Below are 124914 nucleotides of genomic sequence, written 5' to 3'. Positions count from 1 at the left end.
ATACATTCAAAACTTTTTGCTACCGCATGTAAACAAAAATGTAAACTAACTTGTAGATAGCCGCTATGGAGTTATGGCCTTATACACTTTGTAGACTTGTCTATAAGACGTCTGTGTATATAGAGTGCCTATAGATTAAAAAAATTCATATTTGTTAACAAATGTCTGCAGAATGTCATAGAAAAAAAGTGTATCGGACTATAAAGTTCTGTTTTTGTAGACTGAAGTCTATAGAATGTCTATAGACAATCTATATACATATGTATATAGACATTCCATAGACTTCAGTCTACAAAAGTAGAACTGTATATATAGTTCTACTTTTGTAGACTGAAGTTATAAAATGTCTACGGACAAATTTCATCTGTAGACATTCTATAGACTTCAGTCTACAAAAGTAGAACTGTAAGCCTATACACTTGTCCATAGACAGTCTATAGACAGTCTATAGACTCAGACTTCTTATAGACTAGTCAATAAAAAGTGTATGGCCATAAGTCTCTAGACTGTCTATAGGCAGTGTATAGACAGTCTATAGACTCAGACTTTTTATAGACTAGTCTATAAAAAGTGTATGGCCATAAGTCTATAGACCGTCTATAGACAGTCTATAGACTCAGACTTCTTATAGACTAGTCTATAAAAAGTGTATGGCCATAAGTCTATAGACAGTCTATAGACAATCTATAGACTCAGACTATAAAAAGTGTATGGCCATAAGTCTATAGACCGTCTATAGACAGTCTATAGACTCAGACTTCTTATAGACTAGTCTATAAAAAGTGTATGGCCATAAGTCTATAGACAGTCTATAGACAATTTATAGACTCAGACTTTTTATAGACTAGTCTATAAAAAGTATGGCCATAAGTCTATAGACTGTCTATAGACTGTGTATAGACATTCTAAAGACTCAGACTTTTTATAGACTATAAAAAGTGTATGGCCATAAGCCTATAGACTGTCTATAGACTAGTCTAAAGAAATGTCTATAGACAGTCTATAGACTCAGACTTTTTATAGACTAGTCTATAAAAAGTGTATGGCCATAAGTCTATAGACTGTCTATAGACTAGTCTAAAGAAATGTCTATAGACAGTCTATAGACTTCATAGACAAATGTCTATAGACTGTCTATGGACTTTCTATAAAAATTTTTGTAAGGGTTTTTGAACAGCTCTGATATTCCACGGAACAATGGTTGCATTGTGTACTGTAAAATGCTTATATGCTCACGGCACGAAGCGAAACATTGTGCGCGGATATGAATGCAAACGCGCAGTCGGTCGCTGCAAACCCGTGCCGTCGCTGCAGTGAGGTTTCATTCTTAATGCGCCATTTAGTTATACAGACATCCCACTATAAGAGAATATTTTACATACTTTGCTCTCCGCAATTGCCTACCTTTCACGCAAGAAGCCGGTTCGGGGAACTCCTTCGCAGCGACCGCGCGCTGTGGGCGTTCACTGCACGTATTCGGTAACGAGATAGCGTCTGTAAACCATTCTGTGCTTTCAGTTTACCTAAGATTATTATTTTGAGAGTAAAAAACTTCCCTCGTTTCGAGACTACTTACAGAAATGTCCAGGACGGCCCACGCGTGGCCTTTTTATTGAGCGCCGACAGCCAAACCTATGAGGAGCATGCTGCATTCTCCATCATATTACGCAAGCGAAGTGCAACTGACGGGTGGCGACTTCTTAAGTCCTCGCCCCCAACATGGTATCGATGGATGCGCTCGCCGCATGACTTATCGATGACGTCATCGGTGAACAGAAGACGACGCGCTACTGTGGTGCCATCTTGTAGCGGTCGTTACCGCAGAGCCCGTCTTGCGCTGCCCTATGCGCTTTTCTTCTCACGCTTTCACCATACTCTCCTCCTCCGTTTACCTCCTCAGGTTCTCTTCGCTATCATCGTCTTTCATCCACCACTGCTCTCCTGGTTAACTTTTTCATCCTTCGCTGTGCTCGTTCGCTCGGTTACTCCAAGGGTTACCCCACACTGAGGGATGCCCACTTTCAACGCAGGAACGGGTGTTAAGAGCGGCGCTCTAAAAGAAAATGCTACACGTTAATCAGTGGGAAAGTAAGGAAAAGAATTGTACATCTACCAACATCGAGTCAATTAAAGTTAATCTAAAAGGAAAGTTTAAAGAATCATTTGCATTTTTAAATCCCACAAAACACAAAACTTCTAGCAGACTCATTGAAATGACTTGAAAGGCGTGTAAACATTTTAGTATAGGACAATGAATATAAATTGCAGTGAGGGGTTTTTCAAGACCCTTTAAGTTTACATCTTCGCCTCGAACGATGAACGCATATATAGATATTGTTTTAATAACATATGCTGCTGGGTTAGGTGGTGGATTCTTGCGTTTAATAATAAGCGCAAACTTTAGACGGCGCAGTGAGACAAGGGACAGGCGCTAACTTGCAACTGAATTTTATTAGAAGCCACATGCGTAGCAAGGCAGTTGCGCATACCGCACCGCGCGTAAGAGGTCGCACACATGGTGTCATCTTGAATAGAATGCAATTACCAAAAGAAAAAAAAACAAATCATAGCTGTCTTTCTAAAAACATTTCTTCCTTGACGCAACGATACCGAAGCGTCACTTGTAATTGCTTTCACTTTCTTCCTGATATGGTACGCTTCCTTTAGTTCTTGCGCAAGCGTGTCGGCACTCTTGTCCCGATTCGGATGCTATATATAGCAACGGCTTACAGGAATAGGACTGAAAACGCACAAGTAAATGCAATATGGCATTATTCTTGATAGACGTGATACATTTATGAAACCAAAAAACTGCTATGTCGTTGCATATATAGCACAATTTATTTATTTATTTATTTTCATACGCTGGAGGGCTCGAGGGGGTTACAAAGAAGAGTGGTATAACGAAAAATGTCGCAGTTTCCCCCGAAAGGCGAAGCATCGATTGCGAAAGCAAATTAGTAGTGTGCTATACGAAATAAGCCTTATTAACCGCATAAGCTTGTAAACACTTGTTTACTAACCAAATTAACAAGCATGGTGTCACGCGCACACAAGGAAACACGAATGCATCTCACTTGATGACCGCGGACACGAAGCGCACACGAAGCTATGGGCCGTCGGCACACCTAGACTCTGTACCGATCGCAGATCGCATTCAAAGTGACGCCCGCGTAGCCCCGCACGGCCACGAGATACGAAGCAGCCGCCGAAGAAGAACGCTCTCCCCAGGTGCCATGCGCACGACGGAAAACGGCGCGCTTCGTCCCCGCTTTCCTCCCTTGTTCGCGCGTTATTGAGCCGTCATCGTCGGCTCACCATCGCACGTTTTCACTCGCACATGCAGCATACGATGTGCGGCGACGATTTTATCGTCCCTGGGCTTTATGGAGCATCACGGCGATGGCAGAAATGCGCCTGGAATGTCATCATCATCATCATCATCATCATTAGCCGAGTTACGCCCACTGCAGGGCAAAGGCCTCTTCCATACTTCTCCAACAACCCCGGTCATGTACTAACTGTGGCCATGTTGTCCCTGCAAACCTAATCTCATCCACCCACCTAACTTTCTGCCGCCCCCTGCTACGCTTCCCTTCCCTTGGAATCCAGTCCGTAACCCTTAATGACCATCGGTTATCTTCCCTCCTCATTACATGTCCTGCCCATGCCCATTTCTTTTTCTTGATTTCAACTAAGATGTCATTAACTCGCGTTTGTTCCCTCACCCAATCTGCTTTTTTCTTATCCCTTAACGTTACACCGATCATTCTTCTTTCCATAGCTCGTTGCGCCGTCCTCGATTTGAGTAGAACCCTTTTCAAAAGTAAGCCTCCAGGTTTCTGCCCGGTAGGTGAGTACTGGTAAGACACAGCTATTATACACTTTTCTCTTGAGGGATAATGGCAACCTGCTCTTCATGATTTGGGAATGCCTGCCAAACGCACCCCAGCCCATTCTTATTCTTCTGATTATTTCCGTCTCATGATCCGGATCCGCCGTCACTACCTGCCCTAAGTAGATGTATTCCCTTACGACTTCCAGTGCCTCGCTGCCTATTGTAAATTGCTGTTCTCTCCCGAGACTGTTAAGCATTACTTTAGTTTTCTGCAGATTAATTTTTAGACCCACTTCTTCTGCTTTGCCTCTCCAGGTCAGTGAACATGCATTGCAATTGGTCCCCTGAGTTACTAAGCAAGGCAATATCATCAGCGAATCTCAAGTTATATGTTATTTGGTTATAATCTCAATTATATGTCCATATAATTGAAATAATTAATTGCAACTTTGAAGGCGGCAGGGTCTTCGGTTTCAGCGATGGAGGCGGGAAGGTGGTTCCAGTCACTGCTTGTTTGCGGCAAAAAAGAGGCATGGCAAGTGTCAATGTGGCATAAGGGAATTTTGAATGCATGTGTGATGTTTAGTGGCGCAAGGGCCAGGTATGGACAAAGAGCGCCATGCCAGTTAAGATCGATCCACGAGAACACATAATCGAAAGGAAGGAAAAAATTATTTTTAAGTGTTGGATTAGTATAGCAAATTTTGTAAAACAGGTTTGAGCGGAAGCACTTGCGGCGTGATTTAAGTGTCGGCAGACCTAAATTAGCTTTCATTGAAGAAACAGTGGCGTAGCGGGAGTAATTAGAGAGCTCATATCGAGCAGTGCGGTTCTGAACGGATTCAAGGGTGGTGATTAATGCGTAGCTAGATGGATTACAAATAGAGCAAGCATATCCTAATTTTGATCGAATACAGTTGTGTGCAATTGGATCTTTAAATCGGAAGGAACGGATGAAACATTTCGCCTTAGAAATACAATCATGCATTAGAGTTATTAACAACATATTGAAAGTGGATATCCCACGAGCGGTTATGAGTTATATGTACCGCAAGATAACGGTAACAAGCAACGGGGTTTAAAGCCGAGTTATTAAGGGTATAATCAAAGTTATGGCTAGCGTAATTGTGTTCCATTACTCTCATGACCTTACATTTATATGTATTTAGTTTCACAAACTATTTGTCGCACCAGTTAGAAATAACCTCAATGTCGGATTGCAAAATAGAAACGGGCTACAGGTTATTAATTACACGATAATGTTGATGCTAGAGCTTAAGACAGACTTTAATGCTTTAATTAGGGTAACTCATGTGTATTATGAAAAATAAAGAATTTAGCCGTTATCACAGTAATCATAAGACGTTGCTCACATCCCAGTATTAAAATTAGCAAGTTTCTGTCATTACATAGTACGTTATGAAGCGTATTATAAAATTATACAGAAATTCTAAGAATTGTCTACAAATGCGTAAGCATTCTTTGGCTCGGCTGTTACTCTGATTTTCTACCCAAATTTCAGTTGGCCCACTCCCAAATTTCAAGTTGGCCCACCCCCAAATTTCAAGTTGGCCCACCCCCAAATTTCAAGTTGGCCCATCCCCAAATTTTAGTTGGCCCACCCCTACCATAGGCTTCCCCATCTATATTCTGTGGAGCCCTATGTGTCCCTATGGGTAACGTGCACGCTTTTCGCGTTGCGGACACGCTTTTGATAACATTCTCTCTGATCAGCTTTTGTTTTTTTTCGGGGGGGGGGGGGGTAGGGGTTCAATTGTTTTTTATCGCTCATAAAGCTACCAATCATCTACATTTACATTATCATAACAATTAAATGCCCTAACTTCACAAATTGCGCATTTTTGTGCAGATGCAGGGCAGTACGCTTTTCGCGTGACAGACATTTTGCTGGGGTACTCGCCAAAGAGTGCTTACGCATTAAAACGCGAATGGTGAATTAGGAGCAAACAAATAGTTTCTTCGCATGCACATGACTCTTCAGAGAGTGCGAATGATCGCTGTATAACCTTTAATTCGCGCTATTTTTGCTCCAATGTTATATTTAAGTGGGCACAGTTGGCGTTTTAAAGTATTCGAAAAGTATTCGAAAAATATTCGCATTTACGAATAATGACTGTTCGATACGACACTATTCGATTCGCTATTCCAAAGTTTCAAATATTCACACTATCCACCGTTGGTCTATCAGACTTATTTAAGGTCGTGTTTAGCAGTTCTCGCTGTTTCCTTGTTTAACTTTTTTTTTCTTAAATGCTCCTTCATGGTATAGCGTCTTTTCGCATTATTGAGCAGAGCGACTTTTGCAGCACTTCATTTAACGTTCAAGCAAGGTCAAGTTAGTGGGCTGACGTTGAATCTTTTCGTACATACGAATATTTTTTTCTTTCGAATGCTTTTCAGCAGCCCTTAAGTTACTTATGGATAATAAGGATAACTCTTTTGTTTTGCATTTCACGCGGAGACCGCCGTTTACAACCCTTACGAAGCGCGGGATGCTTTAAGCTGCACTGAGATTTTAGGGCGTAGCTTTTAGGCGCCCGTTCCTGCGGAGAACGTCGGCGCAACCGAGCGAACGAGCACCGCGAAGGAAGAAAGAACAAACGCGGACCATTAACATTACCCAGCATCTTAGGTCCAATGCCCGGCCCTTCCAAACAGCGGCGGGTTTTGGATTTATTGTTCAAATACCTGTCAGAAATTGGTCTAATAGGAAAGCTTTAAAGATTGAACATTTCATATATAAAAGCCTAAATTTACCCGCCGTGTCACCTGTAAATATTAGCGTCAGGTCCACTTGCACATTTCATATTTATTTTTATTCTCTTTTTCCTTCCACTCTCTTCTGGAATCTTTTAATACCACTCCCCATTCCTATACAGAGTAGCATGCCAGCGGCTGTATACGCGCCGGCAAAATTCTGTTTCTAATAAAGAGCCTCTCTCTCTCTCTCGGAGCGCAATAGGGAACGAAATCCGCGAAAGCGGAGGAGGAAGGCGCAGCGGAACTATGACGCAGAAAGCGGCGGAGGAGGGTATAGCGAAAGCGTGAGAACAAAAGCGTATAGTGCGGCGCTTTGCATTGAAATGCATTGGCGTTCCAGTTAATTTGTTAACAAAATGTGGTTTTATGCATTGGAGCACACAAGGAACTGGAACGTCAATGCATTTCTCAAAATACCTTGATTTGCGGATCAACAAAATTGGAACGTGAAGAATCGCGATTATGCCTAGGACTTTCTAAAACTATTGCAAGCATTAATTTTTATCTAAAGTCGAGAGCTCCTTTCGTTTCATACAGGTTCCGCCGTTTGACTGTGTAAACATCCTTGAGAATTTATGAGTCACCGCTAAGACGTTCTGAAACGGTTTTTATTGCCCAGCCTGCGTTATTTTTATTGCGGTAGCAATTATATGGACACTCCAGGCGCATTTCTGCCATCGCCATCGCCGTGATGTTCCTTATAAAGTCCAAGCGCGATACCGTCGTCGCGGCGCGTCGTACGCCGCGACGACGGTATCGTGGTATCGTATCGACGACGGTATCGGTATCGCCGCGACGACGGTATATGGTGGTGGTAAACTTTATTGAAAGGGGGAACAGTAAAGGGGAATGTGGCTGAGGAATCGGGCTCAAGTAAGGCCCTGGGCCTGCTTGACCTCCTCCGCCCAGTCCACCAGTTCAATCTGTCGGTCGACGTCCCCGGAACTGAGCCAGGCTGTCCAGTCAGTCTCGCTGCTGACGGGGCATGAGAAAACAGGAGCAAGGTGCATTCCCACATTATGTGTGTGAGTGTTTCTGTTTGTGAACAGAGCCTGCATTGGTCGCTTTCCTTGCCCCCTGTGATTTTCTTAATGTACTTTGGGTGTGGGTATGTGTTTGTCTGGAGTCGCCTAAACGCGATCGCTTGCGTTTTATCGAGTTGTTTGGCCGGTGGTGGGAGCATGCGACGCCTGTATGTGCGAGTGAAAGCGGGCAAGGTTGCGCCGACAATGGCTCAATCTCGCGCGCGCAAGGAAGGAAAAGCGAGGTGGAAGCGCACCGTCTTCCGTCGCGCGCAAGTTCAGCAGGGGGAGCGGAGGGGCGTTCTACGATAGCTGCGGCTGCTTATGGCGCGGCAGCGCGTATGTAGATTGAAAGCGAGCTGCGATGCACTGGACAGAGTACATCGAACGCTGAGAAGCTTCGTGTTCGCTGTGTTCTCGCCGCTTAGGTTGCGTTGAAGTGAGAGGCAGTGCGACGGTAAATTCGCTCGCTGCTGCTGCCGCGCTTTCTCAATCCAGCGTTTTGCCAACGAGTGTGCGCGGTCATCGAGTGAGATGTGTTCATGTTTACTTGTGCGCACGTGACACCATGTTTGCTAAGTTAGTAAACGAATGTTTGCAAGTTTATACGGCAGATACTTCGCCTTTACGGCGAAACGGCGACTTTTTAGTGTTACTCTGCAAATGACGTTCGTTCAACAGTTAATAGAACCCTTGAACGTGGCGGTCTGTGACATACTTCAGAATCCCAACAGCTGTTACTATATTAACATTAAATTTATTAACATTTTTCATAATAGCGCAAAATTATTTCTGTACCGCATTGCAGATGGTTTACTAAAGGACCATCTACAGAGTCTTCCGACGAACAGGTGCTTCACAATATTAAGACAAGTCTGGTGTTTGTATTTCTTTCCCAAAGCTAGACTGATTTTTTATCTGCAGTTGTCGGATTTTATACCCAATTTCTCGGCTGATATTGTGAAAGTAGTGCTTGCTCTACGCAAATTAAATCCACCAATTACATCGGCTGCAATTATCACCGAAGTTTGCGTTGTCACTTACTGCTTCTGGTGACTCGCGTTTTAAGGACGTTTCATACATCGCTACCTATATAGATACTTAAGAATCGTCCGTTTTGTTTGAGTACTTAGCCACGGAGTCGTATATTTAAGTGAAATTGCCGATTCTTTAGCCAAGGCTTCTATAGGCAGCCCTTTTCTTCCATATTGCTCTTTGTCTGCTTATGTCACGGCTGCTCGATTTCGTAGGCGTGTCAACATGCAGGCATTGTCAGGCTCTCCGCTGACTAACTCCACGGATTACCGACATATTTTACATCCCTAGGGCAGATAATTTTGCCAGACAGGAAAAATTGGAGTGTTCATCACGAGGCTGCGCTGTAGCATACTAATTGGCTAATGGCTAATTGTGACCTTTGTTGATGGCTAATTTTCCATCAACACAGGTCTGGACTGGTTCCCTCACCACTGTGTTCATTTTGTGGCGAGACAGACTATATATACCTTTTTCTTGTACTTCTAGACGTTTCTCTGTAGTAAGAGAAATATTACCACTAACCGTGCAACGCAGTGCTGGTATATAATCGACCGCGCCTGTGGTTCTGTCTTTTGCAGCCTCTATTTTTGGCTTCAGCAACAGAAATGCTTGCGAGGAAATTCAAAATTTTCTCACTGAATCCACTCAATTACCCGCTACATTTCTTTTTAAATTCTGCGTTTGGTGTTGAATTTTTTCTTGTCGCACGCTATATACTTTTTATCTACAATTGGCAATACCAACTTTTGGTTAATTCTTCGTTTCTTGCTCATTTCTCCTAAGAGGAAGCTTTAGCTCGTGTGCTCTTATCTAAATACACGTAAAAGGAGAATTCGTTATTCTCGGCAAACACTGCACCAAATTTGGCGAGGTTTGTTGCATTTAAAAGAAAAACTTAAAATCTAGTCACTGTTATTTCGAATTTTTCATTTAGGTCGTCAATTTTTTATTAAATATTGGCAAAATAAAAATTTTAGGAAAACGAAACTATGAAGTTAACTTTGTAACTCAGCAATGAAAAGTGATATCACAATCTGTGAATTGCATTTAATAGTACATCTAATGCGAACAAAATTGATATGTTACACATAAATCCTAAAGGTTTTAGTAATATGGAAATACAGCTTTTGCAGAACCCTTGTACACAACGTAAAAAATTCACGTAAGATATAAATTCACAAACAAAATTTGTCTTCTTTGAATGATCTAATGGATGCCGTTTACAGAACTGCGATATCTGTTCTTGATGCAGAGCTATTAATTTGTAAACTTTGTGGTTCTATTATTTTCGAACTTTCGAATTTCTGAAAGTTGTTTTCACAGAATTCAGGCCCTAAATCGAAATCCCGCATGCCGCAGTTACTAGAATCTACCTTTATCTCTCACACGGAACAAATTTCATTAAAATCGGTCAAGGGGTTACCCCAGAAAAACGTTTTTGCGTTTTACATGTATTTCAATAGACCACGTCGGAGTTAGGCGGGAGCTAAAGCTTCCTCTTATCCTCCCGAATCATGGCCAATCCCCCATTGTGGGTATGCATCACTATCATTCAGGACAACCACCACAGCACTCACCGAAAAGAATCAACGTGTCAACTTATGCAAAGATGCGTTGCACTGGAAGAAAGATATAGAAAAAGCAAAAAGTTAAGGATTAAAAAGAGATAGAAACAAGGAAAGAAAGTGCTGTAGGCAGGAGTGTGTACTGCTGTCTACGCGAAGGGGACACTAAACAGTGATGTTAAGATATACTGTTATGGTAAACTACGCTTCTGCAGTAAGACGACGGCCACTTGCGGCGGCAGGCGGCTTGGTAAGGAAAGAAAGTCGCAAAAACGAAAGAAAGCTGGCAACGCCACTCGGAAGTTTTCGCACTGAGTCAGCCTGCCGTGACGTCATGGATTTTGACATCGTATACATGTGCACAATCGACTGTTCGTCTATAAAGGATCCCGGCGGCCGCGTTTCAATGGGGACGAAATGCAAAAGCGCACGTTTACCATGCACTGGGTGCACGTTAAAAATCCCTAGGTGGTCAAAATTAATTCGGTGTCCCCCACTATTGCGCGCTTCAAGATCAGGTCGTGGAGTGGCACGTAAAACCCCAGAACTTAATTGAAAACTTAATCTATATAAAGTACTGCATTCTAATATAATAGAACTAAACGTTCGAAACATTTTGAAACCCGCGCCGCCACACATATCTGCGTGTCTTTCGTGTCAGCTAAGAAACCTTGGGCTTCGAAGTTAATCCGTAGCCCTATAATATGCTGCAACTCACCCAACGGGCAACCTCAGTCCGGGCGCAAGCAGCCTCTGTAGCGATCACAGATCTCACGCGCGTGGCGAACCGCAGAGACAGTGGTTCACGCTGCAGCTAATGTTCCGCTTTGTGCGCGCCCGCGCTTTGTCACGTGAGACATTCGCAGCGCACGATGCAAGTCAACGTGCGTTTAAGAAGTGTGCGCTGCGCAGCGGGAAAGGCACTTGGAATCGGAAAGCCATGCATGACACGTTGTACGCTTATCGCTCTTTATTTACAGTAAGTTTACAAGACAAAATGTTGTGGGATGATACACATGACAAATAGCAACCGCGCAAGTGAGGCATACTCTCACTTTCGTTTCATCTCTCGCCCGTACACTGGCGAAGGCAACTATGCCACGTATCAATAGCAGGTCTTTCACAAAAGTACATTCAAGAGCAGAGTAAATCGCGACAGCGTGCATTCAAAATTATCCTTGAGAGTGATATGTGCAGGGGTTCGAAACAACGCAATATTTCGGAACTTGAGAAATTATGCATACTCGAAATAACTCCGAGTAACAAGTATACATAGGGTTTACCAGCGAGTGCGGAGTGAAACCTACATGAATGGCTTGCACGAAGGTGATCGTAGCCACTGAAACACTGGTAGAAGCAAAACCAGTGGCAAACAATTCTCGTTATGCAAATCGGCTTATCCCGAACGGCGCACTGAGAACCGTTCGTGGTGCTCGGTATATATGGCTTCGGTTACATCACGTGCAAGGCATTTACAAATGAGAGGCGATGTCATTTATGCGACGGAGTATAGCACTTAACACTGCGTGTATTTCACACTGCGCAAACATGCGCTAGCAGCAAATTATCTTGCTCGCACAACTGACGCCAAAACGCGCGAACCAGCCTTGGGAGGTCTATATTACAGAACTTTTGTACAAGGTCGTCGTAAGATTAAGCAAACTTATATTGCTGGCTTGGTAAAGCAGTTACATGCATTGCAACTTGGATATCGCGTGCGAGTTAAGAAAATATCCATGCACGTCTGAGGAACATAAAAAAGAAAAGAGGAGTATCAGACGCCTTATCAATACCAAAGCTGTTAAAGAAAACATCACTACATTGAAACCCACAAATTCGAGACGCTGCGACAAACGGCAACTAAAGCACATAGCGTGTTCGTAGCTTTGCCGTGAAAAGCGTACCTCAATATTTCGGGCGTTTTTATTCGTTGTTCTAAAGAAATATATCCGCGAACAGAGTCCACTGCTAAATAAACGTCACAGAGTGCGAAAAAAGTGTACCCCAAATCTCCAAACAAAAGTCTCAAAACGTGCCTATAAGTGACAATCATGCTACCGTCACACCTGCAGCAAGGTGTGACCAACTAATACGTCACTTGTGACCGTCACCTATCAGCTGGTCACGTAACACAAAAATGCACGTGGGAGGAACTGCCCTGTAGGCAGACGCTTCACATCTCGCCAAAGAAATACAACGACCATCGAGTTCCTTTACAGCAGCGTTTCAGCAAAGGGTACCTGACCGCGAATGATGTGGAAATAACTGACGTCACTCAGAACCCATACGACCCCTCATTATCTGGACATGTATAAGGGAACCCGGTAAGCCCTCCTAAATCACACACTGCGTGACGTTGGATAAAGTGCGATAAAAATGAGCTGAATAACAGCTTACTGCATTTAGTCAATCAAAATAAAATGGGGTAAAAATATTTTCAGTGCTCACAAAAATCCCAACGTCGCGCTCTAGGCAGCGACCAATGCTCCTTATTTACACAGTCATACGCACAGAAAAAAACCAAAACAAAGAAGAGGACAAGCAATACATTCAAGCACAACATGCGCCAGTCACGTAACATTACTCAAACCCGCACGATCGTCCACCGCAAACCAGAACCGAAAACACAACCAGAAGAATTTCCACTGGATAATTCAGCTGATGTACATAGGACTTCCGTTAGGTGTAGTTAATTCGGCACAAGGAATGAAGTAAACAGTGTACAGGAACAAAAGAACAAAATAGAGCGCATCTCGGTTTATCAATTTGGTATAACCTAGGATGCCTAAGTGAGGCCGGGCGGCTACTTTATTTTTTCGTTCAGCCAGTCCCGTATCCGGGCGTAGTTCTTCTCCTTCCAGCGGATGTTGGACTCGGCCTTCTCGACGGTCTGCTTGTAAGTCCGGCCCACAGCCGACACGGTCTCCTTGTGCTTCTCGTAGAACACGCTCAGCTAATGCGGGGGAAAAAAGATAAACGGCAGCCGCATTATACGAAGAAGTAAAGAGTGCATGATTTATTGTGAACATCATCTTAAGTGCCTCTCTCTATACGTCCTCGCTGACGCACCGACTGACATATTTCGTGAGCAAACGCCCACGTTTGCGTGGAAGACGCCTCATCAACTAGGGCTAACACAAGATTGCTGCGTTCATTGCGCGATAGGGACGTGAAATAATGTCATATCATTGACATGTATGGCTCGAATCGTTAAAGCTTTGAAATTTGTTATCTTAAAAGGACCTACCCCTTACAACAAAAGAATTGACTAAACGAAAATATCTCTCTTATTTGTGCACGTCATGGTCATCTCGTTCTGTTATGTAGGAAAGCACTCACCATCTCCATCTGGAAGTGTGAATGGATCGAGCCACTGGCTGAACCGAAGATACGAGGAAGTGAGAATGCGCCAGCTGAGTAGCTGCAGCGAGGAATAAAAAAAAAAGAATTATATGATGCAATGCAAGCACTCGCTATGATCATCGCGCTCCATGGGCAACTCGTTAGAGTACACTGAACATTACTCGACGTCAGCTCCTGTCAACTACTGCCTCTGCGCAACCAATTAAAGCATAAAAACGTCAATCTAAGTGAGGATTTTTCAATTGCTACACGAACCGCACGAAGAAAACTTATAGCATTCGGTAAGAGCCAAGCCTTATCTGAACCTTTCAAATTGTGTTATAATAAGTTAATCCTGAACGAAAAATCGTATGTGTATAACGCCAATTCTGATCAAATTGAACATCTTAAGCAACGCAGTGATAACGTAACGCGTGCAGGTCCTGTTCCGCCACGTCCTCCGATCTAGGAAAGCGCGAGGGGCAGTGGTTCATTTTTAAAAAATTTCCTCAAGTTTCAGTTTTATGCTCTAACGTTAGAAGTACCTCAAACAAATACGATTATTTATCGTCTGCAATTGACACATGTTCTGCAAAAATCATTGCGCTTACTGAAACATGGTTGCCGGCGCATCTCGCTGACATAGAAGTGTTTCACGGTGCTGTGCAATTTCGTCTTTATCGCTGCGATCGTACTGCGCGCAGAGGAGGTGGCGTCCTTTTGGAAATTTCAAATGGCATTCCATGTTCTCTTGTCTGTACGAGCGATGATCGAGAGGCTGTCTGGGTTTCCGTAGCTCTTGGTCACAAAAAATTGATCATAAGCGTGTGCTATCGCTCACCCTCTGCGGAACCTACCTCTTTCCATGACCTGCACGACAGTATTAACCTTGTTCGCACGCGATTTCATTCATCTCCCATCCTACTTCTTGGCGATTTTAATTTTCCAAACATAACCTGAAACGATCAATATTCTTCACTTTGTATCTTTTCGGCCCAAGCTAAGGAGTTTTTAGACTTCTGCTCAGTTTTTTCGTTGCCACAGCTAGTAACTCAACGTACACGTCTAGCTTCTAACGCTGCAAGCACCCTCGACCTGGTTTTAACATCCTACCCTGATACAATCTTGGAGATAACACACCTACCTGGTATAAGCGATCACTGCCTACTTGCAATTTCAATAATTTAGCACCAAACCAAATAAAACTAGAAGAGCTATACATACAGAAACGCTAACTTTACCGCCATAAATAACGAATTAATTGCATTTCTCGACACTTCCCTACTGAATTTGGAAAGTCGTTCGCTTTAGCACAATCGGGGCATGTTCGCCACTAGAGTTTAAGAACTAACAGAAAAGCACACTTCATCCCGCTTCATTACGTACAATTCTGAGGCTCATTGGTGAAATACCTATCTGATGCGCCTATGTAACCGCAAGAGGCGCCTATACCGCTCCGCAATACACTCACCAACTGACACACGCTAGTCTGCTTATAAGTCTGCATTCGACACGTACGTAACAGTACTAAAGAAAGCTAAATATAACCTTCTATCTAACGTACCTCTATCAATGTTAAAGTCTAACGTTAAAAAGTTTTAGGCTGTAATCAACCCCTTGCGTGATGAGCACCTAACTATGGAAGACCCATTGGGCATGCTTATACTTAACGAACAGTGCGCTGCCGCCGTTCCTGACTCATTTGTGCAAATCTTTGTCCCCTACAATGATCGCCTACCTCGTACTCGCCAATACGCTTATGTAGTTGTGCCTCCAGTGATCGCTGATACGGCTGGCGTTGCAAAACTAATTGATTCCCTGTAACAACACTTATCACCTGGTTACGACTTTTTAGTTCTGTTATTCTAACAAAACTTTTTTATCACTCACTCGATACATCTACTCAACCTAGCCAATGGAAAATCAGGAAGGTGGTTCCATTGTATAAATCAGTTAACACAAATTTAACAGTTAATTATCGCCCCATCTCACTCTCAAGTACTTTCTGTAAACTGCTTAAACATATAGTTTTCAAACATTTTGTTAACTTCCTGAATCCGATGCATTTTTCACACCAGCTCAGCATACATTTAGAAAAAAAAACACTTTTAAGTGAAACTCAGACTGCAATCTGTACGTTCAAAATGCATCGCATTCTCGATCGTTCATCATTTGCAGAATGCATACTTATACATTTCGCTAAAGCATTTGATAAAGTCTGTCATAAACTTTTACATTATACACTAAGTCATCTGAACCTTGACACTAACATCATGAAGTGGATTGAATGCTTCCTATCTAATCGCACTCAATTTGTAACCGCAAACGGCCACAACTCACCACTTCGAAGTGTAACCTCCGGTGTACCACAAGGTTCAGTGCTCGGGCTTCTTGTTTCTCCTTTATATTAACGACCTTCTTTCCTCACTATCACCTAACGTTCACTTATTTGCTGATGATAGTGTTATCTTTCGTGAAATGCAGAGGATCCTAACCGCCTTCAACCTAATGCAGTTAGTGTGGCTAACTGGTGCAAACATTGGCCAATGGAACAAAACGTTAGGAAATGTAAAGTGATGCGTGTATCCCTAATAACTAACAGCATGCATACATATTACTAAATAATGTTCCCTTGGAGTTAGATCACTCTTATAAATACCTAGGTGTACATATCTCCGCTAACTTATCTTGGAATGTTCATAACAACTACGTAATCCGCAATGCTCACGGCATGCTTGGCTACCTACGCCGTAATTTTTCAACCGCCCCTTCATCCATGAACCCTTATACGTCCGAAACTAGAATAGGCATGCACTGTTTGGGATCCCGTCAGTGACAAACTAATTTATTCATTAGAATTCGTGCAAAATAATTCAGTTCGTTTCATTTTACGTAATTGCAAGAGAGCCAGTGTGTCTGCCATGAAAACCAACCTTGCATTTACCCCACTTTCTTCTCGTCGTAAAATCGCACGTCTAGTTCTTTTTCATAAACTATACCATCATTCAACACTCCTAAACGATCTCACTTCTCAGCCCCAATGAGTATCACCTCGAATCGATCACCGTTATAAGGTCTGGTCTCGAATCATGCCACACTAAAACTTCTTTGCAGTCATTTTTCCTTCGGTCATCTATGGAATCGAACCATCTTCCTGGTGAAGTTGTATCCATTTACGATAACCAAAGATTTCAAGCAGCCTTAGCTAACATTGTGTAATGGAAGCATTTTTTTATTTACTGTATGGTTGTAAAAAAAGTGCATTTGTATTGATCACTTTACTATCTTAGTTTGCGACTAATTTATCATGACGTTGTAAACCCTAGCTAAAACTATATAATCAGAAGGCTTTGTATACTTAAACGCTCTAACTGCTTATATTTGTTTCTTTTTCTCATTTGCTGCAACTCCCTCCTCTATTTAATGCCTTTGGCCTTGAGAATAATAAATAAATAAATAAATAAATAAATAAATAAATAAATACAACAAAACAAACCTTATCCACTCAATGCAGACGGCCAAGCCGCACAATGAACAATCACACGAGCCTTCAATGCCACTGGCACCAGCGTTCACATCACGCAGTGCACATGTGAACACACGTGATCATCTTATTGTGTGTGTGAAACATCCTTGCGTAAAAAAAAGGTAACATACTAGGCTTTTTTGTTGCTCATACATTGTGTTTTGCCACGAAGTGATGATGGTGACAATATGATGTGTGTTTCATAAATTGCTGTGCATTTCGTTTGGACTCTATGTCCCACCGCGTTCACCCGAATGCGTGTAATTTCGTGCTTCACGTACGTCTTGTAGATGGCTTCCCAGTTCTCGAGCAGGAAGTTGAAGAGGAGGCTGCGGCCGAAGACAGTGGAAGCGACTGCGCTGATGACCGCCGCGCCGTCCTGCCGGCGAACGCCGGAGTCGGGCGTGATTGTCTTCATCAGGAAACTGCGACGGGAGAGAAAAGACACGGTCATTGTTAGAGTCGCTCACTGCGCACATTATGCTGTCAAGAAAAAAAGAGAGACGCCCGCCGCGAAACTGTTGTTAATAAATACTAGACATTTCGGCTTCTTGACATGAACTTACTATACCCGACCAGACAGGATGTGGTCAAACCTCAGATCTCATCTTGTGTTGTAGTTTGTATATTGGCTATATTGGGGCTGTGTTCTCGATGGATCGGTCTCCGGTATATCCAGTTCAGTGCATGTTATCGAAGCACTGCAGAGTCATTGATAGTCATACAAGTGCATGACATCACGCTCGCACAAAAATGAAATCATCTCCAAAGTGATCCGAGAGCATACGGGTACTGCGCGAGCAGTGCTCGCATAACGTTTTAGTTAGGAAGCTTAATCCTATAAGGAACGCGCCTCCAGCGATTGAATCTAACGCCAAGAGCACCTCGTACCCTAACCTCTGCCCTTGATATATATAGCTCTGTCTTTTATATATATATAGCTCTGTCTAATATATAGCTCTGTCTTGATATATATAGCTCTGTCATATAGCTATGTCTTTTCTGTAACTCAAAAGCATGCCAGCCTGTTGATTCGAACTGACATTCGGGGGAAACTTGCAGGCAAGACGTGCAGGGCAAAAAAAAAAAAAAAATCACCGTTGCGTAAGAAGGAGGCACCTTCAACTCCGAGATGCATCCCATGCTCTCAGTTGTTACCCTATAGATTCGTCTAGGTGAGGAATAAAGGCCGTGCGTGTCGCATCCCGACTTTGTTAGCCTGATTACCTGCACGTTAATTTGTGGGAAAGCAAAAATGTCGTTTGCAGAACAACTCCCTCTAAAATGCCCTTCCAGGTTTCGATGCTTCGAGCTTTCTTCGAGGTTTCGCTGCTTTTGTTCTCTTCAGTGAAACAAAAGTCAGCTTCCGGCCTTAAATGCCCGTTCTGTTTAACTTTTGGACCTTCGGTGTTCCGTCCTTGTGTTTCCTAGGAAACGGCCAGAAAGGGGCAGTAAAGGAGGATACACTATACGGGCAGAGTTTTCTTAAACTTCCACTATACGTGAACGATGGGCGAGCGAGCTGAAGCGCGTTCAAAGGAACGCGCCGAGTTTTCTCAGGGGACACTATAGCCTCCGGCAAGCCAAGGCGGCTGTTGTTTCCGACACCTCGCCGAGAAGCAAATGCTGCCGGGGCCTTCTTCTGACTGCATTTCGCAGCTTACCTCCGTCGTGCTATTTTTAACTAAGGTTTCATCGGAAGGAAAAATGGGGCGAGCTTTGTGTCAATAGCGAGGCGTGCGTAAGCCTGCAGATGACCCAATTTTCCACAGTCGGTACCGCGGTGCAATCGTGTCAACTGCAGACTACGGAGAATTCTTTGCGCGGCGCCGATTGCTTCGTGCTCATAAAGCTGCCTGCGGCGCGAAGACGAATGCCGATCAAAGGACGCAGAACCATGGCCTTTGTCCTTAGGACATGCCTTTCGTTGTCGCCGCGTGATTGTGTAGAGCCTTATACTGCTTCTCTGTTGTGCGCTTTCGTAACCCGGATAGCTTTATTTTCCTGGATAGCTGCGGTTGGCAGGGGATTATTTTAAAAACGGTAAACAGTGCAAATTGGCAAAGTAATTATTATTATTATTATTATTATTATTATTATTATTATTATTATTATTATTATTATTATTATTATTATTATTATTATTTGTGACGGTGCCCCAGCTCCATATCTCTACAAAGTACGTTGTTCTGTGTAGTTGTGCAGCACAGCAGTGTACAGCCTACTTTATTATTATTGTGGTAACCTTTATGGGCGCGCACATTTTCACGTGCATCTGTCACTGCAGTTACGTATTGCTACTGTAACTTTTGTTCCGATCGATGTTACCTATAGCCTCGAGAAAACAAACAGAACATCAAGATCATCACAGTTATTACCGTTAGTTAGCATCGTAGCTGTTACCTTTAAATAATAACATGTGTGTATTATAAAGGTCACCGTGATAGCACAAGATGATTGCACCTTCTTGTACGTATAGGCGCTCAAAGAACCTAGCTATGGCAAACACCCGTATACCTATATTAAAACGTGTCTGTATGGATTTCAATAATTCCATATTTATCGGTACTATTCTCATGGTATCGATGAAGATCCAATTGCTCGTTAGAGTAAAATGCAAGACTCAAATGTGGTGGTGGTAGTAATGATGATTGCGAACATGACATATCGATTCCGTAGTTGTTTCCGAAATTAGCAAAGTGCGGGAAACATGCGGAATTGTTGGACTGCATAAGAAATGTTTGAGCGGAGAACCGTAGCTAAGTACTACAACTGCCAAGTAATTTGGGCAAGATTTCCTCAGTTGCGGCAACCACCGCAGGGTTTCGGTGCGCAGCGCGACGTGCGGGTGTGACGGCGCCCATGGAACACGCCAGTGTTGGCAGAAGGTGCTCACCTGTTGAGGACCCATGGTTCCCTGGAACAGGCCAAGCTTTGCAGCTGCTTCACTTTCTCCGACGCCACAGAGGTCTTGTTGTACATGTCCCACATGAACAGCCAGTCGTCGTAGTTACCGTTTTCGATGGCCGTGCAGTACACAAACGAACGGAAGTTGGGTTTGATGCTGCGGTGGCAAGAAAAATCAACAGAGGCATTAGAAAGAGAGCAAAAAAAAAATGCTCCCGTAAATTGCGATGAAGTGTTACGTAATCCCAACGTGTCTATGAACGTTACATTTATCTGCGTTCAAAAAAGGATCACGTTTATCTGCGTTCATATACCTGTCACGTTTATCTGTTGCTACTCGGACACTTATTAGAACACCGGGCAGATGATGTTCACAGTAATTCCATTTTCGGTTTTGTTAAGACACCAGAAGGCTAACTGCAACTAGACATCGATAACCAGATCCTGAATAGTTTATATCGTTGTATAAAACTATTCGTAATGTCAGTGTTGCTTATACCCAGTCTCGACTGTAATCCCCTCACACAATAATGCACTCCGTAATCAAGTTGTAACTTCGGCACTCACAAATCAATCAATTCAATCAAGCTTGATCGATCAACCGAACAATAGCCGTGAAAACAGTTATCGCGCAGAAAAGGAATTAAGTCGGCGCAAGAACACCGCCACTCACGGGCTTTTCTCCGCCTTGCTGTCTCTCCAAGTGCGGAAGTAGTTGAGAGCTTCCTTGACACAGTCCTCGTGGCCCAGTGTGCACGCTGTTGCGTACATCTCAGTGCGAAGGAACCTGCGGAAGCGGAAATGACGTAGACACAAGTCGAAACCCCTGCGTTTCACTCTCAGGTACGGGTTAATAATAGAGATGGGCTGAATTGTCACCATTGAATTGCTGAGGTGATTTTTAAGCGATCATGACGGAAGTGAGCAAAGCAGTGGGGAAAGGATGCGAAAGAAAACGTTGCCTTGAAATTTCGCCTTGAATTCGACCGGAAGCGTTGGCTTTACAAACTGGGCAAGCTGGTTCAATGTTAGCTTCATTCAGAATTTATTAAATGCATTTATTCAAGTTTAAATCCAAACCATTTTTTTTTCTGGGAAGATCTGGATGGTCTTCATGACTAAAAGCTGCTCGAGCTGCTTGACTGGGTCTTTGAAAATCCTGACATTGGTAGTACATAACATTTACTTAAACAATAGAGGCAAGAAAATAAAAATAAAGAATAACGAGCCGCTGACACTTCCATGTGAGGCTGCAAGAGTAGAGTCGAGTTGTGCTTCCAACAAACGCGTGGGTCTCAAGCATTTGACATGAATCATAGGTGGTACAATGCGCTGTGCCACTACGCGAAACCAAATCGCGAAATTATGTCAGGTGAGGCTGATCCAGTAAAACGGGAAAAAATCGCACCTCGTGCGTACTGTGGTAATTTGCGTACGGCACTGGTTCCCGTGGTAAGAAAAACAAAACAACTCTAGAGTTATAAATATTCTGGCATTGACTGACGCCGCAGAGGTCCAGCGCAGGCCTCTTAGCAGAGAGGAAATAAGCGGAAGCAAGTCTCACGTCGTCAAAATGGATTCCCCTTCCTCCTCGTTCCACGTGAGGCGGTCGTAGTTCGGCTTCACTAGGCTGAGCAGATATTTCTGCAAGAAAAAAGAAACAGCACGTCATCATATTTCATGGAACGTTCCCATGTATGTTGTCTTAAGTATTGTAACCACGAATAAGGCTTTAGTCAAGTTCTACTCATTAAAGTTTAACATGGACACAAGCACGGTGTCGCCGTTTTATACATTCACTGGAATTGTAAACGTACAAATATCGTGTTCACATGGTCTTCTGGTATGCGTGCTGCCCTAGCGAGAGTAGGGCGTGGTAAATTCTAAAATGCAAAAAAGAAAGAAAGAAAAGTACGCCTCTCGTGAACGCCGGAATTTCAGAAATATGATTTAAGTTGGAGCTATGTACTAGAAAAGCAATACCGCCGTTCGCTTATTTGTGTTAAGTGTTTGTACCTAACCTATAGGTGAGCAACTACCTTTCTCGAGTGCTGGCTTGAGGCACCGGGACCTTTCTGGAGGGCGGACCACATTGCTTAAGAAAAAAATTTATCCGCTTAAATAAATTGTGTGGCAATTCTCTTACACAGCTTCCGGCTGAAGCGTTTTGCTAAAATGATACGAAAAGGTGGAAAATGTTGTTTATCACGCAGGATAAGCTGCGGGGCAATGAGTCGGGATCGGAGGGCCGGAAGGGGTCGGATGGCGGGCCGCATTTTGTCCATGTCCGAGCTATCATTTGTTTGCGGCTATAACAGCGTGCACCGACCTTCCACTTTCCGTAGACTTCGGTGGTCTCCAGCATGCGGCTGATGAAGGCGAGGTTCGCGGAGATGGGGCTCCAGGCGATGTACGACTCTTCCTTAGCCAGGTACTGCGTCGCGTTCAGAGCCAGACCATAATCCAGGGTGCCAGCCCTGCGAAAGAGCAGCACGGCATACAGTGGCGGAACGATCGGGCCGAGATAATTCTTATAGGGAATAAATTGAAGGAGCCTTCAAAGAAATGCACGAACACACGGACATAACAGGGTGCAATACAAGTACTAATTTATTCTGTATCGTGATTCAACTCACCAAACTACACATCCCGATTGTTATGGACACGCGTTTGCGAACAGCCATTCGCAAAAAGTGGGCATGCAGACAAATAAGCGAGAAACGGCAGCAGAGGTTAGAGGAAGTGGGCGACACCTCTTTAGGACAACGGTGATTTATCATATACGTCATCACATTTATGCGAAAGAGAATACAGTTTATGCGGTTCATAACACCACTGTTGGCGCTCCTGCGTCGCCTTGTGGCTATCACAGTGAAGCACGTCTATAGGAACTAGTGCGACCAGATCATAGAATGGCAATGAAACATTGGTAATTCGCGTGGCAAGGTCACAAAAAGACATGGGGGAAAAATAGAACAAGAAGTTCCTGCATGACGCGGAACTGAAATGTAACGGTTTACATAACAAACATAAAAGCCACTAAAAGCCACGATGATTTTGTAATTCAGAAATATAGGAAAAGAAAAAACTACCGACTATGAACATAAGCTTTAGCGACGCGTTCAACGTATTCCACAGTTGCTCTTGACTCCTGTCTTATCGACAAGTTTGAACAGCCGCACTGAAAAAAAAAATATGCCATGAACCAAGCAGCTCGGTTAAGTACTGTTCTGACACTCCCAGTATAGAGTTTGTGGTTGGATAGTTCGTACTGAATTTTTGAAGACGGTAGATGAGTAATGCCGAAACAGACGAAATGAAGACACGCATCAGTAAGCTACTTTTTTTTTTCTTCGCTCTTAATCTCGGAAGCGGTGGGGCTCACTGCCTACTCCGTCACAAGCCCTTCAACACGTGCCCGCTTGCATCGCTCCTCGGTTCCAACGCGGCTCACCCAAACCCCTCCAACCTGTCGAGTGTTACGTCGGCAGGAATTTATTAACAGAATAGGAATCGTATTTAATATTCTTCACAGCGAAATTATTTCTGCGTACACTTTCGAGGTATCACCACTCAGCGCTAACAAAGCTGAACAAAGGCTTTGTTGGTGCTTCATTGCGGCAGCATGCGTCCGTCGAGGAGAGCCTACGCAGTTCTTAGCCCCCTCTGGCTAAGCGGCTGGCGCAACGCTGGTGCGCAGCGTTTATTAAACAGTTGGTCAGAGAATATTGAATGTGGCGTAATTACACCCTCTAGAGTTCCAAACGTTCTTCCGTCGTTTGAAGGAGTATTAAACTAAACTGTCAATTTAAGTTAGAGTGATCGATACAAACAGGAAATAAACCACTTTTACCAAAGGCTGATGCATGGCATGCCAGAAGAGCGACGTAACATGGAAGACGGTTGGTGAAGCCACTTTTTTTTTTTTTTTTTTGTCAGAAACGTCGTTGCATGGCGTCACACATTAGCAACAACGTCTGGACAAGGCCACCTAACTGTTGACAATTTAAATATAAAAGAAATTAAAAGAAATTAAAATGCAACACGTAGAAGTAGCCGCAGGCTTTTCCTGCAAGAAAAGGGGTAAAAAGCACATTAGCCACTTAATACCCTTCCTCTATTCAACTTCGCCTTTCGCGGTCGTATATAGGACCACGAATTCGGACGTCACGCAATATCCTCGCTTTGCCACTGCCTTCGTGCAAATCGAGTCTTCATTTGCCATTTTGTGCCTGATAGTCTGCCCCCTTACCAGTTGTACACAAGCTGAAAACATTTTAAAAAGCCAATTCCTCACTGTGGAGTAATGCGGTACTCGTCTATAGTGCCATTTTTAACAAACGACACACTGGAAGACAGGCTGCCGATCAAAGTCTTCACCTTCTTCCAGCTCTAAGTTCGGCAACAGCTGCTGCCGCGACCTCCACAGAAATGGCGATAATACGATACCGCACACATCCCGTTTCCTGTGTCGCCGGAATACGCGCTCCGCAAGCTCAACGTCATGGAGCGAATGCAAAGGTTTGCGCGGCCCGAACGTGTGCAGGGGGAATGAGACGTCCCATTGTGAACTTGCAGTGGCTCGCGTACCGGTCACAATGTTCGGCGCTAGAGCTGCAGTCTCAAGAAAAGAAAACATGTTCGCGTGGGTCCGTGATTTCGGATTGTCATGGAGAGTGGCATTTAAGATCTGTTCTCGTTAGAAACCATACATTTTGCCGAACTTATTTCTCTCAGCACTTCTTTTTTGTTGGTTTTGATGGGTGAAAAAAAAAATGGAGGCCGTTAGAGACAGGTATAAGACTCTTAGCTTTGGCGTTCCATCTATTACTCACTAGGGCTTCAATGAGCCAATAAGACAACTAACGTTAGAGATATTATATGAGTGGCTCATCAGCATGCGATGCGCGATTTGATCAACTGAGCGCCTAACAGCAAGTATAGAGACGACCTACCGAGACCCCGGCATATGCTCTAAATTAGCACTGAAACAACGCAACGCCAGCTCCTGTGTCAGAAGTGATCTTATGTAGGGTCTAAAAAAGAACCAAGTCGTTTCGCACGGCTCCAAACTGTGGACGCGAGCTCCACGTAAAAGACGGAACAATTAACGCGACAGCGCTTTCAGTTACCAGAACTCGTGACCCACCTGCTGCACCTATTTACGCTATTTTTAGATGTGAGAAAAAGCCGCCTACCATCGGCAATGCGCCTATATTGTTGCAGAGTCGTTCCCTACGAAATTCCAATCTACAAGCAGCTATTAGATTACCCAAAGGCATTTAAGTTCAATTCAGTAACAGTACCTCCGCATACACGTATACATACCACGTATTTCCCTTGTTGCAGGAATTTTTCCAGGACAACAAAAAAGTGTAGCTTCTTCATTGCAACAATATCTGCTATATGCGCCCTTCTTTAGAGCTATTCCATGAACAGCACACCATAAAAATTACAGACGCCGTTCTTTTTGTCAAACAATCGAATAATGTCTAGCAAAAAAAAAAAAAAGAAACGTGAAGTTTTGGTTACGGTATGTATGCATAAGTGCACCATAAAAATTTCACATTTGATGTCATAAGCCTGCATTCTCCGGTGATAAAATTCTGAAAACGTGAAATTTGTTCCGGCAATATTCTGAAGGATGTATTTGTCCCAAACTGACTACGTAAGGAACTTGCAAGCAAAATAGAGTTGTAACAAGCAACGAACCTTGCTAGATCCAAAATGTCGTCCAACAGTTGCGCCCTGTTAATGACGTGAATGTCCTGAAACGAAAAAAAAAAATATTAGCGAGCTTCTTTTTTTTTGTTGGCATTTAGTAATATGACGTGTTCGCACTGCCTGATTTCAGTGCGACGATTGCACGTGACAAAGTTAATTATAAGCCTGGTACTTCAATTGTAGTAATTGACAATGAGACCTATAATCACACAGTGCCCGAAGTCACATTACCAAATAATGTACTGTAAAAAAAGAAGAAAGAACGTGACACGCCCGCTATGCCCAGAAATTTGGTATTTATTGTTCGTACATTTCACAAAACATATTATATTAACAAATATTTGAAATATTTGAAATATTTGAAATTTTGAATGACTGACAATCACGTGGCACACCGCGCTAACCTTAGAAAACAAAGTTTTTACCCCGGTTTTAAGAACGAATCCATAATACAGCGAAGCTGTGTATGGCTAGGTTCTGGTGGATCTCGTCTCCGTGGACATAGACCAACAATTTTTCATACGCGGGCCGATCCCGAAGATAGTGCAAAGCCGGACCGACCCACGCCGGAGGCGAAGGAGGCGTTAAGTACTTCCCGTACATGGGCCGGTCCCGAAGATAGTGCAACACCGGGCTGACCCGTGGCGGAGGCGAAGTTCGCCATTGAGGGGCCCACATTCGCAGCTTCGCTCGTCATCCTCCTTCACAGTGTGGAAGGGCACTAGTTTTTTTTTTTTTTTGAAAATGTGTCTTCCCAATACTAGCAAGGACCGAAACCATTTTCCCGTCTACGTCGTCTTCATTCAAGATGCCCCATTGCTCAAGTCGGCGCTTTGTGATCATCTGGACTAAACATGCTCGTTGTTTAATAATTACCGATTTTTTTACACCTTTTAGGTTAACCACTCTTTTCAACAAAGCCTAAAAGGCCATTAAAGCAAGAATTTTCTCGATACCGGGAAATTATCTTGTGAACGGCATGCTGCTGACATCATCACAGACAAACGAGCACACCTACCGTATGCCTTTCCATGAGCTGCTTAATCAGAAGCTTCCAGTTTTGTTCATCGTAGTTGACCTTGTAGAATCCCACTTGCTGAACGTTCGCAATGAACCACTCCGACTTCGATGTTGGCAGGTCCGTGATGACGGCTGCGTAAGATAAGAAGGCACGAAACAATTCGCTGGCACTCTCCATCAAAGTCCACAAGTGGACAAGGAAGAGGAACGTTATCGTGCGCCCAAATTTAGCAATCAGACTTCTACTATAGTAAATGTACTTCACAAAACGACCTGGCGAAGCCACCATCAACTTCTCGCATTAATTGACATAGAGGCAGTCATTCGTTGGTACTTTTTCTGCGCTACCACGGATCCGCATACATATTTAGGAGGGAGAACTTAGCGTGCCCATCCCTTTAAATTGTTCTTGGTTGTGCGTAGTACCTAACAGTAGTACCTAACAGTAACGCATTTAACCATAGCCATAAATTCAAGCTTTTGCTTAGCTCATTGACGTGCTATCAGATCATTCGTGTCTTTAACAGCGCGCAGCGTCGTCTTATTTCAATAAAGCGCGACCGGTGAAGAAGTCGCCAGAGCAAAGGGCGTTTCGCTGATGAGGAGGGTGGGGTGGCCTTTTTCAGTACTCACCTGTTTTGTTGGTAAACCACAGCTTGGGTTCTGTGGCATTCCAATTGGGACTCCTGACGTCAGTGTAGGTGAATGGTATTTTCCAGAGCGTCCTGAGAAAAAGCGAGGAGGTATTGCTGCTGATACCGTAAGAAGGTCGAATTATATTGCTGCATTGATTTCATAGAAATTAGTGATGCACAAAAGGTATCCCTGTTTTCTTTCTTTTAATTTATATTTTACTAGGCTACAAGGCCATGTCATCGTGGCTTTCTTGGATGTCAGTGACATCGTGAAAACGAGGGCAGGCAATAGACAGATGCACGGAAAATTCTTGCATCCTCAATATTTGATTTCGTGTTCGCACTGTCTTGTGATAATCACCAGACCAACGGGCTTGTTACGCGCATATGCTGAAAAAGAAAGATGTGGCTGATCAACTGAAGGCACCTAAGTGAACTGCTACTAACATTGATACTAACAGCTGCAATGTCCGCAACGATTTGCTGATAGGATTGCCGCTGCAACATAAGCTGCTTGTTCCATGCGCAAGTACTAAAGAGAACCTGCATTATGCAGGAATCCTAGCCCACCCAAGTCGATCTCAGATGTGCCAAGGAAAGCGGTGCCAGCTACGTTAAACAACGAAACTAAAAGTAACATTGCGCGGCCTGTAATTTTGGGCTGAATAAAAGTCTTACACTACTACTACTACTTAGTATGAGAAAGCAGATCGCAAAACGCTATAACGTTCTTCGCCTAGTAAAAGAAAGGAAATGCCCTGATTGTGCTATTTCAAAGAAAGTATAAATAAATAACGTGACGAAGTCAACTCACTGGTTGTCCGTGCTGCCGTCGACCAAGAAGCGCTCTTGCGAAATTTTTGCAGTGCCGCTCTCGTACGACCTTTCGACGGTGATGACCGGGTAGCCCGTCTGGAGAGTCCACGAATCCATTACAGCCTTCACGTCCACGCGGTTGCCTTCACTTTGAGCCTGCGTTCAACCGAACAAGCTTTTAAATACATGGTCCCTGCGGCAGTGTTTCTAGGTGCATCTTTTTTAACAAGTGACCATGCAGGTAACTACTAGTGATTTAGACGCGATAGCGTTAAAGGCTCCGTGTCGTAGAAAATCCGGCGTCGGCGGCAATGTCAGTATGAGAAAAATCATCCCGATCCACGCAGGCCCTCCGCGTAGTGCACAGGCGTTGCTGAACTAATTGAATTTCTCAAAGTAATATGGGCAAGGAAATTCGTAAGCACGACTTACACACAACCTACAGACAGGATAGCGTCGAAATGTAATTTGAATATACGAGAAAACATAACTATGTTCCGCGGTAACTCAAACGCAAACCCATTTTCCAGCTGAAGTTTGAGGTTTGGCGCGGCTGTGCACTATATACCTCCGGGATCAGCCTACACAAGAGGCCGCATTTCTACCAGAAAGCTCGCCTTCGGGCATAACGTTCGCCGCCATCGTTTCCAGGAAAACGTTACGGTTACATAGGCTGCAGTTGCCGGGAAGTGTGAGAAGCAGTGAGGGATCTATATATTATCGTGTTCGACTCTTACAAGGCGAAGCTTAAGCGTCATTTTGTTTTATGACCCTACGCTTTTTCACATCATCAGATATTTGGGGAGAAAAATTAAGCATGCGGAACGCTTGAAGCCTTCTTCTGGTTCAAATTACCATGTAACGAAGACTTGTTAACGCCACGTTCAGATGACTGATCACAAGAGCCACGCAAGGACACTATCAAGATAGCACCCATACATGGGATATCTTGTTTAAGTTCATCCAATCAATTGTTCTTACTTCCGTGCTTTGTAAGTGTGCCGCTTATGGTTCACATTTTCCCCCACTGTTCTTCACATAATTTTAAAGAATATTATATTGACACCTAGTTTGCCCGATTGTTCATACTAAATCTCACCATGGTGAGCTCCTTCCAAAGGTCGTCCTGGCGAGCGTTGTTGAAAGACCGTTTCTTCAGGTAGGTCTAGAAAAGAAAGAGCAAACATTTAATAAACTCCGAACTATCTCCCGTACCGCGTGCTGACACGTAATATATAGACAAGCAAGTTTTATTGTAGTTTGCATAAGTTTCATTTGATCTTACCGATACACCTTTCCTGAAGACTGGTTCTGTGAGGAAGAAATTCATCATACGAATTATAGATGCTCCCTGAAAAAAAGAAGAAGCAGAAGTTCGAGCGTTAGTTGAATTTCGATTAAGCAAGTTTCTACACAACAAGAATGTGAGGTTGGGTGAGCGGGGAAAGGGGAGTACTATCTACCTCTGAATGACATGGCTGCATTATCGAGCTAAACCACTGTCGAGTGCCTACTCGCGGTGAACGCAGGCACTTAGCTGTTCCCATTTTTTCGCGAATGCAGGATCAACGTGATGGATCACGGGTGAGTATGTAGCCTTCAACAATAGACTATGTGCACTTTTTCTGCTCATTTGCTTCACACCCTCAAGAATAACACCAAGGCGAAAACATCAGCTGAATCACGGTTGGGGTGATTTTCGACCGTACTAGAAACGATTCCGCACAAGATTATAAAACAATATGATTATTTAAGCCGAGCGCAAACAAACACCGAAGCTACCACAGTCGCAACAATACGTTCGGAATATTCAAGAGGGTTGGAATGTTACGTTTAAAATTAAAATGAATCCAAAGTACGAGCAAGTGCGGAAGCTTGCAAATTCGAAGCGTACATGTGAGCTTCGTTATACAAAGCTGTTTAATATAATTAAATAAACAGGAAACAACAATCGATTATTAATTTATAGATAGATAAAAGATACGTATGCAGACGCAGATATAGAACAGCAGATGATGCATAAGTTCGTTGCCTTTCTTATTACCTTGCTTTCCTGCTGTGGAAAATTATTTTGATTTTCGTAAGGCAAACTTTTTAGGGGCGCCAGAAAAATCACCCTCTACCCAAAATACTCAAGAGACTTCATTAGCTGATAGAATTACAATGAACTGACTATGCTTCCACAGTTTCAAAACGAATTATAACGAAAATATAGGCCATTTACACTTTACAAATTCTAAAGACAAACGTAATTTTACGTCTCCAACCATTATAGGGACACTAAAGCCAAATATTAAATCAAGCTAAAGTGATAGATTACTGCTCGACAATCTCTAAGGCGTCAATATTATCGCGAACACAACCTTAATAATTCAGATATTGAGTTAAATGGAGGGCATGATTAGAGACCCCCACGGGACATTGAAGTACTTGCCCGATGGTGAAAGCACTTCTCATTTAAATTTTGTTGCTATTACTCAAACACTCTTTGAAAAAAAAAATCCTTGTATTGTATAATTAGACGGAGTAAAAAGCTGCTTGTCCAATTCTATTTTATTTTTAGAAAAAAGAACTCATTGAAATGACCTTGAAAACGACGCGGGTGGTCGAAAAGTTTCGTTCGTTTTCGCTCGCCTTCGCGCCGCCCACGCTTTCGCCTTTCAGTAGTATCGTTATCGCGTAGTGCTGCGCTAGTTTTTCTGGCTCGCGAAACTCGCACAAACTGCAAGTAGCAGAGCATTCAACTTCCATGTGATTTCGCGCGACGCGCGAACGGTCTACGCCACTTGACCATAAAGCAGCTTCAGCGGGCAATCCACCGCTCTGTCTTGGCTCGGTACCGCCGTCTGTCGGGCGCCGTTTTGCACAGCAATGACAGGAAAGGGTGGTGATCATAGAGTTTCTCACTATATTACCTAGAGGGAAATCTGGCGCTGCTGCGCTGTTGTATGCATGGGAATGCCGGTATATTGTGACTTCGGATTGGCATCCTTTTGGGAGAGCTAGGACGCCTTGAAGACGGGTCTGGCATGCACCATTCCGCGTCTCATAATGATTCATTTTCTACTACAACAGCACGTAAAAAGCGGTTTTAGCTTGATTATTACACAAAAACATGATTCGTTTAATTATGAGAACTTGATATTTTATGTGCAATTATATGAAACGAAAAGAAAGTATTAGCGGGCCGCTGTATTTGACTCAGTATTTGCCTTGCCTTTAGTGTCCCCTTTAGCGCCGAACGTTAAAGAACTTTCTGCTCACGCGGTATGCACCTTTTTGCCTCTGCGGTAGCAGCAATGTGTCCATAACCTTACAAAAACTTCGCAGTTCTTCGCCTGTCCTTCATAATTCGCGCGTATTACGGCGTCGATCTTTCCTGGTGCGTTTCATGGTGCGTTTAATTTTCATGGCGCGTTTGCCACCAAAACCTGGTGGTGGCAGCCCGATGCGCCGACAGCATATGATAGTTGAGGTATAATGGCAACGGTAGATTAGTGACACAGATTTGCAACACTATGCTAAAGCTTTATGCTGCTCTATCCGTGAGCATCGTCGCACACGACGAAAAAGTATGTGCGCGCTAATGTGGGCGCTCGTTGAGGCCCACCTTTCCGTAGGAGATCTTGTCAAAGTTTTCAATGATTTCGTCAGGGTTGTAGACTGGAACCGAAACAGGGTGCGACGACTTGAGGGAGTCAAGCTCCATGACTGGCTGCAGTTCGTCGGCGATGAACTGTTGCGCCTGTTATAGAAGAAAAACAAAGAAAACAAACCCCACAATGAGCACTCTTGGAACCATGGGGCACAGCCGAATCAGAGACCGTAATCGCCGTAATATTCCCTCTGTACTTAACTACCGTATATCCTCCTGAGATCAGAAATCACGTCAGGAATATAGCCACATTTCAAGTTGGTTATAATAGTTTGCTGGTATGTTACAAATTGGAGCAACCATTTTTCCTTTAAATATTGCGGTCAGCAACATCTCCATGCATGTGGACAAAGCAACGTCACAATGCATATGGACAAACTGACAGTCTCCTCATGTTTGCTGCCGTAAAAACCGCTATTATTTGCATAAATAGATAGGTGAAGATGTAACATGGTGTGGCGTGTTGATGCTACATCCCGAATTTATAGCAAGTAATATCGCAGCATTAAGAACGGGCTGCACGAGTGTTTTCTGTCGTCTGTAATGACACAATGGTATAGATCAAATTTCAATGTTCTCGAAAGGTGACGGCAACAACATGACTGAACCACTTCTATACCGCACCGCGTGCACCTTACTGCGTATATCCAAGATAAATTTTACGTAATCGCTTCCGAGTCAATCTTGAAAAGGATAGAAAGCAACGCGCGATATATCGTACAAGAAGTTTCAGTAAGATATACGTCCGTTTTGCCTATTTGGGCAAGAACTAGGCGTTCTAAGCATATTGAATTTACCGGGTCTACATGTACTTGACTTCTTCCGAGCGACATTACATAGTAAATGAAGTATGTTAGGGTCTATGTAATGGCACTCGTAATTAATATTACTGAAGTCAAATAAGGCCAACCACACTCTGTACAGCGGTTGACATTCGCAGGCTCAGCACTCGTTACAGGCGCACAAAAATATTTGCGCACAAGCCGTCACGTGACGGACGCGTTTTCTAATCGAACAACGTGACATTAAGGCACGGAGTCAACGGTGCAGCAATTGTGTGCAGCGCAGGTGCCCTTTAACGACACTTCTTGCGCGACGAGTCTCCGTGTGTTGGCACCTGGCGTGCAAGCAGACGCAGAAATCGCAGTCCGAGCGCTCAGTGCCGTAAATGTCGCTGCGCGTGAAGCCCGCGAACGTGACAGCGATGGTCTCATTAGAACTATCGCCCCCGTGTTTCAATCAGTCTATGTTCAGTCTACGCGAGAATTACTGGCGAAGAGAAGTTAAGGCTGGCTTTCGAAATACAAAACGCATTTTGCCATTTCGCCGAATTGCTGCGTTAAGCTGCGTGTCTTCTGATTTAAGCAGCACTTGTTGTGTGCAAATTTATCTGCAGATTGTTTGAAACTACTCAGATTCATTACATCTACTTTTATCTTAGCATGTGACGACATTTTCAAGACACGAGTTCTCAAACTAGACTTTCCGAAACAGGCACTTTGACACCAATGAATGTTATCTTTTGCTTGGATTATTTTGGCGTCCCGTCTGCCAGAATCATTCGCGAGCTTTCTGCAGTAAATCAATTTACAGAATAAAGAAACGAAATGCAAATCGGATGTGCGTTGCGATCATGTTATTCAAAAGCTCCATTTATCGCAAACCAAACCTTTTATCACGCGTAATAATGACACGAGTGGCGCTTCGCCTATAAGCTATAATCAGTATCCGACTATTGGGCACGGTGCATGATTAATGCATAGAAAAGTAATTTTTACTTTGCACAGGTATGGGAAAGTTTAATAACGTGCTTCGTAGCCCTGGCTCCGATACACAATGGAAGCAATACTCACCATCTCCCAGTCCTTGTGCACGAAGTCCACGCCCAGATACTCAACATAGGTAGCGAAGCCTTCATTGAGCCACAGGTCGTCCCACCACTCCATGGTAACCAAGTTGCCGAACCACTAAAGCAAGAATGGACAAAGTCATGGACGTGCTTAGCAACTTCTTCGAGATTTGATAGGCATGTGAACGAAGCAAGCTGTACACATAATAGCTTGACAATGTTCAGTTGTGGCTATGTTGGCACATGTTACGTAGTGACGTACAAAGACGACAGAAATAATGAAATGATACAGAGACGGTGCTAGCGCCGTGTCAGTTTCACTTCTTTACTTACTTTTTTTTTGCCGTAAAGCACTTCATCATTTGAACGAATGGCACACTAACAGTATGGCAGCCTTAGTCAAAGACGTGAGTGGATTAAGCAAGTTGCTGTTAAGGATGATACACATATATGTCGATAGAAGCAGTGTCTACGTGTCTTATTGCGATAGAAACTATAGGGACACTCCAGATGGATTTTCGCCGTCGCCGTAATCTTCCGTTCATTGCTTTGATATGCGAGGTATGTGCTATAGTATTTAAACGCCAAAGTTGCTCTTACCAGGTTTCATGGTATTAACGTAATTCTTCAGAACTACTGACAATAGCAGCGCGCAAAAAAACAGTCTAAAATTTCATTCGCAGCCCATGCCTTTTATCTTAAATCTTCTAACTCAGACAATTCAAAATTACAAAAGTGTATTAAGGTTCGCAATCTGACAGTGATGTAGTTTTGCTGACGCCGGTACGGGTGCTCTCTACGGGCAGTCCAATGGAACTGGAAAATTCTAGCACCTGTGTGCTAATACTCTCCAGGGCGTCACAAATCTTGGCACTTCAACCATTTTTGCCGACAGCAAATTCACTGAACAGGCCTGGCCAGGTTAGACGATTGAATTCTTTAAGCGCACTAGAAATTGCACGGACACGCACACGCCGTTGTCGTGCTGTCCCGCTGACGGTGTATAGGCGGATCGCGCGCGAAGGATTAGATGGTCTCAAGATACGCGGATTGTGTTCCAGTGCAAACAAATACAAGGCGAAGCAGAGGTACCGGCAACGCTACACTCAATCGCTTATGCGGCAGAGCAAGGACAGCGTTCTTAATTCCTTACGCTACCGGCATGAGTGTTGCGCACTCATAGTATAAGCACACTCGCGTTCGTGATGAGCTGCAGCGGCGCAGCCAGGGGAGGAGGGAGGAGGCGCACCCCCCCCCCCACGCGCTAATACCCCCCCCCCTTAAAAAAATATCTGTGTTAGTGTGGGCGTTTTGATTTAGCCCCCTCGACAGGCGGAAGCACTGCCATTAGTAGCGATTACGCGTGTTCGCACAGTCTTATTGCATCCAGCGCTTAGAAAAGTGTAGCTTGCTTTGAAATTGAGGCCAACAGGGGCGTATAAATATCAATAAATAAAATCACAAGAACGTCTGAAGCCAGAGGAACGAACATCAGACAAATCCGTGTGCTCCATTATTAGTATGGTGGCTGAACGATTTCAGCGATGTATGCGCTGCTCCCTCTAGTAGGATTTTGACACCACCTATACAAGTGTTTTTTGAAGGTGCGTACCTGATGTGCGAGCTCGTGCGAGACGACGACGGCGACACGCTGCTTGTTCCCGGCCGACGACTCGTTCGGGTTGAAGAGCAGCGCCGTCTCTCGGAAGGTAACCAGTCCCCAATTCTCCATGGCGCCAGCGTTAAAGTCTGGCAGTGCGACCATGTCTGTGATCGCAACATAAAAAGGGCTATCATTGCCATCGGTAAGCCCGTGTCACTTCGTTTGCACGTGCACACTAACTAACTCAAAATATTCCGGCAAGAGTAAAAAGCTACTAAGTTGGTTTCAGTGTCGAAAGAGGGTGTCGAAAGATCGTAGCCATGACTGCTTGCACAACTTATGGCTGGAACTATTCGAGTATCATATACTGTATACGATGACGACATCAGGGGGAAAGGCTACAATATGCGACCGGAGTTTAGGATCAAAAATACCGCGTATTTGAACTGTCATCTCGAGAATTACCGAAGGATGGCCTTGATAGTAACGAAGAACATTTTTATGATATCTGGAACCCGCCGTGGTTGCTCAGTGGCTATGGTGTTGGGCTGCTGAGCACGAGGTCGCGGGATCGAATCCCGGCCACGGCGGCCGCATTTCGATGGGGGCGAAATGCGAAAACACCCGTGTGCTTAGATTTAGATGCACGTTAAAGAACCCCAGGTGGTCAAAATTTCCGGAGTCCTCCACTACGGCGTGCCTCATAATCAGAAAGTGGTTTTGGCACGTAAAACCCCAAATATTATTATTATTATTATGATATCTGGAAAGCACACATCATACAAAGATACTCTTGCAAAATATCTCTCTTTCAGAAACCAAAGCACTAAATAACCTGAAGTACTTCATTCAGTTAGGAGTTCTAAGTCTGCTTGACCATTTATTTAGTTGTAAGCCCAATCGTGTGCAAGCACTTCACCACAAGCGCGCAACCTTAGCACGAGATGGCACGGTGTCATAAATCGAAGATAGTGAACCGATACAGCAGATAAAACAGATTATGACAGTTCTGTAGCGTAGCACACGGCATCACTACAGACGTTTTAAGCCGAAAGCTTAAGTTGCATTGACATTATAGTCCCTCGTCCTTAGTCAATAAGCTTCAAATGATAGCTTTATTCGGTGGTTCTTGTGCTACTAAAAAATAAATATTACTTTTGATGCGGCGGGGCCAGGTGATAAAACTTCGCTCGTATGCCTCAACAGCTTTTGCATAGCCTACTACTCACCAGTCTTTGGGAGTGGATACTTTTCCGAAAAGTATTTCTCGTAGAATTCTAAGATTTTTGGCCCAATTGATAGCGAATATTCCACGGCTGAGATGGCATTCGGCCGGGCCCACACCCTGAACTGGAAGATAAAAAAGCCTGAAGTGAGCAATGTGAATTGTGCAAACAAAACATACACTTCGCAGACAATTAGAAGTGGGTAGCAGCTGCACGACGTGGTTAAAGTATCACCCCAATAAGCTTCCCAGAGGCGTACCTTGGCAGTAGAAAATTGTACCTGTTTAGAGGTAATTAGTTTTACATTTCATCTTGATATTGCCTACTTAAATACAGAGCCATGTGTTGATGTATTGTACATGTCCACACTCACGCACGCACCGTATAGCACACACAAAGCGAGGCATATGAATAGAGCAAACCACGGCTCACCTTAGTGTCACCCCGTGACTCGAAGTCGCTCACTACGAAAGCCAACAAGTAAGTAGACATGCGTACAGTAGTCTGGAACGCATCCGCCTGCAATCCGCCAGGCCTGCGAGAAAAGGATGGTCGTGCAAAATTAGAGAGGTCAGCGCATCCGCACAACATCGCGCAGTTCGCGCAAAGGTGAATTATTCACACATCGTTGTTTATTTGTTTGTTTGTTTGTTTCCTTGCGTGTTTGTATTCTCAGGCTTCGAATGAGTACTAAGGCCCCAAAATGGACAGTTTTGGGCACGGCTAGGTCCGTGTGTCCACAGCCGCCTACAAACTCGAAAACGTTCCAGCCTGGTGTTTGCCAAACAAATTCCAAATGTATTGTATCTATGAGACAAATTCGTGCTCCATTTTCGTGCAAGAGCGCATGGTTCTAAAGCGAACTTGTGTACGAAAACTCAAGAGCTATAACTATACATAATGTCGTCCATGTTCAAACCCGGCTCCTTAGACCATACATCATTTAAAGGGATAGCAATATACAGAAGGAGATGATGAGGCGTCTCACCTGTTCGTCGTCGAGCCGATAGGCATGTTGGAGAGCGCCTTCATGCCGGCCGGCCGCACGATGGTGACGGCGAAGGTGGCTTTCATGGCAGGCTCGTCAAAGCACGGGAACGCCCGACGGGCGTCCGTTGCCTGGAACTGCGTCGCCGCCAGCCACCTGCGCAGAACGACGTGCACCGAAATGAAGCGACGTACTACGTGCGGTAATGATGTGGCGATAGAGCATTGCCACAACAACAAAAAAAAAAAAATATAGGGTTGAACTCGAGGCGAGCAATCGCCGCCAAGAGTGCGTGGTTGCGGTTTTGGTTACTGGGATGGTTGCAGCCCTGACTGTCAACTTTGACATTGTATACGGAGGTGCGTGGGTCACTATAATTCTGACCCTTTCTATTCATTCGATGTTTGTATTTCGCTGAGGAAACAAACTTACGAAATGAGAAAACAGATAAATGGCAGTTGACCACAAAACATAAGTACAATGCTCATAAATAATAAAATAATGGGTTGGAGATGTTTAGGAATTCATCGCGACTGGATTTAAGAGCACGGTACAGGATGATTTTGCGGGCGAAACAACAATCAAACAATTTACTTGGAATAGAAATAATGCTTGATGAGGAAAGAAAACACGATGTAAGAAACACTTGTATAGTGACCTAAATCAGACGACGCACTTGTGCCTTGCGCCACGCACACCCGGACACGCACGCGCGCACGGTGTGCGTCCACAAGCGTGTGTGTACAGGGCATTGAGTTGGCTTAGTTGGGGGCCCTCGCGTTTACAATCAGCCACATTTTTAACATCACGCGAGCTACGACCGCAGGCTATGTCAGCGCCTTATAACGGCGAGAACTGGCGAGATCGGCGATAGTGCTTGCAGGCCGACAGTGTATACTCTTCAGTGCAAGCGTCGTCGGTTACTCCCTTCCCTTTAGGCTTTGCACACGTCCTGCCTTTCTTACCCGCGAGATCCCATTTTTCCCTTCGTTCATACGAATTCCTGACAATGTATCGCGCGCGCTAATAACTTTCGATTTTCCTTGCACCGCAGAAATAAGCCTATCGCTTATCAGGGACGACAGCGCTTCCTTTCCGTGTGCCGCCGTCAAAGATGCTCACGCACTGTAAAACCTATGCCTAGAGTCAGGGCCGTAAACTTCGCCACGGTCCGCGCGCACGGTTCTTTCGCTGGAAACACGGCTGAGAACGCTACAATGCGACAGCGCATGAGCGCAGTCACGTGGTTTTGTTTCATATATCGCGGGTTTTCTTTAAACACCGAAAAATATAACCACGCAGCATTTACGTTGCCACACACACACGCAAAAAAACAATGGATCGGCCGTTTTTGAGTCTCCTCTACAACGTAAGGAAACGCACTTGGCCCTACAGTGAATAATAAAAATTGTGCATAAGTGATCTTAAACAATGAACTAAGCGGAATATAAATAATACTCTAAGGAGCGCCTCATGACGGCAAACCATATGTCGTTGGTTCCATTCAGATGCGGTTGACCACTTCCCTTAAATCAAGTTCGTTCAAGTTACGTGAAACCATGAATATATATATATATATATATATATATATATATATATATATATATATATATATATATATATATATATATATATATATATACGCACACGCACATACACACACAGCTGACCATCGACACTTGCACTTCGCTGTTCAAGGAGGGGCAGGGCGTGTGTCGAGTGAGCTCCTGAACAACACTTTGCAGTGTGGTGAATGCAGTTTAAATCATGAATACAGGACCTCAAAGAGATGCGACATAATGCTAACGCATTTTCTCGAATTTACTGCTAAATCGCCACTGCCTATATATATCTATTTTTTAATGTAGGATTGACGCTGGCGGATGTGAGTCCTTCTCTAATATACGGCGTACCAGGCGGTGGTCATACTGCGAGTGCGTGCTTGCGCGAACTGTCGCTGATCTCGAAGTTTCTCCGCCGTTATGTAGGATGCTGACCAACAGAAAAGCCTGCGCTCGCGCAGTATAGTTAAATATCTATAACGACTGTACTAACGTGAAGTTAAATAAGCTATAACAGGGGAAGCTCGCAACATTGGCGCGATGACAGTCACCGTTGGTCTTTCTTCATGGTTGACCATTGACCCTGGTGATAAAACGCGTAAGCCGACGACATATTCTGTAGCCCTTCCTCCCACGCAACGCGCTGTGTAAACAACTGTCACAATTGGGCGGTCTCTCTTCAGAGCTGGGCCGATATCCTGCCACTACACACGTGGCCGAAAATTCCTATGGATAGTGTTGACCTGCACTGCATGTGGGGAAGGACTCGGACTGTGACCGCGACGTGTAATATGAATAGTGCACTGTTAAAGGAAACACCGAATTAGTTTTAACTAGAACGCAGGATACACTTCTTAGGGAGAAAGTGCTTGATGTGACGCGTTAGGTAGCAAAATATCAGGCGAACATTATCCCTGATGCCGAAGTGTCAATGTAGAGCTGTAACCAGAACCGATATGCTAGTTTGGTGCTCCGTTTACCAATTGACCGCACTGCTCATACACTATATGCAAGTCGTGAAGAAACTAGTTTGTGTATTCGCGTTAGCAATTACGTTAGCAATTATGACGTATTTGTTCAGGGACTCTATACTTACTATACTCGGCGAAATGCCGAATTTCTCTTTACGCAACCGTTGAAGCGATTACAAATAAGATTTGTTGCATCTGCCACAGCGAAGAGCGACGGTTCTTGCAACAGACAGTGCAATGAACCCGTTCTGAGCCCGAAAACAGAAAAAATTATCTTCTTTTCCCCTTGCTTTGAGCAGTGTGCACACCTTGATTCAAGATTTCTTTTCTCCATCCCCCAACTTTGCCGGTGCTCGCTGTAGCTGTGCTGCCGAGTAGGAAACTTGGAGCGCTGGTCATGGCCCTGAACATGTGCCTGAATAGAGAGCTCGGGCTACGGTGCATGTGCCATTGGGTCTGAATGGACAACGTATTGCTCGTGTCATCCACTACTGCTGCTACCTCGCTAACTCAAACAAGCTTTGCATCATTTATATTCCGACAACGTGTTGAATCTGCGTTTCCTTTTATTTTAGTTTGTATATATATATATATATATATATATATATATATATATATATATATATATATATATATATATATATATATATATATATATATATATATATACCCCTCAAAAATGTGTTCTAGCGAGGAGTTCACGCGCCCTGTAACAAAACTGTGCAGCAGCGTAGCCGCTCTCATGCACGCACATTCGCTCTCGTGACTCCCTTCGACATGGCTCTGCACAACATCCTGCCCATTCTTTCCCTATGTTTCGAGTTTCAACACGGAACTTGCAGTCGCAACACGATGTTTCACTAAATAACCTACAATTATACTCTTAAACACGACTTTGAGGGACACCTATAGCAGATTTGAAGCTACAAGGTATCCGAATATGTCACTGCAGTAGCCTATCACCAGTGGGCTTAATAACCGCGAAGCACGATGTTGAACTTGGATTTGTTGCTTAGTACCTATGGTGTTGGGCTGCTAAGCAGAATGTAGTGGGATCGAAACCCGGCCAAGGTGGCCGCATTTTGATGGGGGCGAAATGTGAAAACAACCGTGTACTTATATTTAGGTGCAAGTTGTTAAGAACCCCAGGCAGTCCAAATTTCCGGAGTCCCCCACTGCGGCGTGCCTCATAATCAGATGGTGGTTTTGGCTCGTAGAACCCCATAATTTAATTTAATTTTGAACTTGGATTTGTACTTGTGCGCTCTCCTTGTGCTTTAAGTGCAACAGCTTATGGGCATATGTCTTGAGTCATCGCTCGCGCACTCCAAGAGACTTCCGAAACTTCCTATTTCATGAACAGGCTCGTGTTTACTTTTCCTCTCTTTTTTTTCGGCATGTTCTTCAGGCTCAATAAGCTACACGTCTCTTACAAAGATATATTTATCCCGTCTTTAGAATGTCCATAGGCATTTCTGCACGAGAATTGCAGACTCCCGGAAGTCTGCCAACGGTTTTGTGAGCTTACACTTGTCGTTTGTTGTATAGGTATATGTAGTCACAATTCGCTTTGATATCTACGGACTGCAATATAAACAGAAAGTAAATTTCTTCACGGCTCCTTTGATAGTCTATAGTTATTTATGGATCAAAGAACCACTTTGGGTAGGAAAGCAAGACAGCCTATAAGAACGCTACATATTATCTACAGAAGATTTAACTCCGTTCTTATAGGAAGTGATATTACGGTGCGGTGCATAGGTTCGCTTGAGTTATGAAATTACGGTACGAGACTTATTACCAATGAGCGCTGCATTCGAGACCGTGCCGACGTACCGGCGTTGACAGCATCTAATATTTCCTAAATGGTGGATTCACACGGAAAGCTGAAATTACGGATCTCTTATAATATTTGCTTCACGTGACGAGAGATCACTCATAACGACTCCAATCCGTCTGACGGCAAAGATGCCACGTATACGGCGTGCCCTCAAACCCCCTAAAAAAATGTGCATATAGCTATAAGTTATAGTAGTGAGAAGCTTACCATCCTCGTTTCGCTCGCGAAACTGTTCAACACGTTCCAAGATTGGAGTGGCAACTACCGCCGAAAAACTAAGCTAAGCCCTTGCTGTAGAACTGACTCCATGTGATGCAAATCTACACCAACGCTTCAGCTCCATCGCTAATGACTGGAATGAAATGCCAGCTTTTCAATTAGTGCGCGGTCAGCAACGAAACGCTCGAGTTAAATGGAGCGAGTATCGTTCGCGCTACGGTTGCTTAGGCATCGCACCATGTCCTTATGAAGGATAGACAGTTTAAGTTAGTCCTCCTTCGTATATAGGTTCCACTAACTCCACGCGCGATAAAGTTGCGAACGGTTCAGATAATCTTTTAAGCCATTTCAAGATCAAGTTAGAAACTTCATTATCCTAGTTCAAAGAGATATCCGCTTTAGAGCACAACTTTATGTAACGGTGAAGTCGGGCAGCGCCTCAACTGTTTACAGCTCAGAGAGAAGAAAACGGAACAAAACAGTGGAATAAAAGGAAATAAAAGCGGGGAGCGCACGCTTTCGCGCTCGCTTCCGCACTGCGCGCGAGTATCAAGCATTCACGAGGCTTGACCATCATCGCACGCCTTTCGGGAGTGCTGAATGCTTCAACGCCGAGCGCTCACGAGTGTTGGCCACGTTTGCTCATTCATTTGAGTGCGCGGATAAGGGCGACGCGGTGCTGCTACGCGCTCCCGGCGTCATCAATGCGCAAGCAAGGGGCGCGGCCGACGGTGCGGCGGGCCACAAGGGTGCGACCGCGCCCGCGCTGCTCTCTTATTCAAGCAAGCTGAGAGCTTCGAGAAGCTTCACGGCAGCGCGATGTGCGAACAGCCAGAGGGTACGGAAGTTAGAGCCGGGTATTCTAACTTAATGAATTGCTTTTACCGTATGCTAGATATATTGTCTGCTTCCCTTTTTTCCTTATTTACGTTTTTTCTGTGCATTTTAAGGTAAACTAGATGTTTCTAGCATTACTTCTCTCTTGTTTAGTTGTCTATGCACCAGGTCGCTTTTTTTTGCGCTGAGCTGACGATGAAACCCCAAAAAAGGTCACTATTTAAAGGCATTTCGACCTTTGAAACTTTCCATTGTAAACGGTGGTTATATTGCAATTTAAAATCATTTTGCAGCTGCTGGATACTGTCAGTTTGCTTATTTTTAACTTTATATAAACCAGACTAGTGTCCAAATTTAACGCAACCCTGCCGCCGCGTCAAAGAAAAAATAAGTTCCCGAATGCGCCGCGCTCTACTGGAGTTGACAGATTGCTCTCACGAAAAGAACAGCAACGCTCCAGGCCGCATCAATATATGATGCTGGCCAAAACCCGGCAGCATACCCCGGGATGAGTATTTGCTATACATTTCCATGTTTGAACAAGTCACTATGTCTAGTTCTAGATTTTTTTTTTTCACGAGAGCAGACGGGGGCAAGCAGATTGCTGGTTTCATATATCGGTGTACTTGTCAAACATCAGACTTCTTAAATTTGGCATTCATACAGTCTTTCATCATGAAGTTGCATTATCGAGATCCGTGAGCACATCACAGATATAAGGCGGCAGTGCTGAACCTTCAGGGAATGCGAGCACGTGTCACACAATACTTGTCGCGTTCGGGGAGCGTTCCTGACAAGGGTGAGTCGAGGAAGCTTGGCGCCTGCCATCTCAGATGTCATTGTTTTACATAGAACATTAGAAAGGACAATATGGGGGTTACAGTCTCTGCAGAAACTGCCAATATTAAGGTTTATTTATTCATCGTGGCAAATATTTGGGAGAGAAATCGGTTGCTATATAATTCCACATCGGTGACTTCGACATTGCTTTTATTTCAAGACGGCTCGAAGACGCAGAACGCATATTTGTGTTTAAACTGTTAATGTCATGTAGAACTTCGAATAACATGAAGCAGCTTCGCATTCCTGGAGAAGGTCAAACTAAGAGAAGTCGATAAGAGAAGTCGATTTGCTTTTTGCAACGGCGCGTCCGGTTCTTCAAGGTCACGAACGACATGCGCGTTATCAGTGTTACTTGTCAGCAGCTACTTACCAGTGTTACTTATCAAAATTACTTGTTATGAATGTACCGAGCGCAGTGTTCTCAAGAAAGGAAACGCAAGTAAGACTGACTATTGATTGAGGAAAAATACGGCCCAAAGGATACTTGCATGATTGCAGCGATGTTCGAGCTCTCGAGCGATATTTGTACGAAACTACGGCGAATGCGGAAGTAGCGTCTGCAATAGTGCACAACCCTACTTGAACAGCGGCCAAAAAGCCTCTCCCCTTCAGCCAAACTTGTTCGCAAAGCGCCGTCCGCCCGAAGAATGTCGTCAGTACATTTTCCTCAACGCTCAGTCGATATTAGATTGGCCGCGATGGCAATGAGATCTCAGCAAATAGCGATTGCGCAGCAGATGCGGCACTAAAGTGGCAGATGAACTGAGGAACCGCGGGCTGCTGACGGTGAACGAACACACGCCAAATATTTTTTAGGAGTCTGGAAGAAATGCTGAGCCCTCAAAACTAGCACGGTCAAAATTTCGCGCAGTCTTATCGCGCAGGCTCACTGCGCGCAAAAAAAAGGCACCAATCAGATTACCTCAGGCCAGAAGAAAGCTGGACGAACAAGGACGACGTGCATGTGATGCAAAAGGTGTACATGCGGAATTTTAGGGTGTTGCGCTGATTAGTTTCATCTCGCTGTAGAAGCTTATATATCTGCATAGGTTCGTTAATTAGAAAGGAGAAAAAAAGAAAGGGTAAACAAATTATCGACTACACAGTTTGAATTTTTTTAGCATGACATGAATGTAAATGGCAGAGTAAATGTCGGGGGTTAGTGTGTGGCTTCGTTGTTTCATGTGCTGTTGCTCTGAGAAAGTATTCAAGACGGATTTGGTGAAGGATATATACGCAGAGTTCTCTTGCTTAAAATAATAAGAAAAAGAACGCTGTTGAAAGCCAGCGCAGTGCACGTGTGGTCTTTGTCGCTTTGCCATCTCCTGTCGAGTGGCCAAAGTTAGTGTATGATGACGTTCTACCAACAAGACCAGCGTGCAACCCTTGTAGAAATTTTGTACATGTCCGAAAAAGGAAACATTGGAGAGCCCTTCCAAACCTCTTGCTGTGAATCCCACAATAAAAAAAAAGAGTTGTTCTTTTAAGGATGGCACTCGTAAAGCGGGCAGCCGTGTCAAATAATAACAACAATGAAATATTACTGACATCAGAAAGAAAGTGAACTGCGTCGGAGTTGGTGCTGGCCCGTATGCGGCGTATAGCTACCTTGCATGTGGAGAGAAGCTGCATGAGACGGAAAGCTAATATATCAATTAATACTTCTTAAACACAGTGACTCGGCGTGCATGATTAGCAGTTTGCGCAATGAGAATAAACTGCGTACATATTAAATTCGGGAGCTTTCCTCTAATCCCACTCAAGTAAATTCACCACAAGGAGAGACGGAGACGGAAATAATTGAGAAAAAATCATTCAGTTTAGGTGAACTGCCATTCATTGCATTCCGTGTAATTAAAGTGCGTAAAATAAAGTATTTTAAAACCAACTTGTCTTGCAGTTTTATGTCTTCTGCTTCTATATATAAAATGGTTATATTAAAAGAAATATTGATTTGAATTGTAGAATTGGAGACGATCATCGGGCCTGCATCGGGGCCGGTGGGCTACGAGCATGCGGCGATAGGGACGATGGTCGACGAGCTGATGGCTAACGGGAGTGATGACGCCGGAATGACGACGAGGGCCTGTTCCAGGGAGCACGAGCGTCATTGTTTGGCTGTTGCGGTGCCAATGGAGGCGGGTAACAACGCTCGCTCCGTTCGGGGGGATAATAACTGGTGATTGGCGGTCGCAGAGGAGAGGAGACGGTACGGTTGTTACAATGGTGAGCAACGTGACCGATACGCCGACAGGCAAGACAGATTGGCCGATTTTCTGCGGTTCGCGACTCGGCTGGATTTCGGTAACGTGCAGGATACCGCGGACCAGTCGATGCACCAGGAGCATGAGACAGCTGTGAAGCGGTAACGGCACATACATAATGAACTTCAAGATTAGCCACCTCTTCGCGGACTATTGTCTGCACAAATAATGCTGTAGGCAAGTTGTTCGGTTCACTGGGGCGGGAACAAATGGCTGCACGAGCCATGGCTTCAAGGTCTCGCCGTACTATCTGTGTCAGTTCACCTGTTGATGATGGTCGCTACACTCTTAGCCTGTCGTCACAAGAGGATGCCGCAGCTGTCTTCGGCAGACGTGCGAACGGCGTTGCAACGCGGTGCCTCTTCGCCTGCTCAAAGTGTTGACACTCTTTTATGATGTACTGTACTGTTTTACGATTTTTTCACATGATTAGGTTGAAAGCATCGTCAGCGATCCACTTCAGTACATGTCCAAGCTTGTCTGCCTCAGCCATATCGCTGTCGGCCTTACGGCACAGAGCCAGCACGGCCGGGATGTAAGAGACGTATGTCTCTGTGGACGTCTGGGCGCGGGTCGCTGGTTCTTTCTCACCGGTGCCCTTCCGTGCGGCGGAAAGACCGAATAAGTCCCTCAGCTTCTGTTTGTCCCAGTCATTAAAGCTATTCCTCGTGGTTTTCATACGACACCTTCGCCGTGCCTTGTAGATAGAAGGCCAAGTTAGCCAACATAATCGTCGGGTCCCATCTGTTGTGGGCACTTACATGCTCAGACGTTGCGATCCAGTCTTCAACTTCGAGGTGGTCGGTGCCGCATAACGTTCCTGGATCCCGCGGCTCAGCCAACACAACCGTCGGGGTTATAGGCGTTGATGTGGGCCGAGCCATTTCGGGTCCTGTTTCGTCCGTCATGTTGTCCAGTCCGAGGTGACGACCGCTGCGGAGCTCCGTTGTTGTTTCTGGTGTGTATACCCAGCACCTCTCATGAATTTGTTGCGTTGCAGAAGTCCAATGTAAATACGTAATTATAATGGTTACAAAAGAGACAATGATGCATAAACAAGATGACTTTCGAGACCGATTCCACCTCTGCACGTCAAATCTTGTTCTGACTGGCGCGATTCTTGGCGTACGCCGTAGTTACCACGTTCAGCCGCCGTGGTGGCGTGGTGGCTTTGGTGTTGCGCTGCTAAGCTTGATGTTGCGGGATCAAATCCCGGCCGCGGCGGCATCATTTCGATGGAGGCGAAATGCAAAAACACCTGTGTGCAGTGCATTGGGTGCCCATTAAAAAACCCCAGGTAGCCAAAATTAACCCGGATTCTCCCACTACGGCGTACCTTATAATCATATCGTGGTTTTAGTTATCAGGTTTGCTGTTAACCCCGACGCACACAACAATGCGCAGAGCGCGTTATCCTCAACTATATAGTGCTTACTACAGCCCAGCTTATACACACTTTCACTGAGTATCAGTCCGGCTCGAAAAAATACTACTGCTATCGTTATTACAGCGTTATCGTGAGTTCTCAAGAGTTCTCATATCTGTAGCCTCTGCTATCTTTCTAACGAAGTCTCAACAAAATTTATTGGCAAAACAATAACCAGTCTAGAACCGACGCCATGAGAATCAATGACAAAGTCACCGGTGTTACGCATTTGTTTCTTTTCTAGCTTACGAAGAGTCCGCTGACAGATTGACATACATTTCGCATTCCTAAAGCGTAATTACCAACCTATAGGTTAACTTTATATTTGAATTCCATAGTGTTTTTTTTTAATGTAGCGGTACCGTAGCGGATCGCTATATGTTACCTCGCAAGAGATAATACGTGCCTTGCAGTCCCTGCTGTAGTACCTGCATATGCGCGACGGCAGCACCAACTCCGCGCTCCGTCATACGCTTTCTAATCACGCAGCGCACGTGTTTTGTACCAATGCGGCAAGCCTTGCCGGTAAGCCCAAGTCTCCAACGAGCGCACGGAAGAGATGGGGAGCATTCATACACACGCCGAGGCCCCGATACAACACAAGACATTGGAAAGGCGCGGCGTGACTTTGAAATTAGAAGCGGACGCTGCCAGAGCTCAAGCTCGTGCCTCCTAAGGAGTTATAATTAGCAATCATTGATTGGTCAAGAAATGTGCTCCTGCAGAGGCAGCGGCCACAGTCCCTCTCCCCGGGAAATTCCCCAACGCCGCTTCAGCGAGCGCGAGCTTGACTGATCTGGCGGTATGGAGTTTATGCACTGTGACATCGCGAGACTCGATTGTATACGACAGTGCGACGCGGAGGATCTTGCGCGCGGCGAGACCATCTTTGCGTTCACATTGCTACGATTTGTATAGTATGAAATGAAATTTGAAATGGATCGCTAATCGAAAATAATCCCAATCTGTCTATTCTTTCCGGCAGATATATGTATAAAGATGAATTCACACTGGCTCACTATACTTGTAACCTTTCAATCTTTTCCTCAGCGTTTGAATTCCATTTGTAGCGCGTATCTGTGGTACTGACTGTGCGTTGAACGCATGATTGCAGAATGCTACTAACAGCGCGGAAGTCCACCGTGGAGTCCACCGTGCAGAGAGCCACAGCGCACAGCAGGCATGCGTTCAGGCGGCAACGACACTTTACACGCAGCTTCTATTATTGCCGTAGCACGCCTTTCATGCTCAAGCTGCTATACGTCCACACTTGTGCGCGCACTTTTCACCAAACATCACAATTGATCACGGTCCACGAATTGTCCTTTTTATCCTTTGTCCTCGAAGACTCGCGCACCTTTCCTAATCTGAGACACAAGTAAAAATAACAATGGGACTGTGCGTCGTTTTCTAGGACTTTTCCGTTGCACTCCCATATAGTTCCTAGCGCATTTCTAAAACATCGCAACCTTTGAATGCCTCGAAGATAAAGAAATATACGCCTGCTTTTCTCTAGTTTGGTTTCAAGGGAATGGGACTGTGACACGTTGAAAAACGCCTTACACAATAGAATAAAAATTTCTCGAGGGATGGAAGGATCTTGGGCAGTCCGCGGATAAACAAGTGTCGACCTCAAGTAAGCACCATCTATATATAAATAAACAGGCAAAAAGAAACAAACCGTCAATCTTCATGAATCGAGTTTCGCTGAATCTCCTTTCTCTTCCAACTTTGTGTGCCTGCGTGTGTGCGTTTACCTCCATTCAGTCCCTGAGTCTCCGCTGTTCTTTCTACGCCGTCCTAATGAAACATGCCGAGGCTCAATTTATTACGCCGAGACTCTTTCTCGGCCTCCTCCACACCGTCCGGCTTACACCCCGCCCTCTTCCTCGCTTCCTCGGTTCTACAGTGAGGACACCAGGCTCCGACGAGAGAAAGTTCCAGTGTCGCACGGGCAAGCTTTCTTCGCGCCATCGTTGCGAGGGGCTATACGGCGCTTTGTTGAGGTATAGAGAGCGCGGCAATTAATTTGAATTATTCGCGCTCCCTTCGCGCCCTGCAGCTCCCACGGGTTCGGCCGAGTGCTTTGCCGCATATACCGACGGGATAATGAGCGCGGCTCAGTGAATTGTATATGGCCTCGGCGTCATCCATATTAATCAAATTCGCAGGGGCGCTATACCTTGAACGTAAGCTGCTAACAAGAGCGTGCGAAGATGCCTTTCTTGGGTCCTCTCCGTTAAGTGATTATATCTATTGTTCTCACTTTCTCCGCGCCAGCCATACTGGGGGCAAATCTGATGCTATAGTGTCTGCTTGCGCTGCCAGTGTGGCTGGCTTTTCAAACAGCATGACCATGTATGGTCTCGCGTGACTAAACTTGAACTTTCTGGGGGCTTTGAATAACCTTGAAGGTTCTTACATAAACTTTCTTGAAGCACATTTTGTAAGGAGCCGACGAAGCTAAAGGCGATATAACATCATGACGGCCGGGTTCCTGGTTCCATGTTACATCCTGTGCTAAGATGATGGTTATGATCAATGAACTTTATTGTTTTGATCAAGTGAAGTCTTCCCCCGAGGTGTGCAGCCTCCTCATTCCAGGAGGTCATGGGCCTTGTCCGCCCTCCAAGTCCTGTCGACCAGCGCTATCTGGTTGTCAGGGTTGGGGCTTGGCAGCTGGGCCTCCCACTGCTCGTCGGTTGTGTGCTTTGGCGGCGTGTTTTCCACGCTCTCATACTATGTGACGGTGCGACCAAACTTGGAAGTATATGGGTGTTCCCTGGGCGAGATCCTGCCGAGTAAGTTCAGTGCAGTAGGAATCGGTTTGTCGCCTCCTGAATGTTACCGCTTCTTTTCTATTGAATCTATGGTGCGGCGAGGTATAGGCTCTTTTATATAGTCTGCAGTGCTGTACGATACCTGCGTATTTCTTGGGAACGCCACCCTTTCTCCGTGGTCTGTCCGGCAGGGATGCCCACGAGTATGGTCTCGGACCGCGGCGTCCGCCATCGCATTCACCGCCAGGGTGCAGACGATGTATATTTCTGGTAGTTTCTTGCTGTGTGCCAGTATGTGTATGGCTTGCATGGAGATTATTTTTTTTTTTTTGTAGTTTCTGCAGGCGGTCTGTGGATCGGCAAGTATTATTGCTCTTTTGCCTCAGGTAGTCGCAGCGAGTTGTATGACTACTTCTTCCGCTGTGTCTGCGTCCCTTGTAAGTGTTGTTACCGCAGTTCTTTCTTTGTTCTCACCATGTACAACGCTGACACGGTGAGCTGCACCTCCTGGCTATCCATAACATCTGGGAGGAACTCACAAAGCAAGCCAAATCGGAAGACCAAAACTGACGGAAGCGGGCACGGACACCCTCAGAAGGCTAGGATACGTGGAAGGCTTAGGAAAACAGGAAGATAAAGGAAGAGTGCCAACCTATATGCGAGACACCATTTCAGTAGCCCCAATACCTAGAAGCATGCACCCAGAACACAACAGAGAAAAAAGGAGCGCAAGAATTGTAACAATGCAAAACATAAGAAAATAACTTGGACGAATAGATACACGAATCATGTGCCAACATTTAAAAATATATGCATTAGCGATCCCATACAACAGTACGGCGTTACCATAGAGATGCTTCGGCGTTAAGCTTTTTTTGCGTCCCAGCGTTGCCTAGGCCAGAGTTCTCTAATACTGTCACTTCGAAGATCAAGCACAATGCTGCGTGATATTCCGCTTAATATTGAGTCTTAGCTGTAAGCGGACACCATGTGTGCAACAGTTCGCTGGTCCGCGCGCGCAGGCCGTCATTTGTAAGGATGCGCAGGCCTTGCAAACACGTTCAAGACACCAGCGTCACCAGCCGTTGCTTCACGTGATGTCTATGGGAAGCGCCTGCGGCAGTGGCGCGCTCGATTCGCTGCTGTGCGCCCGGCTGCGCCAGTGTATGCTTAGAAAGCGGCGAGCCCTGGAGTATCGGAGAGGAGCGTATGCAGTAGTTTAGGCCAGCACGTTATAAAACATCATTTACACTAAATTGACACGGAGGACGCAGAACCTAAGCAGTTCGGGAAGCTGGAGGTGTCGAGCGAAAGTGCTTAGTCCGCAACACAGCTAACGCAGCAGGTAACGCTTAAACATTCGCGTTACACACTCGTAACTGTGCTGCGAGCTGTTCTTTTATTATTATTATTTTTGTTATTATTATTATTGTTATTATTATTATTATTATTGCGACAACAATTATATGGACACTTCACATGCTCATTTCTACCGTCGCCGTGATGTTCCGTATAACGCCCAAACACGATAACATCGCCGCCGCGCGCCGTACGCTAGCTGCATGTGCGAGTGAACGCTTGCGAGGCTCACCCGATGATCGCGGCTCAGTATCACGCGCGCCAGGGAGGAAGCGCGCCATCTTCTGTCGCGTGAGAGGCACGGGGGGGGGGGGGGGAGGCGAGGGAGGAGGCGTTCTACTCTCATGGCTGCCGCTTACGGCGCGGCCGCGCATTTTGCAAGCGATCTGCGACGTGGACAAAATGCGTGGCCGCGCCGACCTCGCGTTCAAAGCGATCTGCGATGTGGACAAAGTACGCCGAGTGCAGGTAGCTTCGCATGCACTGCTTTCGACGTTTAGTTCGCATTGCAGCAAGAAACAGCACGAAGGTCGATTCGCTTGCTGCTTCTGCCGCTCTTATTCACTTCAGCGTATTGATAGCGAGATTCCGCGGTAATCAAGCGAGATGTGTTCATGTTTACCTGTGCGCGCGTGACACCGTGCTTGTTAATTTAGTTAATAAGCGGATGTTTGCAAGTTTGTACGGCCGATAAAACTAATATCCTTACTTCGTAAAGCTGTCTACAAATTTGGTATCGCAGTTTTTCTCATCACCATCAGAATACGGCTGTGGAAACCAGAATTCGAACCCGCGACCTCTTGTTTACAGCATAACGATGTAGCCACTGAGCTATATATGGGAAAATTCTGAGGCAGGACAGTCGGTTGTTTCGCCACAAGGCTCTGATCACTCTCTTTTATAATGAGGTCGTCGTAGCGCACCGTATCTGGTGACACACAAAAATAGGCGTTTCGTCCTGGCAAAAACAAAAACAAAATTTGGAGGACGCTTAAGTTTTGCCTTTAAGGGAGGGACGCGATAGCATTCAAAGATCCCTGACTGCTTCTCACCCTTCCCGGCAACTGCAGCTTATCTAACCGTAATGTTTGCCGGGAAACGTCGGCGGCAAACGCTATGCACAAAGGCGAGCTTTCTGGTAGAAGCGCGGCCTTCTGCGTGGGCCGCGATGCGTGGAGGCGAGCGCCATCTGGAAGTGTTGCATGAAACCGGGCGCGCTGCTGTATGAATGGTAGCTATAAAACCTGGAAAGAGGGTTCCGCATAACAGAATTACGTTTTCTCGTATATTCTAATTACAATCCGACGCTATTATGTCCGCAGATCGTGTGTAAGTTGCGCTTTACAATTTTTCTGACACCTTTTACGTTTAGAAATTCAGTTAGGTCAGTAAGTTCCTAGCGCTACACGGAGGGCCTGCGTGGCTGGGTATGCGTGGTTCGGTATCATTAATGGCTTTATTGCTATCGCGTTAAAACACTGCGACACGGAGAACAGTTCCGTTTTCTCTTCGAACTTCCGGGTGCAAGCGACGGAGCTAACCGGCGTTGTGTTTCTCAGGTTGTTGCGGCGGCATTCGTGATCCGCGGGTATTCGCCGGGCCTTCCAGCCACACACCACCGCCCGAACGGGTTTTGTGGGGTTTCGTGAGCACCTCTCGGTTCTGTTTATTACCCACTGCGCTTGTGAAAGCAGGGACCTCGGCTCAACGCTGCGCCCTCGGCAAAGCTATACGGCGGCGGCTGCACTGTCTACATGCAATTATAGCCCGGCGCGCTAGACGGTGCGGCGTGATTGTATGCAAATGAACTCGCGGATCACCGCCGTCCCACCGCGGAAACAGTTTCTGTGCCGGGCGGCCAAGTGTTCGAATGCGGCGGAGGGCGTGACTATGTTGTTCTCGCCAGCCGACAAACAAGTACAAGAGCACATTGGCCATGCGGTGTTGCGGTGTCGTGTTCCATCAGTCCTACTGCCGCCATTCGTTGTTCGGCCTGTTGTTTTGTGGTAAGGAAAGAAAGCATCCTCTGTCTCGTCGTGTGTGCAACGTGCGCTGATGATAGCCGCGCACTGGTTTGCACATCGAGGACGATGAAAACGAATAACCGAAGCCAACAAGAGGATGGACGATAGAAGAGCCGGCTCGTGTTCGCTCTTGTACTCAATTGAAGCTGCAAATAGGCAGCTCAAGAAACCAAGAAGGGCCGCGGCCGTATCAGTATTCATGGTCCTGGCTCAGGATAGATCTGATCCTATCCCGAGTGGGACGATGCGCACCAACAAACTGGTGCAGGGCGTCGCCGTTTTATCGTTTGCGATGCTCTGAGAACAGAACGAAAAGAGCAATCCGACAAGACAAGGACCTATTGCCTTTGTCTTACAGCGTTGATCCTTTATGTGCGAGTAAACAAGAAGACATGGCCTGTATCTCATACAACATACGCGTGGGCCATAGGCGCCCGTACCAGTTTCTGTCTGACAATCCGATCCCATGGAACGTCGGCCTGAATGGCCTTTAGCGCAGCATTCGAGGCTGTGAGCTTGATTCCCACCAATTCCCCTCTGAAAGAAACAAGCTGGTTTGCAGGTTTGCATGCGCAGTTGCATACGCAAACGTTTGTTCAGCCGTTCGGGCAAATGTGCCACAACTTTAGCTTACAGCAACAGGTTATAATACCAGCCTTTCATCGTTCGTTCGCACTGTCGCTTCGTTTTGCTTTGTTGGAATCAATGGATTTGATACGCTTCGCATGGGCCGCAAGCGGGGCCGCACGCTCGAGTAACGTTTCGGTGCTGTACCAGCTAGCCGCCAACCCGTGAGCACGGTAGCGACTCAGCACACCTTCACGTCGCGAGGCCGAAGCGTTAACAATAACTGTAATAATAGTAACCTTAATATTAAGAGAAATAGATTTTTTGTCAGTATTCAGTACGCCAGATTCCGAGCAAGGAATCGCACAACAGGCGGTGCCAGTGGAAAGTGGGCGCATTCGCAAAGGCACTGGTGGTGCTGCCTTGAGCGCGTTGTCCGTAAGAATCAATCAAGAGTCGCATGCAAACCTACTACGAATACCTATAGCTGTTGTTTCGGTCGATCAACTATACCATGTTTGGAAAGGGTGGGAAGTACCGGCTTTGTATTGATGTTTGTCGACTCGCGTCCTCTACTGCGGATGCATATTTCCCGGCTCTGCACGCCTGGTACTGAGAACTCCGCGGCAGCCATGCTGGAGAACCGCGAGCACGAATAAATGCGACAGCTTATTTAGATCATTTCAGCTCCAACGGATGGGTAGCGGTGCTGTATGGTGGAATACGCGAATGTCGTTCTATTGTAACGTCCGAGACATCAGGTGCGAGCCATTTATAGTTACCTCAGCGAGGTACCCAAGCGTGGCCAAAGGAGAAATGAGCCAATAAATAAACGAAATTCACAAATCTTTAAAAAAGCGGATAGCTACTGGAAGGGTACTTGCGAAGCGGAACGTGTTTGTATGAAGCGTTCGTGCTGACGCATTCAGCTGCACGTTATTTCCGCAGGCGCCGCCACGTTTTCTTTATAGACTGCGCTACAACGTGCAGCCCTAATGATAATTGCTGACACGCTTATGCCCGACACTCGTTGCACGACACCTCCGACGCCTACGCTTATATGTCATTTCGCAGCTTCTCAAGGTGACCGTCACCAAAACCGCTGGTTTTTCCTCCGTCGTTCAGACGCTGCGCCATGCGATAATGTGTGCCTTTCTGCCAATTCAGGGTCGAGTAGAAAAAAAAACGTTTCGCATCTGGTATTCTGATGTTCTGGTTGTCCCGTAGGTTTACAATTTTTAAACATAGCCATATTGTATTTCTATCCTGTCGTTTCTCGCTACGCATGTGCTCGCTTCATCTTCAGATGTCCAAATTTGTTCGTATTGGGTCTTCGCAAAAACTAACTTCGAACACATGTTTGAAGTGTTTGCTGGCACATTTTGTCAGTGTACACTTACACATACTAGGACCAATATTCTCGGTCTGTCGGCCGATCACATTGCAGGGATTCATTCCCTTTTTGGAGGAGTGTCAGCAAGTGCGATGTCACACTGCAGAAACGTACGTGCTGCCAATGGCTTAGGAAGTCGATGCATCCTGAATGCAACTACAACGAGAGTAGTCTATGTAGAGTACAGTGCCACTGACTATCGTCGTTTTTTTTCTGCTGAAAGGTAATTGGACCACACGTCCGGGCGGGGACATAGGTATAAAATGCCTTTCTACTAGGTTGATAGTGAGAAAGTAAAAGCTATAATAACGCAACAAAATTTATTCTAAAAAAAAAGCAGTGGCGCACGTTTGAGATGAGGACACACGCAAAAACTCGCGCGCACACATGCACGGATGCACGCACACACATATAATTTAAGCTGAGATCACGCGGAGAGAGGCAAATAGAGAATAATATATTTAAACGATGGCTCTACGCCTATTTGGAGAAGTGGGTGAGGGAACTAGCTAAACGTGGCTCACTATGGAGGCTTTACACACGAAGCTCCACATTGAATGAAGCGTTTCTGACGCTTAACGTGGACTAATATAACATGCACACGTTAGACTGCTTGGGAAATGTACACCAGGATATGTGCAAGTTACGCGAAACTACGTCTAGCAAAAAAAAAATTGGAGTTCAGGTAATGCAGATGTGAGGGAGTCCTGAGACACAATATAGACAATTAAAGAATAGAAATAAACGAAAATAGTCACAGTGAGGTTGTCGCGACGAAGTTCAGTGACATTTCACAAGACCGTTTTGCCGTCGAGATGACTCATCTATGTTACGTATTTTGTTACTCTTACCACCTGTGCTCTGCTGTATCAAGTTTTTGCCACATGTTCACTTTTCTTGAATTTGTCCCCCCCTGCAATAATGCCCTTGTGGCGCTGCAGGTACTTGTATAAATAAATAAATAAATAAATAGAAACCAGAATATTTTATGAACAGAAGTAATCAATAGTGTGTGTTATAAATTATGATGGATGAAAAAAATCATATTTGGAAATATAAAAACACCGCTGTTTCAGTTGTCGCTGAGCACTACTGCTGTTTTTTTACTTCTCCTCAAGCGATCTCACAGATAGACAACTGCAACCGCGTCCAGATGCAAAATGATCAGCTTTTTTTTTTTTTTTACCAGGTGCTAACAGTTATGGCACGAAGCTTGTGTTCTGGGGAGGCGTGGTAACCTATGACTTTATTTTCTGACGTTTTACTTGTACTATTCGTTAATGTCTAAACCGCATAAGATGATACGCCCCTTGGCTCTCCGATCTTGAAAGAAAGCTTTTTATTCTTGCAGTAGCATTGCGAGAAATCCACACGGGAATGTTTTCCACTACCAGAGCGCCAGCACCACTTTTTTTTTTTCTGGCGAAAAAAAAAAACAACAACAACAACAACCACATCAATTGCCATTTAGTTGTTTGCAGAGCAAGCAATTCGCCTGCTTCCAACATTAGTGACCCTCTACTGTCATGTAGAAACTGGAAATATTTAGCCACGATATCCCACACTGGTCATTGTTAATTCACTATAGCGCATACGTAAGAAAGGTGTTAGATCAGCTTGCTTTGCTAAGCAATGAGCGAGAACGAATAGTATGCCATCAATGGGGAGGTTAATGTTAATGTTCAGTCTAGCTAGCAAACAGTCCCCATGAAGGTCGACGTTTTTCTCAACAATGCTATATCTTAACACTGGGTGATTTTTTTTTTTTCGGCCATAGATCCATGACGCTCGCATTGTATAGTCGATTCCATACAATTCAGAAGCACAGCTGGTGCTGTAGCTTTGAATCCCAGCCCACTTCGAATTGCTTCTAACTTATCTAAGGCGACACGATACGCACGAGGTTCAGAGAACAAACGTTAACCAAGAATAGTACAATGCTTTCTCTATGAAGAAACAGAAACATGCGGCCACAGCGAAAGTCGCAGCGAATTGTCTAGTTATGTGGTCAAGCTTCTTCGATGTCGACAACTTTTTGTCATTGCCGCGCAATGACATTAGAGGTTAAACTTTATTTTATTTTATTCTTATATTTTTTTACAGAAAGAATAAAGAGAGAACGCGAAAGTACTGCAGCTACAACATATTGTAACGCGAAAATCACCTGCACTGACAGCGAAGCTGCTTGTTCGAGTATTCCAGTTGCCCCTGTTTTCGAGCTGTTGACCTTAACGTGGGATTAACACCTGTTCTTTTGTATGCAGTGCATAAAAAAAAGAGAAGAGGGGGCGAGAGTGCAAATGTTATTAAGTTGCTCGTTTCAAATGGTTAAATACACTCCAAAATATTCAAACACAAGAAAAATACAGCCTAGCTCATGCCTATTGTTTGGTGAACTATAGCTATATACGACATCAGGAAAATGGAGTGACGCTGGAGATCTCCACAAGTTTGATAATGTAGTTGGCCGCAAAAAAAAAAAAAACGTTAATAGAACACAATATGATTTGAACCACCACATAAATAAAAACTTATCAACGATCTTTTCTCTTATTCTGACTAGTGTGTCTTAAACAAGCTTTCGTTCAGGTTCCACTGTATTGCCGCAAAAAATAGCTTCAGGGCAATCCTACATTTTCTTACTAGATATTATATTCGCTTATCGGGTTACAATGGCGATTAACACACACTGCAGTACCGATCAATGTGACCACGGCTAAGTACATGTGCGAAATGTCGAAAGCGACTAAAAAACAAGAAGGAAGCTTTGAAACGTAACCTGCACTTTATTGATGTGCACCGCACGGCACGTCATCGCCGGCGAACAGTTTCATTCGTGTTCAGATTAGAGTCTTAATGCGACACAAACCAATACCGTGAGTTGCGCGGAAATGCGTGTTCTTCGTCGTAGATGTTTACGTACTTTAGGCACAATCCCTTTGCCGCATTAAATCTATGCACAGCACTTTATTTGCCCCGTTTCATTCGGATGTTACGGTCCCAAGAAAGAAGCGAACTTCTCAAGGAAACGAGGCATGCAAGGAAGTGTTTCGTGAGACGGTAAGCAAACAGACAACTTTTTCTGCAGTCAGCACGATTACACGTCATACTGTTCGGAGTAATCGCAACGCTTGTTGCCGGCAGGATGGCGTCATGGCTGCGATGTTAACCGCGGCGATGCGTCATCAAACGAACGTCCAAATGGACAAAAGGGCCTGCTTTGTGCAGCGTCTGGAGCGCCACGAAGGCCAGCCTAAACACACCTCCTCGCCCGGCGTCTGCTATGCCGTCGATCACCCCGCGAAGCTACAGTCAACTGGACGAGCCACGCGCGGTCACGCACGGCCAAACCAGTTTGGAGAAAACAAGGAAAGAGCAGTGCAATGGTCAGCACGTTCCGCACATCGTGCCGGACCGCAAGGGCGATTGAGCGCGAGTTTCTTGGCAAGCACCGCCGGCCGTCACTCAGCCGCCGACTATAGGGGAGAAAGCTCGAAGTGGGGCCCTGCGACGGCGTTAACGCGAACGCGCATCCGAAACACGAAAGCAAGTTGCACCAAAATTGCGCCGAGTGAACGCCTGCTTCATTGTGCAAGCACGCTGCCACCTATAGACGCCTTTCACGTGGTCCTTGTAAAAGTGTATGCTGATCGCTGAAAACTGCTACCAAGGAGTCGAGCAGGCTTGCAACAGAACATATTTATCAACAGTCATCGTTATAGCGTAGGGTTGAAGAGCTTTCCAAATATGATGTAATCACAAAGTAGTGGCTAAGGTAACGAGTGTAAAGCACTAAATCGAGCTATTAATTGTGGATCATTTAATAAATCGCTAAATTGACTGAATGACGGGCTGGAAGGTTGCCAGATTGCAGTAATTGTTCAACACTACAGGTAATGGGTTAGTTAGTTTACCAATTGACTGAACGTGCAACATGATTGATTGATTGATTGATTGATTGATTGATTGATTGATTGATTGATTGATTGATTGATTGATTGGTGAGACGGTGCGACGACAAAATCGAAGGCATCAGCCTAATCATCATGTTGTCTTGGTAGCAGCACCTCCTTTAAGAAGAAATGACTTCCACGATTGTACTTGTGAATGCATTGCGAAACGCCGCACCCCTGCGTCGAAACCTTGTGGCACGAGATACCGTGACGCGCCTTCTAAGAAGCTCCTTCCTTTTTCGGTACATTATCTACAGAGATTCCATAGCAACCTCAATTCTCCACAAGAAAAGCAGGAAGATACCTATAAAGAAAGGGGTCAGACTAAGAGACACGATCTCTCCGATGCTGTTCACTGCGTGCTTGGAAGAAGTATCAAGCTATTAAACTGGGAAGGCTTCAAAGTGAGGATCAGCGGCAAATATCTCAGCGACCTTCGATTTGCAGATGGCATTATCCTGTTCAGCAGAACTGGGGACGAGTTACAACAGATAATTGAGGACCTTAACAAAGAGTGCAAGAGAGGGGTTGAAGATTAATATGCCGCAGGCGAAGATAATGATTGATAACCGTGCAAGGGAACAAGAGTTTATGATTGCCAGTCAGCTTCTAGAGTCGGCGAAGGGGGACGTTTACCTAGGTCAATTACTCACAGGGGACCCTGCTCATAAGAAGGAAATTCACAGAAGAATAAAAATGTATTGGAGCGCATATGGCAGACATTGTGACATCCTGACTGGAAGCTTACCTTTATCATTGAAAAGAAAGGTGTGCAATCAATGCATTCTACCGGTGCTAACATATGGGGCACCAACTTGGAGACACAAAGAAGCTCCTAAACAAGTTAAGGACCGCGCAAAGAGGGATCGAACGGAAAATGTTAGGCGTAAAGTTAAGAGACAGGAAGAGAGCAGTGTGTATCAGAGATCAAGCGGGGATAGCCGATATTCTAATTGACGTGAAGACAAAGAAATGGAGCTGGGCAGGACATGTAATGCGTAGTTTAGATAACTGGTGGACCATTAGGGTTACAGAATGGGTGCCAAGAGAATGAAAGCGCAGTCGAGGACGGCAGAAGACTAGGTGGGGAGATGAAATTAAGAAATTCGCAGGCGCTAGTTGGAATCGGTTGGCGCAGGACAGGATAATTGGAGATCGCAGGGAGAGGCCTTCGTCCTGCAGTGCCCATAAAATTGAATTAATTATTATTATTATTATTATTATTATTATTATTATTATTATTATTATTATTATTATTATTATTATTATTATTATTATTATTATTATACAGAATTGGCCTAGAAAATTTCCGCGTAACACCAGCGCTCTTCGTCGAGAAACAGTCATGCTTCATGCTTTTAATACACAGGCAGGAGTGGCCAACGCATTTAGCGTATCGCAGCTCTTTCGTTGCTCAAGAACGAATAGGAAATGAAGTGAAAGGGAACAAAAAAGTAAATCGAGCGATAAATTTACCACCGGAAGTGCAACGTGTGCTTGAAGCACAGGCCTTTTCTCGCTCCCGTGTCCGCTTTCACGCTAGCCTGAGATTCCTGGAGAACGTGACATGAACGTTGATCGGCGAATATAGCAACACTTAGGACCTGAAAGGCTACGTGAAACAAAAAATAAGAAGCGAAACAAAGAGCCTGAAAAAACACCGTATACGGCCATCCCCAGCTTTCTATTGCACGACTCGGTGCACACCTTTCCTAAGCGACGACATGTGCGTCCGGTTTTGAACACGTTAAGTCAAACTAAAGCACAGCGAATTCGATACACACGACGCATGTGGCCGAAGGAAATAAAGGTCTAACTTAGCGGTTTCAAAGACGAGGTCATAAGTACATAAAACGTATTGGCCATCGCTCCATTAGCCACATGTTCGCAAAGTTTTCCGTCGCATGCTCTCGTCACACAGGATAATATTGCGCGTATCTAAGCTGTTACAGGCTTGCCTTTGCAGGTGACTTGATGCTGATATGTCGGCTACAGAATGTTTTAACAGCCCTATAGGAGCCTAACATGCATTGTGATAGCGTCAAGTTACCTTAATTACTGTTGATGGGCAGATTCCATGCTGCGATTCACGTTACTCCGTTTCAGACACGAAGTATTCTGAGCATTCTGTAAACTTTAGTGTCCCTGCTTTCATCAAAGCGGCTGCATCACAGTTCTACGTCTTGTTCGACATCCTCGCCAGCATTGCACGCTGCTCACCAATCAGATGCCACAGCTATACGAAAGTGATCGCCATATATGCCGTCGCACTTAAGAAAAAATTCCTATGTTTTATGAAACGACTTCCAGGCTGCACTTAAAAAACGAATAAGACAAGTCTCGTACCAGCAGGCAATATGGAGGTGCCTGTAGCACACCAGCGATTCTGTTTTCAAGAAAAGTGGGTGACAGATAAAACGACAAAATAAATTACATTTACCTTTAACCATCTCTATACAGGAATTGTTTGTTATTCCGATAGCAATTATATGGACAACACTCCAGGCGCATTTTTGCCGTCGCAGTCGCCGTGATGTTTCGTATAAATTCCAAGGGCGATAACATCGTCACCGAGCGCCGTCTGTCCGAGTGAAAGCGTGAGGGTGAGCCGACAATCGCGGCTGAATATCGGGCGCGCAAGGGAGGAAAACGGGAAGGAAGCACGTCGTCTTACGTCGGGCGCGAGGAATCGGGGGGGAGGGAGAGAGGTAGAGGGGAGGGGGGTTGTATTTTGGTAGCATGTGCGTATGGCACGGCGGCGGCGTTCGGTCGCTCGTGCTTAATATTGAAAGATCTGCTTTGAAGACAGTCTAGGTGGGCTGAGGGCTCATATGTGCTGCACACATGTGCAGCACACACATGCACACATGCACATGCACACACATGCACACATGCATGCACACACACATGCACACACACACATGCACACACACATGCACACACATGCACACATGCACACATGCGCAGCACACATGTGCTGTGTTCTCGCCGCGAAGTTTGCGCTGAAGCGATAGACAGCATGAAGATCACTTCGCTCCCTGCCGTTGTCGTGCTTGGTCACGCCAGGCTTTTGACAGCGAGTGTCCGCAGTCATCGAGCGTTATGTGCGCATGTTTTCCTGTGCGCGCTGACACCATGATTGTTAATTTAGTTAGTAATTGAGTGTTTAAAGTTTATACGGCCGATGAAACTACTATCCTTACTTCTTATGGCTACTCATTTGCTATCGCAATCGACGCTTCGCCTTTCTGGCGAAACAGCGGCTTTCTTTTGGTAACGACACACACACTCTTCGCGAGAACAATTCATAGCAGAAGCACCCGAAGAAAAGCGTTCTGGGCACAGGTGCAGGAGTACAATGCCGCTCCACGATCAGGAGAGCCCAACTTTTCTTCGCATTTGCTTGTTAAGACGCTGTTCGCAAAGCGTGTTGTTGGGCTTTGCAGTTACTATGGGACTTTGCGGCACTCTTATATCACAGTGACTCGTATAAAGTTGCACGCTCCACATTTCAAGATATACTGATTCACCTTTAATAATAATCGAAGTAAATCTTCCGGAAGCAATTTCTAGATAAGTGCGCCGCATGAAGTTTACTAATCTGCAAATAACTTCGCCGCTATAGCCTTCCATCATTGCACATGATGTACACTTATATACGACGTACACTTATAATATAACGCCTAGCGCACGATTTACTTAAGTATGGCTCCTTAACTTGTACTCCGAACGTTATTAATTAGCCTCCATAGGCGGCCAAAATCAACGATAACCTCCAAACCGATACAATCGTGCTTGCTGTTAAATTGCGCAAATTTATTAATATTACCGGAGTAGTGGCTTCAATCTCGATCATAAGAAAAACATTTGTGCATACACGTAAACAGACAATGACATAGACAATGAGACAGAAATTACCCATGAAAATGTCCCATAGCAATGACAGTACAAGGACCTTGGATGAAAGTTACAGAAAGAATTTACAACTGAAGCAAGAATGCAGAAAACAAGAAGGTATTGTTCCAGCGAGGCAAAGAACATTGAAATACATTAATATAAGAACAGACAAGTTAATCAGATCAAGAGCATACGAACGCAATATTAAAAACATATACATGGAAGTTATTTATTTCATAAGTTCTGTCTTAGAGAGTTTTTGAATAATATTAATGAAGAAATAATCTTTGAAGTAAACGGTGATTCATTCCACACTTTGATTGTTGCGAAGGCCGAGGTAAGTTTTTCGTAATAAGAGCATTGGCAAGTAAAACTTTTTTATTAGCATCAACGTAAGCACACAGTACCAACCCTAAATCACACAGTTCGTTAACTTAAGCCGCCAAAGTTAACGTCTAAAGAGGAGACGTAAGAGGGAGACGAAGAGAGAAAGTTGGAGCGCGCCCGAGTCGCCTCTTAACAGCACTTCCGGCCTCCTCACACAAACTCTGCAAGAGCACAGCCGCGAACGCTCCTGCCGCACAGAACCCTGCCAGAGGGCGAAAATTATAGTGGCCGCACTCGAGCTGCACCCTGTCGGCAGCCTCTCCCTGAGAGGCTGCCGACAGAACCACAGCTCGGAAACAGCCGCTTTTCGACAGCAACGACCATAAATCGTGCCCGTTAGCCGGTCGCACTTTATAAAATGTCAAAGCTGTCGCTGGCGAACGTGTTGTGGCTTCAAACAGCATCTATTTCCACTGCGGAAGTAAGGCCGTTTCGACGCTGGGTTACGACGACAGCATCAGAGTATAAATATACACTCCGGAAACGGGCCCACGCGCAGCACTACATCTCATCTCCGATACCATGTCAAACTTGTTACAAAACCCGCACTTCGTTGACACACGTACAAAGCGTTTCTCGCTTGAACAAACAGCGAGTGAATGACAACGCAGCGGCTATTTTACGGATAGTTGCTGAGTGACGGTGTTATCGAGTGGCCTTTCAAGCGCACGTGGTTTGATAATGCTGGCAATTAATTTGGATAGCCTCGGGCTCCCTGACATGCGTATAAACCTAAAGCACGTGCGTTCTAGCACTCTAGAACACTCACTATCGTAAAATTTGGTAGCAGCAGAAGAGCCTACGACCTGTCGCTTTCTAAAGAATGAGCTTCACTAACACTCTGCGCACTCGACGAGAGGATTAAATGGCTGTGATGTTGTTCTTCCTAACGAGAGGTTGCGAGCTCGATTCCCGGCCAAGGCGGTTGCATTTCGACGAAGTGAGAGTGTGGGAATTCTCTTGTACAGTGCGTCGTGTGCACGCACGTTAAAGAAAGGGGTCAGTTATTCCCGAGGCTTCCATTACGGCGTATCTCATAGGTATGTGTGTTCCATAGGGGCGTTAAACATCATAAGTGAATTTACACTCTGCCCAATGGTAGCACGATGAGGGCATAAAACTGACTCGCCGGTCGTGAAAGAATTAAATTCATTCGCATGGAACGGAAAGGTGGCACCTGTGCTCTCTTGTGCGCGATCGCTTGAGAGCACTGACCTCAGTCCTAGGCGACGAGCTTAGGCAGTCGTAGCTTAGTAACTTAATTAGTGCATTAGTGCCTACCTGTGTTAAAAGTATTCGCATGGACTGCGCGCAGAAAAAAAAATAACGCACCCGATGCCACACGTGTACTTTAAAACACTTTCACACCTTATTTCAGGGCTGAAAACGACAATACAGAACAGGGACCGCATTCACAAAGCTCTTCGTTCTTGCCATTGTTCAAGCCGTCTTGGTTAATAATATGCACAACATATGCTCTTGCAAACAGTTCTAGCGTAAGAAGCTTTGCAGTCTTTTTAGTGAAAGAAATGCATTACACTGTAGAACCTTTCACGGAACAAACCTTGGGGACAGTAAAAGGCACCGCACTTACGCAAGTTGGCCTTATCGTTGTGTTTCCTTCCAGCAGCGCAAATTCGATCAAGGCCGCAGTTCTTTGTTTTTATGTGTCCCTTATAAACGTAATCGCAATTTCGACTCGTCATTCTTAGAGCACTTCTGTAGAGCTAAGAAAGCTTCTTAGTGTAACAAGTAATCTTCGCTATGACATAAGCACGGCTTCGACAGATCGATTATTCCAACAGAGCCCATTCAAGACGTCATAAGACCAATAAACTTTTCTTTATGACTTCATGCGATCAATGAGAAGAAGTGCATGTGTCCTCGCTCACTTCTGAGCAATGCTTAGAAGTTAGTCCATGGGTGCTGTCATTTTTTCGCAAATTTGCAAGTGCTGTATTGCCCGTTCGAGCGAACCTGGATTGGCGACGTGCAGCGGTGCCGGCGATAATGCAGTTCAAAAAAAAAAAAGATGAGACGTTAAAGACACTTCAAGCGTTGAGATCGGCCCTGCAGAGCTGCTCGTAACTTCTGCAAGTTGCACTAACATAGAATCATTCTCCATCAAATCAAATTATGGAGATTGAGTCCTCAAATAAGCACACGGAGTACATGACATCGTACGGTACAGTAGTGGGGGGCTCCAAATCAATGTCGCCCACCTGTGGTTCCTTGACGTGCACCTAAGTGTACACGAAGGTTCTTGCACGCCACCCTCAGAATCGGTCGAGAATCGTACGAGACCTGCTGCTCAGTGGCAAAACGCTATAGCCACTGCGCCCCGACGGCGGGTAATCATTCAACATCGTCAGCCAAAGCGAACGCTTAAAGTACAACGCACTCGCTGCGCTACCAGTGCGGCTCGTCGACTCCGTCCCAAACAGCCTCCTCTCCACCAAACAAGAAGGCTATACCGTGGGAAATGGGACAGCCCCACGCAGATCTCGCTCCGACGATTCAGAACGCTCGGGGCGTGACAACCGAGAACCTGTCGGCGACCAAACTCAGAAGCAACCATGTATTCTGACCAAATCACAGTGACGAGGCTAATTGCCGCGACAGCCTCAACTGCGCGGAAGCAGGCCTCCACGGCGGGCTGAAACTCAGGCTATACTAAAGAAGAAAATGACGTCCAGCTTCCTAATCGGCGGGCATGGGAAGGCTGACGTCGACGACGACAAAAGCCACATCACAGCGACATCATAGGGATCACACTAGTAGCAGCGTGGGGCTGTGTAGTAAACTTCGAAATGCGCACGACCGGCACAAAAACGTCACAAGCAGGCAGGCCTAAACAACACACATGCTACGCTACCAGTGCGGTACCAGAAACAAGATGGAAAAACAACGGCGCGCCATGAGCCCGCGCGCCTAGACAGCACGCCGGCGCTGCCAGCTATAAAAGCCGGAGGAAAATGACAAAACACACGAGGCACAGGCGGCCTCTCAAAACAAACAAGCAAGCAAGCGCGCACATGGCTGGGTTACGTCACTCGTGAATTGAAGTGGGCGTTCGTCAGTGCCTTCGCTCAAAGAGCGCGACGCCTTTGTGAAGGGGTGGAGACGGACGGCGACCACTCGATCCCCCCCCCCCCCCCCCCCCCCTGGTGCGTATTTCTGTTCATGGTGTGACACCACACCCCAGCGGCGCGTGCTCAGGCCTGCGACGACGCTTGCTGTGACGCCCTATTCTCGATTCTTCATCATCGGGGATATCAGTTTCACAGCGCGTTAATTGGCTAAGCGAGCGAAAGCTACGTGACAAAAACAACTTCACAGCTCCCACACAGCGTTATTTTCTCTTCGCACGCCTAGATCTCGAGTATATCGACGGAATACGCGCCTCGCTCCCAAGAGGCGCCGCGCTGAGCGGTTAAGTCGCGCAATAGTGAACTCATCACCGAAAATTACCACCCCTTGCAGACTCGATTCTGTCCACTTTGCTGAGACGGCTGCGATTGTGGTCGAAGCTGGTGGCGCAGAGAGACGGCGTGATGAAAAGACAATTTCGCGAGGCAAAGAGGGAGTAAAGATTGCGAGCGCTGCATTGTTAGCACATCAATTCTTACAAAGTAAAGGGTCACGGCCAACCAATGCGCATCTCCGTCAACGGCACTTGAGCTCCAGCTAGCTCTGCCCGCCTTTTTTCCCGGCGCCTCTTCTATGCTCTAAAGTTGTCGGAAGGGGGCCCTCGTCCTCGCCATCCATTGCTTTATTGCTGAACGACGGAAATAGGGGCCACGTCCTATGAGCAGGCTCCGTCACACACGCGGATACCCCGCGAGGTCTCGAAAGTTTAGAATGCCGGCAACGTCACGACAAGACGCCACTCAAAAGTGATCGCGCTTACAATAGGGGCTACGAAAATCAGCGTGCACATGTAACACAGATACTAGTTAAATTTCCAGATATAAAAATTGGAGGAGGAAAGTTAGCATGTGAGAATAAAAGGGGGTAGGCTTGGGAACTGTTCATATTCTGAGTGAAACTACGAGGAACGTGTGGGCAAGTGAACGACATGCTTTACGTTAAGAACCGGCATGGTCTGCGAGAAGCACCATCTTTATCAACCTATTTTACGTCCAGTGAAAGTCAAAGGCCTCTCCCAGGAATCTTAGACTGCCCTTGTCTTGCGCCAACCGACTTCATCATAAGCCTGCGAAATCCCTAATCTTCTCGTACCCTTTTACTTTTTCCTTACCACGCCTATTCGAATAGATAACTGATGATCGATGATTTCGTTCGCCGATTTCAACATGTTCAAATAGTGGCTCAGATACATATAGCGCTATTCAATAGGTAGGCCAGGATGTCGGCTTCACAAAAGATTGCTGATTATTTATTATGGATTTTGTTTTTCTGACATCTTACGTATTCGGAAAGAACAGTTAGTTTTCTGGAAATAATACTGCTGCAATGTATGCTGAAACGTTTTCTTTTTTTGTGTACCCCTGAAAAATTGTCGTTTACCCATTATAAAAAGAGAATAAAAACTCTGCCTGCCTAGACTGCGTTCTAGTGCCCTTGGCACCCTATTCTGTTGCTCGAATGAACAAGTTTCCAATGTCGTCATGTTAATTTGAGTTGTATGTGATAACGTCGTTCTGCGTGCATCAACAGTTATTCTGTTTTCTCCAACAAAATTTACAAAGTACACATGCAACTGCCCCATTCGTTCAAGAGACTAGTAGTATCCGGCCATTTTTGTGCACCATCTCTTTCTACCAAAACAACAACAACAACAACAACAACAACAACAACAACAACAACAACAACAACAACAACAACAACAACAACAACAACAACAATAATAATAATAATAATAATAATAATAATAATAATAATAATAATAATAATAATAATAATAATAATAATCAAAGGTGTTTATTAAAGTGCCCAGGAACAACCTCGTGGATCTTGGTGCTGGCGCACTGGTAAACCTTCTAATACCCCAAGTCCCTATATTTCAGCTACATATGCCGGACTCAGTTTTAATATAGGTATCGGCTTTCGGGTAACACTGAAAAAGTAAACAGATCTGCGCACACAATCCAGTTCGTACACAATGACAGTTCATACAGTCCATCAACAATGCACAGGCAACTGAAGCATACAGGGCATAAGGAGGCAAAGATAATCTGGAAAACGAACGCATGCGGTTCGTTCTATTTCTGTCCCTTTCTGTAAGCATGCAGCGAAGAATATCCGTTTCAAGCTACACTTGGCGCATCAACAGAATAACGCAGCTGCTCTAAAGAATGTTTGTCAAAACGTGAAAATGCGGTACTTGGCAATTGCCAGCAACGAGACCGACCCCCACAAATTTCTCAGGCACTGCAGCAGCCGGAATTAGATGTTTTCTATGAGGCACTTGTCTACACGGAAAATGCAGAGCACTCACAATGTTGTGTCACAGCTAAGAAGGTGCTCTAAAGAATGACCTCGTAAGACAATTCGGCGACTGAGGGCTACATTATTCGACACGGTTAATACCTGCAGCTCACTGTAGCCAACAATGTAGCCTATACTGGCTACGTAGTTCCCGCCCACTGTTACTGACGTCACGCGTCATCAAGCAGCTCTCTCTACCCATCCTAAGCCAGCCCTTTGCTTCTAAACCATATTTACGCAAGATATAAGATATTTCTTTCTTTCTTTTTTTTTTTGTAATTGGTTACGCAGTCTAGTAACTGCGACTATGAAAGCATGAAGTCGCAGGTGAAAACGAACGCGCTCGGCTTCTTGGTAACCTGCGAAAAGGCTGCAGCTGCCATTTATTATTTCATTGCAACCGTAAAAAACCGTAAGAGTCTCGTACCTCAGGACCTTCATTAAAGTTTTGCATCCATTCATCCATCCATTGCAACCGTAAACGAGTACGAATTTTCGCCGCCGGTGCTCAAGCTTTTTGTGTTCTCGAGTTCGCGTTAGTGCGTTCAGTATGCATCAAGGTCACAACTTCGCGCTACGCCCGCAAGGCAGACGACCGAAGCGTAACAAACAGCGGCGTAGAGCCTTCCCCGACGGGTCGCTCAATTCCAAGCATGCGTTGATCCGATTGAGCGTCACTTTTGCAACAATTTTCACGGAAGCATCAGTTCAGGCGAACCGATTTCCACATCCAGCGTTAGCTCCGATGCACGTGTTCCTTTTTCAATAAACCGAGCTCGCCGCGGCGTGGGGCGTATGTATATCCCTGGGTCATTCCCACGAGGCGCCGATTGCAAGGCACGCGGACGGGAGCACAAGTTTTCCTCCTACAACGAAATGATCCCTGGAAACCGACAGAACCTGTGGCGCGCGCCGGCAACCTCGCCAACGGCGGTGTGCCGATGAGCATCACTCTCCGCCGTCGGAACGATGCACTGTTCTTGCGACGGCGCTTTGCCAAATCACACGCCCAAGTTGCGAGCGCTGGCAACAAGACGCACGACTCGCGCGCACTCCTGACACACCTGTCTATTCTTGTGTCCCCGATGTTACAGCGCTTCAAAGCAAGCGACCAGTTTCACCGAGAATCTGCGGCGATCAAATTAGAAGGCGCGAGGTAAGGCAGGAACCGTTCGCCAAGAGGGAATGCGCATAGCCATGATCCTTGCCGAGACCATCGGACGACACTGCGCGCTGCACCCAACTCTTCCGGAAGGCAAGCACCGATGGAAACAGCGATGAGTCGGCGATGCAGGGCACCCCCGGAACCACCCCCCCCCCCCCCCTTTGCCCTCCCATCTTCGCCCCTTGGCGGCGTGTCGACGACACCCGAGAGGCGCCATGGGAGGAGCGCCGGGTCGCGCACGGGGTCGGGAGCGCAACAAGGGGGCCACTTCTTAAGTGCGCCCCCCCCCCTCTCATCGAGTGACAGAGAGACGCCCGAGGGAACGCGCACAGGCCCGACGGCAGGAAAGCGAGCCGGCGGCTCATTCGGTCGGGGCTGCGAACACTCAGCCCCGACTGCTCACAGAAGCCACCGAGGAGCCAACCACCCGAGGAGCCTCTCCGTTGCCAGAATTGTGCAACGTCGTGCGATGAACAGATTGTGGTGGAGGAGCGAAAGTGGGGCGAAAATGCGTGCCTCAGGGCGACCAGAAAGCGCGGTTGGTGAACCGATTAAAATGTCGATTAGGTAAATGCTATTACGAACGTTGGTACTCTCGGAAGAATAAGCATTGGTTTTCGGCGGGGAAAACCACCGCCGAGTTGGAACATTTGCGCAGCTGATAGATTCGCGAAGTACAGCGAATGCGTGCCGTTCGTTTATCATTCTCTCTTCAGATCTAGGCACGGAGCAAGAATTTATCTCCGTGGATGTAGCTCTCCACTTTGTTGTTAATAGCTGCGAGTGCCAGCACGGCGACACAGGCAGGCTAGCCATTAAAAAATGAAATTCTGGGGTGTTAGGTGCGAAAGCCACGGTCTGATTATGAGGTACGCTGCAGATGGGGGACTCCGGATTAATTTCGACCACCTGGGGCTATTTAACGTTCATCCAATGCACGGTACGCAGGCGCAAAGGAGGTCAACGCACAGCGCGGTGATAAGATAAACGCGGCCAAGTAGAGTACGAGTGCAGTCGACCGAAAAGGTTCCTCCACACACTCGTGAGTTGTGTCGACTACGTAGGATTGCTACGTAACTCCAAAAATCTACGTTTAGTTTAAACAGTTGGCTACTTCCACAGTTGAAACTGTTCGACATCACAATAGTTCTCGCACATATTAACCAAAACATTAATTTGGAAGTGCGGTCAGATCCCAGAAACAGCCCTATTGCTTCGCCATATCCTCCATTAATTTCGTCCGACAGAGCTACAGTCGTGAATAATATGAGGGAGCGAGGTAACCGCTTCTGCACGGGGTGATAATTTTTAGGTTCTACGGAATTTTTAAAAATCGCCTCTTGCAGATTTATTCATTTTATTTATTTCATGCTGCAGATTATGTTACAGATCGAAGCAGATCAAATACAGAAATTGATAATGTAGGTTCAATGGTAGCAAGATAGCATAATTCTTTTCCTCTAGCTAGATTATTCGAGGAGACGTTCATTATTAGCAAGATAAATCGAAACATACATTCAACAAATTAATATAAATCACTAAATAACTGCTTAATTACTTACCGGCATCTTTTGCAATTTAGGAATTGTAGAAGGTGAGCTTGCAAGGCCTATACCCTTGACATGAATTTCCAGGATGACAGCAGTTTCGAGACACTTCCCAAAGTGTGGGACGAAATACGTGGGCGTTCCAGTTATTTCTTGCTTCAGTTGATAAAAGTGTTTTGCGAGAAAGGTAGTGGAACAACAGTGCATTTTTACGGCGAGTTTGATGCCGCATATCTCTAAACTGGTTTCATTCTGGAAATTCATTTCAAGTGGATACTCCTTGCAAACGTACTGGCTACAATTACTAAATTTCAACATGTGCCCTAATTTGAAGAATGAATGAATGAATTCTGGTGTTTTCCTTGCCAAAACCGCGATTTGATTATGAGTCACGCCGTAGTGGGGGACTCTGGATTAATTTTTACCACCTGGAGATCTTTAACATGACTCCGTTGTACAGGACCACGGGCGTTCTTGCATTTCGCCACAATGTAATGTGGCGGCCGCGAACGGGCTTTGATGCCGCGACCTCGTGCTTAGCAGCGCAACACTATAAGTAATTAATTAAGAAGTTAATTCGTGAACATTCGTTAATTAGCTGAATATTCGTTCTGATTTCTCATACGCCGCTGAATGATCAAGATCAAGGACTAGAATGACGTTATATGCAACAGGCGATCTTTAAATATTCCATAAAACCTAAAAATGATCACCCTGTATATTATATACTCGTAATGCGTGGATTCGAATATAACGTGTTACAATGTAACGAGTAGCTTTCCCGTTGAACATGTTACATTGGACCCTTTCTTCCGAGGCCTGTACAGGTCTGTTTAGCAATTATTAGTTCCTGCAAACAATTTGTGTGTTCCCTTGTTTACTGCGCAAGAGGTTACACCGCTTATCGATGCCACTGTTGGCGTGCTTTCTGTTCCTCAAAGCACAAAGGGAGGTATAGACGATGCAGCACCAAACTTCTCTCGTTGAACGCCACAAAATGCGTGCAGCGCAGGGTTTTCGAGAAGCTCGAATGCGAAAAAGCTCACGATATTTGCGCTACGTTCGATATATTGCCGCAACACCGCAAGCTTTCCATAAAGCTTACGGAATATGCAGACGCAAGTATATATGCAGGCTTTTGTAAACTATAGCCAGGCTGACTAGCATAGCAACTAAGCGGCTAAGCTCCGAATGTACGCCAGTCATGTGACGGTGACAACCAGCTGAGCTTGCAACATCAGTGACTTCGAACACACTCAGATTCCTTTCTCCTATGTTTACGTTTGAAACTAACGCACAGATTCGAAGACACGAGAAAGCCTCTCCTGGCGATCTCTGCATGTCGCGAACTGAAGTCGCACATTCACTTACGCAACCTGCTTGCCTATAGACTTAGTAAGCGCATCATCAAGCATTCGCGTATTCCGTCCACGAAATGCTTGGCCATGAAACACACTTGCAATAGACTGCGTGGTTCGAGTTTCCCGTCAATGTCGTGCCGTGCATCGCAAAGGCTGAAGTTGTGAATTTACGTATGCGCCTAGCCACAGCGCTGTTCCTAGGGATCTTGGCACGATGTTCGGATGGTAACAAACATTTTCGTTTTTAAGAGTGACGTAACCCACCGATGGATTCTTAAGAGGAATCACGTTCCGATGTTGTCAGAAGGTGCATTGTACATTATAGGGCACCTTGCGTGAAGTGCCGTCTACTGAGCTCTCCTTTGTCAAGCCTGTCACCTCACGACATACTTCAAAGGCTGGCAAATTCTGTGCGAAAACTTTAATAACAAGCGCGGAAAGCGGCTTTTAAAGAATTCAGTCATTCCACCCTGGGAAGGTGGATGACCAGCGGAGCTGTATGTATGGTGATAAATATGTTGTTAATAAACATGTTTGAAATAATTAGGCACATACCACAATGAATTTCGTTTTTTCACGATTGCTGTTTTATTAAATTGCATACCCAATGCTTTTTTAGTTTTAATCTTCTTTTGTTTGCTTTTAGGATTTATTATTTGCACACCAAGGTGACTATCCCTCTATGATCGCTATGATATACGAACAGTTGCTCTGTGGCGGCACTAGAAATGTTCTTGGCTAATGTGAGGTCTATACACGACCGATGACGCGTGATGGGCACGCTGATGTTTGTCTAACATTAAATACAGAACCTTCCCAAGAGAAACGCTACAAACAACTTACCGTCTGGTTAAAATTACCCACAATTACGACGGGAGGAGAGCTGGTAGGGGTGATGTAACCAACGGTGCATACGCTTGGCGTTTGCGGCATGATCGTCGTCCGTATTACGTGCCGCTCTCCGCCGCCGCGCACATTCCCGCTTCTGTTCGCGACTGTGTTCACGACTGTGTTCTTCGTAGGCGGCCTACCCATTGCGCGGGTGGTAGGGAACTGTGATAAGGTTACGAGGTTTGCCTGTAGATCCCGTGACGTTGAACCGCAATTCATAGTAAACAGTGTCTATTCCGGTTTTACTTTCATTATTACGACATTTTTTTTATCACAGCACGTTTTGAAATTTTTCTCGATTAAACGCAGCTGAGGCATCCCGGCGATACTCTTTTGCTCTATGCTTTAGCTTTTCTAGCGCTGGGATGGCCGCCATCTTTATTGCCTACCCACACAAACCGCCAGAACGAAGCGTATAACAGCTCCGCTGTAATAAATAACAATTAACTGGCTTGTTCATTTCTTCATTCATTGGCAAGGCCTCGACAACGAAGATAGGAATCCAAACATGGACCAGAATGACGCGATGACGCAGGATGTCAGCGGGAGTACAACCCAACGCGTACCCGTCGCGGTGGCTTAGCGGCTATGGTGTTGCACGAGGTCGCGGCAGCGGCATTTCGATAGAGGCAAAATGCAAAAACGCCCGTGTCCAGGGCCCGTTAAGAAACCCCAGGTGGTCAAAATTATTTCGGAGTCCGCCACTACGGCGCGCCTCATAATTAGATCGTAGTTTTGACACGTAAAACCCCAGAATTTAATTTTTATTTTTAAGACCCCCAAAGTATGCGTCAGAATACTCTGTTGATATTAGCCTGCACATGTGCTTGAGAGTACACAGCTCAATATTGGACATTTCCGCGCGCCTGTCGGTGTGAAAACACAGAGAAAAAATAAGATGGTGTAACGTTTCATTTTTTTATTCGGAACAAAGTGGGATAAATAACGGTTAAGTAACAAATTGATCTTGCTAACCACTGTTGTGCTCTATATTTGCTGCTGCTGTAAAAACAAGAAGCATTGAATTGAAGTTCTGCAAACTATTTTGAACTGAGGTCTTGTTTTCAGACATCTAACACAGCAATCAGCGCACACAAGTCCAAGCAAGTTAGGCTCCTTCAAATCTACCGACTCTAATGTGCGAACCACGTGGAATGAGACATAGCTGCGTGTTCTTCATTGGAACTATTTTTGAAAAGCGCTCCACATTGCTGCCGCTTGACGCAAACCACAGAACACAATTCATTCGCGGCTGCCTACTGATAACACGCCGAAAATAAGGCAGAGAGGTGGTCCACGTTGTTCAAGCTACGACTTGCGAGAATGGTGGTGTCAAGCTGTCCAATATCGAAGGTCGCGCTATACTTGAGATCTCTTACGCCGCCCCGAGAGCTACTACTAAACAGTTGAAGTGAAGACTGAAGTGGAGCGCCTGAAGAGTTGCGTCTCTTCAGGTGGTTCCGCATCGAGTCGCTGGCGTTTGGCCGCGTTTGCCCAGTTGCGAACCTCGATCAGCGCGGCGACGACGTCTGGCTTCCGTCTCGTTGATGCGCACGCTCAGATCGGATTGTCGAAGGATACGCATAGCTTCTGCCTGCCGTTGCCGATACAAGGAATCGGCCTTGCGGGCTCGATCGCGCTCGCGCTTACGTTTGCGTACGGCAGCCTCTTCTTCTGCCGTGCGCTGCACCCGCGGCCCACCCATGGTGACAGCCGGCAATGCATTGCGTGACGCGCGTAATGCAATGTAGATATATATACAGTTCGTCTGGGTAGCGTGGCGCTTTCCCATTGGTCGAGAGCATGACATTGTTCCCATTGTTCTTGTCGGTACAACTGCGAATGTAAACGGTAGTGTTCTACGCAGATGCGTAAGTCGGCTTTCCTGCAATGCGTTTTCGGCGCTCACGGACGAATCAGTGAGACATAGAAAGCTTCGCTTTAGGATTCAGGAAGCAATACCTCTACAATTCCGAAGCAGAGGCAGGTGCACTCTGATTTATATCTATTATTGCAAGATCCAGATATAAGCACCTCCTTTGAAGAACGCATAGAGCGTGCAGTCGATACGGAGCGGCCAATTTTGTTTATGCGCAAGCAAAGAAACGCTTCACGGCTCACGCGATGCAAGGCACACAGCAAGCCTTAGGAGTAGTTTCACAATGGCTACAAGAACACCTCTGGCTGCCCTAAGTATCAACAATCACTCCGGAAAACGACGCACTGTTTCCGTAAGTTCGTCGGTCTCTTCGGCATTTTGGGGGAGCCTGCGTAACACTGTCTCTGTCAAACACACTGTCGTCTTTGTCTACGATCGTGTTGGTCATGCTTTTTTGCACTGACTCGGCCTTTCGGTATTCAAGTGTTATGTTTTTCCTGGGTTAGAACGCCTGAGGCATCATTGTAAATTGTGTATAACAATGCGTATAATTCTGAAACATGCGTTTACGGAGGCTTTACGGAGGCATTACGGAGGATTTCATATTGGGTTGAACTGCAATAAGAGCCGCGTTTAGCGAGATTACTTGCTTCAGTGAACGATCCAAATTTATACGAAAACCATTCCACTGCACATCTTTCAGGAGCCAATTTTTGCTTTGGGTAAATAAATATTACTATCATAGGCCGTCTGCTGAGTGCTCACGGTTCGCGAAAGCCACAGTACGACGTCACAATATATTCTTGCTGGTCTCCCACTGTTATTTTGCTGAAGATGCATTGTTTCATTTGCGCATCGCAACTGTCTTCCAGCTCCATAACCTCTCTGCCGCTGTTTTGCGACGCCAAGCTGCGTGCTGTAGCTCGCGCAATTATTCGAAATCTCCTAAAATGTGGTAACCAACCTTTTGTGAAAAGTCTCGCAGCTATACTGTGTGACAAGTCTTGGCGAACGTTGTGCTGGGATTTGAAATGGATGTCTACAGACGCTTAAGCCTGTGAACAGTGATAGCGGCACCACTGTCTGAGCCTATGTTTTCTTTTTTTCCGATAGTGGAAAGAGGAAGGAGGAGGCAGTGTACAAAGTTGTCTTTTAATCTGAACTTGGACTTACAAAGAAGATCTTAGCTAGAACTGTTACTGAGCGCCGATACCAATTAATCACGATGTTGTACATAATATCAGTAAAGGCGACCAGCGAATAGAAAACAGCCTATAAAAACGAAAAGCTATATGAATTTGGCTTTTGTGCTTTCAGTACTGTTCACACGAAATGTTTGAAATTGACAAAAGGAACAGTAATTTATTTTGACACCTGCCGAATCACCGAAGTCATAAGGCTGATAATTACTGCCGGTAAGTACAGAAAGAACAGCGGTATGCCTACAAGGTTGATGGGCTGATAATGCTCATCACCAACCAATCAGAAGCGATCGCAATCCCCGGCAGCGTCCTTTTTTAATGCGAATAGCATTCGTTGTGTCAGACCAGTTTCCTTTCCGGCTTTCTGGAAATCCCGCCAAAAGTGTAGGCTGGTCCCGAAGATAGTGCCGCCTAAATATGTGGGCCAGTTTCAAAGGTAGTGCAGCCAAATATGTGGCCCGTTCACGTGGTTATGTGTCCGTGGGCATGTGCTACTGGGTGTGCACCGCTCGTCAACGAATCTCTGACGCCAACTTGGGTACATGTGTCACTGGCCAAATGTGCCACCGGGTATGTGGCTCCTAGGGCACATAACCAATGTGCCTCTCTTCAGTGACTCTCTTCTACGCCAACTTGTGTCACTGTGTGTGTACCACGGGGGTATGTGCGGGGTTCACGGCGGAAGGCGCCGCGCGTTCAGAGGGAAGTGCGAGAGAAGAACCCGGATGCAGCACACCACCAACTTTCGCTTTTGCATACTTTAATAATAATCATAGATGAGTTGTGCCGGCATTTTCATTTCTTCACTTCTTTTTTCAATTCAATTCGATCAATGTGCATTACACACATTAGAAATTTTAGATAGTTGCAGGTGCAAAGTTGTCTCGCATGTGCCTCCTATAGTATTTCCCTGACATTTTTATTCCGTACCTCCGAAGCCGCCTTCATGCTCGACTGGGGATTAAAAATGAACCTCATAATTGCGCCGAAGTTGTACAATCTCTCGAACTGGCAAGCCTAATAATTTATTGCGTCGCCCGAGCGGTGAGATAACACGGGGACCAGCGAACACACACACACACACACACACACACACACACACACACACACACACACACACACACACACACACACACACACACACACACACACACACACACACACACACACACACACACACACACACACGCACACACACACGCACGCACACACGCACACACACACACACACACACACACACACACTACAAATGAAAATAACCAAATGGAGGATAAGATTTCCCATGCCAATGAACGCAATAACAGAGGCGCAGAGGAGGGAAAGGGTGGCGAATTTTGTGTTCGCACTTTTCCTTCCTTGTCACGCGGCTGTCACTTCCCTCCACCACTTTCACGACTTCTCAATTCTTCCGAGTTCTTTACTGCTGAGCTCGTATAAAGCAGTCCCGCGCAAAAGTGTTCAAATCGCCGATTCTGTCTTGGCTTTTCTCGGCCGGCTTAGTGTATTATCTATTAAATCGCGAAGTTCACTATAATATGGACACATCTAATTCCACGATTCGTCTACTGAAGGTTTTGAGATTCTCGTAGGCAACTTCAAGTACTTTAAGCTCACGCTCCAAAGCACTGCAGGGAAGTGGGCCGCGCCCCTCGCCTGTACAGCCTGTACACGTGACTGCGCGAGTAATTTTGAAGCGGGAAAGCTACTGCGCTGCCTCTCTGCCCCAGAGATAAGGGTCCGGGACCAGGTGCGCTCGCGAGCGCTGGAGTGGATCAATAGTGGAGCCATTAGCATATTATGCATCCCACTGGAACGGATGCACCTCACCCTCTCGCCCGCGTACCACTCCTTCCAACTCGAAATGAGAACGCCAAGGCATTCCGTACGCGCTCGCTTCGAGCTTAAAAACCACCGGCCGGTCCAGGCCAGTCCCGGCTAGGACCGAATCAGATTTTGAATGCAAAGGAATACGATTAGGCGCCGCCAGCGCCGTCCCTACTGGGCCGTTACGCCTCGAATTCGCCAGAAGGAAAATGCGATATATGGAACTCGCACACTACTACACCTTACACCGAACGTAAACGATAAGGAGCTTGGGCAACTGTAGATATCACCAGTATCGGGTGAGGCAACAACAAAATGTTCCTATACATTAGACCAGATAGGCAGCAACCAGAAAATTTCTACAAATCACGCGTTTCCAAAGCCATAATCATCGGCCACTTCCCTGATGCAAGACATAGACCCAACACGAAACAGCACTCGTGGAGTCTTGGAAGGTAGGCGAAGAAGAAAGGCCCCACTTGATCTCATCGTGCATATAGGAACAGCCCTGCCAAGATAGGAGGACTATCATGGCCATCGCAGCAGGGAGTTTTGCGAATCGCAGTGCTTCGCCTGAAGTTCCAGAAAATGCGCGGAGATCGCAGCACGCGGAAGTTTTCTTATTCAGCGTCCGTCAGAATAAGCAGCAGACAGGAAATCGGACCCATAACGGTGATGATAATGATGATTTGTTGACATCGCCTTCGAAACATGGCGGTGACAAATAAATACCTAGCCTGCTTGAGTTAATCAAGTATGCGATATATGCTATCCATCCTAGCATTTTGTAATGCATCTCCTTAATCATTTTTCTCTCTTCCCTAAAACTTTTATGTCTACCTTGCACCGCTACCTATACCTGTAACAGAACCAGTCCTACCAATCTCCTCACTGTTTTTTTTTTTCGCCATTATATTAAACATCTCCTGCTTACCCCGACTGCTGACCAGCTGATGCGTCCATTCACTTTCCAGGAGCTTCTGGAAGGTGTGCGAAACCTATAGCGGGTCTCGCTGGATGGATGTCTTCGCATTCCACTGGGTTCTGATTTGTCTCAGGATTTTTGCTGCAGCCGACACATGCCTCATCTTGTTGCGAATATTTTCCCCGGTATGTTTTTGTCCTTAGGCAACCAGCTAGAGCCTCAAATAGCAAGGCACAGCCCTTCGTGTTGTCCTACAAATAGTCAATACAAAAGTCAATACAGGGACACATGCCCGTGGTGGGGCGCAATACCCACATTTTATCACATCACATGGGAGTGCAATACGAATAAGGCATTCCACAAAATAGAAAATCCGAGTGCGGAGCAGTGGGAGAGCGTGCTCTCCAGCGGCGACCCTAGCCTCCAACGGAGGCTGGTGGTTCATGCCCGACGAGCAGCCACGCTCAGTGGTGCCCTGGAATAGGGGCGCCAACCATGCATGCAGGCAGGAGATCGTCATCAACCAATAGAAGATGAAGACATCCGGCCTGACCGCTGCATTACTCTTTCTAGAGCAATAAAGTTTACGTCCTCCTCCTCCTACAAATTTTCTAATTCTTTTCTTGCCATTCTGGTAAATCTCCGTGGTCCTTTTTGTTTTCATGCTTCGCATCATTCAGTCAGCAAGCGCCGTCTGGCGATAAATTGCAGCTATAGGTGTTGCTCGAATGTCGCGGGCACCGAATGCAGGCATCGCACGTCGATGAAAATAAAAGAGTGCAATGGAAGCTAATAGGGCGGCTTGTGCGAGCACTTCTAGAGAAAAAGATGGCGCCGGGGTAGAGAATGAAATATTTGTTCTCGCTTACTCCTTAGAGGAGATGGGGAGTCAAAATACTGCTTTTGTCTAGCAGAATTCCACACGCGGTTTCACTTTTTACCCGCAAGAAATTTGACGCAAATATTTGAACTGATATACTCAATACTCATCGTGTAGTCATGGTGGACAGAAGAAACACGTTCTTAGGCGTCTGTAATTTTAGAGAGAGGTGATGGACGCCACTGCAGAGCAATCTCGTAGCTCAATCATGTTGCAGGTGAGGGCCAGGGAAATGAATCCGGCCTTCATGCAATGTTTGAAAGCTTGTCTATACAAGGCATGTGCTGCCAGTCGTAACCTGGCTTGAACTGGAGATTAAGAAATCAGGTATTCAGGCTAATCAGGTAATCAGGCTAAGTGAACCAACAGCGTAGGCGATCGCGACCTTATAATGGCGACGTCATAAAATCAGCTGTAGCCGGTTCATAGCATAGCATAACATAGCATGTTCTCCTCATGCTTGAAAATGAGCATAAAAGCCTAAACTTTAAGACAAGGAAAGACAGCACAGCGTTGACAAGACATGCATTATGTGATAGTCTCAAGTCAACCACAATGACGCAGTGGCCAAGTCAGATTGTTCTATCACTAAGTGGCGTCATGTGAAAAAGAAGCTGAACTGTCGACAGCAGCGGGGTTTATGAAGTGAGTAGATAAGAACCGTTCACCGCATGCGCTATCGGACAGTATGCTGAAGCATGGCTGAATAAATGAAACAAAAAACAAATGTATATAGAAAAACAAAGACGAGACGATAGACCTCGCTGCCACCTTCTCTGATACGCGAGAGAAGGCACACATTCAACTCTGCCATGCAAAACACCTGGACGACCTTTTCGCATAGGAATGCGCTAACGAAGCTGTCGACGCCAGCACGCTACGCGCACGGGCGTTCCCTCACCCTGTTCGCCGAAAACAAACATCTCCGTTTCCTGTCACTCGAGCACAAGGGGATGAGAAAGCTATGTCAACGAAGAGGCCGACTGTTGAAAGGACGCGCCAAGGAGGAAGCGAAAGAAAGAGGACCCAGTTCGTTATTCAAGCACATGCATGGCTGCTTTCCGCGGTCGCGCTGTAGCCGCTCTTCGCCATTCAGGCACCTGTTGAAGGGCACGCGTCTCTATATACTTGCTCGTCGTCTCCTGAAAGTGCGGGGCACGTGTCCCAGAGCAAGGCGAGGGTAGGAGGGAGGGTAGAGGAACCTGAAAGGTCTCGGTGTGCGTACTCGGAGTTTTCTTTTTCTTCTTTCCTCCTCTCTTTCTATCTCCTTTCGGCCGCCGGTGATCGATGGCTGACGACTAGTGCCGAACACACACGTCTTCATTGTCGCCGTCAGCTGTAGTTCACGCTGTGTATCTTCCCGGTCCGGGACGCTTTCTATTTTCTTCGTTTTCATAATTTATTAACTTTCTTGTTCTTCTTCTTCCGGGAAGGGGGAGGGGGGAGGAGGTATATAGGAGGCTTTTGTGAAGGTGTACACAAGGGGATACCAACGCCGTCTGCTCTTGTCTAGCGTTCATTGCTGCTAACGCCAGGTCTGCTCTCAAATGTCACTGCACTGCCACGCTTACAGGGGGCCAATCGTCTGTCACCCGCATCTCAAATAGCATTGGCAGCTGCTAGTCTTTGCGCAGGCTTACGCGTGTATTTTTGCTCACGGGAACCCTCTTTAACCTGCGAGAGCAAACGATTCAAATGAGAATATACTTGATAATATAAGCAGGCTCTTGCACTGTTATACTGCGAACAGCCGGCGCAGAAATCGGGTAGAACCGTCAAGTGCAGGCAGGCTAAAAGGGCGCTGGTGAGCGCTTGGCGTAGGCCGCTGACGTAGCAGCCGCGTGGAGCTCATGTCCCGACGGAAACCATAAAATGGCTGTGGCTTAGCTAAGGTTAAGCCCAGGATGCGAAGCATACTAGCCTTTATTTTAGTTGTTGAACCACTGTTTATCCTGGTGAACTGCTGTTGCTTGGCTATATTTGGTTCGGCTAGACGAAGAAACAACTCATGCGTTACTCTGCTTCGCCTTCAAGATTGGAACGCGACAGCGTTCCCGTCGACCCGCCAAGGGGTGTAAGACAATGGGCTACGGCGCAGCGACTACGCGCCCCGCATTGGACGCGGTGAGCGTCGAGCAACGCAGCGTTCGGCGCGGCAACGAAATGTGCGCCTGAGCAAGCGACGCACGCCTGAGCCTTAGAAACAGCTCGTTTCTAAGGCAACACCGCATTCACTAGAGGCGCTTTTGTACCGCTTTGAAGCATCGTACTCGTGGCTCAGTGGTAGCGTCTCCGTCTCACACTCCGGAGACCCTGGTTCGATTCCCACCCAGCCCATCTTGCAAGAGTTGAGCCAAAGCCACCTAGAAACAAGCGCAGCTGCTTATATACCGCCGCGAGCGATGGCGCGAGTTGTGGAGCCCCGTTTCTCCTCTGTCGTGACGTCACGGTGTCACGTGGTCAGCCTTGAAGGCGACACCGCCGCGCCTGAGGAGCTGGGTTGAGCTCTAGTAATATGCTTCGCATAATAAGGACTAAACTTTACAAATCACGGTCGCTCCTTATGGAATTTACGCCACGGCCGCATTATACCGTATGAAGCTGAGGTCGAGCTTCTAAGCGCTCAGGTACGCACAACCCGCAATCCCGCACACACTTGACAACCCACGATCCCGCACATACTTGACAGTCTGTGTGGGATTTGTAGCGTCAGCGATGCGTGTACTCTCAGAAAGGTAGCGTCTGCGCCTACGCTTCTGATAAAGCAGCGCGCAATACGCGCACGCAGTTGAGCCCGCTCCGTGTAAATCTCGTAAAATCGGAGTTTCTGATGTGGCGATGCAGCAGACGATGTAGAGAGAGGAATTGTAACCGAAAGAGGAGTTGATAAGCGACGTCAACGTAAGGCGAATGTCATTGCCAGTCGGACGGCCTGGTGAATTAATGTCGCAGGAGTTTTCAAAGCCAACTAATCAGTGATTAGCTCATTCAGCTGGCAAAGACGGCTCTTTGGTGTTGCAAATGTTACTTCGCGGTGATTGACAAAGAGGCCTCCCCGAATATATTGTCATGTTGGGGTCCGTTAGCTGGCCTAAATTACGAGGTATTTATAATTCGGATTCAGCATGGATGTTCCAGATTTTAGTATTTCATGATAATATTATGGACATTATATACGTTTTTGGGTTACGCGAGTTTTCTGACAGTCCAAGTGGAAATATATTTGCCCTAGCGGCTCATTGCGGGATAAACCTACAGCCAGTAATCAGTACAAATGTAGGCTATGCGGATTTATACATAAGAAGACATTCTGTAAGAGTTGCAAGGTTCGGCTGAGTGCTGGGATGTGTTGTCACATCTGGTTAACTCGAAAACGTGTCTGAGCGTCCTCGAATCGCGCGCGCAAATTTTCATTCAATATAGTGACGCCCACACACGCACACACTAGTGCCTACTGCAGCAACTCTATATGAAGAAACTCTATCGCAGTTTAGTTCCTTTAAACCCTGTGGAAGAGCTTTATCTAATAAGAATTAAAAAGATAGCGAATGTCTATCGAAGCGCAGTGAGGCGAGTTTTGTCTCTTATGGCCCTGAACGGCGTCCGAATATCCATATTTATCACCATCACTGTTTTTCGTAAGCGTACACGTATTGCCTGTAGCTTTGAGGAAGGGATTATTTTGTGTCAGTGCGAAACTGTGTTGCGGAAAACGCAGCTCGTGAAGCCTCGGTAATCCTTGTAGCATTGGAGGCACTAAGGAAAACTACTGGTGTGGAGTAACAGAACGCTATATTTTCGAAAACAAGTGGCGAGTGTGAAAGTGGCAAGGCTTTGCGTAAAGTCTGCAAGCAATATCTCGTACACTCTACTCGGCACGAATGTTTCTGTTGGTCTATAATGTGACTACGGCGTTGCTAGGTCAAGTGGCCTGTGCTAAAATGCGATAAATTACGTTTGTTGACTTGGTTTTGTGATTTTTGAGTAACTATATAGCGCGTATGATTAGCCGGAAGCGCATTTGTTGCGTCAAACATATTGTTACAACGCTGAAAGCAAGGTGGAAGAAGAAGAGCGCAAGCTTGGGGCGGAGTACGACGACGTTAAAGACCTGTCTGCTCTGCATGTCTTGTAAATAACCTGTAAATAGATTTCCCTGTTTCTTTAATCTTTGTGCCGCATTTTGGTGGAAGTGCGGGGTACATCTAATGCAAGATGGATCTCGTAAGCAGACATAGCCTGCCCGCTACCACCATGTCTATTGAAGAGGATACAACAACGATGACCACGACAGTGACTACCATGCCAACCGTCATGGCACGTTTACGGGTACCGACAACCTTGACGTCGAAGATTGGCTGCCGATGCGCGAGCGTGTCAGCGAAAATAACAGGTGGAATCATGCTTCTGTTAGCCAACGTGATCTTATCTTGAAAGGCACGACAATGATCTGGTTTCAGACACGAGTTATGTCAGCACCGGAAAAAGCCACCTCTACTCCTTCAACCTTCGCCTTCAACCTGTCGGCGTGCATTCAGAACCGTTCTTTCACGTTGGGTTAGACCTGCTTGAGCCTTTTCCTATATATATGGTAGCCGGTTAAACTAGAAAATGACTCTACACCTTTACCCATAATTAGTTAGAAACCGTAGAGCAAGCCATAAACGCTTCTATCAAGTGCGAAATAAAGAATTAAGATTGAATCTAGCAGCGCCGCATGCTCAACGCGTGCCGCCAAGAGTGACAGGACCAGACGATCGGTGAATTTTGTTCTGATTAAGACATCGTTTAATGCCCGTTAATTGATCGAGAGCTGGTGGAACGACCTGAGCCACTTGATCAAATCATTGTTCGCTCGATTCTCGCTGAGCTGCGAGGGCTTTTCTTAAACATTCCTTTATCCACGGTCTCTTTTTTTCTTAGCGCAGAAACTTTTTATGAATATGCTACATATATCTTCACATTGACGATGATGGCGTTGTTGCGGTGTACAGACGGAAAGAAAAGTTTGTAGACCACAGGTGCATCGAAAAAAAAAATAAAGACATTGCCAACTATGTCACTGGCCTAGTAAAGCGCCCTAGAACATATAAATGTGAGAGGGAACTCCGTGCGCAAGTAGCATATTGAAGCAGTAATATCTGTGCTGTACACCTAAGACACAACACAATCCAGTTTTATCGCGTCACCTGTAGCGCACCAACTCTTACCCTCCGCATGTACCTACCTAATCTCTCTGGCATAAAGATAACTTATCTTGGAATGCACCAGCAAGCATCCTCCACGTTGGAAGCTTCGTTGAAAGTTAAAGTATGCTAAAGGAAACATCGACGGCGAAAAGAAAGGGGAAGATGATGCTTATGAAGTCGTGCATTGTTCTGGCGTCCTGCCAACGGGATCTTATCGTAGGTGATAATGCAGACATGCGGTGAGAGCACTAACGCAGCTCAAAACAACGCCATTACGCAAATAACGACTGCCGGTATATGATAGGAATGTGAACGAACAGCCAGCCTGCCTTTTCGTCCCTACCAATTCTTGTCTCGCTTGACAATTCTACTTAAACTTGAGTCATATTATGAGCCGTAAAGGGTCAAGCATGCAAGCAAGCATGCATGCATGAAGAACTGAGTTTTATCGTATCATCCAGAGTTATCGGCTATCCCCACTATACCACGAACCCCTAGAAAGAAAGTAGGTGACATATCGGTACTCAAGTAAAAAGGAAATGAAAAAAGAAAGAAACATTGGAGAAATACCAGGGCACGACGAGTGACTGAAATGCAGTTTATAAACGTTTTCCAACGGTGTCCTAGGAGATTTTATTTATTCATCAGCCCATCAAAGCTATCGTTTCCTTTCTCGAAGAGTACAGATAGATTAATAGGCAGAAAATAAAATGCAACGGCCTGCTGCTAAACATAGCTTGCAGTGTGCACATGCGAGTATTTTGAAGGCGCGAACAATTTAAGAAATGGACGCTAAGAAATGAAGTGAGGCATGGGCGATACCTCGTGATGTTAGGCAACACTAGCATTTTCACCGAAAGTGTGGCCAAGTGACATATAGCGGGTTTAAAGCGAAGCTTTCTCAGCCTCTTTTCCCCCACGTTTCCCCACGTTGGCGTTCGCATGTTCCACATCCGCCGTGAAGGCAACTGGTTAATAAACCCACACATGTGTGGGTTTCAACCAATAATATCCCGTACGCGTGACGCCGTGAAGGCCGTGAGGTGTGGCGCTGGCTAACACTCCCAGGTTTAGCTCTAGCAGACACATCAATACCCCAGAAAGTGGAGGGGAAGACGGCACCGCGGTAGCTTACTTGGTAAGAGCATCGCACGCGTAATGCGAAGACGTGAGTTCGTGCCCACCAGCGGCCTGTTGTTTTTTCATCTGCTTTCATTTCCATTAATTTATCATTCTTAATTAAATTAATAAGTACATGTAATTTGCACTATGCCGTCCTTAGTCTTTTTTTGTTGGCTTCTTATTTATTTATTTCACATACGGTCAATCCCTCATGGGATTATAACAGGAAGAGCAAGCACAGATGGCAGTTTTTGCGAACAAAGAAATATAAATACATTAGGTAATCACGAGAGCGTTATGGCAAAAGTTTTTTGCTTCGCTAAACAACAGAATTAAGTACATCGTCTCGGATGCAATATATGGGTACAAATTACTATAACCCAGAAGAATCTGAGAAAATAAACAAACCAAATCAAGAAAAAAAACCTATAAACAAGTGTGATACAAATTACATGATGAACATGGCAAACAGCATGCAGCCATGCATATAATGCATCATACAAAAGAATACTTATAGATTAAAATGTTAGCGTTTGAAGATCAGTAACAAAGCAGAATAAGTAAACCAGAGCTGTAAGGCGAGGAGATGTTCTTGCACTGAACTAGCAAATGTATCTAATGAGGACCTGTCATATTTTTCCACTCTCTTATCGCTAAAGCAAATAACTAATTCCTGAAGCAGTCGGTACGAAAAGAATGCCCATTGAGTGTTTGTGTGTATGTTTATGTCGCGTTGGCCGTGTTTAATTTCTGGAGATGTATCGAGAAGTATCAATATTAAGCTTGTTGTGTAGGAACTGGTACATAAGCTTAGAACGGGCTAGTACTGCTCGGTTTTGTACTGTTACGCTTCCGGCTTAGTTAAGTAGTTCCGTGGGCGAATTTGTTAGTTTATGTTTATTGCATATATACAGTGGTGGTTTCCTTTGTACACCTTCTGGTTTTTTTAATTGGTTGTTTAGTGTATAGGAAGCAGATAACATATGCGTACTCAATGACTGACCTGATCAAAGTATTGTAAGCCAGAAGTTTTGTATGGGGTGGTGCTAGTCAGAGGTGTCTTCCAAGAAAGAAAAGGCATTTCATTGCAGTGGCTGTAACGTTTATATGGGAGTTCTATCTGAATTCATGCGTAAATATTATTCCGAGGTACTTGTGTTCATGAACGCGTATCTGTGGCACGTCGTTAAAGGTATACATAAAGCTCGAGTTACTTTTCTTCTTTTTTTTTTTAATGGGAGAACAGTAGTATTCATGGTCATCTGCCAGTCGGCACATCAGTTAGACACTGCTTTCAAGTGGTTGTCTGTGTTATGTGGTCATCATGCGAGTTAATATTTCGATAAAGAATGTAGTCGTCTGCAAATAGCCTAAATGTTTCCTGCGATTTTTGCTGGTAAGTCATTAATAAAATGAGAAAAAAAGGGGAGGCAGAACGCTATGATATATATATATATATATATATATATATATATATATATATATATATATATATATATATATATATATATATATATATATATATATATATATATATATATATATATATATATATATATATAGCATTCGGCATGAGAGAGAACAAAGCGCTGAGCGCACGACCAGCCGGGCTTGCCAGACACCGCTAAAGGGTTAATGGCGTGTTGACACCGACAGCGACTAATTGGTCACACGACTAGCAGAGTTGCCAACGCAGCGCGCCGGAAGCTCTTGCGCGAGTCGCCGTCGTGTTGGTCGGTCACGCGACGCGTACGCTGCACACGACTCGCGTGATGACCCAGCTTCGAAACGTGTATGCACATCTGCGGCAGGTGGGCGCAGGCCTCTACACAGGAGCTCCGAGACAGAAGCAAAACCCACACAATGCAGTCGCAATGCCACTGTAACCCCGTTTGCGTGAGTAAACCGTCGTGAGGAAAATGACGACAGAAGGAAAGAAAGGAGAGTGCGAGGACAATGTGTCGAGGTGGGATCGAAAAAAAAAAAGGGTCGCAGAGCTATATGGGGGAGAATTAGGGGCACCATCTCACCGCGAGAACAATATGATGGCCTTAATAAGTTCTGTTAAACTCATTTCGATTAGCAAAAGTAATCAGGTCGTCGAGGAGCCCGGTCGAGATTAGGCACGAGGAAGGATCCAGTGCATCTTGCATGCTTGCAAGCGCGATCACAACATCGAAGCATGTATTATCTGTAGCCATGCTCACTGAGGCATCTCCTTTTTGCAGATATAATGAGAAGCCAACAAAGACACCAAGGAAAACAGGTGCGTTGACAACGTTGCTTGGTATAGCTCGTATAATGCACCCGTGAAATGTCCGAACCAGTGAAAATAACTTCACAATCACAGAACGGGTGCGCTCACAGCGTCTCCTTTTCGATTCGTTCCTTTCATTGCATCGGTGTCGTTCGTCTATATGCAATCGCTCGGCAAGGCGCTTTACGCGTTATCGAGTAACATTCGCACGTGTATTTGCACCACGCTAACTTCCTCGTCGCCGTGTGCCATTGCACTATAGATTAGCTAATGCAGTGTACCAGGAAGTTACAAAAATTTGTCACTGATACAAGCTGCATCAAGTTACAATGATATCAAGCTGACCAAGTGGTCTAGTGCCAAGAAATGGTTCGTATTTAGGAGTGATTCCAACAGTCGTCGAACAAGTGATACCTCCGGCTAGAGCCAAATAACGCTTCGATAAGGGAGGGTCCCCAACATTTCACGACAAAGCCCTTTGCGGAAACGATGGCTCCAGCAGTATGAGGTAACCCTTGTTCAAACAGGGCTAATCACTTCAAAGGTACACCTTCCTGTGAACCTGTCTTGTTTGGATTTGTACTTAGATGTGTTGCACGCTATGCAGGTTGTTTCTCTGGCAACTATACTATAAGGCGTGTAATGCAGCTTGAAAGACGCCAATCAGGCCGCTGACAGTTGCCATGACACGCAAGGATTGCGTCTTAGTGGTTGACCGTAGCTTTGACGCCGCCTGAAGTTTGGCCAGATGGAGGAGCTAAAGGCAAGTTATAAAAGCTCTCTCATGAGTCGTGTGAAGGCGGCTGCTGACACTGCGAAGCAGTATAGGCGCATGGTATCATTAATAACGCGCTGCGATAGCTGCAGGTGTATAAATGCGAGTATGCTTTAATCAGTCCGCTTGTGCTTCTAAGATTATCAGGTGATGAAGCTATCAGCAACACAAAAGGCGCAGGAAGCTTACACTCCGCTTCTACGTCATTGCACGGCATGATTGGGTCTGTAACTTATCTAATGGAGTTGGAAAAGTTCGTAGACACTTATTCGTGGTGCGTTGTACAATAAAGGGTTCAGAGGGACACAGCCGCCGTGGTGGTGTAGTGTCTTTGGCGTTAAGGCCGAGGGCGCGGGATCAAATTCCGGCCGCCGCATTTCGATGGGGGTTGAAGTGCAAAAACGCCTGTGTACCGTGTATTTATTGCAAAAGTTGAGTATGTACCGTGCATAACTACGGAGCGCCTCATAACCATATTCTGGTGTTGGGACGTAAAATTCCAGCATTTAATTAAATTTAGAAACACATGGTTAGATTTTAATGGGCTTACGGAATTAGGGTCGCACCTCATTGGTACACTTGCCGGAGCACAAGTGCAGTAACGTACTGCGTGATATTAGTTTGCTGAGTCAGCAAACTTATTTTACAATCCCTATTACGCAAGAATAATTTAAAGTAAAACACTAACAACAAAACAACTATTTCAAGTTTGTTAAGACTCACGCGGCAGACAAGGCTTCACGATGGGATCAAATTCATCTTGTAATTTCATAGGGCAATTCAACAAACAGGCCTTCCGTTCCCGTCCAAATGAAAATTGCGGTAAGTTTACTGCTAGCTGAATTGGTTTCGTAATTTTTTCGTCCTTGAGTGTTCACTCTGCTTTCGCTGAGCTCTTGTACAACCTCGAACTATATACACACTCGGCGCTCCCGTTAATCGTGCAGAAAAGAAAACGATACGGTGCCGCCCAGGCAAAACCTACGTCATCGTGACTACTAAGTTGGAAACACAATTTTGTCTTTTTTAGAGGCAAAGATGAACTCAGCACACGCTAAGTTTACTCTGGGCAATTACGTGACTAGGACAGCCATCACGGCGCTGGCCGAGCGCAGTAGTAAAAGTGATTGAACAAAATTTCGGGGATTTCATGTAACTTTCCAGAGATGAAGATTCACTCGGACAAACTTTGTCTTTGCCTGCGGAGATTTCTAACAGCACGGTCAAGTAACGTTCAACCAGGAGGTGACTGGTGAATAACCGGCTGACTGAGTGCCTGACAAAGAACAGTTAATTGCGAGCATAACAAAGAGCAATTAATTGCAAGCATTTGGGTATATCTAAGTTGCGCCGAAATCTTCCGCATGAACGTCTTCCGTACCGCCCCTGTCGAAATGCGGCCGGAAATCGAAACTGCGGTCTCATCCTCGGTAAATTTCACCGAGCTGCTGTGGTGGGGAATTCCACCCAGTTGTAACTCACTGTAGACGGTGACATCAGCGCTGCTACTTCCACCTTCTACTACCGCTATACAACCACATTTCCTCTTACAGCGAAGTTGTATGTGGCTAGAGTTCCGTGTATTTTTCATGTTCGTGCGTACAACAGTAAAAAAAGGTGAGCGTGGGCCTATCCCAGAGATAGTGTAATACCGGGCTGGGCCGACATTTGGTGGTGATTAAGAAATGGGGTTTTACGTGCCAAAACCACTTTCTGATTATGAGGCACGCCGTAGGGGAGGACTCCGGAAATTTCTACCACCTGGGGATCTTTAACGTGCACCTAAATTTAAGTACACGGGTGTTTTCGCATTTCGCCCCCATCTAAATGCGGCCGCCATGGCCGGGATTCGATCCCGCGACCTCGTGTTTAGCAGCCCAACACCATAGCCACTGAGCAACCACGGCGGGTAGGAGGTGAAGCAGGCTTCACGCGCTTCGCCCCTAATAATAATAAGAAGCAGCAATAATAATACTAAATATAATAATAAATGAAGTAAATAAATCAATATGCATTATTTCAAGTCGATCGGTTTACTGGAATCATTTGTGAACAGCACATGGACTGACGTGCAGGAAGTGTTGCCGTATATACGCAAAGGACAAAATGTATGCACGCTCGCAAGAGGACAATGCCACCGACTGTAGGGATGTCTGTGCCGTACAAACGAAAGACGGCGTTGTGATATCCACTGTGTATATATCACCAGGCAAACCAAAGTGCGATATCAAAAACTTCATGACCACGCACTTTGCACGGGCTAGCCGTGATGACACTAACCTTGCGATCACCGTTGGAGACTTCAATGTGGACATTTTAAAACCAGACAAGAAATGGTTCCCTCAGATTGTGCTAGATGGCTTTGGTTTGAAGTCCCGCATCACTACAATTAAGTCACTCAACTACTGAACAACGGTACTGCATAAAGTTAATTTTGGCCAAGATTCTGTTTAAGGTTGTAACCGAACGAATCAATGTATATCGTAGTAAACACAAAGCTACCGTCACTATCAATACCGAATGGTGAAAATAAATACATGTGCCCTTATTTAACCCTGTGTGACGTGCTACAGAGTGGAATGGTTCCTCAATTTTCTTTTTTCACGACACAGAAGGCTTTATTGTTCACAAGAGTTCAATTGTTAGAACGCGTCGTTCAGCCGGTACGATAGTGTTCAACAGAGACCTTCTCCCAAGTAACGCCTGGCACAGCTTCTCGTTTACGAAACTTCGGCTTCATGCCGTTGCTGCTAGCGTTTGCTCGCAAAGGATTTCTCAATAGCGAAGAAGCCATAGAAAAGGAAGCCGCGGAGAAAAAGAAGCAGCACTGTTACAGCTGCAAAACTGGAGATTTATTTCATGCAGATTGCAGAAACACGAGTACCGTTCCTCGAACACTACAGCTACAGTGCCACGGCTACGCCATTGCACAGAGGCGCACAGTTCGCGTACGCTCTAGATGAGATCAAAGTCTAAACTTTTCCTTTCCCTTTTACTTGCATTCAAGAGACGCTCCTTATTCTTGCGTTATATATGCTATGCAACCAAATATGAGAAAACTTCGAATACCTCCGTCGCCCTATTCCCACCTACGTACCTCCATCTAATCGCACGCAGTTATTAGGTAAATCTTAACGGAGAGAACTAATATCTCCGCGACCCTTCCCTCGCGCCTACAGGTCACCACTGTTCCCATTTTCTGTATCACAGCAAGCTTACAACTTCACTGAGCTTGCACAAAGAAATTGTGCTATTCGTCCCACCTAAAAAGCACGCCTACGTTCATTAAACCTACGCATTTCTGGCACAAGTCCGAATGACGCCTGAAACACGTTTCCAAGTGATTGGTTCTCTCCCTCCAACTTCATCCAACAATTTCAAATTATAATTCTGCTCATGCAGACTATGTAACAATGCTATAGCATTACGGTTTAACGGACACAATCGTAATGCGGTGGCCTATATTACTCTTTACACAGCTGCTGACACCTTCGCGGCTGCCTGCAGCTGCGTCCGCTGTTTTGTAAGCGCATGAAAAACTACGCAACATGGAAGCCAACATTCTTGCTTCGTTTGCAGATAAATGTTACAATTTATTTTCCTGACACAGTAACGATCAGACAGACGCATTCGTGCGTTAAGCTGAGGTTATATGGGACAGAAGTATAATGAATAGGGGAGATAGATGACAGCACGCATTCTTAGCAGAGTGCAAGTGAACTCTGCCTAGGACAACTTCCCACATCCTTAGAGATAATTGCTTGCTGATCGACGAACTCCAATATTATTTATTTATTATTTATTTCGCTTTCTTTTCTTCTTTTTTTTGCCTAAGCTCACCAGCTTTTCACTAAGAAGTGACGGCATGAGACATTAACTGAATGCCCATAGGTACTTATGTATAATCAGCATGCTTTTCATGCAACGGGCTTGCAAGCTGAAGGAAGTTTCACACACTGTAATTTTCCTTAACTCACTGTGTGGTTGTGTTTGCCTGCACGGAGTACACTTATAAAGCCACTAGCAATAGCACCGGCGAAAGTGTGACATGCATCTCGGCTACGAAATGAAATAAACTATTAAAAAAACACATTCCTTAGCACGATAGAAGCCACGAAGTCCTTGAAGAAAAAGAATCGAAAATCACGCGGAAAATTGCGCTAACGCGCACAGCTTCAAGTGCTAAACATATCATGGGCAAATAATTGACCATTTATTATCAGCAGTGAGGAAGCGCTTGATCTCCCCCAGATTGTTTCGACTTGTAGCAATGCAACATATACGTATCTATGAGGAACGACGAATGACGTGTATCAAAAAAAAAAATTGCAGAAGCATCCACTAACTGTGCAACGTTGTCCCTGTATGGACTGTCGGCGAAATCTATAGCCGAGCACTGCATGGAACGTCGCAGCCTGTTTCAAACGAAGCCGGCGATCGCGAACGGAAACCGGTCACCGAAATGAGCTCGCCTCGAGAATTCGGCGCACGCAAGCCATTCTCGCTGCACCCATCGTCAACGCGCAAGCCGGCCGCGCTTCGAGGTCGACCCAGCGCTGGTGACGAGCGAATGCACTCGTGGCAGAGCTTCGCCAGCGTGGTTCAGACCTTTAAACTTCCCGCGCCGGCGCGTGAACCACGGCGCGTAAGTTTAACTCGAGGAGACAAAACCGTGTTCTCTACGCGCTGCCCCAGAATGCTTTGAGTACCCAGCGCTCAGTCGCCTTACAAGGCTATTCCCTCAATATATTGACACTATAGTGAGCTTGTACAGGGGGCATGCTGAACGTACATGGTGCGCAAACAAATGACATACGTTTCCTTTGAGGACGCGGGTGTGCGCGACGTCTGGGGTATACTAGTTGGCAATATAGACGAAGAGCTTTGAGCCATGGCACATGACGTAACTATACCGATATGACCCGCACGTGCGGGTAAGCAAGAATTTCCCACTGGACAAATTTGCGTCTGACGAAGGGATAAACCGCGGCGCTTACCTCTTGTGTCCCGAAGCGTCCACGTACGAGCTCCGGTAGAATCCTGCGAGATCGTCATTCAGGTGGCCGACAAAGTTCATCCTGATCGTGTAGTTTGATCCCGCGTTGAGCGGTCTCTTCAGCTTGATAACGAGGAACTGGAGGCGCTTGTCCTCGTCGTAGCTGTCGTGCTCCACGCGTGAGCCGGCGGCGGCGGCCGCATCGTTCACGGACACGTCCGACACGTTTAGGTCCTTGATATGCAATGTCACGTTCGAAGTCTCTGTCGCGCAGTGCACGAGGATCGCCACCGATCCGTTGAACGTGAAGTTCCCATCTAGTCTAGGCGTCAGCTCGACGTCATAGTGGACCGGCACCAGCGACCGTGGAAGGCGCACGTTCTTGGGAGGGGAGGGCACGGGCTTGACCGGCTTGACACTCGTCGGCGGGCCCTGCTCGGCCTTTTCGGTAAGCAGTTTCGTAGTGATGCCGACGACAGCCAGTGCCGCCACGACCAGGATGACGCACACGGCGATGCATCTATGCGACACGAACAGGCCGCGGTTCTTGTGCGAGACGTCGTCGCTCTTGTCCATGTCCAGGTACTCGGTGCTGCTGGGACTCATGGACAGAGGCGGGCCCCCCGCGCGGCGCCTTCGGCTGCTGCTGCGGCTGGGCTCCTGTTGGCCGTCTCGCGTGCCGTCGTCTTCGACGCCGGTCGTTGCTGCGCCGGTAACGGGCCCGTCCCGGCTCCCGGCCGCCGATCGATGGAAGTGGCTGCTGCTGCTGCTGCTGCCGACGGCCGCCGCTTCCCGCGCTTCGTCGTGCCCGCTGCAGCCGCGTGCCACGTGCCCCGCGCCAGAAGCCAATCCGCGCCCGCCGACCGGCTCGGGAACGTCACGCGGGAGCCGAAACAGCCGCTGCCAATGGTGCTGCTGCTCGCGGGACCTCTGCTTCTGCCTCCGCGCTCCTGGCACTCCCGGCGCCGAATAACCGACCTCGGGAGAGTCGCCGCACTCTTCGTCGTCGCTCTCCTCCCAACGGGCTTCCTCCTCGGTCAGCTGATCTGCCGCCGAAAGGAGCGGTTCACTCTCCACAACGTCAGAGCGCCGGTCGTCGCCGCGAGAGCGTTGCTGTTTCGTAGACCCCGCTGTTGCATCGCCACGCCGCCGTCCCGACAAGTGCGACATGAACGTTGTCCGTAGGATATAAAAAGAAAGGAGAGATATTGTAAAGTCGCCGTCGAACAATGGGAGAGAAAGTTGGGCACAATAGATCGGACACGACAGCTCTTAATCCCGCGCAGCCCTGGGCGAGGACGATGACGTGTTATGGCGGAATATCAGCCCGATACGTTCGCCTTGCCTGCTTCGTGGCGTCTTTTAGCTCGTCACGCTGCCCTGCCTGACATCTGTTTAAACGAAGTTGCCTGCCGTAAAGCGTGCGCCTTGGTATTTCTCTCTTTTACGTTTTTTCTTTTATTATCATTCATCTTCCTTCCCTTCAGCGAAGCGACGTGAATACGAGTCGTGCGCTGCGAACGAAGCTGCACCTGTCGTTGTTTGGTGCAAAGGTCTCACAGCCTGCGAGTGTCACCTCTCGACAGAAACCGGAGGCTACGGCCATTTCGTTCTCCCGCGCTCCTTAGACAAGCAAGAGAAAAATTTTCAGCTCCAGCAACGTAAATTGCTTTCAGAAAGAACTTGACACTGGTCTTATCGGACGCAACATGCTCAGAAATGGCAGACTCGAGTCGGTATCAGAGAATCTTATTCCGGTGAATAAAGGACACTAAACTGAACATGAGAGACATTATCACAGGACCAGAATCGTACTGGGCTTTATGCTCTTATTGCTTTTTTGTTTTGTTTATTTTTCCCTTATGTGCGTTACGCGAAAGCACTAGAATTGAACGAAAAGAAAGTACGAAGGAAGAAAAAAGAAATGTGCACTTTTATTACCAGCATCTTCCTAATACCATACAAATCTTGGTCAATCTCCCGCAGTGGGTATGCGCCGCCGTAGAAGGAAATCCAAATCCTTGGAGCCAGTACGAACCTCATTTCGATTGCTGCAACGACTCCAATCTCACGATCGCTGGGCTATCTCGAAACAATGATGACTATCACTTTTCTTGCGAGTCTGCTTTCTTGTGCTTCTCGTTTCGCACTGTTTTCGGGCAGTTATGAAAACGAAAAGCCCTCTTCACCTGCAACGAGGAAACGAAGCGCCGTGTACATTATATTCAAGAAATCCAACAATTTGCTAGAGAATATCCAAGAAAATCTTTTCACCACACCTTGAATTAGCGTGCGCACAGGAAAATTATCTTTCAGACTGTTGCGCAACTGAATTAGTTGCCCGAAGATCGTCGGTGGTAGTTGCAAGATACTCGCATATGTGAGCTAATTACGCAAGCCGTGGTTATTTGTCGCCGTGTTAGTCGCGATGACAATATAGCAAATGGCATTGTATCTAGCTGCATTACACTGAAGCTAAGTACCATGGTCAGTATCATTCAGGACTGCCGTTACTGATTGTATCTCTTGTTTTTTTTTTCATGAATACAACTGCGCAATTGCTAAATATGTGTATTTATGGTCCGTGTACCCACCCCCTGTGTAATGCTTTTTGGTCTCTGAAGCTACAGACACAATTAATTAATTAATTAATTAATTAATGAATTGACACAGCTTGCAGTCGGCAAACTACATTTTGTACCAGTTGATCGTGAGAACATGTACGGAGTTTTTAAAAAAAATACTTGTAGGCCAAATTACCAAAGGTGCTGAAGGTGACTGATTTCGAACGCCAGTGTTATTAAACTACAGGATTCACGAGCAGGCAGTATGGCGGGAATACGTGCAGATGACCTGCGTACTGAAGCCTGCTGTTTAAGCTGTTAACGTTATCTGTGGACGAAGGCACGATCACCTTCGGCGATACTGCCCCTTTCGCGTGACGTAGTGCACGGCGCGTCGTATGATTCGACCGGGTTCCCTCAACCAAGAAATCAGCTCACCCAGTTTTTCTCACACAGCCAATCAGCACGCATTGAACGAGATATCTCCAAAAGTTGCCATCCCAGATACGTCTCTAGCTCGCATGGGCTCAATTACTGCCATTTCCGCGAATACTTGAAGGTGACATAATCCGAGTTCGTAACCTAATGTATTACATGGCAGTTCGATGGCCGAACTGCAGAAAGGTTGTCTTGTTTCTCTAATCTCAAGGCAGAAAAAAGAAAGACTCCCTTGCACACAAGGATCACTTCGAAACACTACTCTCCAGTTACGAGTTCTGGAAATTGGCCTTTTGCGTGGGCTTAATGGTCCACTTGAATAAGTGTAACGTGAATCTGCAAGCAGAGGCAAACCTCACTGATGACCTGCACATGGACAAAATCTCTTCAGGTCGAAACTGGAAGCAACCTGCTGTTCAAAGATGAGTTCGGAGACGAATACGGCATTTGCGACAATACCCGAATACCCCTATTTGCGACAAGAATCTTCCACGATCTGCATAGACAATTTTGCAAACGATTCTCTGGCCTTGACGCGAGCAAGGATGAATATAAATGTTTCAAAATTCATTTAACTTAGATTTGACGCACTGTCAGATTTCTTTAAATTAGAAGTAATTAAATGTCAGTCAAATGACATCTTGAAGGAAAAGTACAAAGAAGAAAATCTAATAAAACTGTATATGTTACCCAGGCACCAGAACGTTTCCCAACCTTATTAGGCCACGGTAACATGTAAATTTTTGGCACTGCCCACCTTTGTGTGCAAACTGTGTGTGTGTGTGTGTGTGCGTGTGTGTGTTTGCGCGTATGTGCGCGTGTGCGTATGGGTTTGTGTGTGCGCACGTGTGTGCTTGTGCATGTGTGGGGTGCGAACGTGTGTGAGTGTGTGTGTGTGCATACGTGTGCACGCGCATGAGTTTGTGCGTGTGCGTGTGTGTGCCTGTGCCTGTAAGTGTGCGCACGTGTGTGTGTGCGTGCGCGTGTGTTCTAGTGCGTGCGCGTGTGCGTCTGTGTGCGCATGTGTGTGAGCGCTTGTCGGTTTGTGCATGTGCGCGCCTGTGTTTTAGTGGATGCGCGTATGCGTGCGTGCCTGTGTGTGTGTGTGTGTGTGTGTGTGTGTGTGTGTGTGTGTGTGTGTGTGTGTGTGTGTGTGTGTGTGTGTGTGTGTGTGTGTGTGTGTGTGTGTGTGTGTGTGTGTGTGTGTGTGTGTGTGTGTGTGTGTGTGTGTGTGTGTGTGTGTTTGTGTGTGTGTGTGTGTGTGTGTGTGTGTGAACGCGGCTGAAATCATGGATCCGGGATCTCCGAGAGGTACGGTGTAACGCTGACGAATTTCTCTCGCTAATGCTACGCACTTTTGAAGTCATTATTTTCGATGTTTCCAGTGCCACACCCGCACAATGTGGTTATTTTGCAAATATAAAATTCCCAAATAAATCAGTTGTAACCACCTGCCAGACAATGGTATTTTCATGTAACACTTCGAAACCTTTGAAGGCTTGCTTGTTATGACTTTAATATTGTATCTGTAGGGATTAATTTTTCAACCGACGTACTTAGTTCAACCATGCAGAAAATGCTTGTGAGCACCTGTAGCGATCCCTTGATATATATATATATATATATATATATATGTATGTACCAATCAAGGCTGCGTGTTTGCCACCACAGAGAATATATAGAGACAGAAATGGGACGACTTTTGGAATGCAAAGTCGCCTAATAATTTACGTCTCATTTCATTAAATTAAGCCTGTACAGCAGATTACACGAGTTATCTTTGCTGGCAATTCTTAAAACGCAAACATTGTGAAGGATAAAATAGCGGAATACAGAGGACAGAGAGCAGGTTGAAACAATACGAGCGCTCTCTGTCCCTTGTATTTCGGTATTTTATTCTTCAAAATGCTACGCCAACTGGCCTACACTTCTATTATATATTGACACGTAAACACGATGCTAAAAAGGGAACGCGGCTTCGTAGAAATACCGGAGTGGCGTTAACGGCACATCTGTTCGGCATCGATAGAATGAGTGTGATGAAGTTGATAAAAAAAATGAAAGAAAGAGGGGAAGAAAGGAAGAAAAACTGCACGCTAATGGGAAATGTGAACAAGCTTATTTGTCACGACTAAATTTTAACGCTATTTCATATTGATATACCCACGGATACTTGGCGGTGAAAGCAAAAGTCTAATCCTAAACTATTCATTTTGGTCCTTTTCTGAACCAGAAAGTCCACGGCAGAAGGTCCATGTAACTAATTAAAATAAGAAATTATTCAAATATAGCACGACAATAAGTTAAAATAATTTTTCTGTCGACGTCCAGTGTGCGTTTACTAATTTTTATTCGTTATTTTTTATTTAGTTATTTATTGTCCCACCCTCGACACCACCACTGGTAGCCAATCTGACCCTATGGCCTAGAAAGATTACTCTGCCTTATAGCCGGTGCGTCCCATACCTGTACATCGCAGGAAGGTTGGCGAGTTGTGTGCAAGCTTTTGGGCAAGTCTCCTTGTTTTCCTTTTGTCTGTTTTGTGCCGGCAAGGAAGTAAGATAACGTCCAAATGGCAATATGCGGAAAATATCAAGCGAAAGGAAAATATCAATGTGCTGGGCGCTGGCCTTTCACCCATTTCCACAAGGACGAGGCGATTTCACAGCTGTTGTGAAATCGCTTCGCCGCATTGCACCCTTGGTGTAAGGTTTCATGATATCTCGGTTGCATCTCACGTTCCACCGTTGCTCGAGTATAGTTCGAATGCCACTTCCTTCCGTGTAGGATGAAATCCCATGTCTCCTTATACGTAGAATGCGGGCAAATCGTAAAGCGTCATCATACAGCTGATAAAAAAGGGAAGAAGAAAACGCGATGGGCCGGCAACAATTTTGTCGCTGCACTTCGAGGCCAAGCTATCGGCTTGCCATGAATGAAGAACCATATAGCCCAGTGCATTGCTGAGCTCTCGTGTGGTGAGAATTATTATTATTATTATTATTATTATTATTATTATTATTATTATTATTATTATTATTATTATTATTATTATTAGTATTATTATTATTATTATTATTATTATTATTATTATTATTATTATTATTATTATTATTATTATTATTATTATTGACTGATTGCTGTTGACAGTTCACTGAGTTGTGCATGTTAGGCGCGACCGCATAGAGCGTATACAGGAGTCGGTTTGGCTTGAAGTCAGCCTATAGCGCGCTATGGAAAATCGTTAATCGGAACTTTTTCTCCTCTCTTGTTTGATGAAGTCATCTCTCCTATTGAAAACGTCTTATCTTCCCATAGCAAGTACATAGTAATGCTTCTTGGTGATTATTAATACGCCTTAAATTGATTGGAACACGCTTAGATATTATCATTACATAGAGAGCAAATGGAGCCTGTTGGACTTTCTTTCCCTCTTTTCACTTCAGCAACATAACTTGATCGCTAATTCCTGTGGCAACATCTTAGAGATTTGCCTCTCGAATGCTCAAGTTATATAAAGATGTCTCTCGTTCTGGCATTTCCCTTGTGCCATAGCCACTAAGCAACCGCAGCGGGTCCTCCGATGGATATCTTGGTTGTCTGATCTTTTTTTAAAAGTGTCTTGCCATTTGGCATAAAAAGATCAAGGTTTTTCAATGACATCAATACGTTATTCTCCAATTTCTACGCATCCTCTGTGCGGCAGACCTATACTGGCAATATATTTTGCAATAGTGGATAAGGTTCGCGTACCAACACACATTTATTCCTAAGCACGGCGCTTAACAGGCTAACATTTAAAATTTATGTCTCATCGGCGTGAGCGGCTTCTGAAAGACTGCTTACCTTTTTTTCATCAGTGCCCTATAATCGCCCTTACGCTTTTGGTATCTTCTTTCGTTGTCACTTGATGCCGTTACCATAGTCTGATACCATATTCGGTTGGTTCGTTTGTTTGTTACAAATGCAATGATGACCCACCCACTACGGATATTATAGGCCAATTAAATGGGGCAATGGCTACGTTAATCGTTTGGTTCACTTATCCGGCCTCTTATTGTTCTACTACACCCCATCCTCCACCACACTTTCGAGCGATGGAAGACAATCCTTCGCAGCGACGACCCTGACCGCCAGCAGTGTTTCGTCAGTCGGGCCCTGGCAGTGGAGGAAATCAGGCGGCGGCCGGACCACGCTACCATTCCATTCGTGTCGTAGCACATTCACGCCGAATAAAAAGATTTTGTTCATCAATAGCGCCCTCTTCTTCGCCAATCTCCCGTCCCGCATGTGTGCATATGTCTGGGATCATCATCATGATTATTACCCACGCGCGTGCCTTGCAAACCCTTCCTGATAGGTATCGCTGTGCATGCTTAGAGAACGAAGAAGAAGCAGCTACGCCTTCCATATCGGACTGCGAAGGAGGCGAAATGAACGCGATAAGGTAGGATTTACATGCATGTCTTCCGTCTTTCCGGTCTGTTCTTGTTTTTAGTAGATTAGCAGATAACTTGTACTGCTATTGAATGTTATTACAGTACTGCATTACGCGCAGTGGTGTTCACAATCCTATCATTAGCACTATCGTGTGTCGCGATTTCCTTTCCCTTTCCTTCTTTCTTTCAAACCCTCATCCCATATTATTCCCCTGTGCAGGATACCCAACGGGACATTTGTCTGGTTTACTTCCCTGTCTTGGATTGTTTTCTTCTCTCTCCCCTCTGAACTCAAGCTGAGCAGCTCTGTACTGCTATGTCGTTATACCACATGATGACCCTCAGAGTGCGATCTCATTAGCGTGCAATTATGACACCGAAAACACGAAACAATATCGGGAAGTGTGTGTACAGTGCTTTTCTTTAATATCCATTTACTGACAGCGTTCAAGTTTTGTTGTCTATTGATGAACTCCTACAACCATTTTACAAGTGAGCATGGCTCAGCCGTTCAGAAGTTTTTCTGCTAAATGCGTAGCTATTAGCTAAGTTCCTGGTAACGGCGGGCGCATTGTAATGTGGCTAGAATGCGCAGAACGCTCGTGAAAACTGGTTTTGCTTCTTATTAAAGAACGGAAACAACACGGCAGTGCTTCCGGCTGCAGAGTGGTTCGTTCCACAGCGGTTTGCAGAAAACTTACCGATCATTTCAGACAATTCGATTGTACAATGCCGCCGATCAGAGCTGGAGGATATGGTCTTAAGGAATAAACGAGCGCGAGAAACGAATCAATGTGAGAATCATATGAGAGCAGAGGGCTGCGCTTTAGTCACGGTTGCGAGACAATATTTTGGCCTATCCCGTTCTCTGCTGCTTGCGTTGGGGCTTTATTATTGTACTCCGAGTTACTCATTTATCTCTTTGAAGCATGGTTGTTAGCAGTGTTAACTATCAGTTCACAACTTCTTTGCTTTGCCCAAAAGTAGTTTTTATTCCTTGTCATTATTACGCACTAATTATTGAGATTATTACTCTTAATTCAAGGTATCTAACTGCGTAACACTGTCGTTGCGCACCTGGTAAGAATATTTCTTGCAACCACAAACACAAAGGTACCGGCTCTCGTTCACCCGAATGTGAAGGCGGTGTGGAAACTGAAAAAAAAAAAAAATATATCAGGAGCAGCATGGGTGTATGAAGATTACAGTGACACTTCCTGTTCAAAGAAACGGTAACTGTTCTATAAAGTATCGTGGGGAGTTCAGTTCAGAAAAGCGACGCAGCATTGTGGTCGTATACATGTATTGAACAGCTCAAATCACCTTGTGCCGGTGAAAAGTTATTATTTTTTTAATTTTTCAACGTCATTTCCTCAATATATCTTACCATCTTTTGAAGATATCTTTCTGATAAGCTCCGACGCATGAAAGGGTTTTGTACCACAGGCTGAACATTGAGATAAACAGTTCACACGCTTACCATTCTTCACCGTTTAATTAATAAGCGTCCACGTCGTTCCAAACTGTCAGTACTTGTCGTGCTGCGCGCAGCCTCACCGATGAGTTTCTCGTGGGCCGGCAGTCAGCCGTAGACGAGACCATCAGTCAGCTGCACCTCAACACCCACTACGTGCTCTCGGTCAACGGCTTCCTCAACGCACTGCAGGTGGTACGTGCCTCGCACACGAGCGTCATCTTGCACGCTCACAGTCATTCCTCCTACGGACCCCACTGTATTTTTATTTTTGCTGTAGACCTTTGTCGAGTGGCAACTTAGGTCACATGGAAAGGAAGCGCACGTTTATTGACGAACGCTCATAGACGTTACCAGTTTAATAGCGGCTGAAAGGGTGACAACTCCAGCAGGGCACCAAAGCGAGCTCTCCAAGCCCGCAGTATATAACTCCTTATCTTGAGCTCCAGTGTACAGGGCGTTGTAATGTATGACGAAATAAGCTTTTTTTTTTCACATTATACTCCAAGAACAATGGCCTGCTTTGTTTGTGCGAGCAAATTGCTCGTCTCTTAACACCATCACCGAAAGTACTTGTAATACTGATTACGTGCGTTTAGTGTGCCTGTGCCTCAATCAGCGTGAAGCACTCCTTAAGTCATTCTATAGCCTGTTTGATTTTGCAACATGCCAAATTTGAGCGCCTTAATATGAACGGGACCGTCAACTTAGAGAAAGCCTCGTTTTTTCGTCATGCGTAGGCGTCCGATGAAAACATGTAGGCTTGTCACTCCCTCTGAACAAGAAAAGAATGCTTCACACGCTTTGTTTCTAACGACAGTGAACACTCCGATTCTGCAATACTGACTGCTTTACAGGCTGCCATAGTATGCGGGATGGTTAATCTGCCAATTCAGAGTTTGTGCAGTGCGAAAATTTGCGGACATAAAAGCATCCTTTCGCGCTAGACCCCCATTGCAGTTTCTTTCTAACGAGCCACAGAGGTAGCGACCCATATGTATCGAATTGTATGAAACTAAATATGGATATTCTAACCTTACATAAAGGTATTTTTAAGTGAAATTCAGATGCTTTCATGGCGGAAAAAAGTGCCTAACATTCTGGAAAAAAATAAATTCAGACCCTCATAGGGTTCAGAAACAGGAAGTAATAGAAGGCGGGAAGTTCGGGGAAAGAGGGAAGAAACTTTTCCAGAATGAAGTTAAATATGAGATATGGCCATATACAGGGTGGCCCAGCTAACTTTAGCGAAGCTGTTTAAAGAAAAGAAATATTGAACAAAAGAAAAAAAAACGTGCAAAACACGATTATATAGACCTATGGTGTTCAGTCGTCAGAGGTTTGACGATCGAACAACGTAGGTCTTATAACTGTATCTTGCACCGTCCTTTTTTTTTCTTTTTCTTTTCGTTGAACAGCTTGGCTAAAGTTAGCAGGGACACCCTGTATATGGGTATATGGATATGCCACACAATGGAGTTGCCAGTATACCCGCTATTTTTAGAGTGAATGCTGGACCACTGCATGTGGTAAAAGTTAAATGAAGGCCGCGAATAGGGGGCTCTTGCCGCATGTCTATAGAGCCCAACAGTTCCGTAAGGTGAGATAATTTGTCCTCACGATCGAGAGCACCTGAGTGCCAGTGCCGCTAAAGCGGCGACGTGGCTCCTCCTGGTCGCGCGTATTTACTGCGTGCCCTGTATATCTGCACCCGAAACCGCGCGCAACTGACGTGGTGACTACAGGGCGCTTTATGCGCCATGCAGTAGTATGCTGGCAAAACACAAATTGACGACTCTGGCTCAGTTGCGGCGACAAATGCAGGAAGCAAATGATGACGCAGAGAGGCGATAAGTTCCAAGTTGTAATTTATTTCTCGAATCACTGTGCGCAGGGTACTGTTGACGTGACAAAAAAGAAATGAAACGTCGTGATTGCACTAAATTTATACGGATGAGCAAAGCGCGCATTAAAAATAATAAGAGAAGAGAAACAGCTGTGCTGGAGTTTTCCTGTTCTCCCTGCACCTGTCTTTCCTTGTTTGTTTTTTCATACCTCCTGCAGCACAGTTAACCAATCAATGTCCTTCTGTTCCGCGTTCGGTCAGTCTCGTCACTAGACTAAGCGGTCCACCCTATTGTCTAGCTCAGCTTCCCTGTTTTCTGACGTTTTCTTAACTCGAGGACATACTATTGTCTTGAATTGCGATCGCGTTCGCAGGCTTTGTTTGCAAACGTTTCAATTCTTATTAAGGCCCACTTTGGTACAGCTCCAGCCGAAATACCGAACGAGCGCCTGGCATTAATGATCTGCTTTATGTCAGTAATAGGCATGGAGAATTAAAAAAAATAGAGCGAGATGGTAGAAGAACGGGGGTGCGTAATGCGACGTACTAATAGAAGAAACGCATATTACAGATAAGCGACATTTACTCATTTTTTCCCGTCGCCGGCAGTTCTAACCGTTCACCCGTTGTTGACTCTGAAAAGCTCAAGCCAAGGTAGCGAGCGCTTAACGCTCGCATTGTTCCGACCTAAAGAGGGCGGTTCTATTTTTTGATCAATGTTCCGTCAAGCTTTTTTTCATTTTGTGCTGGAAGCGGCCGGTGCAGCATAATGAGTGCCCTTTCGCTTCCGACACCCATTGGTAGTGCTGCGAGAAAGCTGGACAAGTTTCACCCTGGAGACCACGATACACTGTCTGTCCGAAGTGTTCATATAAGAACATGAAAGAAAGAAAGAAAGAAAGAAAGAAAGAAAGAAAGAAAGAAAGAAAGAAAGAAAGAAAGAAAGAAAGAAAGAAAGAAAGAACCTGTGACTTCCGTTTTGCACACGCATAGCGCTATTTGCAAACGTCGCATCTTACTGTAATAGCGCCTGATGTTGAAATATACGAAAAACAATCTCACAATCTTTGGTGCGTTGCATCTGAATCACAGGTCCAGCTGTAAAGTCGCTTTACGAGTTTTCATTGACCACACCTCCTCTCTCCTCTCCTGTCTTCCTCGTTCTGGGCGCACCCCATCGCCCCTCTTTCAGAAAGATAGCTAAATGAAATGCACTGGGATAAAAAAAAGAAAATAGTCAGGAGGAAGTAATACCGCACAGCAGGTAGGCTTTGTTAAAGCTACAAAATGGGCACGGTTTTGCTTCCGCGGAGTATCCTTGGCATTTTGCTGATGCCCACTCCGCTGCAAACCGCAAATCCTCACACGCGGAAGCAAAAGCTAGAGTGCTGACGCGAAAGCACGTCATAAAACGACGTGGTTGTGTGATTGCGCCGACGGCGCAGCGAGAACACTTCAGATATAGAGGAATTCACGAGGACTTCGACTGAGGGCAGCTTCCATGGCTATGACATACTTCTGCCGCGTTGCGGCGAGATTCAAGGCTGCATTTTTTTTTATTCAACGTTACCCTGTAAGCATATATGTACACACACACTCGGAGGACTGGGAGGCGACCCTGCTCGGCTGCTATGACCTGCAGGCCCAAAGGGCCTTGGTCGAGCGCGCCCGGGCAGCGGCCGACGCCACTGGGGTCCCGTACTAGGGATTCCACCCAGTATTTTAAGGGCCGGGCCCCTAAGGACCGGCCCATGTGCGTGCCTCCATGTGCTTCTCGTCTGAGAGCAATAAAAGTTTTTCAACAACAACAACGCACGCACCAGACTTGTACGCGTTGCTCTTTTTGCATGGTGATCTCCATGCGCGCGTTGCTTTCTATCAGCCCAAAGTACATTATGAAAAGTTTGGGCCCTGCATGTATAGTTGCCCTCACTAATTTTCCAACTAGGGAGAGGTTAACTTCATTCTAGAAACAGCTTTTTGTCCGAGCTGTCGTCGATGGTAACGCATGTCATGTGTTACTTTGAAGTCGGGAGAGCCCCTGGATTTGTTGAATGTGCTGCACGAGGAGTCGCCAGAGCACGGGCTGGAGGTGTTCTAGTGGAGCAGAGGTCTTATAGCGCTTCAGATGAAAACCAATAAATAAGTTAATCAAAGGAAAGCTCTCAGTGAATAAAAAAATGCAAATGTTGCTGTAGTGTACATCCAGTACAGCGCTTTTTCTTTTTATAAGTAGCTAGTGGCATTGCAGCGCCTTTTTTCTTCTTTCTGGTAGATAAAACAAGGTTTCCTTGGCGTGAATCATCACGCAGTGCTTATTCGTCGGAAGCGTCATGAGGAAGAAACGGAAGCCGTCCTTGAGGCACGTGCGCATGGATGGAAAGCAGACGGCAAACATTGCGAAACGCTGCTGTGACTTTGACTCTGCATGTTCACCTCGCAATTCAGCTGCTTTTAAAAATGCAGCCTTGTCTTGCGATGTCCTTCTAAAAAGCCAAAGCAAACATTGCGAAGGATACAACGAGAAATTTTGCAATGTAACGCCGCTGCAGCGGAAAGATTGACTGCACCGATTTTGCAGTTACAGTGGGCAAAGCCAACTTAACTGGCCTCTAACAAACATTCGTTCGTTGCCTCGCTGTGTGACAAAGTGGAATTCGCATTGCCATGGTACCGCGTACCTCCAATGACAGCAGCACGAAGCACAGAACAGAATGTTGTTAATGAGCAGAAACTGATGCGTGAGCATTTTTCGCAGGATATATAACGAAACGCCGCATTCATGGTGTGTTTGGTGGATGAAAATCGCGGGCCATGTGTCCTGACATATAGTAAAATTTGGAGGATGCATAAGCCTCGCCTTTAAGAGTGGATCGCGATGGCATTCAAAGATCCCTGACTGCTTCTCGCGCTTCCCGGCAACTGCAGCGTATGTAACCGTCATGTTTACTGGGAAACGATGGCGGCAAATGATATGCACGAAGGAGAGTTTTCTGGTAGAAGCGCGGCCTCTTCCGTGGGCCGATCCCGGAGGTAAAGAACAGCCTCGCTAAAAAAACTACTTCATTCGCAAGTTTCTGCTATCGTTTTGCACTTTCAATATTTAAGGCTGAGAAGATTTAACACAAGAGGCATGCGCTGTCGGTATTTTTCTTTGCGGCATTTGTCTGTGGGCTGTCATTCTCAAAATTCCGACGAATAACATTGTCAAAAAGGTATGAGCAACTTTGGTGATAGAATGGCGTGGCAATGTAACCCGCATATACCATATGTCATATAGCAAGGCGGGGCATATACGTATACCTAAGTACATACGGAAATTTTTGCTCACGGACAACTCCGTCGACCCCGCGACACCAGATTTTCTGCGACACGGAGCCCTTAACGCTGTCGCGTTAATATTCAGTTCGCAATGTGCGATGCACGGTGAATCGCGCTCCACGTTTTGCTTGGATTCCATCATATTTGAATATGAGACGCGAAGGAACAGCACACGAAGCTCAATTGCTGGTTTATGTTTTCTGCAATTTGCGGATTCAGTTTTTATGACGCACGAATAACTTTGTGCGTTGCATGGAACAAACCCCCTTCATTTTCTCTCCACTTCAGAACCATTCTCGTCGCCTATACCCTCGTTTGGCCAAGTTTTTATGGCTGAAAATATGTAATCAAGGAGTACAGACCGCTTACGTACATGTCTCGGAATATATCTAGAGATTCCACAGCTACCTTAATTATACACAAGAAAAATAGAAAGATACCTATAAAGAAAGGGGAGCCACAAGGAGCCACAATATTTCCAATGCTATTCACTGCGTGCTTGGAAGAAGTGTTCAAGCTACTAAACTGGGAAGGCTTAGGAGTAAGGAACGACGGCGAATACCTCAGCAACCTTCAGTTTGCCGATGACATTGTTTTATTCAGCAACACTGCAGACGAGTTACAACAAATGATTGAGGACCTAAACAGAGATAGTGCAAGAGTGGGGTTGAAGATTAATATGCAGAAGACAAAGATAATGATGAATAACCGGGCAAGGAAACACGAGTTCAGGATCGCCAGTCAGCCTCTAGTGTCTGTGAAGGAGTACGTTTACCAAGGTCAATTAATCACAGGGAACCCTGATCATGAGAAGGAAATTCATAGAAGAATAAAAATAGGTTGGATCGCATACGGCAGACATTATCAGCTCCTTACTGGAAGCTTATACATTATCGTTGAAAAGGAAGGTGTATAATCAGTGCATTTTACCGGGGCTGACATATCGGGCAAAGACTTGGAGACTGACAAAGAAGCTTGAGAGCAAGTTAAAGACCGCATAAAGAGCGATGGAACGAACAATGCTAGGCATAAACTTGAGAGACAGGAAGAGAGAGGTTTGGATCAGAGAGCAAACGGGTATAGCCGGTATTCTAATTGACATTAAGATAAAAAAAAATGGAGCTGGGCAGGTCATGTAATGCACAGGTTAGATAACTGCTGGACCATTAGGGCAACAAAATGGGTGCCAAGAGAAGGGAAGCGCAGTCGATGACGGCAGAAGACTATAGGTGGGGCGATGAAATTATGAAATTCGCGGACGCTAGTTGGAATAGGTTGGCGCAGGACAGGGGTATTTGGAGATCGCAGGGAGAGGCCTTCGTCCTGCAGTAAACATACATTTAAGGTATACTACTAAATAGTAAGTAGGGGTAGTCGAAAGCATTTGTAAAGCAATGGGTTTTCCAGGAAGTATCGCACAGAATCATGGCGAAAAAAAATGGCTGTGGCTTAGCTAAGGTTAAGCCCAGGATGCGAAGCATACTAGCCTTTATTTTAGTTGTTGAACCACTGTTTAGCCTGGTGAACTGCTGTTGCTTGGCTATATTTGGTTCGGCTAGACGAAGAAACAACTCATGCGTTACTCTGCTTCGCCTTCAAGAGTGGAACGCGACAGCGTTCCCGTCGACCCGCCAAGGGGTGTAAGACAATGGGCTACGGCACAGCGACTACGCGCCCCGCATTGGACGCGGTGAGCGTCGAGCAACGCAGCGTTCGGCGCGGCAACGAAATGTGCGCCTGAGCAAGCGACGCACGCCTGAGCCTTAGAAACAGCTCGTTTCTAAGGCAACACCGCATTCACTAGAGGCGCTTTTGTACCGCTTTGAAGCATCGCACTCGTGGCTCAGTGGTAGCGTCTCCGTCTCACACTCCGGAGACCCTGGTTCGATTCCCACCCAGCCCATCTTGCAAGAGTTGAGCCAAAGCCACCTAGAATACCGCCGCGACGCCGCGAGCGACGGCGCGAGTTCGAGCCCCGTTTCTCCTCTGTCGTGACGTCACGGTGTCACGTGGTCAGCCTTGACGGCGCGAGTTGGAGCCCCGTTTCTCCTCTGTCGTGACGTCACGGTGTCACGTGGTATTGAAGGCGACACCGCCGCGCCTGAGGAGCTGGGTTGAACTCTAGTAATATGCTTCGCATAAAAAAGATCCCATGCCTCAGGTTCCATTGTGAATATCTCACGTTCCCTTGCCATTCAGTTGGCAGGCCTGGGCAACTTCTTCACGTACATGATCTTCGGCGTGGGCTCCAAGTCGCAGCACTTCCTGTACGCCTGCTGCTTCGGCTACTCGGTCAACGGGCTCCACTTCCTGGTGACGGGGCTCAGCTCGCAGCACGTCGCCGAGGTGCTGCCCATCACCATCTACGTGAGTGGTCTTGTCGTCTCAACTGGAGCACTGTCTTCCTGCATTCAAAAACCGTGTATTCAAAAACACGCAAAAAATTATAATCTAGGGTTTCATGCGCCAAAACCACGATCTGATTATAAGGCATGCCGTAACGGGGGACTCCCGATTCATTTTGACAACCTGGAATTTTTTACCGAGCACCTATACCTAATTACACGACTGTTTTTGCATTCCGCTCCCATCGGAATGCGGTAGCCGCGGCCGGGATTTAGCCCGCGACCAAGCGCTTGGCAACGCAATGCCGTAGACACTGCGCTATCACGTACGACGGGCGACACTGTGACAGAGGTGGGATGTAAGCAAAAAGTGCAAGTGCCTGCTGACTTCTGATTATCTTAAAAAACATTTACTAAATGTATACGATACCTTTCACTTCTGCTAGAAAACTTGAAGATCTTCTCATTAGAAAAGCAATGAATATATTTGTTTAATGTTGAGGTAAGCGTTAAAGCGCAATAAAATGACGCGGACGTGCACGCACGACAACTTCAACAAATGGATTCAATCGCAATGGGGTATGAGAATACGGGGAAGGAGACGATGTTCACGATTTCTTCCGCGATGGAAGTTAAGCGTGACAAAGCGTAGGGGCTATTGAAGGGCGTTGTAGCGGAGCACTCCTAATTAATTTTGACCACCGGTTAACATACGCCAAACCCTCGGCATTTGAGCGTTACAGCATTCTGCCGCCGTCGCAGTGCGACAGCCACGGCGGGTAATCGACCCCCCGGGACCTCATGCGGCAGGCCACTGGCCCACAGAAGAAGCAAATGTGTCGCAGGCGTACTTTCGTCCACGCTTATACGTGAATGTCACCTGCATAGGCACATATTTGTGACCATTTTAATTAAGACCGTGTGTCGTATGGAACTCATCGGATCTTCAAACTGTCCGTCCGTGATTTGTGTCATGCCTCCTCGAGTGTTTAAATTTCTCTTACAAGACTGAAATTCAAGGATTGTCAAAAAACTCGGAAGCTTCAAACCTGCGCCGCATAGATGGCGAAGTTGCAGTGGTCCGGGGATACTTCTCATTGCTTCCATTTTCCCGAGGTCACGGCAAGTGTTACACGGCAGCAGCGGCTTCCGAGACTGAGCAAAGCGCGTGCCTGATATCGGAGGCACGATCTTGAATTGAGGCCTTGCTAATAACTGCAACTGTTCTGGTGCAGTACAAGGTGTTCCAGGCGAGCGCGATGAGCATGTACTTCCTGGGGTCGGTGGCCGTGATGACGTACGACCTTCCCAACATGCCTGACTCCTTCTGTGGTATGGTAAGTCCTCGGAAGGGTCAATGTTTTTCCCTAGTAGGTACACAGACTCAGATAAATGCGGCGAATACTAATGTGCCCAACCTTTAGAATGGTAGTATCCTTTTTTTGAAGACACTATAACATGATATATGTGCATAAGCCACCATTCGTTTTACAAAGTAATTGAAAGTGCGCTACGACGTTCATAGTGGAACTCTGTTGATGCCATATTTTCTAGGGCTTCAAGCTTTAGAAAATATGGCATCAACAGAGAACGACTAGCCCTCACACCAACAGGAAGGACAGTCCTAGCGCGCCTAGGCTACCCCACACACGGCAAAGGCCACGAACAAGCAATTCATCTGGCCCCCAACTTCCGGGAACACATCAAGGTAGCCCCTATCCCCAGAAGCATGCACCCGGAACATCATGCCGATCGTCGCCAAGCTCGCGCAAAAACTCTACAGACAAAATATGGCAGTCTCCCCACCACACTATACACAGATGCCGCGCAGTACCCCCAAAAGGCAGCCATGACGGCCAGCGTTGTCGACTGTAACCTACAAGAGGTGGTCTCGATGACGGTCCGCACTGCCAGCGCCCTCGTAGCGGAGGAGACAGCCATCGCCTTGGCCATCACCTCTAGTCCGACCAACGAGTACGTCACAATCATTACTGACTCCCAGGCAGCTTGCCGTAGCTACGCGAGAGGCAGAATATCTTCAATAGCCCACCGACTCCTCAAACAAGCCTCCCAATTGCCGGACGTTGAAATAGTGTGGACTCCAGGACACGAGTCCCTCCGTGGAAATCAGCGTGCGCACGCTGTAGCCCGAGCTCATGCCTCCCGGGCGCCACAAGAGAGGGATACGGCCGCCTCCATGGAGCCCGTACCTTTACAATACAACGCCATACTACAACACCACAGATTGAACAGACGACAATACCCGCCTCCACACAAGACCCTCTCACGTGAAGACGCCGTAACATGGCGACAACTACAAACCAACACATACCCCCATCTAAGCAGACTACACGCAATACACCCTACACTATATTCATACAAATGTCCCCTTTGTAATGATTACGCCTCCCTATATCACACCACATGGGCGTGCCCCAACGTGAAGGCGGCCCCGCAAATACCAAACCCCACACCCGAGCAGTGGGAGGCCGTGCTGACTAGTTCGGACCCTCGTAACCAGCAGCAACTGGTGCGGCGGGCCCGGGAGACAGCAAGAGCCGCAGGAGCCCTGGACTAAGGGCGCCTCCCGCACAAGCAGAAAGACACCTGCTTGTCCTTTCTTTTTAATAAATGTTTCTCCTCCTCCTCCTCCTGTTGATGCCATAGCTACTCCTTATTTGCCTTTCCCAATGGAGTTTGCGCAGTATTAATATAATTTGCGTTTCAGCATACGAGACATTCTAAGCTGTGAACGCTTAACTTAGGGGGTTTTACAAACCACGATTTGATTAAAGGCACGCCTTAGGGGGGGGACTCCCGAATAATTTTTCCACCTGGGATTCCTTATCGTGTACCTAAATATAAGCACACGGGTGTTTTCGCAATTCGCCCCCATCGAAATGCGGCCACCGTGGCCGGGATTTGATCCGTGACCTCGTGCTTAGCAGCCCAACACCATAGCCACTGAGCAACCACGGCGGATCAGCTGTGAACGCTCTAGAAGACTTTCCCTGGATCATAAATAGTGGAAAGTTTAATTTTCGGTAATGTCTGCGGATCAAAGCGACATGAAACGAAAGTTAAGTATAGGATGGCGAAGAACTGCACTTAATATACCTTATTAAAAAAAAAACGCATACCTCCGCACATAGCCTCAAAGATTCTCATTTTGCGAAAAGCTTGAAACTCATAGATCGGAATACTCAGCGATGAATGGGGTGAGCGGACGTGAGTATGAACGGGAGTATAGTATGTGAATTAGTGCAGGCGAGAGAAAGTGGAGGCGACTTTGAACGAGAGCAAGTTATGGTGAGTACGAATGGGCGCTTGCAGGAACGCTAATATTCACGAGTGTGAGTGCACGTGAGTGCGAGTATATTGACACGTGTACTTATCTTTATCGGGCGACCACGTTTCGCCGCTTAACAATTGTATTCGCACAGCGAGGGACGCGCCTGCATGTATCCGACGTTTCTGGAAAGTTATCGATGCTTCTACCCGGCTGTCTGCTGTTGCCGAACCTTGTGTTATCTGATTTCATCGCGTAACGCGAATGGTGTAGAACTTTGTGGAAGGCACGCGGGTCCGAACGATTAGTCTGGAACATTCGACGACTGCTCTATAAAAGCCGACGCGCTTGACCCGCTGACCAGATTTACGACGATCGCCGACTGTGTTCGCCGCTCTCGTTGTGCTTTAAGCGTAGCCTGTTTTGTGGGCACAGGTTCGCCCAATAAAAGCTAGTTTTTGCCTTTCACAGTATTGCTACTGTGTTCTTTGACGTCACGACCACGTGACAATATAGACGGAAAAAAATATTGGTGAGTGAGTGCACACTTATTTTGCCGATCTATGTGTTTGATCCTTCTACGTATAGCTATCAATACTAACGATGACTATGATGGCTTCTGTAACATGTGTGTGAAAGTCATCCTAAACCTGTCCGTCCCCGTCTTCTTTCCAGGCCACAGGAATGTTCACCGGCCTGCTTCACCTGGTGCACCTCGTCTACGTTCTGATCTACGTACCATCACCATGATATCGCTTGTTTGGCCAACACAAGCAATGTTTTCTCGCGTTTCTTTATTATTATTATTCTACCTGTATGTATATTTCAGGCGCGTAATCTTGCTTCGTTTTTTTACTACTGAACGCCATTAAACTACGACCCTCTTGTACTCTATAGCAAATCTTTATTCTCCATTAAGCCGCAACGACACGGAAACCACTTCCGACGTATTTTCGGGACAACGTGGCCTGGCATTAGTGCGTTCATATGACAGCGCGTGATAACCACAGTGCGTGTGAATAGGTATCGATAACTACATGCGAGCAGATTTCGAGTGAAGTTACAGTGCAGTCATAGCGTACGCATCGAAGAAGTGGATGCGCTAACGTCTGGCGAAGACAATATATCTGGTTGCGGCTTTTGCTCGGCGTAAACAAGGCTGCTGGTAGCGCTCAGTGAGCTCTTCAGTGCAATGCTGCTTCAAGTAGTTGAACCCTGACAAATGACTGTATAAGCTTGCGTATTTTATTCAGCGTCCCATCCCAGAAATCGCAGTCCCACGCCCATATGTGAGTTGAAAAACAGTGCTAGAAGCCTGCCGGTATATAGGACCGCGCTTTTCACCTATGTTGCTATATTCTAGCGTGTTGCTACGTTCGCAACTTGCGAGGTCATCCCACCATGTCATGGCCTAGACACACTGCCTTAAATAGAGCATAGGTGCTTCCCGTCGCTGTGTGAACATATGGGGTAAAAAGGCTGCAAAAAGCTAGCCTATTTGAACAGCTGCCGCACGCGAACAGTGCATCTATTGTCGCGATCGACACTTGCAGACTACTGCGACCGTATTTTCCAGTGTGAAGTCGACTTGCTATGACCAAAACTGCAATGTACGATGATACGTCGCATGAGCTAGAATGCAAGTGCTTCGTTTAGAACTAAGAAGTCGTGTATTAGGTTATTAGAGTATTGCCTGAAGTAAAGATCGTAGTTTTATGGGCAGTATAAATTGCAGTAAACATTCACTTACCAACTCCGGCTGCTGCTGCGTATGGCGTAGGCGCGCGGACGCTATCTTGAAAGCGATCTGCGATGGGAATAAAGCGCGTCGAGTGCTGATTGTTTCATGTACGCGTTCTTCTCGTCTTTTAGTTCGCGTTGAAGCGAGAGGCAGCGCAAAGGTCGATTCGCTCACTGCTGCTGCCACGCTTTCTCACTTCAGCGTTCTTACAGCGAGCTTCCACGGACATCAAGTGAGATGTGTTCGTCATTGCTTGTGCGCGTGTGACACCACGCTCGTTAATTTAGTTAGTAAGCGAATGTTTGCAAGTTTATACGGCTGATAACACTACTATCCTTACTTCGTATAGGTATCTACTAATTTGCTATTGCAATCAATGCATCGCCTTTCGGGCAAAACTGAGACTTTTGTTCTCTCTGCCACATCTTGGTCAAAGACGTCATCGTCGCTAATCCCGCCAGAATAGAAGTGATAAAAAAAATGAGGCCTCTTGAAGATGTCGGCTAGCTAAGATCACTATACTGGGCGTGGTAAATCATCTGGCCGAGTTGCTCCCAATATTAGCCAAGAAGGCCAAGCCTCTGAAAGACCTATTACTGAGCGAGGGCAGTTACTGGTGCTCGAATGAGGGGCGTTTGACGATATCAAAGGAGCTTTAGTAACGAAACCCCTTATGGCGATACCGGCGATACCGATAAACTTAGGGCGATACCGGCAGACGCGTCAATTGGATTGGGCACAGCCCAGGCCTCAACATCAATGTCACAAACAGAATAGAGACATTCACAAGTTGTGAAGGGAGCCCTTGACGTGATGTCGGCCTGTGATCGATTTCGAGTATATGTGTTCGGCCTACAATTTCACACATAGACCAGCCGTAATGAAATAGGCTTTGGTGCCTATTCCATCAACAAAGCGCATTGACTAACTGACACCAAGACTACAGCGGTTTCGTGCGCGTCTATGTGAGTACGGCTTCACAATCTCAGATGTGTCCGGCGAGCATGTACACCGCAGATGTCAGGGAACCTCTATCGCTTGAAAGTGAAAACCTCGACTCAGTGGTGCCTAAGTATGCGAACTTTTGATTGTTGAACAGTTGAAGTTCTCTGCAGACATGCTGAATAGGTCAAGGGCTAAACTCAAGAACAACTGAACCACATCCCTTGTCGTGCGCTATTCAGCAATTAAGTAGTCAAAGCCTTATACTCTATCACTCCTGAAATACGCAAATATGGCAGTGTTGCTGACGATCTGTCCGTCGTAAAGTACTTTTGTTCAGAGGCTCAAGGCTAATACTCCCTCCAAATCTAAGCTAGAAAGTGGTTGACGCAACAACGATGCGTAGAGACTGCTCATTAACTGACATTTTATCCGACAAGTGTTCCAGCTTTATTTTTTTGAAGCGGTATGTGTTTTATGCTATGAAGACAAAACATAGATAGATGAACAAAATACAAAGATTTAGTGAGTCATAAAATGATGAAAGTGTGGATTCGGCGACACTTGTGGAGCATTGCTCTTTCCTTGACTCTCTCTACCTGGGAACGTTACGTCATTCACTACACGGGAAATGGTTTGCAGAAACAAAGAAATGGCAAATGGCAAAGAAATGGCAAAATGGCGGAAGCCTGCAAGGTGGAGGAAAGTACATGAAAGGGAAAAATGACATCGACCGGAATTGCAGCACGAAGCTACAAAGGCTTCGTGCTTTGTAGCTTCGTGCTACAATTCTCTCTTTCATGCACTTTTCTCCACTTTGCGGGCTTCCATAGCACTGGTTTGCCCTATTCAGTGTCCCAGTGCCTCAAGTTGTCGACCAATTCGCGCTCGCCCTGCGATCGACTAGCCTCCTGTTTAGCTCAGATGGCAAAGCGACCACCCTGGAAAGACGTTGGTCCCGGATTTGAGTCCTGGACCGGGACGTATTTTTCCTCAACTGCGAGGCTTTTTTTCTGAAACACACGTATGGGTTTCCTTTGTAGCTTCGTGCTACAATTCGGGTGGATGCCAAGTATCCCCTTTCGCACAAAGAAATATGTCTTTCACTGTCGCGCCTAGCGCTCTATGTTTTCGCAATGCCAAACTATAGTCCTCCGTTAAGCAAGCGCAAAGCCGCGCCTCACCAGATTTGCCTCTTTAGTGTAACGCATGTTATTCCAATGCTTCTAGTGCTGGTATAATTGTACGTGAAGCGCACGCAAAGTGATTCCGCGAACTGCCGCCCCGTACGACTTCGAGTTGCACAACGTACTCCTACTATTCCGTCACCTCAATGCAACTGCCGTGGTGCAATCCTGAGAACACCTGGCTTGGATGGATGGATACAACTTTATTGAACGTCCGGCAAGGTTTAACGCGACCCGGGCTTAGGGTCGCGGGGGAACGTCAAGGCCCTGCGTCAACGCTGCCTCACGGGCTTGCGGGACTGCCCACGTTTGAATGCCGAGGCCTGAGCTGCGCAGAGCAACGGCCCACCTCGACGACAGGGTCTCCGGAGTAACACCTGGCATGCGACCAAAAAATCAGAGTTCAAAGCCTGCCATGGAGACAAAATTAAGGCATTCTTTTTTTCACGGGGCATCTTGTGATGACTGGAATAGTAGGAAGACCTGTTTGTGATCTGCATAATGGATATGACCATAAAGTAAGGCTGAGAAACCTTGAAATCCTTATGTAACATTCGAGCTTAATTCAGCGCTTGCGTTTAGCTTAAACTCAACTGTAAGGGACCGTTTCACATTACGAGTTTTAGAGAAGATTCAAAGCTACTTTGTTGCATACCACTACTTTAGGAAAGCCACGGGCGAATTCAAATGCGAATCCCACTTTCCAGCGTTACCTTTGTAGCCCTTCCACTAGTCCTACAATTTTGTGGTGGGCATATCGTGCGAGACATCTACAGCCTTTACAACACGCTGCTCAAGAGGAAGGTTTTCATGAATTAGTAGTGCAACTATAAACATGAAAGCAACCGCAAAATTATATGTCCTGACTCGTCAGATGTTGCAAATACGCGCGCGCACGGTCCACTGTTCGTCCACTGGCCTCAACCATGCGTCGAGCAGCGTGCGACATAATTACTCACGACCGGACCTGCAAACAGATGAAATGTTCAAACAGCGTTAAGTGTATCCTGTGCACACTAGGCTGGCTGTTTTATTCTTCATGGCTACGGTAGAGGACTTTCTTGCCACAGCACCCTTATACCTTTTTGTTCATCTATACAGCTTCACACCACGCGTGGCCAACCAAATAAGAACGTCTGTATAACATAAGAACTGCAAGTTCTCACTGCGAGTTAGCCATATATGAAGGCGTCAACACACACGTCGAAAACCATGCATTGAAACAATAATAATAAACTGAGTGCGCAAAATATGGCCTGCACCACTGATTGAAATATATGTGCTGAAGGAAGGAAGGAAATCAACTTTATTCAAGGTCCTGCAGGCCATAAGAGTTTTGGGCTCTCATGTAGTGGGCGTCTCCCACGACGGAACCGGGAGGTTGAGTTTCCTGGCGGTGTCGTGGACCTGCTGGGCGGCCCAGAGTTGGGGAGCGAGTCCTTCGCTCCGGATTGCTTTTCCAAACTTGCGCTTGTCCGGTTCGGAGTTTATGTGAGCTTGCGCGAACGGCCAGAGTAAATGATATACGTTAAGGGATGTATTGCAACTGGTACAATAAGACTTGTCGTAGAGCTCAGGCATGTAATGGTGTAGTCTGTTTCGCGTAGAGTATGTGTCTGTAGCATTCTGAGTGTAACCGCTTGAGCTCGCTGTGAGCGTGCGGTGTGGCGTGCTATACTCTCTACGTTGTAGGTAGCAGTGTTTAGTGATTTCATTGTATGTAGTGGGGCACCCTTGTTCTCAGAGTGGTCGGGTGAAGCCGCGCGGTCTGTAAGCGGGCGCGCAGCCTCGTGTGCCGCGTCCTTAAGGTTGGGGACGTCGCCGATCTTTGGTCCTAAGTGTGCCGGGAACCAGTGTATGGCGTGGTTCTTAATCTCTTTCTTTGTGACAATTCTGAGAGCCTGTGCGCAGACCGTGCCCTTTAGGAAAGCTCTGATAGCGGCTATGGAGTCGCTGTAGATATGGGAAAGATTATCGTCAGTGAGCGCAACAGCGATCGCAACCTGTTCGGCCTGTTCAGGCTTGCTTGCAATTACCGTGGCTGCATATCTTGTCGATCCGCGGCCGTCCACAACCGCCACTGCGAAAGCTTTGTTTCCCGCGTATGCCGCCGCGTCCACAAAAGCTGAGCGTTCGCGGTTCGCCAAGGCTTGGTTAAGGATGAATTGTCCTCTCGCTTGTCGTCTGCCCCTGTTGTTTTCGGGGTGTACGTTCCTAGGTGTAGGTCGGACCGTGAGCTTGGCGCGGATGTTCTGTGGGAGGTCCGCAAAGTCTTTTTCTATGTATCCTTGAGCAAAGCCTAGCTTCCCTAGGATCGCGCTCCCCGGAAGTGTCGTCGAAAGCCTAGCAAGCTGCGCGCGCTGCTGGGCTTCGGAAATTTCTTCCAGGGTGTTGTGCATGCCCGGGTGCCCCAGCTTGTCGCTGCTGGTGCTGGTTGGAATGCCGAGGGCTTGCTTGGTGACCTTTCTGATTTGGCCATTAAGTCTGTCTCTTTCGGATCGTGACTAATTGAGCATTGCCGCAACGTATGCGAAGTGACAGGTGACTAACGCGTGTATGAGTTTGATGAAATCATGTTTCTTGAGGCCCCTGTGTCTATTGGCTATTCTTATGATGAGCCCGATAGCGAGTGTTTTGGTGATGAGCTTCTGAACCGTAGAGGTATTGACGTCTTTAGTCTCTACGATCATACCCAGGACTCAGATTTTGTCGACGCACGGTATGGCGTGTCCCAAATTGGTTTGTACGGTAATTTCCTGATTATAATCGAAGTCTGACGAGTATGGCCTGCGGCCCTTCTGCGTGGGTCTGTGTACGAACAGCTCCGACTTGGTAGGCGAGCATCTGTGTCCTGTGGGAATTAGAAATTCTTCTACGGTGTTCACTGCTTCTTGCAAGATGTTCTGCACTATGACCGGGGTTCCTTTGAAGACCCACATGGTGATGTCATCTGCGTATATGTTGTGCTCGAGCCCGTGGATCTGTCCGAGTTTCTCAGCAAGTCCTGCCATGGCAAGGTTGAAAAGCATAGGGGAGATGACCGAGCCTTGGGGGGTGCCCCTGCTAACCAGCGAGAGTGTCTCCGTGGAGAAGTCGGCAAAGCGGAGCGTAGCCGTCCTGTTATTCAAGAATGACTTGACGTACGCGTGGAATCTAGCTCCGAGGTTGCGTTCGGAAATGGTGTCCACAATGTATTGGTGAGAGAGGTTATCGAACGCTTTCTCGAGATCCGAACCGAGAATGGCCTTGGCGTTTCTAATGGGTTCATCAATGATTTGGCGCTTGATTAAAATCATGGTGTCTGGAGTTGATAGACCGGGTCTAAATCCGATGAGGGTGTGTGGTAACAGTCCCTTGGTTTCGAGGAATCTGGAGATTCTGTTCTGAACGACGTGCTCCACCGCCTTACCCACGCACGACGTGAGTGATATGGGTCTGAGGTTCTCGACGCCCGAGGGCTTGTTGGGCTTTGGTATGAGAACCGTGGTGGCGTTCTTCCATTCCGGTGGGACCCTGCCGGAAGCCCAGACCTGATTGATTAGATCCGCTAGGAACCGGACGGAGTCTTCGTCCAGGTTAAGAAGGGCCTTGTTACTAATACCGTCCGGACCTGGGGCCGATGTGCCATTCAGGTTTTGAAGGACGGTCCTGATTTCTTCCAGGGTGAAGGGTTCATCGAGGTCGGAGTTGTTCGCTTCCGTGTACGGGGAACCGGGTGCCTCGGCCTCGTTTTCGTGGTTGCTCGAGAGTGGCATGTATCTTTCGGCATGTCTTGCCATAAAATCCTGCTCGTTGGAGTTTTTGAGTTCGCGTTTCGCTATCTTGTCAGCCGCCTTGGTCTGGGAGCTCCTGGTTTGTCCTTTGTTAAGAAAGGCATGTCCACGTGACGTCATCGCTCAAAGCACGCAGGCCTTATGAGGAAGCTTTAGCTTGGGCCCACCTCCGACGCGGCCTATTCAAATACATGTAAAACGCGAAAACGCTTTTATGAGAGAACCTCTGGACCGATTTTAATGGCATTTGCTGCATTTGAGAGAGAAAGTTAAATCCTAGTCACTGCTGGAAGCGGAATTTCGATTTAGGGCCTGAATATTGTTGAAGGAATTTTCAAAAATTCGAGAGTTCGAAAAGATAGAAGCACACAGTTTACAAATTAATAGCTCTGCATCAAAAACAGATATCGCTGTTGAGTAAACGGTGTCCATTAGATCATTCAAAGCGGACAAATTAGATATGTCAATTTACGTGAATTTATTACGTTGTGTACAAGGGTTCTGCAAAAGCTGTATTTCCATATTACAGATTTTTTTAGCTTCACGTTTGCCCGCTTTAGATGTACTATCAGTTGCAATTCACAGAACTGTGATATCATTTTTCCTTGCTGAGTTAGGGAGCTCTAAACTTGATAGATTCATTTTCAAATAATTTTCTGTTTTTGACAATTTTTAATAAAATATTGACAATCGAAATCAAAATTCGAAACCAACTGTCATTAGATTTTAAGTTTTCCTTTTAAATTCAACAAACCTTGTCAAATTTGGTGTAGTGGTTGCCGAGAAAAAGGAATTCTCTTTTTACATGTATTTACATAGGAGCACTGGAGCTAAAGCTTCCTCTTATTGGAGGCCCCATTCAAGACGCTAGTGCAAGCTTGTATGCATAAGGTTTCCACGCAAGGTTTTTTTATGAAAGAATCGACACTTTTCGCTTGCGATTAACGTAAAGAAGAAACACCAGGTTACGCAGAACACGATACCAACGTTATGGCAAAGAGCTAACCCCAACACGAATTTTACGCTTTCAGTCATTACACAATGGCACGGCATGCGTGTGCGTGTGCGTGTGCGTGCGCCACCAACGCGCACAGGTTCTCGTGCCTGCGTACCTCTTGGTGCACCGTTGTGGCCCGGACTCCAGAGCACAGAGTCCGGGCCACAACGAATAGGTCAACATTTGCATCTACTTAGAGCTCTCGTATACTAAAGCAGGGCATAAAATATGGCACAACGATAGAGGGGGAGCCGATCGAGCGGTGAATTCGGCACATTAACGGTTAAACGTTCTTCGGAGCCATGTAGCGCATCTAATGACAGATTCCAGCGGATACGTTGTGACTGAAATGTGCCGTTCTACGGGTCAGTGAGCAGGGGGAATCCAAGCGGTGCAAAAGCGCGCAATCGGCGCGTTGCAGGTCTCTCGACACGAACGTCGAGCATGTATGGAGAGCAGTCGCGACGTCACGCTCGAGCAGCCCTGTTGGAGCGTTACGTCATACTGTCACTTGTAAGGCACCGCGGGAATATGAATGAAACAGAATGTGATGGCCTCGTTATGGATCTCGCGCAATCTAGCAAAAAGAAGAATATCTTTCAGCTCGCTGGGCCAACGCCGATTCTCATATCCAGATACTGGATTGAAACGCAGTGGTGCTCTCGTTGAAGAGACTGCTGAACCATGAGATTTCAGCGAAATCGTTTTAACTTAAACGAGAAAGTGTAAGCGTAGGTGATGGACGGCCAACCAAATTTGATTTACGAGTTCAAATAATAAACTAAATTTTATTAATAATGCAGGATTTTTAAACAACACTGAACACAAGGTTTACATATCCAAGATTACGAGCAACAATTTGCAACGCCTACACCGCGTATTTGCTGAAGAATACGAATAAAAAAATTGCCGCCTAAGCACCCGGTACAGATGGTAAACCAGCGAATCTGAAATCTGCGGCCCCGGTGTTTATCGCTAAGTTAATTCCGACGGTTTATTAAGCTCGCAATTATTGGCTATGTGTTGGTCTTTCTTAACGATGTTACGCACACGTTTGGCTTGGGTTCGTTACATTGTTTAATTGAAATGCCGTACATTGGGCTTCGCATAATCATGGAGGGGTGCAATGAACCATGCATTGTGTTAATCAAGCGGGTTCATCAAAGTATTTCTGAATTATGCTACGCATTTGTTTCGTAATGCGTTAATCATAGCGTTTATGACTTGGTAATGCACT

The 124914-nt window shown here is 45.9% G+C and overlaps 2 protein-coding genes across 3 annotated transcripts; one reads left to right on the top strand and one right to left on the bottom strand.

Moving 5' to 3' along the window:
- Nucleotides 1-11196: 11196 nt before the first annotated feature.
- On the bottom strand, nt 11197-96686 carry LOC142582414 (aminopeptidase N-like). The gene is made up of 20 exons (XM_075692108.1): nt 95323-96686; nt 37536-37691; nt 36980-37082; nt 36551-36671; nt 35331-35485; nt 33723-33836; nt 31825-31959; nt 29500-29565; nt 29314-29379; nt 28213-28370; nt 27397-27488; nt 26762-26895; nt 25732-25787; nt 22349-22496; nt 21584-21663; nt 20693-20806; nt 20009-20176; nt 17394-17537; nt 13584-13665; nt 11197-13197 (listed from the first exon to the last, which is right to left on the bottom strand). The coding sequence occupies exons 1-20, from the start codon at nt 96489-96491 to the stop codon at nt 13048-13050; spliced, it is 3411 nt and encodes a 1136-aa protein (XP_075548223.1). The 5' UTR covers nt 96492-96686; the 3' UTR covers nt 11197-13047.
- Nucleotides 96687-101204: 4518 nt separating this feature from the next.
- LOC142581835 (uncharacterized) lies at nt 101205-115972 on the top strand. Of its 2 annotated transcripts, XM_075691281.1 has the most exons (5): nt 101205-101301; nt 104314-104431; nt 111603-111770; nt 112984-113085; nt 115713-115972. In XM_075691281.1, exons 3-5 carry the CDS (start codon nt 111633-111635, stop codon nt 115785-115787), a joined length of 315 nt encoding a protein of 104 aa, XP_075547396.1. In that variant the 5' UTR covers nt 101205-101301; nt 104314-104431; nt 111603-111632; the 3' UTR covers nt 115788-115972. The 2 variants fall into 2 exon arrangements, with proteins under 2 accessions (XP_075547396.1, XP_075547397.1); XM_075691282.1 differs by lacking the exon at nt 104314-104431.
- The last annotated feature ends 8942 nt before the right edge of the window (nt 115973-124914 follow it).

The sequence above is a fragment of the Dermacentor variabilis genome, chromosome 5 (genome assembly GCF_050947875.1).
Source record: "Dermacentor variabilis isolate Ectoservices chromosome 5, ASM5094787v1, whole genome shotgun sequence".
Lineage (NCBI taxonomy): Eukaryota > Metazoa > Arthropoda > Arachnida > Ixodida > Ixodidae > Dermacentor > Dermacentor variabilis.
Note: the sequence above shows the minus strand (reverse complement) of the source record. Positions and strands in the feature narration are given on the sequence as shown.

What these genes read in the sequence shown, in the direction of transcription:
- LOC142582414 (XM_075692108.1), bottom strand. Translation starts at nt 96,491, where the DNA reads ATGTCGCACTTGTCGGGACGGCGGCGTGGCGATGCAACAGCGGGGTCT. An exon ending in TGCACAAGGACTGGGAGATG is followed by an intron (nt 31,960 to 33,722) that starts GTGAGTATTGCT and finishes CTTCTATAACAG; the next exon opens with GCGCAACAGTTCATCGCCGA. An exon ending in AGCAAGGCGGAGAAAAGCCC is followed by an intron (nt 20,177 to 20,692) that starts GTGAGTGGCGGT and finishes TTGCCACCGCAG; the next exon opens with CATCAAACCCAACTTCCGTT.
- LOC142581835 (XM_075691282.1), top strand. Translation starts at nt 111,633, where the DNA reads ATGATCTTCGGCGTGGGCTCCAAGTCGCAGCACTTCCTGTACGCCTGC. An exon ending in TGCTGCCCATCACCATCTAC is followed by an intron (nt 111,771 to 112,983) that starts GTGAGTGGTCTT and finishes GTTCTGGTGCAG; the next exon opens with TACAAGGTGTTCCAGGCGAG. An exon ending in CTGACTCCTTCTGTGGTATG is followed by an intron (nt 113,086 to 115,712) that starts GTAAGTCCTCGG and finishes TCTTCTTTCCAG; the next exon opens with GCCACAGGAATGTTCACCGG.